Source organism: Rhea pennata, chromosome 4 (genome assembly GCF_028389875.1).
Source record: "Rhea pennata isolate bPtePen1 chromosome 4, bPtePen1.pri, whole genome shotgun sequence".
NCBI classification, from domain to species: Eukaryota; Metazoa; Chordata; class Aves; order Rheiformes; family Rheidae; genus Rhea; species Rhea pennata.
This window is the reverse complement of record NC_084666.1, coordinates 38,097,013-38,241,191: the sequence shown is the minus strand read 5'-3', so window position 1 is coordinate 38,241,191 and position 144,179 is coordinate 38,097,013. Positions and strand designations below refer to the sequence as shown.

General features: G+C 36.6%; 1 protein-coding gene across 1 annotated transcript; it reads right to left on the bottom strand.

The window, feature by feature from the left end:
* Nucleotides 1-55,929: 55,929 nt before the first annotated feature.
* On the bottom strand, nucleotides 55,930-133,764 carry VEGFC (vascular endothelial growth factor C). The gene is made up of 7 exons (XM_062574670.1): nucleotides 133,174-133,764; nucleotides 79,075-79,288; nucleotides 77,497-77,687; nucleotides 65,253-65,404; nucleotides 61,083-61,192; nucleotides 60,504-60,834; nucleotides 55,930-56,409 (listed from the first exon to the last, which is right to left on the bottom strand). The coding sequence occupies exons 1-7, from the start codon at nucleotides 133,315-133,317 to the stop codon at nucleotides 56,295-56,297; spliced, it is 1,257 nt and encodes a 418-aa protein (XP_062430654.1). The 5' UTR covers nucleotides 133,318-133,764; the 3' UTR covers nucleotides 55,930-56,294.
* Between the last annotated feature and the right edge of the window lie 10,415 nt (nucleotides 133,765-144,179).

Genomic DNA, 144,179 nt, shown 5'->3' with positions numbered 1-144,179 from the left:
GCTTGCAGCTTTCCCTCAGGTTTGACTTTTCCTCAAAGATACTCCAGAAGTCTAAGCAGATGCTTCAAAGCCCACCAATGTTTCATTGTCCTTTGTGGTCTTCAGATGCCTCTAAGCACCGAGGAAATCTGGTCTTTTTATTTATTTATAATTTTTTTCTGTTAGTGCCAGCTATAGAATTCCATTTGGGAACTAGGATTTGTATCAATTTTGCTATAGCTTGAAACTCTGCAATTCAGTCTTTTGCCTTGCTAGGGTAGTTTGCAGTCCTGTTTTTCTGCTGCCCTTCAAGACAGTAATGTTGGCTACCTACGGAATTGGCTTCCCAACAGTAGGGCTACAGTTTGCCACCCCAAAATTGAGGACAGTAATTGTTCGTGGTTTTGATATTTTTCACCTCTGTCTTTATCTCACGTAGGGAATCCCATGAATGCAAGCATTGCTCCTCAGGTGACATCCCTCCAGCAACGATGTCCCCGTGGTGCAACAGAGGCAGGGAGCAGCCCCAGGAGCATGCAGCACAGCAGCAAGATGTTGTGGTTTTCTTCTTGCCCTGCTGCAGCCAGAGGAGGGGGTGCGGGGCTGCATGGTAAAGTGGGGCAGACTGCATCCAGCAAGGCAGAGATGGCAAAAGGCTTCTCATCGGCTGGCTCAGTGGGCCGACTCTGCCAGGCGCTGAAGGCAGCTCTGGTGCCTGGTGACCAGCACGGGGAGCCTGCAAAAAGCAGTGTGGGGAGTCTCAGTGTGAAAGCACTAGCTTGTCTCAAACGGAAGTGGCGTGTAATACTTCTTTCTCTACTAGGCTGTTGGATAGGTGATTTTTCCCTGTTTCTTAGCCCATCATATACTCACATATTACCTTTCAGCCCCTGACAGGCCAAAAGAGACAGTATAGATGATTTCCAATTGGAAGCCAAAAAGTGAATTGGTCATAGGAATGCAAAGACAGATGGCATAAAAAATAAACAAAAAATCATGACTTCTCCTCTGAAACATGTCAACAAAATGTAGGTACACTGTTTTAAAAAGGGATATAATAAAATCATAAAACTTTATAGCCATGAGAATTATAGGAATGCAGAGCATTGGAAGCTGCTGCTCCTCCAGAAACTACACGAACAGAGGCATATGGCAAGTTTTTTAGGGAAGGGTAGTACCTTAGTAGTACATTTTATACGTCCAGCTGATAAGAACCACCATTTCTTTTCTCTGAACTTTTGGGCACAAAAGCCTTTATTGAGAATCTAAGAAGAACTGGCAAATTTCAATCTAAAAGCAGGCTGAAAGCAATCGCTCTGAGGCGAGAGTTAGGGTAGGCAGGCAGATAAGATGAGAGAATATGGTATTTGGTCTATGTGAGTCTTCCAGAGGGGAGAGGGAATAGGTCCTTGCCCCCTGAACCAAGTGCAGGCAGTTTAATGACTGGATAAGCAAGGGAATAAAGAGAGGTGATATATAGGGGCACTTGTCCTGGATACTGTATATTTTACCTGGACAGTCCCTAGTGAATCATAGTGAAGGTGTTTGAAATTAAGATATACTAGTCTTTCTCCTTTGAGTTAGAACTGAACTTGATGTTATGAATTGCAGCAATTGCATTACACAACTGAACTTTGGACTTCTGTATACACTATAATTTTGTAATTTTTTTTAAGTGAATGCCTATTTGGCTAAGTGTCATTTTGCAGCTATCTTATGTACTTCAGGTTTTCTTTTAAGTTATTCTTTTACCCTTCTAAAAATTTGAATTTGTACCCTGAAAAGAACAGAGAGGAATTGGAAGTTGTCGTTGATGCCATTTGCAAGTTAACCAATATAATGTCACCAGCTGCCTTCCCCAGGTGAAATGTTCTAGTGCTGATGTTTGTAGCACAGTCTATGGTGGGGGCTTTTGTTTGCAATATCTAAATATAGTGCAAGTTATTCAGTAGGGATCTATTCTGGATGAGCCTTTAAATGATCATGATTTATAAATACAATACTGTATTTTCAAAATATTAAATGTTTAAATTTTCATAGTCAAAAAGCTGTGTGAATTTCAAAAAGGCCAGTGTAGTGTTAAATGACAATGTTTAATTCAATGTGGCAATTAATTTCCAGCATTGATCTGCCTCTTTAGTAATTGTACACAGAGATGAAACACTTTAAACAATTTAAGAAAGGAACTTGCTTGAAATATTTGATGAATGTGAATGTGGTCCAATTTGGCAACCATAACTAAATAAAGAAACAGTCTTGTAACTGTGTTTCCCCCTCTTCTCCACTAACTGTGACTAAGAGGGAGTGTTTTCTTCTTCACAATAAGAGGAAATCTCATTTGTTACAGTGCAACTTTTAATGTTATCTCTGTAAGCACTGTTTAAAGACAAATTACAATACCAAACACTGATTTAATGGAAAAACCATTTATTGAACATGGGAAAAATGTATAGTTTTGTCCTATGGCAATCACTTTCTTCATGCTCAGTTTTTTGAGGTAGACTGTTCTGTATTAAAAATCCTTGAAGAAATTGTGTTTTTTTTCTTCAATCTAACGTCCTGAAAGTATTTTCAACAGATGTTCCATGTTTCGTCTCCTAAGTGATGCTTTAAAACCATCTGTGGTGTTGTAGAGACTGAGGGTAGTGAAAGAAAAATAAAGCCTTAATTTTAAATTTTGGAAGAGCATCTTGGAACTAGTCCTGATATCTATATCAGTGATCCTGAAACAATTTGCCACTGAGTTTAACAAGCCTAGAATTAAACTTCAGTGTCTGTCTAGTGCATGCGTCTGAAAACCGCAGTTAGTTAACTTGATAGTTTAATGAAATTTAAGAGTTGCAACTTTTTGAGAATCTCGTCAGTTAATATATTTTCTTAAATCAGTATTTCTGTATCAAACATGATATTGAATGATATGGCAAGCAGGATTAAATGCAGATGCCCACTCTTGTAGGTGATGTCATGATGATGCTTTTTTATCTGAATTTCTGATCCCATATAAACCTATTGAAATACTTAGTATACTATAATATGTAGTCTATATACTACAATATGTACTACTATATAGTATATCTTTTCAGTTAAATTAAGGACTCTAGTAAATAATATAGATGCTTAATTGATATACCTGTTATTAAAGAAAGAAAATGAATAGTCATTAACTAAACTGATTTGAATTGTGCAAGATAGTAAGTTAGATATAAGAAACTTGATTCCTAACTTGGTTGTGGCTTTTTGTGTCTTCTGCCACTGGCAAGTCTTTTCGCTTGGGTATGCCTCTGCTTATTTTGGAACATAAAGGGAATTATTCTTTCATCAACATATGATTTTATAACAATTACTATACTAACGCTACCAAAATATATTTGAATAGAAATATTAGGAATATAATACAAATACTGTTTTCAATTTTTTTTGCCTTGTTGAATTGGTTTATGATCTATTCTATTAAATGTAGTGATAATGAGGATTTCTCACTTAACCAAAGTAAAATCATAAGAATATCTATTGTGCTGAAATAGAAACATTACAGTTCTTTCTATTTATAAGTAAAGCATATAACAGCTATATGATTTTGATTCAGAAGTTATTTTAGTGCCTTACTCTGTATATTTTACCTTCGTTTATTTATATTTTTCAGCATAAATCTGGCTTTGAATTTTCTTGATTTGATTTGATATTTTCTGATATGATACGATTGTGAAATTACTTAAAATCTAATATTTTTTCTCTTACAATTGCTGTTGCACACCGTTAAACTTAACATAATTCCCAGAGAAAATAAATCGAGGTTGAAATATTGAAATAATAGTTTTTCATTTTTTGTATTGATTTTAATACTGCTTAAATTTTCAGAAAACACTTAATGGAAGAAAATAAATGGTTTTGATTGAATTATGCCATTTCAGTCAATGAAACTCTGTTTGATGGGATCCATGCCAGCAAATGAATGTAGGTGTTTAGAATAAGCTAAACATCTCTAAGAGAGATTTTTTTTTTTTTTTTTTTTTTGATTACAATGGAAAGGAAAAAAACGATACATCTAAATGTTGCCAGAGATAGAGCTCCTCTCAGGAAATTGAATTGCTCTTTTGGTTTTCTTGTGTTAAGAGGTAGTGTCAATGGACACATGATACATAAAACCAGAGAAACAGTCTGAGAAATGGAAGTCTAGAGGTGGACCCAAATAATCTTTACAGGAGAAAAATTGGTTCATTACTTGGGTGACCAGTATGATTTGTTCTTCTGCTTCTTGCAATTGAGTCAGAACTGTGTTTTAAAATAATTTATTTTGTAAAAGAAATCAAAGAAAGTCATAAAAAATAGAGCTTCAGAGCATATCAATAGTTTGTCTAGTCTATTCTCTTATTCTAAAACAGTATCATTTATATATTTATCTTTCTTAACGATCAGAGCCAGCTAGGAAGAGATCTGCAGCATCCCCAGACTATTTGTACCAGTGTTTTGGTATTCTTACCCCTATAAATAATTTTGGGGGGGTGAAATTTGACTTTTTTTTGACTCTATTTTTTTTCCCACCATGCTCAGACTAAGCTCTTCTTTGTACCCTTTTTGTAAAAAACTGTTGCAAAGTTATTTGATCACTCAGTGATTGTCCAGATTTTCTAAGAAATCTCAAAGGCTCTTGCTTTTATGTATTTGAAGAATGTTATTGTTCCTAGACTAAGCAAGGCTTCTTCTTGTGGTTTGTTTCAACTAATTTCTTTCTTTTTCTTTTCTTTTCTTTTCTTTTTTTTTTTCCAGCCTTCGTTCATAATGTGTTCTAGATACCTGGTCATTTGTGTTCTAGATACCTGGTCATTCTTGCTGCTGGTTTGTAGAGCATGCTGAAATAATGCTTCTCTGCAAAACCTTTAAAGTTTTCTTGTTGGTGTTGGTTAGATGTTCAGCAGAAGGGAAATATTTGAAAAATGCTAATTCATATAGAGATTCCACAGGCAAATGAATGTTCTCAGACACTTAGCAGAAACGGAATAGTGGTTTGCTGGCGTTACATTACATTACAAGTGGTCAAAATTCTGCTGTTTGGATAACTTCAAAATGACCAAGAGCAAAAGTGTCAAAGTATTCTTTTCACTGAATTCTGGTTTTGCATCAACAGGTAGGTAAGTGAAAAGGTATTTCTTGTATGCTTGTTGCAAGACTTCCTAAAGCTTCATTCTGTACTTGTTTTATTAGCAAAATTTTAGCAACCCACATCACTCAGATATTTGCTTTTGTAGATCGTCCCAATATGACCTAAGTGTCATAGTTATCTTCAGCACTTTCACCTTAAAAAGAGACTTGACTAGATCTACAAGACCATATCTAAATTAACTTGTTTTGTACTGTTGTTTTGAAACAGGTGTTTATCAGTATTACAGATTTTACAGATTGGCTGAGTCTGTTACCGTCCTGCAAAGTGGAACTTGTTTTGTAACTAGTTTTATGTTTAACCTTCAAAACCAGTCTGAACTAAAACCTTCTTCCTATTTTGTATAATAAAATGCCTAAAATATTCTAAACTAGAGGTTTTCAGAAACTGTTTTCTATAATAATTGTATTTTCATTAATTAATGAATACTATAGATTAGGAAGCAAATTCACAGGGAACTTGGGAAGGGAAGAATTCAAATGGCTTTGTGAAAGGCAAAAAATATTGTCTAGATTTAATGAGTGAGAATGATGGCATATTTTGTGCAGTACTTGTAACTTGTTTTATCAAATCATATGGTACGTAAATGGAAGTCTTTTATTGAATGCTATGCCAAAGTAAACTAAGTTAAAGCAGATGTCTATTCTCCATCAGATTTATTTCATCTAAAACTGAGATAATAAGTTGTTGAATTGAAGCCAGAAAGACAAGCAGGATAATCGTATCACCAGACCTTTAAAAATTACATTCCTTTATTGCACAAAACTGATGAATTTATTTTAATCTATTTTAATGTTTTATTCATGTTTGGATTAGGCTGTACTGACAGTATTAAATACTTTGACAGTGTGCTAATTAAATGACAACCTGGATACCAATATAGACCAAAATGCAGGCACACATGCAGGCTTGTTCCTACTTGAACAATGTAAAGTAGTTTTTTCCTTAAATGTTCGATACAGTATTTGGTTTTGATAGGTGCACCTGACAATTATACTTAGGCATCCTGGCAGGTTATAAAGTGGTAGCCTCTCTTGGTCAGACTGCAAATGAAAACCTTATTTGTGTAATAGTCAAAAATATTTTATACAGTGTTGTAATGCTTATTGGATATTTCACGAAAATAAACAGCGATGTTGCAGGTACCAAATGGAAAATGTGAGTAGACTGATTCGTACACCATCCCCTGAAAGTCACTATTGCCCTGTTCTAAAGCTAGTCAAGAGAGCTCTTCCTCCAGACATAGAAAGATCAAACTTTTTTTCACAGTGCTATTGTTTTACCATGATGAGTTGCATGGATCGCAAAGACAATTTGGTTCTTCAAATGAGAAAACAGCCTGAAATGTTTAAAATACAGTTTCCATTAGGTGCTAAATGTAAGGGTTTCATTTGACATTTTAACTGTTGACAGTGGATCTAGATTTAGGAATTTATCATCAGTAAGTTAAGCAATCCTCCAAATATAAAATTGAAGCCAGTATGTTATTGGAGTGAAAGTATTTCTGTTCACAAGAGCTGTCTCTGTTCATGAAAGTCATTTGTAGGCCAGCTAGAGCTTCTTAGCGGAATTCAAGGATAACATAACATGAAATCATTGCAGTAGTTACAGCTTGTTATCTGCTTTGTCCAAGAAGCACTGCCATCATTTTTGTCTGAAACGTTTGTTAAGATGTGCTGTTGTTCATGTCAGTAGTTTGAAGGAAAGAAAGACTGTGTGAAAGATAACCTTAACCAGGACTCCTGACGCTTATCAGGTTATACCTGTCTACTTGCTGGCGAAACGTATCTATGTTTTATCCTTGCAGTAGATGCTGGAAATGCCTTCATTTCTTTTATATCCGAATAGTAGTTGGGGAACTGTGATACTGTAAAGCCTAAATTTGAAGGTGGGGGGAGCTGAACCTGATAGATCTTCTTTCCACACTGATAGCCTATGGAACAAATCACCGAATAATCGTAGGGAGAATATTAAACCTCTAACACAAGATTAGATTGTTTCAATTATTTTATGTGCTTCTGATCTGAGCCTTTTCAAATGACTGCTTTCTATAAGGGCCACAAATATGTTTTATCAAAATGATGGGTTTTATGAGGTTTCTGAAGAACTTGTTTTTCTGCTTTATAGGCATAGGTGATGTCTAATTCACATTAGGGAGCAATTTATCACTCTCTTACAGTGCAGTGACTATTCACTCATCAATACAAGTGTGTGTGATATTTCAGCAGACTCATGTCCCAGCCCCACGTTATTACTAATTACCAAGAAAACAATTTTGAGGAACTTCTAAATGTAACATCGTGTTGCAACAAACCTGGCTCCTCAGCCTGATTCTTAAAACCACTATGTATTTTCTGGCTCTTGATTCAGTCGGTAATGAAGCCAGAAACACAATGAATATAATACAAGGAAACTTCTTTATCAACACCCATCCCCAAAGTTTCATCTGAAAGAAATTGTTTTCCTTCTCTAGGTAGACTCTTCACAACCCAGTCAGTGTGGGAATCGCTGATCTTAAATCAGGCCAATTAATAACTTTTCGACTGACATAAACATGTTAAGTATTGCCAATTTCACATCAACCAAAATGTATTTTATTTTAAAACTGCATTTTTGTATTATGGACTCCTTGTCTTTCTCACACACACCCAGACACATGCTTTTCATTGTATTTATTGATTAAGATGTTGCTGTGGATGTTGCAGCACAGTATCACACATGCAACTTATATAAAGCATTGGTCTCTATCTTTAAAACACTATTTAAATATCCAACAATACTCTGGTTACTGTAGCACTTTAAATCCTTGACACATTTTTTTTTAATGCCAGAATTTACAGAGAATTGTTTCACGTATTATTTCTAACAAAGCAAACTAAAAGTGATCATTTAAAATGTTTAAAAACACTAGCTTTAGTTTGAAAGGAAATGTGAAAAGAAGACTAATTAACATTAAGGAGTGTAAATCACACAACACTTTATTTGTTTAGGTAGGCAGGCAGAGTTACGTGATAGGGTGGAGGCAGGATATCCTAGTCATCATAAATTTTTCCCTATAATTATGAACCTTAATCAGCATTTAGTACGCACTTTCTTTTCCCTTGTGCAAACACCCAGCTTAGTTGATAGCCCTCTTGATACAGTCAAGAGTCATTCAGTGATTAGTGCGAACACTGTGACCTTTCTGTGTGTTGCAAAGGCCTAAGTAAGTAGAAGTGGAGTATCAGAACTCATGTGCATAGACAATGTTTTTTTAAAACTTACTCATATTCTAATGAAATGGGAACTCCGAAATGTACGTTATGGTCCTACTGCTTTTGTGACCTTAACTAGTGACAGGACTTTCCCACTTATTTCCTGACTTTCCACATCATTTGTGGGATATAGGGTCTCCTTGGGCTGTGTCTTGAAGTCCTCCTAGGTCTCTGTGGTCATAGAAGAGACAGTTGGTTAAAATGAGAAGAGCTTCTTCTCATTTGCAAGGTGCATAAAACAGCAAAACAAATATAGCCGTGACTGTGATTAAGATGTCACCACTCTCCAGACTAGTGCTGAGCCTTACTCTGTGGAGCTCTGTGCTGTTTCCAGGGTGCCAGGTGGCTGAAAGTGGTGAAACAAAAACTTTGTCGGTTTGCGTCTTCTAAGGTGACATTGTGAAGCTATTTTTTAACTCAGATGCAGGTTTGCCATATGTACCTGATAAATATGAGTCATCGCTAAAAGCAGTCAAACTATTGTTATTTGGTGCCTTTTTACTATCACCTTTTTTTTGGCCTTGATGCTCAGATCCTTACCAGTGCTCGAGTAATGCCTGTGACATTGATGGAAGATACGTAACTACTGTTATTAACCTGGGCCTGAGAGGTTTTTTTCTGGAAACTCTTTGTCCCAGTGCATTTCCAGTGATGTTCCTTCATGTTCTACTTTGCTGACCCAGTCTTTTTTACTTCACTGAATGCTTTTCTCCTCTTCTTTTCTTCATTGATTCTGGTTACTTTTTTCCTTGCTGCTCCTTTCTCTGTCTCATCTCCTGAGTTGTTGCTGAGGTCATGCGTGAAGTGGAAACAACTGAAGAGCTTCCTAAAAGTGCATCGACTTTTAGTAACGCTCATTCCAATGGCAGCAAGGTAATGGTTGGTGGGGCTGGAAGGGAGAACAGCCAGTCTTCATCAGCATTTTCTATAGACATTTTCTATGTTTCCAAATAGATAACTCTATAGAGTTATCTTGTGGGTTTATCTCTTTAATACAGAAACCTCATTTTATCTGGAAAGAACACAAATCTTTACGTTGCAGTTGACAGAGCCAATTAAAGTAAGCCGATCCTATAGAAATGTATGCTTTCTCGTTTGGTCTCTTTCTTCAGTTAAGAAGCAGCAAAAATACTGGGTTGGGTCATCAATGTAACCATAAAACATATTTAGATGTCAGATGTCGTCTTGGCTACGTTTTCATGTATCAATCATTTAAAAATATATTTCTAACTTCTAAACATTTTTTCACTCAAAACTTTTGTATGGAATGTCAGATTTTTTCATTTTTACATACAATACTTACTACTGTAAAATACAATATTTGCTACTGAAAGCATTTTACTTTCACAGAAGCTTTACACATTTGTTTAAAATCAAAACAAAAAAGCATACTTTTTTTGACAAAACATAAATATTTTCTGATTGAATGACCTTATTTTACAACCAGCTATCAGGTGATGTCTATCAAGGCTGAGTTTATTATGTAAAAATATGAGAGCAATAAGTTGACTTAGAGGTTCAGTATAAATCAGTTTTATTTTTTAAATCATTATTTAATTGAAAACAGCTGTCTCTTATTTTGCCTAATCAGTCAGAGATTAATAGATGAAAACTAAAAATTGTATATAATCAGTTGGGAATGCATAGAAAAATCATATACTTGCTCTCTTAGGGTGCAGGCCTACTTTCCAGAGAAAGTCACCAAAAATGAATGAATTTGTTGTACATGTCAGCTTACCAAAAAAAAAAAAAAAAAAAAAAAAAAGGGAAAAAAGAAAAAAAAGAAAGAAAGAAAAAAGAAAAGTGGAGAGAGAGAGAGAGAGAAAGAGAGAGAGCAAGCAGTAGAGGTACCCAAGTGTAACCTTGTTCTCTGGAAATAATAGTTATTAATAACAGTGCCAGCTAGAAATAACATTTAATAGGTTACAGCTTCTAAATAGCATGTTATTAATTGCTTTTCTTGGATGACAAAGAACAGCGGTCAAATGTACGTAAAATGAAAATAAAAGCACATCAATAAAACTGTTCTAACATGGCAGACCACAAGGAAGGAAATACAAATATTTTTTTAAAATCAGTTTGAGTTATAGGTAACAGACATGCTAATATGGATTTTGGTGTGTTCAGCAGTGTCGACTTAGGCTTCACTTACAGCTTCATTTCTGTTGAACAAATGTGTGAGTTCTGATTGGTGCATTTGATTGTGGTTTAAAGTCTTGTTAAATTAATTTTAGTAAGAGCTCTAAAAATGTAGGAGTTGTCATTTAAGGTGTTATTGCTCATGCTTCCTCTTTACCTTGCTTGTGCACTCTCTTTCTGAAATTATACATTTTGCAATAAAAGCTCACTCACAAATTTCTACATTTTGAGTTACTGTTTCCATTTACATAGGTTCCATGTTATCAAAAATTACTATTTACTACAGTAAGATAACTTAAAATCCAGTAGAGATTCGTGTGATGTTCTTTGATTAGGGTCTTTCATTCTAACACCTGCTAAAGATGTAGGTAGCTAATAAAGTTTGGTTTCCTTAGTTTATTCACTTTTACAAATGCGAAAAGCAAGAAAGATATTATAAAAATATCATACACATGTATGTATATTTTTTGTCTGGTCTCTAGATAGATTCCACATTGCTCTGGTGTATATGATTTGTTAGACGTAAACATTTCTAGTCTTGTCTCAGCTATTTTGGTTAACATCCTGTAGATTTTTCTCATCACTGAATAAAACAAGGCTATTTTAATCCTTTTATTGCTGCTGCTGTATGTTCTTTTTTCCATTGAACACTGGATTGACTGATGTGGCTTATGACCACTTCTTGAAGTACACGGCAGTCTAATTCCAACAGCAGCGTTAAATTGCCTTTGATCAGCATGTGTGCAGGTAACTAAGTGCCCCTCGCTGCTTTTTCAGGTTTTGCTAAGCAATTTAGTGAAGGATAAATAGTCTTCCTAGGGACCTTTTCACTTCTTTTTCCCCACTGTAAGCTATTAGAACAGCTCCTCAAAGTCAGTCCTCATCACTGAAGGTGGACAAGCTACCTTTTGTGGCATCTGGAAGAGTGAAATAGTAAGGCCTTTAGGCTGTGTTTCTGAATGAGACACTCCCCCAAAATACTAAGCTGGGTAGTTAGCTTTACTAGGCATAATTATTAGGAAAACTGAGTTTTAGCAACCGTGTTGGCGGAGGTCTGTCTTCATTTCCTTTGTATTCATCTAGACCTCTACCCTCAGGAACTGCGTGGTGGATTGTACTTGTGAGAGTAGAGTGAAACAGGATGTAGTATTCTCTTGTCCTCAAGGCTTAAAGGGAGTTCATCTGCAAATTGTTTGGTCTAAAATTTTAAGTCCTGTTGGAAGATGTTTGAAGGGAGGGAAAAACCCTGTGTAATGCTTGTCTTCCTTCCATTACTTCCTGAGTGCCTTCATTAACAAGCCTGCAAAATCCTGTGTTTTATCAGATTTCGTGTATCTGCATTGAGGATGACCCCATCACGTTTGCCCATTGTCTGCTTGGTCATACATTAACTCACAGCTGTCAAACAAGTAATAGGTGGAGGTCCAGTGGGCTGATACTTCCTGTTCTCTTCCAGATGTACTGATAAAAGTGTCTTTGCTTGGATGTCCCTTAAGATTTGAGGGCCTGTCAAAGTAAGGCTGAAGGGTTGGGTTTTTTTCCCCTCCTCGTATCTTAAACACACACACACACACACGCACGCACGCACTCTTTGCTATCAGCAGTGCTAAAACAGAACTCAAAAGAAACAGAAATACTAACTTGTTTTGATACACATTTTAATTTAACTTCTTGTCCTTCTTCGAATCTTGATTAAAAAGTACGGATGTTCTCTATTGTCTATAAAATATCTAATCAGAGGCAGTACAAGCAATTTTGAGTGGCAAAGGGAAGGTAATGCCTTAGAACGTTTTGTTAATTGAAAATTTCTCCATGCACATCCGCATAGCTAAGTAAGAAAAGTAAATTGAGTATTACATATCATAAACTACTAGTTTGTTTCTTTTATATTAATAGAAATCTGAAATTTAGCATGGTGCTTCAGAAAGTTATGGCAACACAGTTAATTACCTAAGATTCAGAAATGATCGGATAGATGACAAGCTGCCATTAACTACACAGGCAATGGAATGAATTTGTTATATATTGACTTTATTCAGATTCTCAAGTATATTAAAAGTTTCAGCTTTAGAAAATGTTATATCAGTTTTGAAATTAAAAATGGGTATAGTTAATACAATATCTATCTTGCTTGTAGCAAATAATTTTAAAACAATCTTGGCTCTGGAATGTTTTACTGGAACTTGGCAGCTCTCTCTGGCTATTGTGAAGCTTGAACTGAGCAGCTCAATCCCCATGAGGGTGTTAACTAACTTTATCCATAAATAAATTATGAAATTATAGATCATTATAAATGCACACAGTTGGCTTTATATATATCTGTAAAATGTGTACAGTGTTTGAAAGCCTATTGTCAAATCCCTGTTCTGGGAATTAGAGGGTGGGGTGTTTAGTGTTTCAAAAATAAATAAATAAGAAAGGGAAAGGGTGTGTATTGTTCCTTGATCAATTCCAAGTCCAGATTGGTAAGCGGAGAATTTTTTACACTTACTGACATGAACTTCTGTAATGGATTGACTAGCTGAATACCGTTATGGGGAAATGCTAGATACTTAATGCTTGAGGGGAATTTTCCCTGAAGATCTTGATCTTCTGAGATGCAATGTGCCCTCAACTTAAATAGATTTGTATCAGTGGTAAGAACAACTGGCACATTCTGTCTGTTATAAAATTCTGCGTGTAACAAAGTGGAAAGAGGCGAACTTCTGTTAGCTGTTTAACAGCACACCTGTGACTGGAATGCCAAATATTTACATTTTGGAACAGGGCACAAATCAAGAAACTAAAGGATTACTTGATGGAAAGTGATGCTTTCTATTTTTGGTATTATTACACATTTGGTATTATTACATTTTGGTGACATTACACATTAAAGTCATTCTACCCAACGCTATCCTGGAATGCCAATTTAGTTGGAATTTTCATGTGAAATGGGAAAAATCAGATTGGCTTGTCAGTCTGTTACTCAAATCCATAATACCAATCCTTGCTGTAATTTAAATTCTAGTCCTTACTGAAAACCAAATATTAAAATTTCTGGCTAAAATTTTAGATTTTTTATTTCTGAACCCAAAAAATTGACTTTTTTATGATTTCAATTGAAATCACAGTATGTAGTTTAGAACATTATTTACAGAAAATTCCTAATTCAAATACAATTCCAAATACAATAATTAAGTACATAGCCATGAGGAGAAGATGATTACAAAGTAGTAGTAAGAGCAGACTGGGATTATTAAACTGATTAAGCTCTGACAAAATGTTTCTTTAGTGACATGGAACATAAATCATTTCTGCCTATATTTAAAAGGGAAAATATTTTAATAATATTTTAATTACTAAGTCTAAGTTTATTTAACTTTAATAGGAAATTTTGTAGCCCAATAAGTCTATAAGATTTAGTCTGGTTTAGAATAGATCTGGTAATAGGATCTTAGTAAATCTGTTTAATCATAAGATTCTGAAATTGCCTTTCTGGTGGTCAACAGCAGGGTGGATCTTATCACCTTTTTGTTCTATAAGGACAAAACCTATCCAGAGAGAATTTTTTTCACCACATTGCTTCCTTCTGAATCTCAGCAAGTATTTAGAAGATGTATGTTGGTTTATGAAAAATTTCTGAGATAAGGAGCCTGCTGTGTTATTCACGTTTTTCTTCATTGTAGCTGAAATGTCAGAGGTATATCTGAGTGCAAGTCTGAGCTTGCAGAATAGCAGCATTGAGAAAAGGAAGTCAAGTTTGAAAAATACGTGGTCATTGCTTTGATTTTTGTGGGAGCAGACGTAATGAAAAGCAAGACTTTTAAAGGAGTTCCTCAGCAGTATGAATCAGACCCGTTTCTGCTTCCTTTCTAAACTCCAGCTTGTCTCGGTCTGCTTGACAGATAAGATAAGTACGCGGGTATCATCTGAAATGAAGCCTGTGGCAGTTTATCAGGGCAGAAGGAAACAGCTAAAAACTTCCTTGATTGTTGACTGTTCTAGATCCTCTGTGTAAAAATGGACATTACCAATTATTAATTGGCTCCATGCCCTTTGTAGCTGGTGGCAGACGTTGGAAAAAAATAGCTGGGCCTGCTCTAGACCTACTTCCCATTGAGTTTATATATGCTTTCTTGAGGGAAAATTGGAGACCAAATCATCTCCAACACATCCAGTGATTTACTGACGGCTGTCAGCTTTTACTCAATAACTAGATTTTAAAATAGTAGTAATGGAAAAACAAATGATAGAACTTTAGGCTAGAATTAAATGAAGTAAAATCTGCCATGAGATTTTATTTTTAGTGCTCAATTTGGTGTTTCCTTATGATACTGAACAGAGTAACAAGATTTTCTTTCTAATGCATGTTTTAGTAGCATATGGTACTCGCTAAAGTAGGGTAGTTTTTAACATTTTGTAGAGGGTGATTTGAGCAATATATGGTGAATGTTTTAAAGATGGGAAGAAACATAATAAACTGGAGATGTTTAATTTCATTTATTTTCAGAATAAAACGTTAGTCATCTTCATTTTGAAATGGCCATTTCCACTTAGGAAACCAACCTAAATTGAAGAAAAGAAGAAAAAGAAGGAAAGTTCTAAAATAAATAAATAAATAAATAAATAAATAAAAATTAAAAAAAAAAAACAAAGTGAAACATTATATCTTGGACTAAGCTATATATATCAGGTAGTTTAAAATAAACATTTCTTCCCTGCCACATACACACATATTGTTTTGAGGGCTGAAGGTCTTGTTCACCTGATTTTAACCCTGTCAGCTAAGAATGGCTGTTGCTGTGATTTTGGGGAATTTGGTATAATGAATGATTATAAAGTAGTTCTATTTGCTTTTCCCTGGGAGACCACAGAAGATGGCTTATAGGCAGTTACTTTTCTAATTCCAAAAACCACAGCCTCAGAAATGTTCAGAACAACAGACATAAAATATTTTTTACTCTTTCTTTTCAATTACTGCAACAGATGTTGCACCAAACAGGGCGGGTATGGGTTACCCTTACCATGGGTTGCCATTAGTATTTCTAAAGTTTGTTTTGTTTTATTTCCTCTTCAGTTAGAGCTCTTGCCTTCCTTTACATTTGGCTGATTGCAACCCTGGACTAAGGCCATCTGGCTTCATTGCAATCTAGATAAGGTTGGCAAGGAAGACTCTTCTGAGCAAATGTAAAAATCTGTAGCTGCTCCCTTGGTAGTTGACAGCGTCTGCCTGGAAGTTGTCAAACTGGTTTACAGTAGTTAAACTTCTTCAGTGTCGTTATTTTGGGGGCTAGTTTCATATAGCTTTTTATTTTCCCATATAGCTTTTTGTTTTTTGACAATTTTTAACTCCTGCTAAGTAAGTAGCTGAAAGGGAGCTTTTAAGCTTTGGGTCAGTTCTCTGACAGCTCTTTGTGGATGATAAGCCACTAGAAGAAGACTAAATTGAGACTTTAGTTTATATAGAAGTTGAAACTGGAGCTGAGGCACAGATCTTTTAGGTATCAGCATAAAGATAGTGATAAGGTTTGTGCTTGTGCATCTTTAGGAGCAAAGGAGTGGGGACAAAGGCTTCTGGGATGAAATAGGAGTTTGGAGTAGGGGAGAAAAAGATGTTTTCTGCAGAAGCTGTGAAAAAAGTCAAGTAGAATGTGTGAAATAAAACTGTTAGTGTTATTTATGAAAGCCTCCCTCTTGAGTAAAGACGGGTATAAGTGTCCTGGACCTTGACATTCAGTATTTTTCTCCAGTGACTTAAAGGGAAAAATGTAAGTTTTTGTTTTCCATCTACATACCTGGCATCAAACTGTGCTTACCAAAAATGGGGTGTACTTAGGTTTCCTGAAAGGGATTAACACATGCCTACATAGAAGAATGGGAGGTGATGGGGTTTGGTTGTAGCACTCTAAAATAATTGCGGCTTCCAGATGCTAAAAATCAGGAAAGGAGTCCTCTGCTGTGCTCTGCTCTGCTCACGGGAGTAGGATCACGATATTCTGTATGAGCAGTAACCACTGTTGACAGAAAAATTCGCAGGCTCATCACGTGGCTAAGCAAAGCAACCAGGCGAGACCTATCTTGATGCGGCAGAGATAAAGGCAAAGACTGGCAAAGCCTTCACCTGGTCTGTGCTCCGAGTAATCCCGTTCCGAGAGTGTAAAAGCTTGCCCGATAGCGTTCCGTTCTCTTTTTGCATACGTAAAACTTACCTATTTCTCTTTACATTGAAATGACGGGATATTTGTTTATCTAAGTTTTTGTGAATGGTTTTACAAACCAAGAAGAAACTGATTGATTTTACCGGAAGATTAATGGGCCATCAAAGGGAACTCGGGCAGTGTAAAACTTTTTTTTAATCAAAGCATAATATTTAGGCAAAATAGGAAATATAAGAACGTGTCATTCAGTAAGAAGTAGCCTTGAAGGAGCTAGCTCAAAGGCTGCTTAGATTTCTGAGGCTAGTGTTCCATAAGAATCAATCCGCATTTTGATTCATGTTTGCATTCATGTTTTTAATTGACTGATTTTAATTCTTTGTTGCTTATTCTTGATTGATTTTAGTTTTTGTAAACTTGATTTAACATTATTCATGTAGCACTTGACAGCAATAGTACTTTCAAGTTTTTGTTTGATTTTTTTTTTCTTCTTTTCTATGAAACTATTAAATCCACATAAGCCCTTAAGACACTTTTCACAATGACATTCACATGCCTAGAAGGTCAAATATACTTCCCAGTGATATACTTCCCAGGCTTTATTTCCAAATTTATATTTAGGTTCTTCACACAATAGCAATCAAGATGTGCACGTAAAAGAGGGAAGTACAACGTGTTTGAAAGGTATCTAGCAAGCTTTAGAGATGATCCACCTTCTAGCAATGTAGCCAAACAGTTTAAAAAAAAATTAGGGAAAAAATAGATTTTATGGTAAGGACAGGGAAACAATAACACCTCAACTTGCCAGCATATGCTTATGCTGGGTGGGCTTTTGGCACAAATAATCCTGAGCACTCTTGCTAAGTGCATTTTTCCTGTAAATTCTCTGCAGCATGTTGTATTTTAGTTGGTACTGTACCTAGCCTGTCTCTAAGGCAACTAGGCTTGCTTTTATTAAACTTCTAAGAGAGAAGATCTTAAGACATACCTGTGCATACGCTAGAACACGACACATCTGTAAGGAATTTAAATACTATCCACAGGCTTTTCATTCCTATCCTACTGTCTGATTCTCCCTGCTTGTACATAGGGTTTGTTCTTGTAGATCTAACTTAGATAAATATACTGGTCACATGGGTGAAGACTTGAGGATTGAATGATTCAGCAGAAAGGTATGTGAGGGAGGGAGGATGAAATGGAGGAAGTATTTTAAATACTTTGTTCTAAGGACATCATAGCTCCAGGAGTTTGATGGAGGTTGCTAACCAGTTTGAATCAAGGCAGAGAAGGGGTTATCTAGCATTCTGGCTACCGTGTTATGTGCTGGCAAAATCTAGAACTGCAAAATTAGGAACGAGCAAGAGTCTGCTGCTAAAATGGTATAGAAGTATAGAATAAACAAGTTGCGTATTGCCATTTTTAGGCCTTGATGAGGAATAGTCAGTTTATTAAGAACAAATGTATGATGGAACTTGATTTAGAAATCATTGTTGCATTACTTTGTTAATTTTGCTTTATTTTGCATATGAAAAAAATAAGTGAGTATTGTGAATAACAGGCATTTACGTCAGCCCTCTAGCATTTTCTGTTGTAAGAGAAGATTTGGAGGTAGGGCTTCATGTTCTTACCTGTGGTAGTGTTTGGGACTTTTATTTTATTCATGTCATGCTTCAAAAAGTGTGACTATTTTCTTAAGCTGTTTTTTCAATTGAATTAGGTGATGCTAAATTTATACACTAGGTCAGTCTGTCTTGTAACTTTCCTATAGAAAGGAGCACGATAAGGAGAAATATAGTATTAAACTTCTCTATAAGGCTGGTATACTGAATTTCCTATTAAGATTGAGAAACTCATATTAATACTTACAGCAATGATTGCAAAAATGATCTTCAATAATGACTGGACAAATAAAATACGTTTGCATGCTTGTGATGGAAGTTGCTGTAATGAGATAACTGCATTTCAGTGCAGTGCATCCTATCTGTTTTCCATTCTAGAAGCTTATTGTCCCTGGCTAGCATGTCTGTGAGGAACTGAAAAACAGTTTAAGCAGCAAAATTTGGGTTTTATTCAAATACTTTTAATACAAGAGCAGTCAGTCTTTTTTGTTACTTTTATTTGCTGGCCTTGGGTGTTTAGTTGAGATGCAGACTAGACATATCTTCTGATGGAAGTAGGATCACAGAAAGTTTGTTTATGACATTTCATAGTTAATTTATCTTTAATAAATACAACTGAAGAAAAAATTTAGGTTTTAACTGTTCTTAAAATATGCCACTGTAATACACTACAACTGAATATTGCCAAGTTTGTGAGCTGCCAAGTGGTCTTTGTACTCATGGCTCCATGGAAAAAAATTGAATTCATGCCATATGATGACATATAAATAGGAAGGCCTGTTTCCTTGGAGGATATAATTTTCTTTTAACTTGAGAGAATATTTTATCATCACAATATCACAGATAGCTCTAAATGTTATCTTGCACTTCGTGTCTGTTTCTTTGTTTTTGTCTTCTGTCTTTTTTGATGAATATGTTCTCTAGGGCTTATTGTCTGTATGCATCTCATTTATGCATGATAAAAATTGCTGCTAGATTTTGTTTTGATTGTACCACTGTTACACCTTTACTTCAGTTTCCTTTGATTGATTCATTGCTTTTCTTTATTTGGTTCCTTGTCTCAGGCCAGATAGTTCTGTAACCAGTATTAAAAAAAGTGGTAGCATATGATTAGGATAGGGTCTTGTTCCACCCTTTTTTATATCATGGTGTAGTCTACAGATATTTTAACTCAAATAAAGATTAAGAAAAAGAGAGAATAGTCTGAAGTGAGAAGCTTAAGAAGGCCGGATGCTCAGAAGTTGATACGCAGTAACTTAGAAATCATCAGATGATATCTTTCCTTGGATATGTGAAGGAGGAGTTATTGAGGAGGAGGAAGAATGGACTGATTAAAAGAAAATACAATAATACCCACTTGTAAATCTTTATTAATTTAATTAGAATTTGGATAGTATTGTAGAAGAAAAAAGATTTATATGTTTAAATATTTTACATAATTCATATTCCCTGAACTATTTTTCTAAACATTGCCAAAGTTGAAGTGACATTGCTCTTACAAATCCCCCGTACTTGTTTGCTTAAAAACTTGGAGAATGGAATCTAATTCATTCTTAAAATGTATCTTTGTTACCCTTGATCTTACGTTTTGGGAGAGTTTGCCCTCATGTTTGAATATGTTAGTTTAAAGTTTGTTTGGAGATTCAATTCTTACACACTTTTGAAAGCAATCAATCTCTTAACTTTTAAATGACTTTTTTTAAACCAAATTTGGCAACTTTTATCTCTTACTGATAACCAGTTACTATTGTTTATTTCATCCAGTGATCATTTAAATGAGTGATAAAGTAGCATACCAATAATATAAGTGAGGCATAGTGTGTACAATTGCCAGAGATTCATACTAAAAAAAAAAAAAAGGAAATATAAATTTACTGTCAGTTGCCACTAATTCAAACTAATCTTTCTAAGTCACTGTAACAATGTGTAAGGTAAAAGTCAAGAAATAAGCAACAGATGTATTTTGTTCCTGTGGATTTTGTGTAGTCATGTACGTTTTCATACATTAAGACAAAACCCAGAAAAATTGCTATTTCAGCTCTAAGAATGCAATAAGGAGGAAAGACATTTGGGCTGGGATTTATCTCATCAAACATTGACACCTGTAATACAGATATTTTCATCACAAATAGTCATCTGGATTCACTTATGGCAGAAGAAAGAAACAGACCTTTCTGTGGCGCAATTAATCTCATTTTAAAGATGGTAAGATAAATGGCACCCCATAAGTGCTATGTATTGACTATGAAGGAAATAGAGGTAAGTAGCTCAGGTACGGATAGTCTGTCATGTAAATGTCTACAAAGTTATGTGAGATCACTGTTCAGCTACGTACAGTGTGTAATTGAAGCCAGATGTGAGTGCATGCTACTCTGCATAAATAACGGGTGTACGGGGTTGAATTTGCTGCTAAGAGTAAAAATTTAATTAGATTATGCTTTTAGATTTTCCCATATATTTTGACCTATTAGGCTTCTTGTGCAATAAAATAATTTAAGAAAAGGGTAATTCATCATGAACTTCTTAGAATAACTACTTAAAATCTGAATTACAAAGATTATTATTGTAATTCTCATTCTGTATTCCCAATACGTTACTTTCCTGTGGTTTTGGCTTCTTTTAGCTTGCTAGGATAAACTTTGGAAATGTATACAAAGTTTTATATTAAAGCATCTAATAGCTTGGTGGAATACTGTTGCTCGATGTATTTATGATCAGTGATGAAAATGAGCAAATGATGTAGTTAAAGTTGATTATAGGTAAAGTTGATTGCGGTGCATGCAATTACAGTCAGATTACCTAATATTACTTCTTATGCGACATTCACAGTGATTTGCAATTTTGTCCTTACATATCTGGGCTGTCTTTGGGCTTAATTTATTTAATATTTAACAAATGGCACTGATTTATTCTTGAGAAAGGTGAGGAACTTCAGCTTTGTAACTTTGTGATGAGCTCCATCAGATGAGGGAGCCCGCATCTCCGACTGCTTTGTAAGCAATCCCTGGAGCACTGTGCATTAGAGTCATTGAAAAGAAGTGCATGAATGACATGGTGAACAGCAACACGAGCACAGAGCTTTCCATAGGAAAGGTTTTCCTTGTTAGGCTACTCAACCGGGCTGCTCTTCTGCATTAAATATTTTAATCCTTTTGCAGATTTAATCCTATTTACTAGGAAGGGGAAGAAGACTCACCCTATTACAGCCTTCTCTTAGCTTATCCATTAGGAGAACGTTATTTCCTGGATGGGCACTCCTGTCAGAGAGTCATTGCACAAAGATGGGTAGTTGCTGCTGTTTATGCTGTATTTTCTCTTCTCCATTAAACCATGATTCCTAAGCTCCTAAATCAGGAAACCCCAAATCTTGTAACCTTCTAGAACCTGATCAACTTTGTCTTCAGCACTGAGTTTGAATAGTGTACACTAGAGTAAAAGCTCCACATAAATACTTTAAGAAGATTTTTTTTTTTTTGAGCAGCATTTATGAAATCCACTGTATGAAGTAGGAGTGCATTGGGAAAAAGTCATATGAAATCATATTATGCCTACTGCCCTTTTGAACAGGCAGGATAGTGCATATACAAATACATGATGGGAATACTTGATAAGATTGGAATTTTTCCATCCCTCTGATCATCCTTTGTTAGGAAAAGCAAGGAAAAAACCCCACCAATACATTTATTTCAAATGCAAACATAGCAGGGTAGTACAACTGAGCCGTGGCCTCACAAATATATGAAAATTCAACAGCTTGCTTACTCACTGTTTCTCTTCTACTTTTTTAGTTCTAGTACAATTTTTCTTCCTTATTAGTATGCCTGAAAAAATGATCTACCTTCCCTATTCAGCCATATTACTGTCCTTTCTCATAAATGCATTACAATTGGAGAAAAAGATATGAAAGATAATCTATCATACAACCTGTACCCAGGGAGACCAAGGATTATCCTATTCTGCAGGAAAAAAATAGAAGAAATATTCAATTCCCTAGTCTGTAAGGCTGCTTAGGACAAAATTGAAAGAAGAGGCATCCATTCCATCTGCAGAAGCCTGGGAACCTTGAAAGTCCATGTCCAGGTCCTAACTAGGGTAGCCAGAAGTACTGCTGGGTGACCTTAGTTCCTGCAGACAAGCTCCTCCTTCCAAGTCTGAAGAAAATGTTATTTTTCTTAAAGAGGAGGTCAGAGGAGTGAAAGGTCTTCTAGGTCCTTTCATGCAGTGGAATTCAGTCCTGTCTTGGCCACCGAGCGGGGATTAGTGGAGGTTAGCGGCTACTCTGGTGACATTCTAATGAAGTCAAAAATTCATGAATTTTTAATGAAACTCAGTCTGCAATTTTATAATGCAATTTAAAAGTATTGTCAAAACACAAAGGTAGTGACTTTGTTTCCACTCCAAGAAGCAAACACCAATAAAAAATAGTCTTGTCAGGAGCAGTACCAAAACACACTAGATGGTGCTGTAACCCTAATAGCAATTGATGAATTGAAGATTTGCTTTTGTTGTGGTTTCATACGGTCAAGATGCAACTTGTTGCAGTTAGTTTTTTTATAGATTTACTAATGCTTTTGGAATTTGAAACTTTTCCTGCATGTTTGTAGATATTTTCAGTGATCTATTATTTGGCTTAATTTTTATTTTATATTTTGCTTTTATTTTTCATGTTTTAATTTTTGGTCTAACGAAATGAAGCCCAATAGATTTTTATTCTCATTGCATTTAGGACACATGTTTTGGACACAAGTTTGCCTTCTGTTGTATATTTTTTCAGGAAAGCTTTTGGTGTCAGGTCAGAAAACTTCAGCCCATGAACATTATAATCATTGCCTGAGTCTGTACCACACTTTACTGACATCAGTGATAGTGAATCACACTACACATATCCTGGATTAGCATATCAGAAGTATGGGAGAATTATATCTGTTTTTAGTTTCGTGTAGCTAACAGTGCAGGCCTCAGGTTTATCAGGCTCTGCCTAGACTTATTTTGACTTTCCTGGACCTTTGTTTTAGCTTGTTTGGCCATTATGGCAATTACCTAATGAAAAGATGGGTGTAGATTAGTGATTTTTTTTTTCATCTTTTGCTTAACTTTGTACAATTTGGTAGTGTGGTGCCTATTCTTATACACATGTATTTTAATAATAGGTAGTAATAACATAACTTTATTTTGTGTAGAATGGACTATGACTCTAGAATAAAATGTAGGTTAGAGAAGCATGGCCAGGGAATGATAGTGGAAACATTAACAGTGTAGGCACAAAATTTTACCAGAGGCCCTGGGGCTATTAACAACTCTGTGGTCAGCTACTGGTCATGACAGAAATGCAACCTTGGGAGCTGGGCAAACCCAGTGTTACCAGTAACAAGGAGAATCCCTACCCCAAGATACCAGGGGAACAAGTATCCAGTATATGCAAAACATGCGATATATAACAAATTTGGATGTAAGGTGGAACCGTAAACTAGTGGAAAAAAAGCAACATGTAGAGTATGCTAGAAAGCACATTGAAGTAGTAAGAAGAAACCTGTAACATCATATTCCTCCTGGTGAAGAGAAGAAAGGAACCATCAACTTTTGTAGTAAGCCTTTGCCCTCATCCAGTGGAGCAGTGAGTTAACACCAAAAAAGGAGCAGATACTAGGAAATGTGTATATGTATTTGCACAATGTTAATGCACATTTTACAGGCTTCTTCTATAGTAACATTCTTTTGATTTTCTTTCTTTTTTTCCAGTAATAATCAGATCTGGGCTAATAATTCTTTAGTTAGTGTTATGATTTCAGTTACAAAAAAGCAAGTTGTTAATCATTAGGCTACAGTTTGTATTTCTTTAGCCCCTGTAAACTGCACAAGTTGTAGGACAGCAAGCGGATGCAAACTAACAAACACACAGACAAATTACATAGGCTGTAATTTGGATGAAACATCTCCAGCACTTTGGCAGCCGTTGCCTTTTGGGCAAAAAGGGGGAGGGGGAGACCCTTTCTGAGGATCGTTGGATGAGTAAGGGAAAGAAGATGAAGGTAACTTTTGGAAATGGCAGAATGACAGGAAAAGGCTGCTTCTATACCGTGTATGTTTTCAGATGATGTAATGTTAAATAATTCTTCCATAGCCTTTTGTAATCCAAGTGTGTGCATTTAAGCAAACATTAGTTGGGTACCATCGGCATATCTAACATATCTATTCATTTGTAGCAAGGAGAGGACAAAGAGACTACAGCCTTCGAAGACTAAAAGGTCATTGCAGGGCTGAATGAGATTATCTTGGAAATATTGCCCATACTTCTTGCTTAAACAATAGCGTGTATTCACCGTGGTCCTGTTAACATATCCCTAACAGCTGGAAATGCTCTCTAGTCATCAAGTGAAATGGCAGCGGTGGGGGGAGATGTGAGAGCAGTTCAGCTCAACATTCAGATCAACGTTTTGAGGCAGTTTGAAGCCGTACACTAAAAGAAAATCAAAAGAACTACATGTTGTGATTAGTTCTACACAAGTCATATATTATTTTACCATATCAGACTTTGTTTAGCTTATTTGTATACAGTTCTCTTGTCAAATGTCCTGTATTAAACTGTAGTTACGTACTGACAGCATTGAAAAAGAAGAGTTTCATCAGATGTTTCCACTCACGCCAGAAGGACTTCTGGCGGACTTTGCTTTTGGGTAGGCAAATATTGCAGAAATGAATTAAACCTAACTAAATATTACAGAATTAATAGAACATTTGTTAAAGTACTAGCACTCTGTCAGCACTGATTATATTTGTAAAAACTGCCAAAATTTGTGTCAGGAAATCTTTGCTCCTGTCTTTTATTTTTTAGTTCTCTTTCTGAAAACTTCTTTTATGCAATGTTATACCTATTGTCCTTATTTATTAGAGTCCATTTTGATTTGCCTTTCAGGTGGTAAATTCACCTTATCATTTCTTAACTTATTTTTGGAAAAAAGGTAACTTAGAATTCTGTTTATATCTTAAGTCAAAATTAGATATTTTTAACCCAAAATAGTTGTTGGCACCCAAAAATTAACCAAAAAGGAGAGTTGAATTGTACTCTGTTCAGTTGTTTCCGTTCTAGTCCAAAAGTAATTACATTCCGTGTTTTTTTCTGTTACTTCATACTTGATATAAAAATAATTAATTTTGAGTCAAGCTCTCTCTCTTTCTCTGCTAACCATTGAACCAGCTGGCCTATAACAGCTAAATTTGAAAGATTATTAGAAACCTTAAGTTCCTATTGGTTTGTGAAAATGAATCTTCTCTGGCTTAAGGGGGACACTGTAGTAGTCCCTTCCTCAGCAAAATACAGTCATAGGGGGTTATTTTATAGAATATCCAGGTAATTCCTATTGGGTTTTGAGTGTTTCCTCTGTGGGAAAAGTTTCAGCTTACTACTCACACGTGTCTACCTAAGCATCTAACTAGGAAGCTCCTAAGCATAAGAATCCAAGTGTCCTTAGCTCCCCTGTTTTTGTGAGCGTTCCAACCATTGCATTCTATCCTGCAACAAATAAATAAATAAAATATTTTTAAAAATCGATTGAAAAGTAAGCATTTTTCCTGATATCCTTTCCCACACCTAAAAAGCAACCTCTGCTTGAAACTTTAATATCTTTTCATGTGAGCATCTCTGAAATGAAATGGCTCGTTTTATTGCACCACAAAAGCCATTCTGTTTGCTTATGCTACTGTGGTGCTTTGTGAAAGTTGCAGCCACGTATCTCACACTTTCGTTTTATCTGTAGCACACCTTCCTGTCTGCAGGCTCCCCTTCTAGACTAGGTATTCTGTGGCTTACTCTGATCATGATGAAGGTGCTTCGTTATGGTGACTCAGGCAAAGAGGCAGCTGCAGTGCACCTGACCTGTAGTCCGGCTGGTGAACCCACATCTCCTTGGTGCTCAAGCCAAGTGCCAACTATGAGTTTTTGATTTGCTTTGCTTTTTAAGTGGAATTATAACTATAATTTAAGAACAATTTCAAAATTTTCTGCTATTTCAATAGCAGGGTATCTTTTCTTCTCACTCTGGCTTCCGAATGAAATCCTCTAGTGCTCTGAGTAGTATCCAGTAACTATAAAGGTTCTGGTTTTTCATCACATCTTCGAGTTAATTTCACCTTGGTAGATGAAGAAAATTAGATATCTTTTAAAATAATTTAAATGAGCAGGATTGTTACATCATGTAATATAGCATGGCAGAGTGAGCGAATGCCATTTCCCCACAGGAAATTAAAACAGTGAACACCTATTTCGAGGTGAGAAAGATGCTATCAGTTTACATAGACAAAAGATCATCATATCTTATAATTTTATGATTACACCATAAATTAAAGATGGAAAAGGATGTTGTACCTAGTACATTTTAATGGTATGCTGTCAGCAGTTGAATGAAATAACATGTCAAAAATACTTCGTAAGCAATTTGGAAAAGTTTGTACTGCATCCTTCCTTGTTCCATAATTGTTGTCTACAAAAAGTGATTTTTGCTAAAAACTTTTTAGCTTTGATTTCAAATCTTTTGTCTATTTTTTCCCTCAGCTGATACAAGGTGGAAATTCTTCCTATTTTCTGTAGAACTGAAGTACACCCATGCTAATTTTGCTGAATGTCTTGGTAGCTTTGATATCCAAAGACAGGATAAGAGTTAGGTCACTCAATGGTTTCTATTTCTTCTCTAATAAAATAGGCTGAATACAGAGAATTGTCATAAGCAGCTCTAACTTCAGTTCAAAGCCTAAATCTGTAGAGTCCCTCAGACTTCGTCCCCTCCAGTGCTTCCCCCTTTGATATATCTCATGATACTGGTATTCTACTGGAAAAAATTAGCTGTTAGTCAATGCAATGAGGCTTGCGAATACGTAACTTGTATAGGAATTTTACCAGTTATGGAATTCTTCCTGCAAAAGATGATGATGTTCAGCACTTGCCAGCCTTCAGTAACAACTGCTAAATGTTTCTTGCGTAGTTCCTTGGCATACATGAACAAAAACCTGCCAAGGACGCAAATGAGCAAAACCAGGGAAACTAGATATAACCTGTTTCTCCTTCCCTCTTCCCAAACTAGGAGTAATACAATAAGAAGAAAGGCTGCTTTTTTGAATCTTAGACATTAAATATTTTGGAAGTGCTCAGGTAAGTAGAAGTGTATATTAGTTATTAGATATTTTTCTAATGCTGGCTTTTAAACCAGATATAAAATCCAGGTCCTTAGCAGCTATAGTTCATGACTTAATCAGTTGTTAGCTTGGTTAGTAATAATCCAAATATCCAAATATTCTATTTATCTGAGAATAATCACTAATAACTTAATCTCTTGTTTTTCTCACAGTGCTTTGTGACTTTACATCTTGTGAATTTGTTTCATATGATTACATGCTAAGATAAAAAATAGTTATAGATTGAACTCTGAGAATAAATCTGAAGTAATTCTATAGAAATCAGTTGAATTTACTCTGGTGAAACTGTCTTCAGAATCCATGCCATAACTATGTTTCATAACACTTCTGCCTGTCAAGCACAGATATCAAGGTGTTCTAAATGCACTAGTCAGTCTTATCCTCTAGGTCTTAGGTATTTGAGAGTTTTAGCTTCCTCCTTTAAGTCCATGGCTTAGAGAAGGTGCTGAGAAGCTTGCATGAGTAATACGTGTGTGAAGTTTTAGCTTTCCTAGTTAAATAATTTGAATTTCTTTAGTAGTTTTTAGTTGTGGAAAATACAACCCACCTTGAATTCTTTAGAAAAGAGGAGAACAGAGGGGGAATATTTAAACATGGTATTGAGCTAGGACGTGTACAATATAAAAAATAATCACCATTACTGTAAAATAGTAATGGTTAGTCAGAGCATATGATATGTATTGATCTCATATCTGTAAAAACTAAGTATCAGCTTTCAATAGTATAGATGCCCTACCATGCCACTTTTGGTTTACATTAATGTAACTGAGAACAAACTTTAACTGATTAATTTCTACAAAAAACATAACTAAATGTTCTCATTCTTTTAATATTTTTAACTTTAATATTCCCTTTCCTCCTAAAAGAGCCTCAGAGTTTTGCTACCTCTGCCAGCAATTTCTAAGAACAAATTAGAACTGAATTATAGCTGGCTTAATAAATTTTATTTTTGTGGCACTTTGTTTTATGCAGTAATTTAGTTTCTTTTTAAGGTATACTCTGAGAGACAGGATTAAAAGACTAATTTCTTAAACTGAATGTTGTTCCTGCAGGAGCAATAGTGATATACTCATTTCTTTGTGAATAAAAATAAAAAGTCTCCTCAAAAGTAGGAGAACAATTGATTTAGATAAAATATCTAACATTACTTTGAGTAAATAAAGGTTTTAAATCTTTCAAGCTTTAAAGGTCAGGAAACTCACTCACATGATCAATTTAATTCCTTCTCAATGTATGTTAATGGAGGCATGTGTAAAGCAGAAGGAAGCAAATGAGTGAAGCCTATATATGCGTATTTATATCCATTCCTCTTAGATGAAATTGTAAACTAGCTGAACTAAAGTTTTTCTGCTTCTCCACAAAGACTAGAAATGGTCCTTGCATAACCTGCATGTCGTATTTCATAAGGAGATCTACCGAGCTGCTGATTCATTTTGTCCCAGTAAGCTCTCAAAGAGGGTCAGCAAATCAAAACCACAGGCTGATTTTTTTGAGGAGTTGTCTGGATTGTGCAGTCGAACTGCAATGATAGTAGTTGTAACTATCTGCTACTTTAAATTTTAAACTCTGTTAAATATCAACTGAACTTTCCACAGAGGGGCGCAGTCTTCCACTTGTGCGTGACTTGGCTGTTTACAGCAAAGTGACTTGACGTTTCTGGCTGTTTACAAAGTCGCTCCAAAGGTTTACTTAGTGGTTTGCTTTCGGCAAAGTTGTGTGAGCTATTTCCAACTGATTTTTTTTACACTTTCACAAAATGGGAACAGTTTGAGTTTATTTAGGCCTAAGTTTCACTAACGGGGACTGACTTTTGAGCCAAGTTCTCAAGAAGTTCAGCAGAAAGTGCATGTCCTTTAGAGAAGCTGTTCTAGAGGAATTCGCTTCTTGTCAGATTTTAAGGTTTTAGTTTTGTTGGCATCTACCTCCATTTTGCATAAGGCTTTGATGAGGATCTTTTAGATTTTTTTTTCTTATTTGATTTCTTGCTTTTAACAGCACTTAGGATTGTTGGTAGGTCCTTGGTGAACAGGAAGATAATAGCAGCACCACCTTCGTTTGCACACATATTACTTTTTCCAGCACACTTTCCTTTGCTGCTTTTACCCTATGTACAAAACATCTACTTGCTTTGAAACAGGATAGGCAAAAGATTATCACAGGTCTTTACTGACCAGGGTAGTTTGTTCTTCTTTTCTTCTTCTTAAGTTGTTTCTACGTCTGATGATACATATCTAACAGTACATTTTGTTTCTGAAGGATAGTTCTTCATTTGACCAAACCTTTTTTTTCTTTTGAATTTGTTTATCAATTTACAGCTTTGTTACTCATTACTATAGCTGAAGTCTCCTGTTACCATGTCTTGCACATTATTGCAGGGAAATTGTTATTGTCTATGATAAATTTATGCTAGTACAATTCTTCCCAGTCTCAGGCTTGTGCAATCATAAGCAAAAGGATTGTAGCTTCTACTGCAGGATCAAGTAGAAGGACTATGTAGGAAAAAAGCTTCTTTTCCAAAACAAATATTTTGAATGATTGCACATTTAGTATAGGAAAATCATCACTCTTATGTAGTCAATACTGTAACTGCTCTTTCCTTATTTTCACTAATTTGAAAGTTATTCTTTATAGTAATTAAGGAAACAGTAAAAGGAAAGTCAAAGCATGCTTACTTTATCTGGAGGCTGTCCCATCTCTTATTTCATTTCTTGTCCATTAAAGTAGGCCATACTAAGTAGAGAAAATAGGCTGAAGTCCATAAGAAGACTTCTATTAAAAAAAAATAGTGGTTACATAAGGTCAAAACTGTAAGATAAATGTATACAACTTTTTTTTTTTGATTTGAGTGGAGACTCATGTTCAGATGATTCTGATCCTTTGATATTCTATTTTAAAATTGACTGTTGCTTCCGTGTTCATGAAGTGATTTTGAAGCTTCTCTGTTCATGGGTGGCTAATTTGAAATACCATTAAGTATGTCTGAAGTTGGGCTCCACAAATCCATAGTCCCAGTTGAAAATCTTGGTCTTTACTATCCTTATACTTGGGATGTGAGAAATAAAAGCAGATTGTGTTTACAAGGCACAATATCATTATTGCTGTTTACTCATTCTGTCAGTGTTTCTGGTGTTTCCAAATGTATTGCTGTGGTGATCCTTCAGATTTCTATAACTTCATCCTCTTACAGGGCACTTAACAGAAATTAAATCCTAAAATGCAACGAAGAAATTATTTTGTGATAAGTGGTAAATGTATACAATTTTAGTACTTGTTTTCAGAATCAGTCTAGGTTGTTCTAGATTTACTACTTGTAATTACTTAGAATCATAAGTATACTTCCATCAAAAATACGCAGGGAGAAGCAAATAAAAAAGCCTTGGAAGCTGTATTTCTTATCATTATGAGTTTCATTACTACCACCTTCTCATCGTATGAGGAAGTTAGGAGAATTATATACTGTAAAAATAAGAGCTGTGAAAACCATCAGTAGTAAAGCAAAATTGTATTTAAAGTCAACATAATTTCATTTATGTAGAGAAGAAACCTTGTTTTTTGGTCAGCTAGAGCTCTCCACAACTTGATATAGTCTGGCTATGGACTACATTTGTCTGGATTGGCTATGCAGTCTGCAGCTTAGGGACTGTGTTTACAGTTTAGTCTTATTTATATCTCACTTTCTCTGTTAATCTCTGTGAATCAGCTGAGTTCTGCAAAGTGGTGGATGGCTCAATACATGTTTGCAGCAATTCTTGACCCTCTCTTTCTCTTGGGAAATTTTGAATTATTTGTTTTTCATTCTTCTAGAACATAAGTGGGAAATTTCAAAAAGACCGATGAGTCTTTCTTTGACTCCTAAAAACCTTGATTTGAATCAATAAGCAAATTATACCAATATATTGAATCAATAAGCAAAATATGTTCATTCTTCTAAGCACACAGAAGATAGCAAAGAGATAACATCCAGCATGAACTTGTTGAAAATATATGATACTTAAACTATTTAATTTCATTCTGAAAAATAACAGGTGGGCTTTCTGGATAGACAGAATCAGTAGGTACTGTACATCTTGGACTCACGTGCAACCTGGGAAAAGCATATTTTGCTGCTACTTCGCTACTTTTATGTTGGATGCAAATGATTATCAATGGTTCATTGTTGCAATGACAGATGTAGCGAATGGTATTCTTCAGTCATCTATCTCATATTTGGTACTCTTCAGTATAAACTATTGACTTGAGCAATGGAAATAGAATATTGTGTATTTGCAGATAATGCTAAGAAGCCATAGATGCATATGTGATCACTAAATAGAATGGCTTTGACACACTAGAGAAAATATTCTAGAATTGCATGATCTAGTCTACGGAGGAAAAGTCATACACCTAAATGAGACTAATCATAAGGCTGACAAAAGAAAGAGAGGTGATGATGCAAAGCTTCATAGTGGCATGCTGGGATTTATAAAGAGGAGGGTCATATATAGGACATGTCTCTAGTCCTTTTACTCTAAATGCAGTTAGAAAAAGGTAATTATTCCTTTAGACAACATGATTCCATGAGGGAAAATGGAAGGATTTGTAGTTCTTTATACTAAAAAAGAGAAGACTGAGTTGAATTGTGTTAAAATAAATATGGTGAAAAAAATAGTAGAAAAGAAGGATTTTGGCGGGGGGTTGTATTCAAAGTTGATAATACAGAAATCAGTAAGCTTAATATTGCAATAAGGAAAACTAAGGCCAGAGTTTAACAGAAGCTTCTTAAAGGTGAGGGCAGATGAATGGGTTGCTTAGGGGGCTATGCAATCTCTGTCATTGCTTGTTTAAGCCTTTTTTTTTTCTCTACCTTTGCTTGTGAAGATTTTTTTTAGTGTGAGGGAATGCACCTTACCATATGGGGATGTGCTAGAAACTATTGAGGGCACTTAGAATCTTTTTGTGACTCTTTAAAACTTCTTCACATTGAGAAGTATTGTAAAATATTGTCCGTCTAAAGCACTGATGAAGTAAAAGGCATATGAAAGAGAAACATTTTCCCTTTCCCAGAATTCTTCAAGAATATTTTGTCCTTTAGAATAATATTCTTGCATCATTGCTACTAGAAAGAACATGCCTTACCTATGTGTGTGCCAGCATCAGGGGGCTTAGTCAATGAAAGTGCCTAAATTTTCAAATCAATTGTGTTTTTTTTTTTTCCATGAAAATGTTTTTCCTGTCTGTGTTTTCAGTCTATGCAGCATACAGATAATCTTACAGATCATCTTACATGTGATTTTTCGCAAGTGCTGTTTGCTAGTTTTTATAGAATGAGATGGAATTGTGGAGGTATGCTGCTCCTTGAACATAAAACCCCCAAACTCTAAGATATAAAAAAGGAATAAGGTAATTCATGGAAATGAAGAAGGGAATTGCCAGATACCCTTAGGTGTTGTGAATATCATGATGCCAGCAGTTCATGGTGTCTTTTAAGAAAAATGGATTAGGAAAAAAATATGTATTCAAGTGCGAAATGGTGTCATGAAGAATGGCAGACTTCAAACTAATCATAACATGAGTGCCTGTCAGTAGTAACAAAACTTATTTTACAGTAGGCTTCACAACACATCCATGACATGATTACATTGCAGATACACCATGTAATTATACCAAATTCTAAGCATTTAAAACTGATATTAGATAGCATGCAAGAGAGAGGAAAGAATAAGAGTGAGAAACCATGCACCACTGTTTCACTTCTTTGTTATTTGTTTAATATCATTTCTGTATTTAGTCCACAAAAGCTATTGACAGTTCCAGGTTTTTTGAAGATGGAGCTAAATAAATTCCTGAAGGTTCTCAATAAGTCTTGCAAAAGGTATAACGGTAGCTAGTTTGTAAGTGTGATCTAAGTATAGATAAATGGGAAATAAATAAAATTTGCTATATAATGAAGAGAAAGTCAAACACTTCAAGGGAGGAGAAGGTGTGGGAGGAAGACATAACTACATTCCTGGCTATTAAGAGGCTGAAGGAAGGAGAATCAGTAGTGAAAACTGTGTTTTCATAATATTATTAAGCTTTATAGAGTGTATTTCATGTAGATATTGGTCATACGTAGGATCATCATTTCTGCAAACCCAGCCTGTTGTGAATATTGGTGTTTTAAATAACTTCATGGCAGGAAAATGGGAGGAAAAGTAAGATTTCTGATAGCCTGTGACATATTTTTAGGTTTCAGCCTGTAAAGCTTGACTTGAGATATTTATTGAACCCAATCCTTTACCTTGAGAGAAATGAATCTCAAATATATGATAGTTTTGATTATGATAGTAATTTGGATGACTAATTCCATTAACCACAGTTTCCGCTTGCTTTATCTGAAAGGGTGGTGGTCCCTCATGAGGGATGAACTTCTTGTCAGCTCCTCCTTTGAAATACCTACTTCCCAGTCTTCCTGGGTATCTCTGTTTTGCTCTTTCTCTCCTGGTGAAAGCATCCTCTTTTCCCTGCTCTTCTCCTTTTATTCACTTTTAAAACAAAACACTGCTGGGCCTTTTAATGTTTTTTAGGGGAAGGGGGTTTATCTGTCACATAATACATACTAGGTACCTGGAAGTCCATAAAGATGCACATTTTGGAGAAGCAGTAGTATAAAACAGAGTTCTTATTTAAATTCCTTTTAAAATAATATTATGAATAAAAGAAATTAATTTTTATAACAGTTATATTTAAGATTTGATTATATGGTTATCTTTAGAATACATTTGATTAAACAAATGCTTATTAAACAAATGCTTATTAGTTTCTCCTCTAGCTTAGCAGCTGTCAGAATACATAATTTTAAAGGTCAGCACTTAGGTAGATGTCTTCTAAATATTAAGGGGAAAAAGAGAGACAAAGATCACTGCTCGTTTAGTTTGCTTGCTTTGAATGGGTAGAAAAACCCAAACAAACCATAAAATCTTAACAATCACTATGCTTTCGTCGTGTTTTAAAAGGTTTGTGCAGAGCCTTCTCCCTTAGGAAGCCAAGCAGGATTTGTCCCTTTATGATGATTGTCTTAGAGCAGTTAAAATGCAGGAAAACGAGTTTAGCAGCTGTCAAAATTAGTGCAACTCCAGGGACTAATAAAAAGATAAATTGTAATGTTGTCACATGAAATAACATCCTTGGGATGTGGGACAACACCTAATGTGCGTTTTGTCTGACATAACAGATACGTGTGTGGCAGCCCTTGAGTGCAATAATTAACCTGAAGACATTCTGCTTAGGTTTCAAAATGTATGCACTGCCCAAAGGAGAATAAATGTTTGATTGTAAGCCTGGGGAATCAAAATATCATCTGAAACTGTGCAGAGCTCTATTTCAATATTGACGTATACTTAAAAAGTCTCTTAAGAAATGTATGTGTGTTTATTTTTTCATCAGTATGAGCATTGGTGCATATTCAGTAATGCTCATATTTATAAACTATTTATTGGTTCTATGGTTGACCAAAGATGGTAAATATATATATGTGTGTGTGAGTGTATGTATTTATATATATATATATATATATATATATATACACACATGCACAAGATAAAACACAATAAATACATGTTCTTCAAGAATGTTTCCAGATATTAAAACAACCAATAAAAAAGTCAGTAGAAAATGAAAATTAAGTATTGAAAAAGAAAAATGATATTTTAACAGAATTCTGTTTTCAAAGAAGTAGTTTAATCACCTTGGCCTTGCTTCAATTTTAAATAATGATGTAAAAAATCTACACAACCCAGATGGCTAATAGTTATAAAAGTGTGGAAATGGATATCACCTCCTTAAAGATGGAAGTGAAAGTCAAAATGTAACATACTCTGGGTGGCTTATGGGTGGGAACTGGATAAGTGCTTTCCAGATTTTTGAAATTTCAGACCTAGGAGCAAGTATTAAGAAAATGAGTTGAGTAAAAGAAAGAAAAAGTAGAAAGAACAGATTGGAGTAAAATTTAAGTTTGCCAAAGATAAGTCTTCCAAAACTATCTTGTCCTTTGGTAAGATAACTTCTAATTCTGGTAATTTGATTAAGTATTTCCTAATCTCCCTAGATGCTGTTGAAACATAAGGCATGTATCTGATGTGCAGACCGCAGTCATTATGATTTGTGGACTGTGTTCAACCATCTGAACTTGTTGTAAGATAGTGACGTGGTTTATGGCTTGCTCTGTGCTGGCAGAGTGAGAATTGTTTTGTGGCCTCCCAAACTTCATTTTCACTTGGTTGCTTTGATTTGAGGAATGAAGATTGATGCCTGGAGGAGTCTCCTTCGTTTCTGTGTTCTTGTGTCCCACAGAGACCCTTCAGTTGGTCTCTCATCAAAAGATGTAAAGACATATATCATCAGCTGACATTGCTGTATGATGCTGTACATATGCTGTAACCCAGCGGCTCCTGAATGTGATTCTTGGTTCGCTAACGGGCTGCAATACAAAATAATAGTAAATGGTTTTCTGCTTGCCTTCGTAGTGTTCTCATCTGTGGGGCTGAAAGCAGACCTCTGGCCCCAAAACATAGAAGTTGCAGCTCTACCTTTTTTAAAGCAAGAAACAGTTGGTGGGGTCTGGAGTGGGATTAAGACTGTGTTATCAAAGCGTTATAAACACTGGTTAGTGAAGTTACTGTACTGGCTACAGTGAGAAACTCTTGTTCTCCAGGGAGCTCTGAGAGAAAATCTGCCTTCCAGCAGAATATACCTCCTATTTCAAGTGTCTTGTGGAAAGAAGCCAACAGCTCTGGACCACTATTATTTTTTTCACAAGCAAATGAAGACAAATTTTATTAGATTTTTTTTCCAAGAGACACTAGCTACTGTTGAATGAGTGTATTCAGAGAAAAGAGGGTAGAAAGGACTGGCCAGCAATAGCTTTCATAATATTCTAAGGTCAAGATATCTTGTGTCTTGTTTCATTCACTGCTAAGAAAAGCATAATCGCTCTGCTGGCTTTTGAATTTTTTTTCCCCTCCAACTTGCTTGGGACAATTCATAGTCTAAACAATGCATATTGCCCTGTAAAAATACACTGCCTTCTCTGAAAGGGCCTTTTTGCTACTCTTGAGTAGATCGAAGTAGGCCAATGGGCAACAAAACAATTCTCTGTTGGTCCATTTGCCTTGCTGCTTTTGATGACTATGATTAGTTAATTAATGCTAGTCAAACAGTTTAGTATAAAAATGAACTTTAAAAGGTGATTAAAAATAATTTATAATCTTATGGAAAGATTTTTCTTTTATGGAAAATGGCTGTGCTGCCAAATGTTTATAAAATTACTTACTCCTCAGTATTTAATAGAAAACAGGCAGATTCTAGAATGACTGGAGTGCATAGTTGTGTAAACTCAGGTGGCAGTTTTAGTCATATATCATCCAAAGTGCATACAGTATTGATGAAAGGTGCTGGTTTGAAAGTCTTACGGATATAATATTGTCAGTGGGAATGTCTCACTGCATCTTGATAAGTAAAAGCAACCCCTAGATGATCATTTAGTCTACTTCCACTTAAGAAGGGATCTCTGCTGACACTGATAATCATGTGCTCATTTTGTCAAGGCGCGTCTTTGCAGATATTTTTAGTAATGCCACACAGGCTACAGCATAATCTTTTCTCTGAAAAGTGTTCAGTTAAAACCTCATGTACATCTAATCACTCTCTGGAATTCAGACCTCTGTAGTGCATATTGTCCTATGGATTGCTTAAAGAAGAAATCAGTGAGAATCAGTGAGAAAAGAAAAATAAAATTAGTGTCCATAGGATGGGGTAACGTTTTCCCTTAATGGGTGATGGTGGGGTGTGAAATCAGGAAGAGACCAAGAAACAGGGAATGAGTACAGCAAATAGGTAGAAGGACAGAGCTTGTATCTCTACTAGTACTTCAGGTAATTCATCATGATATACTTGGGTGGAAGGTGGTTTGTGTAAAACATAGAATTGCTGTGAAGAGTGCAGTAGAGGAGATAGGTTTGGTTTTCATCCAAATAAAAATTTGAATTGACTGAATTGCCAGTATGGAAGCACTATACAAGGGACAGAGAAGGAGATTGCCTTCTATATGTGATCAGCAGCTTGTTCCTTCCTTAACATCACCCAGAATTATATCTACTGCCACGGTAAGGAGATGCACTTTGTCTTCTTCTGGTAACTCTAAACTGTAAGTGCATTTTCTGTGGATAGTTACCAAGCCTCTCCACACTGCTGATCTTTCAACTGCTCTCTGCAGCATTTCAGTATTAGGAAAAGATCTTGCACCTCCACTAGATCTCCTTCCAGTGAGATGTTCTGCTGCTCAAGTCAGCTCAGCTTCCTTCCAAACAAAGTGAGATAGTCACGTCACGAGTCTGCTCTCTGGCAGTGCATGCAGAAGATGGATGGCAGGTATGCTGGCCCAGGTATGATCTCCAAAGATCTCTGCTTGTAGTGTCAGTACCCCTACAAGGAAAAAATGACTCATGACTAGTTTGCTCGCTCCTTGTGGCATGCCCTTCCTTGCCCCCTTTATAGAGGAACGTGTGTTTAGATTAGAGGTAGTTCAAAACAGCTCTGTCTAGACAAACAGAAATAGCACTGATGGAGCAAATGAAGCAGTGGAAGAGCTGTTGGGACCTATATCAGATACTCTTACAGGAAGGTCTGCAATGATAAGTAAATCTGTAAAGCTGGTTTACAACATGCTGAATTTTAGGTTGTGCCTACATGCAGGTGGTGGTTATACGTTAGGTGAAGATAGTTTTATATTTTTTTCTCTTAAGTGAACCTCTTCAAAATTATCCTTGATTTTACTAAACACAACCTCCACTCATACTACATAACCCAAAGCTTGGCATGCTCAAAAGCTGATGCCAGTGCCGAATGCTGCTATTTGCCTATTCAGGGATATATGCCGCGAGCATGATAAACCTTCAGCTCTGAGCGTGTATGTATGTATAACATACATTCTTTGTCATACTTATTCTGCTGGCTTGTCTGTAGAACACAACATACAGATTTTAGTGGTTGTAATTAACTGCTAGAATGTTTTGATCTAGGTATGTAGTAGATTTTTCAACATCAGAGATCTTACAGTCGAGATTGTCGTTTACTTATGAAAAGTTGTAGCTCAGACACAACTTTTGGATTTGAGGAAAAGAGTACAAGGTCATATCTTTTGGTCACTATTATGCTCAAACTTGGAATAGATTTTAGTAGTCGTGAGTAGAAATGAATTAGCTTTTCTTGTGACTATCTGTTGCAATTGACAGTTTCTTAAAAGGTGCTTATGGGTTGTTATTGCTTTATTTTAAGAAAAGTCTTAGTTTAGGTGATATCTTAAGAAAAAGACATTTGAATTTCATTAGATATTTTTATTTCAAATGTAATCTCCATTTCAGAAGGAAAATCTATCTAGAATCTTTGCAAAACAAAGTGATTACTGCTATATGGAACATTTTCTGTGTTTGTGCACTCCTTACAGGCTTAAGGAAATTAAATTTCATTCATGTTTGGCGTATCATGTGCATATCCCATAGAGTTCAAAGTCTTGTTTCACACTTCAGCATTGGGAATCGGGATTTCCCAACACAATGCGGTCACGAAAAATGAATTAGCACTGACGCAGAGCTCATGACCTTCTTGGCGCCAAGGGGCTACATTTAGCCAATTTCCTGCAAGGATATAGCTCAAGGAAGGTTTCTCACTGGTGCCTAATTTAATTTATATTACCATGTTTGCTTTTTCTTTTAACATTTATAGGAGTGACTTAAAAAAAATCCATTTTTAATACTTACTTGGATACCATTCCCTGGCTGAAAATAAGATTTAGTTCCATTGCCTTTGTATATGCCCTGTTGGACGGTTAAGTCCAATGTTTTGTTATTTCAGCAGACTTCAAACGTGTAATAAATAAATTTCCACTGGGTTGGCACTTCCTTTTTGCTTCCTGATGTAGGGATTGATTGTTCTTTGCAAGTCTCTCGGGATTTTATGAGCTTTCTCAGAACGACTGATTTGACCACCAATTCAACCATCACGATTTTCAGAAACCGTTCACACAGAAAATCCAATAGAGGCAATTTTTAGAACAATAGCAACTGCTGCATATTGTATGAGATCAAATGCCTTCTCAGGTGTAACAGGAGATACAAACAATGATGGAATTCACTCAAAATATTGTTAGTCATGGGATCTTTTAAAGGCTATTGCAGGGAAGTTTGTTACTGTGAAAAATTACATAAGAGAATCTTACTAAACTGAGGACTTCTCATGGGAGAATGTCTTCCTTCGTGTGTGTGTGTGTGGTATGTATAAAATATTAATGTGGTTGCTTATAGTACTCAGCAATTTGGAAGATTAGCAAGTAGCATGGAGAGGAAATAATATTAAAACTATGGATTGATCTTGACTTAGGATAAGAACATAGTAAAATTTTAGCCATAAATCTAAATTAGCTAGATAATTGGGTAATTAAATATTTCCAAAAATCAGAAACAGGAAGAAAAGAAAGCATTTAAAGTGGTTAAAACTACAGGCATAAAGAAAGTAAAAGTTCAAGGCGCAATGCAGATGCCTAAGCATAGATGTCCAATGCCATTTTTGTGGCTCTTTGTCCACATCTATCCTACAACTCTAGAAGAACTCAGGCCTCCTACAGGCCTTGTACTTGTACCTGGCAGTCTTGAACTTATGTGCCAAATATTCTTGGTGTCTCAAATGGCAAGAAATGCCTATGTTCAATCACTGAGGTCACCTTTTTATATTCTAGTATGAGATATTCTATATTTCTTATATGGATTTAATTGGTACATTAACTAAATATTGTTTTTATTTAATAAAACAAAATGAATAAAATCAATTCCTGTGGACAGTTCAATAGAATTAAGTTGCTAAACATCTGAGATTCGATATATCCTTTTTTCTTGAGTACTTTGAAAATAATACTGCTCTTACTTGGCAGATTTTTTTCACTCTCAAAGGCTGGAAACTAGATGTTTTTGTAGCTAAAAAATGCAGAATATGATCCTGATCTGGTTGCATGTGTATTCACACCTCTGCCCTAGGCAGGTGCAGAATCAGTGTTTGAGTCCTCCAGATGTATCACAGCTGGGTTTGCAAGCCCCACCATACACCAGCCTCCCACTGGTGAGTGTGGTGAGCAGTAAAAACAGGACTTGCGGTAGGATATATCTCTCAGTAGCTGTGGTTAATCTAAAAGTGAATATTTGAACTATGTTTCTTGTGCTTCGTCTGCAAACAGATTTATGTTTTACACTAGAAAATTCTTCAGGGCATGTAACTCTGTAGCTGAATAAATTTGAAGTATCATCTTAGTAGTTCTTTGAAAATTCAAATGAATTGGGGATCAAGTGATTTTAAAACACCTTATTGTGAGAAAAGATGTGGTTTAATTAAAGGATGAACAGTTATTGGGGGGAAAAAAAGAGGAACTGAATGGAGACAAATAAAATATAGCAATATTGTTTTAAATATTACTTATGTGTCTCCTTAAAAGGATTACACATTCAATATAGGATTCTGATGATATCTGTAGGGTCGACTGAAGAAAGGAAGATTTTTATAGTAAAATAATAAGAGGGAATGCATTGAGTTGGGATAAGATTTATGCATAAAATGGTACCTTTCAGCCTGATGGTGAGCTTTTAGATGGAGATGTCCACTGGACAAACACTTTCCTAACACTGGAGTGACTGTTTAGTTAGCCTAAGTAAGATACTCAGTTGTCTGGTGAACAGTTAATGTTGAATTGTCGCCCTAGAAGCAGATCTTGCATTTTGTGAAACCGAAGTGATTAGAAGCTCAAAGCCTGTTCCCTTTGGCTTTTGGAGCAAAGGAGGTCTGTCAGGGGAGGCACGTGGTTTTGAGCCCTTGCCTCTCCGTTGATGTTTGCTTACAGACCACTAGCTATGACCGCTCAGCTCATTCGGTCCAGTCCTCGCTGCTCAAAGTGGGGGCAGCTTCAGGGTCGGGTCAGGTTGCTCAGGGCCTTGTCCAGCTGAGTTTGGAAAACCTCCAGGAATGTAAAAGCGTCCGACTGTGTCTTATCTACAGTCACGCCTTAGCTAGTGAAAGAGAGCGGTCGCTCCCCCCGCTCTCCTTCCCTTCTCCAGGAAGGACAAACCCAGCTCCTTCCCTCCAGCCATCTTGGCTGCTCCACTGGATTCTCTCCAGTTCAAGGTCTTTCTTGTCCTGGGGAGCCCACAGCTGGGCACAGCGCTCAAACGTGCCCTCACGTGTGCTGAGCAGAGTGGAATAACTGCTCCCCTTCACTGGCTGCCTGTTTGAATTCATACAGCCCTGCATGTTGTTAGCCTTCACTGCTACAGCGACGCTTTGCTGGCTCACGTTCATCTTTTTGTCCACTTAGACTCCCTGATCCTTTTCTTACAAAGCTGCTTTCTAGACTGTTGGCACTCAGTCTGCAGCACTGTGGGGGGGTTTATTCTGTCCAAGGTGCGGGGTTTTGCGTTTGGACTTCATGAGGCTTCAATCAAACCATTTCTTCAGCTTGTTGAGATCCCTGTGAATAACAGCTCTAACCTAACTGTCCTGACTTCTCTTCCAATCTGGTGTCATTCCTGAACTTGCTGGAGGGGTGTTCCAAGATGTTGGCGAGGATATTAAATAATACTGGCCCCTGAAGAAGGCTATTCGTAGCTATCGTCCAGGTAGACATTGATTTATTAACCACTGCTCTTTGAACTTGTCAGCTGAGCCAATTTTTTACCCAGTTTGGCTACAAGGATGCTATGGGAGGGTGTGTTAAAAGGCTTGTTAAAAATCAAGATAAACAACATCCACTGCTCTCCCCTTTTCCACAGGGCCAGTCATTTCAACATAGAAGAAAGCTGAATTAGCCAGGTACATTTGGTAAAGCCATTCAGGTCAACCTAAAAAAAGAATAGAACTGTGTGTGATTCATAATAAGTTTTCCCATAAAGGGAAAAAAACAAACAAAAAAAAAGTTTATACTTGAGTCTGATACAGAGTTGGACATGTAGCATATCTTTACAGTTTTCAGAACCAAGGTCTCCCTTCCTATAGCTTTTCTAGAACGACTGAGGACAGAGGTAAATGTCATTACTATTCATAAATATTAAAACAAATCTGATCTTACCCGATAATACCGAAGACTGCCTGTGAAGTTAGTGAATTGTGTACTCTAGCGGAACAATGAAAAGGAACAAATTTGGTAACACCACATAACTACATTTTTGGATGTCTGATTTGGATGTCTGATCTGGATTTCCTATTGATTTTTGAAATGCTTTAATGAATTAGAAGTTTCTAGAGCCAAATTGGCATATATCTAGGTCGGAAAATATTGCCCTGTTAGATCTTACTGGCAGATTTTTTAAGAAGTTAATGCTTGCCAATACTATGAAGCAGAAACTGAGATTCCATAGTTATTTCCTATCCAAATAGAGAGTGAAACTATTTTAAATATTACAACATAATAACTGTTGGCAAATATGTTTCATAATGGTCAATGATGCATAATTGGCATTTGTAGAGTTACTATTAAAAATGCTTCTGGAAAACATTTTAAGTGACCCAGGATGAAGCATATGTTAAAAATGCATGTAATCTATATTTGACAAAAAGCTTCTGTGTGCTAAATGCACACAATATTTCACACATATTGGTTTTAAATCTTAATAATAAAAGAATTATTATTATTATTACCTGGTATATTCTATATGAAGAAGAAGCTATGTGGTCATTCAGTAGGCATTTAACATAGACTAACACAATAAATCTGTAATCTCTATTAATTCCTAATTTACATTTGAATTAAATATTGTTGGAAAGGTCAATGCGTGACTCTTGAACAGTAGTAGTAGAGGTGGTCCTGCCAGTTACACGGCAGGTGACCGGCAGCAGCGGGATGTGGTAGTTGGGGCTGCCCCGGGCTGATCGCCCAGGAGCTGTGGTGCAGGTTGGGACCCGCTGCACGGGGCACCCACGGGGCTGGTGTCCCCCCGGTTTTGGCACCACTTCCAGCTCTCTGGCTCCTCTTGGCTCTCTGAGGAGCGTGGTGACTTGTGGCCACAGGAATGTTTTGGTAGGTGTTTCATGGATTAGTGTGTTGAGTTTGAAAGACCTTAGGTGAAAACGTAGACTGCCTTTGCTCAAACGCTCAGAAAGGCTGTTGGCACAGTCGTTCACTTGAGAAGAGGTGGGTACTGCACTACTGTGCAAATGTGATACAAATGAACTGAATTTAGCATCGTGTAATTTTCCTACATTCTCACTGCAGAAAAAAACCCTCAAGGGCTTTGATCCAAAGCAACTGTGTTTCCTGTTTTCATCCATGAGGCGTACGGTTTTACCAGGCTGTGTGGAAAGACACAGCTGAAATTATATATACTGTATACAAAATACTATACAAGTTTGTACTTGGGAAGTAAATGAGCTCAGAAATATTTTTATAGCCTGCCATTTGCGGAAAAGAACTGAAACTACTTATTGGTTTATTAGTATATATCTGCCCTTTGTAATTAAGAGATTTCACCTATTTTAATGAGAATTTTATGCCCTGTGGCAAAATTTTCAGACCCTGATTGTAACCGACACGTAACTAGCACTCTGGACCCAAAATGAAATTAAAAAGGAAAATTACATTCAGCAGTGCGCTTTATTACCCACTTGCACAAATTTAGAAAGTCACTATTAAATGAACAAAACTGATGGAGGTTGCTGTCTTTGCTCGGTAATTAATTTAAAGTGGAAAGAGCTGTATGTAGGCATTTTCATATCCACAGCCTTTCAAAGGGAAGGCAAGCCTAATATGCAGAGGTGCTAGATATCCGTTCAGATGAACTGTTAAATATCTGAAGTTCTGAATCCTCCTCACTGAGCTCAATTTTCAGATTGTGCTATTTTATTACAAGAGAAACTATGTGGTGTTATATGCAGGCCTTCTTTCACGATGGCTTCCCACCACGGAAGAAGTAAAGAAGAGGTTGTACGCCAGCACACGGGCTGCGGTGTGGCCAAGAGGTAAACAGCGTCTGGTCCCAGCTTATAGTAGTAAGTAAATAAATGCTCCTCATCTAAATTTGTTCACCACGTGTATTGGCAGGTACGCTGTGGAAAAAAGGGGTCACACTCCAAAAGGTTTGAGAACTGTCACAGTAGCAAAGCAAGACTGATAGTCTCAAAGGCCTAGTGCAGAGGTCGTTTCTTTGCTCAGAGTACAAATCTTATTATCTTTATTGACAAATTGTGATATTTGGAAAGAGATACTTTCTAATCTTGGTAATTTTGTGTTTTTTCTACCCATACTTTTATTATCTAAATAAAATAGGAAGTAGTTCAAAACAATAGTTTTTCCCCGGCTTTGTCTTCCTTCAAAGCCCAAATCATTGAAATTTTTTTGACACTCTGTGCATATATTATATATAGATAGGCATATCTATCTATAGGTATGCATATATCTATATATTCTTTATATATACATATATATAAGATAATAAATATATGTGTATATATACAGGGTGTGTGTGTGTATGTATCTATACACCCCCCCGCATACATATTTATATACATGTGTGTATATATATATATATACACCCCATATATATATATATATATATATGTATGTATGTATGTATATGTATATATGATACAAGTTTCCTTGGTTATCTAACTATATCTGTAGGAATCCTACTATATCTGTAGGAATCTATCAGGTATTATTCAAGATACTTAGTACAAAACTAGTTACAAACTATGCTTTAATGGAATATTCATTTTCCTTTATTGTGTTTAAACAGTAAATAAGAAAATACGGCAATTACTTTTTGGACGCTATCAAAATGATACCATTTTTAAGCAACAGCATCTGTTTGTTTGACTTGGACACTAAATCTTCCTGAGACACTTAAGGCAGGTCAGAGTCTTAGATCTGTTTCTGTGTGCAGACTGACTGAATTCACTGACTTCAACAGAAGCAAAAGAGCGGGGGGGAGGTATTTCTGACCTACCAATTATGGCCCTCTTGTAGGAGGGAGGAAAAGGTGGTTTGGGTTTTTTCTTTTTCTTTTTTTTTTTTTTTTTTAGTACTGTTTCTAGGACTGCAACGTGTTATTTTTCTATCTGTCTTTTCTGCTGTCTTTGAATTCAGTGACACCTGCCCTTCTTCAAGGACCGGATTTTGCAAAGTGCTTTTTGTGGGACGTGGGCAGCCTCTTGCAGCCACCTGGGGTTGCCAGGCATTGAAATTATGAATTGAAAATACATTACCCACCTGTTTTCATAATAAATTATGAACCTTGTGGCTAAGTCGTGTGTGCACGTACATGGGTATTTTTCCGATTCTAATTGGAAGGATATCGGAGAGCAATCAGCTGGAAGCAGATCGCTGCTCTACTCCTGTGAAGGTACTGCTGTCCTGGACAAAGAGTAGTTGTGGGAAGAGTAGAACTAGATTTAAAAATAATAATAAAAAAAGAAGACTACCGAGAGACTGTAACGTTTTAGGGGATCAGACCATATGGCAGCTATCTGGGGAAAGTATCAGTAGTGCTGGGTATCGCAGCCTGAGGACCTGGTTGTGCAATCCTTAAGGCGTTCTTAATTCCCATCAGAGGTTGCAGTGAAATAGAGGATGTATTTAGAGGCTTGCTTGCATCTTGTCATAGGAATTAGTCTACTATTTATGGACTATTTAGAAGACAGATCAGCATAATGCTAGTATGAAAAGGCTTATACAAAAGTAAAAAGCCACTTCTTTCTTTCTATTGTTTTTGCTTTTCAATGAATCTGCCATTATTTTTTTTATTTATATTCACTTTTGGAAAATTTATGAATAGCTCTGGAACCATGATTTTATTGAGCAATATAAAAAAAAATCTCACAGTGTTCTCTGTTTTATTTGCAGTTAAGCAGCTCTAGAGAATATGGTTAACATTGTCCTTTTCTATGATTTATTTTGACATGAGAAAGGAATTAGAGCTCTAACAGAAATTTGGCAGATTCTGGAAGTAAAGCACGCGTGATCAGAATTCTAAAGAAAAACTTAGTTGTATGAAGTATTTTCCTTTAAGTAAATAAAGGGCATATCTGATGTTCTCCTTCTACTTGATGTGTATCAGTAAATGGAAGATCCAGCTGAATAACTTTCTCTGCTTATGAAAAGGGTTTCTACTCAGCACATGACAGTTTGGGTTGAAGACTTTTTTTCTGCTGTGTAAAGACAAAACAAGAAGTATGAAATGCAAGTAATAAACAAGCAAAATGTAACATTCTAGCAAGGGAAAAACAAGGCTTTCAAAGCTCTAGAGATACAATGGGTCAAGTCTCAGACAATTCCAGAATACTATCTTTTACTTTCAGAGACAATTACAATTCATTCTTTTCAGCTAAGAGGCAAATTTGGCCATGTGAGCCCTAAATATCAATGTTTAGGTGGGTTCTGAAGATAGGAGAGCAGAATGTTTATGTACCGGCTGCACCGATTGCTCTTTAATGCAATATTATATCAGATTGAACAGTTTACTCATTTAACAGATAGTTTTGTCAGAAACAAAATAGCTGCATGTGTAGCTCTCTCATATCTTACATATACTTGGAATAAACATTTTTGAAGCCCATTAAGTGAATTGCTAATTATTCTGACTCCAAATTCCCATCCCCATCCTGACACTCTTGTATTTCCTTTAGTATTCAGAGCGAACTGTGATAAGTAACAAGGCAAAAATTGCTTGTTTCTCCAGATCTAAGAAAGATGTTGAAAAGCCAAGTTAGACATTCATCAGCTCAAAACCTCAGACTGGAACGACTGGTGTCGGTGATACGGTACTGCTGATATGAAATATGCCCCTATTTCATTCCTTAGCATCAAGCACCACAATAAAACGTGCTCTTAGGTTGCCTGAGCATGTATATATCCTTATGCAATGTAATTCAGCAAAGCTTTCTTTACCTTGAGGTCCCTTTTTGTAAGAAGCTACTTGGGACCACAGGGAAGACGTCTTCAGTTGGCAGTTAGCTGTTCCCTCGATAGTGTTGCTGTCCCAGATACACGCTCTTTCAGCTTCACCCTCCTCAAGGGCCTTGGCTGGCCAAAATGTCCACCAAAAGGCAGCTGTACCACCGAGTTTTGCACTGTCCTGCAGCAGTTGTACTGCATGGCGTGCAAATATCACAGCAAGAACCACAGGGAAGTTATTACAATGAGCCAAGGACTAATCTGTATTGATGCCAAACTGGAACTTGCTCTGACTTTTGCCTTGAGGTTATGCTGTGAATTGGTGATAATATTGCAATAAATGCTAGGCAGACTCTTCACATGTGTAAATAACAGAGTGTTTTTTGCCTTTTAGATGTCTGATTTTCCTGGATGATCTGACGGAAAAGTCAGAATTCTATTAATGACATCATAAGAGGAATTAATATTAATTCTCCTCTTTAATAGTTTTTTTAAACCATCTGAATTTAAGTAAATAGGCTGTTTTGTTCAAATATTTTTCTTTATTAAATCCTTTCAGTGTTTATACCTGACTAAATACGAGGAGGATAGCTTCTTAAATGGAAATTTATTGGTTTCAATGAAGTATATAAAGTGTTAAATAATTATATCAGTATTTAGCACCTTAGATCAAGATATGCTCTAAGAGAATCAAGTGCACACCAGGCAAGATGAACATGGCAGATGGAAATTTAACATGAACAAGTTCTAACTGTGTCAGTTTACCCTATAAATTAATAAAACTGCAGCAAAAATACAGAGAGACAGTTATTTGTACATTGTAGAGCAACAGAGACTCCTGATAGTAGAGCTTTTCAGTCAAAGAAACAAAAATACATCTTATCCTAGATAAGTAAAGCATGGTAAATTATTCATGTGGACTAGATGAGGAGGATTTATTCTCCTACTTCTCCAGAACAACAAAGTAGTAGCAAGTGATAACATCCAAGACAGTCTAGTTCCATCTTTAACTTCTGCTGTCATGTTACAAGAAAGTGATAATAAATGAAATAGGTAAAAAGTTCTCAATTTCTGATCCAAATCTTATTTAATTATTTCATACAACTCAAATAATAGAAGGGACTAAGAGAACATTTTCAGTGTACGTTGTGCAGAAAGATGTTAGTACTTTTTGAATATCTACTAGATTTTATTTTACAGGGTAGATAGAGAAGCCCTTAGATAATATAATGATAATATAATAATACATAATAATAAGTTTAGGCATCTAGTTATGCTTCACTGACAACAGAAGCAGTTGTAGGTAAGTTGTAGGCATTTGCAGAAGTGTGTTTTCATAGAAGCTTGCTTCTATGAATTGGTGGCAAATAAATGAGTGTTTTTTGGGGTCCAAGTTTAGGATTTAGGTACTGCTGTTGGCAGTGATGAGGGCAGTTATGGGTCTAATCCTTTGGTTTTTTCCTCTGTGTCCTTTGTTTCTCCTCATTACAGCTTCTCAGATGATAACTAATGAAATTTTAAGCAGTGGCTCATTGGTATACTTAAGGCCTAAGTATTTGTTGGTATGGCATTTGGCTGCTGTCCTAACAGAATCCTTAGTTAAGATACCAAAATTTGGCCTAGAGTATCTGTTCTAAAGCCTTTTGAATCTAATATAAAACAATTTTGCTCTCAGTGGGAGTTGTTTCAAATGTATTTAATCTTTATTATCACTGCATCAATGATGCGTTGCTTAATTTTCTCTGTATTACTTCTTAGTCTTTTACATGAAGTGTGCTTTGAGCTTAATGGTGGTGTTCACCCTCTTGAAAAGCTAATGAGAACCGCAGTTAGCTAGCCGTATGTTTGATTTTGTGTAAAAGCAACAGCAAAATTTAAAGGTGACATCTTCTCAAGCTACAGTGTTGTGACAGCTGTAACGAACTGTTTGGTACTGTTCAGCGTTTTCAGGGAGAACGATACTATACCAATGGCTGCTTATACCTCTTCCCTCCTCGAGTATGCAAAGCTATTAGAACAACCTGTACGGCGCAAGTGTTTGATGACGTTTAGCAGGCCTCACCGCGCTCAAGAGTGATCACAGTCTTGCAGTGATCCCATTAACATGTATAATTAAATCAGAAGGAAGAATCAGTGATGTCAGCAGATGTCATAGTTTTGACTTCCTTTAGCTAAACTCTTCTTGAGAAAAGCCCAAGAAACACACACACACACATTTTTTTCTTTCCTGACTATTGATTTATTTTTTCTGAGGCTTAGAAAAGCCCCCTACATAAAATAGATCATCTTAGGACCAAGCTAAAAGCAGCTCTGAGAAGGTGCCCTTCGTTACAAGTCTCAGCAGAAGGAAGCACCTGGGAAGCAGGGTTGGCTGCAGCCTCACCCCCAACTCTAAATCCCTCAGGGAGGGTCTGTGGTTTGAGAACCCGGGTGGCCAGTCTGTCGAGGATCCTGGCTCATGGTACTGTGGGTTGTGAAAGGGGAAATTCTATTAACCTGCTCGTTATTTATGTTTTTTATTTTCATATCATTGTTAGAGTTACTAAAATAAAAATAGCATTTTTCAAAATAAACTATAGTTAAAGAAAGATATATTTCCTGTATGTTTTAAAGAACAATGACCTGTAACTAATAAAAGCAAAGTAAAGAAAAAAGGTAACTGGTAGACCTTCAATAGCTAAAGACTTGTGAATTCGTAAAGTCTGAATGTTTATAAATTCAATGAAAAGTAAATCAAATGCAGTAATTTACTAAATAAAGGATCTTCTAATGCTTTGATTCTCCTAAAGCATTATCTATTATTAATCTCACAGAACAGTGTAATGCTATTTTATATACATATACTTACATCAGTATTAAAACATCGTTTTAATCATTGTGCTGTTTTATCATTGTGCTGTTCTTGCAAATGAATATGTAGAACTGCCATCAGACAGTCTCATCGTCCCCCAGCATAAGATGACACTAATATATATTTAAAAATTTTTTTTTGAAATTACCTTTGCTAAATGCTTAATATTTACAATGCATATATTTATAAATGTTTTTCATAGATTGGGAATGAATGTATCTATATCTTCCTTCAGTGAAAATAACTGACTTGGTTTTATCTTAGAAAAATATTTCGGTGCTACTTTGAGCTTATCTAAATTGTGCTCTTGAGGTTATTTCCAGACGAGTTTCCAGCAAATCTGCTCATATATTTAGATTTTCTTGATTTTTCTGACTGCAGTACAAATCACAAGGTGTTTTAGTGCTTCAGTAACGGATAGTTTGCTGCACTTCAGAATTAATATCTCTTAACTGGATGATTAAAAGCTCACTGAAGCGACCAAAATTAATACAGCTATATCTACCTTGACTCTGTGATGTTACCCATGGACCAAGCTGAACTTAGTGTTTCATGACTCGAGAAGCTCTCTGAATCTAAATTGCTAGCTGTGGACAAGGATGTGGCTTGGTGAAAAGCACATCCATCTTAGGAAGACAGCCTGAACTTGCAAATACTATCTATCCTTAAAAGTGGCGTTATCGGGATCCTTCTGGGGAGGATCCTGTAACCATCTCTCATCTGTCTTCACAGTGATGTAGTGTGAATAAGAAGTGAACTTACTTACTTAATTACAAGGCTGAATGTAGTTTCAAAATACTGTGCTGGACATAGTTGAGGACCATGTCAAACTGGCATGAAAATATGCAGCATACTTCAGGGATAAAAGCGTGTGCGTTTTACAGAGAGAGCGATACCATAAATTGCCTTTTATGTTTCAAGAGTAATTTGCTAGAGTGATTTGTGCATGTGCTGCTTTTATTTGCAAGTTTGCACTGGGAGGCTCTTATTTCTTCGTACTCATTATTTGCTTGGGCAGATGGGATTTGCACACTTGGAATGTGAAGTTTTGAGTTGCCCCTTTTCAGACTTCTTTTTAACACTTGCTCTTTCATGTGGGTACAGTTAGGAATATCACTAGATTATTCCCAATGCTGGGAATTTAAACAATAGAGAGGAAAGAGTAGATTTTAATGGCAATATAGAGGAAACAATGAAAATTTATAGTGAGGGATTGGCTATGAAAGGGAAATGGAAAGGTTTGAGTTAACAGTGATGTGTGTGAGAAAGGCTGAAGGGGAAGTACAGCTATTCTTATGGGGAGACAGAGATAGGGTCCAGAAATCTAAGAAGTAATTTAGGTTGAGAAATGGGGCAAAGGGGAAGAGTTCAGTGACCACATATGGCTGATATAAATGTGCAGAACTGATAAAGAGTTTGCTGAAATTCAGTTGAAAGGTCAGTGTCTGTCAGGAACAGATACAGGAACCCTTAACCAGGACAAAAATCTGAATCTACAAGCTGTGATTTTCATAGTAATGTTTTGCTGAGGAGAAAAGGGAATAAATGGTAATATACGATTTTCACAAATTTCCATAGTAGTTTGCCAAACAAATGGCAATGCTTACACAAAAGAGCCAAGTATCATGTTTTATGATTTATTTTTTTCTGGAATGTCCTGTGTTTAGTTATCCAATACATCCCCAAGCTAAATTAAGTTCTCCAGCTCCACAGTTGCAGACTGTACATAAAATATTATACACTGATATAATGATAAATTATTGGAATTTTATGAACAATGCTATTGTAAAATTGGTGACCTCATGATGCTTGCTACTGTTTAGATTCCATTACAACATATGGACATGAAAGTTTTGACAAAGTGAATCCAGATTTGTTATTATGTAAAGACAAGTTAAAGCTTTCTATTAACGTATATTAGAATGTAAAACTAAAAAGATGGGTTTTTTTTTCCTCCCTGAAATGTTTTGATCTTTCCAGAGCCCTTTAAGAACTCTAGTGTAATCTGGAGTCATTAAGCTGTATTAAACTGGCCTAATTTTATCCAGCCTTTGCTCATGTTTATTACATTAAAAAAAATAAATAAATACCTTGATCTTAGCATTTCAGCCGGCAATCAGAAAGTTATCTTGTATTCGTTCCCAGCAGTTTATCTGAAATGGGGAAGGAAAAGAGAAGAACAAAAGCAAGGTATTAAAAACTTATCCACTGTTATCTTCACTTTTCTCAATAAAGGAAAAATCCTGAAATACTACAAGTTATGGCTAAGTTACAAAAGCTCTTAAAGTTCTGAGTTGATTACCTTTATGCTCCTCTACATGAGGACAACCTTTTGTACCTTGAGGTACTGCAGCGTGTATGTGAATGTATATGTATGCCTCAGACTAATCTGCTGATGAGCACACTGGGTGCATCAATTACTTGGCTCCTCGCCTTTAGCACAAACGGGGTAGCAAATATACTTCTGCAAAACCAGAGGAAGAGAGAGACATTAAATTTCAAGGGCAGCTGAAATAATTGTCATTGAGATCTGAAGACTGAAAGTGAGAGCATCAGAAGTAATCTAAGCCTTTCAAAATGATACAGTACATCATATGCAAGACTTTATGCTGGTCTTTCAAATAGATCTGAGAGAACTGATTTAGTACCAGCTCTTTCAACATGAATTAAATAAGCATATCAGCAGACTAACACACCTCATACTGTAAATAGTCTGTCCTTCAGTTAATATAGGTACAGAAGGGTTGTTTCACATAATTTTATGGTTTCCATATAACATTATATTGAAAGAGCATGGGATATGTTGTAAATTCCTGATGAAATGCAAGCGTGTGTCTGTTTACTATTAAATGCGATTCACTGGAATTCCTGTCTTTCTCTTTTCCCTGTATTTTTTCTAGACGGTATGGAGTATTTTACACAGATCATAATATAAACTTTTTATTTAGAGTGAATGTAGAAAAACTTTTATACAGACTTATGACCACTATTTTGAGATACTCTTTTAGGCTGTATATTTTTATCCTTATTTATTTTAAATAAGAGTACTAAACTGATAACTGAAATTAGATGAAAATTGCAAGGAGATTATAATTAAATAGCACCTCAAAACTGAAAATGGTGTAAATCTATTAGCTACTTAAATGGTGCAAGATAGTACTTCTACTCTAAATTTTCCCTTTCTTCCTTAGAAAAGCATAAAGATGATTTTGTGACAGCACTGAGAGAAACAGAATCACATTTTAGATCACAGAATGGATAATTGGTAGCCTATACTAGTGATAATTGTGGTATATTTTGTTATTGTGGGTGTAAAAAAAATATGTACTTTGGGGTAAAGCAGAACTGGAAAACCTGATTACCAAAAGATGTAATCAACTGCTTGCATATATTAGTCTACTCCTCTGCATATCTGTGAGGATGGCTGCTAATCACTTGCCCAGACAGAAGCCTGATTTGTGGTATCTTTTCAAAGTCAGGTCTTTGCTTTCTGTACGTGTTAGTTTTACTTAGTGATTTGTATCGTTTAGGCTCAACAGTCCACTCATAGCCTATCTTGTAAAGTTAATCATTTGAAAAAAAATGCGTTGAAGAAAGTTATTCTTACTGAATGCTGATGTTTGCAATAAAGTTGGAGTTTTCTACTCCATGCTCTCATTCTTTTTTTTAACTCTCTGTCATCCCAGCCCCTACCTTATCCTCTAGGACTACAAACTCTAAAATGACGGGGTTTAGGATCTCGGAGTATAGTAACGTGCTCAGGAGAAATTTGACTGTTGTCTTAGCCAGAATGGTTTCATTAGCTCTATCTTAATGAAATCTTTTCAAGTAGTTCAGATGTAAAGTGAAAGCATTGCTCAGTTTAGTACTTTTTCATTTGTACAAAATATAAAGTGGACTTTTTATAATCCACATGCAATTTCTTGTTAGAATGCAATTTTGCTCTGCTTTCACTTCCTACATTTTAATCACAGGTACATATTATATGTATTAAATTTGGCTTACTTGGCCTGTATTCCTGGTTTCAGGAATTTGTTTTGTCTTCTCTCCACCCTTCCTCTTGAATATTTACCTTGTATAGAAATCAGTGAGTTTATTTTGGGCGCTTCATACACCCTTTGTTTTGTTGAGACCTGATTAAAGTTTGCTGTTTACTTGAGATTTTATGCTTCTTGCAAGCACTACACATTCAAACGTGGATGTCTGGATCTTCAGGTAATACTGAACACAGTTTTGACCATTAAATGCGTGATACTAGATTGGTGTTGACAGTGTAGACCCTGATGATTTGCATGACTAATAATACAACTGATGGGAAATTGTGTGTTGTTGTATTAACATAAAGTTGTATTCAGCTGCTCGGTTGTCATCCACAGTTCCATCCCCGCATCTGACTGCTGAGGCAACATAATGATAAAGACATTCCTCAGTATTTGTGCACTTAAACTTTAGCCTGTTTGCATAATAAGCAGCTGGCTGCTTAGGAAGAACTGTGGGGACCCTAAGCAAACAGTGGAATTTGAACTCTCATCTTGCCTACTTATTACACCAGTCTCAACCCACAATGGTAACTGAAAGTAGCTTTTACCCACTTTTAGGAATTCTGGTATCTAAATTTGCAAGAATCTAGAAAAGCAACCCCTACTGCTACCTTTCCAGGGAATAGTAATAGTTACCATTTTATTAACGATGCTTCTAGAAACAGGTACTCAGAACCAGCACTTTAGAATAATGATCTCCAAAAATATTTGCTTACTGCTATTCCAAATATCTTGCTCTGCAGTTTTGCTTGTTCCATTTCTGCACCCAGTAAAGTCTGCATAATTTCAAAACTTCTAAATTCTGAAGTATTTTAATTCAGACTAGATTGTTTATGCATATTCCTCATTCCCTACAAGTTAAAAAATCTTACCTCTTTTTAGAGCTGTAGATGTTTGATTTAACCTTCCCCCGATAAAGAGAAGTCTTGACAACTTTTTGTGCAGAGATTAGGTCAATCCGTATTGGACTGGTGGCAGTCCTTTCGTAGTCCCAGTGCAATGTAAATTATTTTCCTTCAAAAGTATTTTAGCGTGCACACACACACACACACACACACACACACACACACACACACACTGTTGACCAAGATCATGTGATAGACTAGATGAAAGAGTAAAGCTGCACTGAAGCATCCTGAATTATTTAGTTCTAAATTTTACAACACTGATAGCTGACATTTCCATTTTCACGTTAACAACCTTCAGTCTATCATTTTATATTACTCTTAAGGAATACTAACAGGTAATAAAATAAATGGTACGCGTATTGGAATGTCAGTAGCTGCTGCTGGCCTTTAAACATAGTCCTTATTTTGGGGCAATGTACATGATCTCCAGTGTTTTCATTAGTTATTACTTATATTTGCTTTGCTAGTTTCATTCTAAAGACAAATTCAGTGGATCATGAAAGGTATAACTATATTTCAAGCTACACATAAAACAGGTATGAAAAAGTGACTGTGGTCTCAATTATACCTCTGTTTGTAAAAGTGCTTTCTCTCAGTCCCTCTTTCTCTCCTTTTTGAAGTCTAGTAATATAGTTGAATTGTAGTTCCTTTCTATGGACAGTTGATCAGACATTCTCACCGTTATATAATACAATTTTCATTTTATTTTAAACATACTTTGCATGATATAAAAATATTGATCACAGTGAGCTTTAACAATTGTTACTGCTATAAACAGGAATGCTGCACAATGTTTTTAGTGGAAATAAATTATATAGTCATTATCTCTTAAAAAAAAAAATCACAAGAAGGAGAACCTAGGCTGTTTGGTCATTGGCAGAAAATAAGTCCTTACTGAGTTCTTTACAAAACATGGACCCCAGTTATTTTCTACATTTGCTTTCCACATCTTGAGAAAAGCATAATGTATCTGTCTCTGAAAGCCCCACAGGGTCTCTGGTGAACATTTAATTCCAAATATTAGCAAAGTTTCTGTTCTTTTGTTCTAATGGAAAAATGTACACCAAAATAGCAAGTAGTGCTCTCTTCACTAATTCATAAGTGGTCTTTTCCAGTATGTGGGTACACAGCGGCACACTTCTTCACTGAAATAAAATCCAGCATCACAGCGTTTCGTTCGAACTGTACACGGTGGTCTGTAACAACTAAGGAAATGAAAAAAATGGGCATTAATAGAATGTGATCATTTATATTAACCTGGAATATAAACCTATGGCATTTAGGATGCCATTGCTTTAAGGAACATGTAATTTTATTCATGTGAATACGTATCTTTCAACTTCTGTTTATATTCTTACAACACTTTTATTTGGATTATTCTTTACTAACGAGACTCAAGAATGTTACTAAGTAGAAATACAGGGTTTTCATAGATATATTAATATTTTTAAAGTACTGCCTGGTGGTATTAATCTTGAGTAACATATCAAGGTTTTTTATTTTGGAAACACAGTAATATTTTTCTGTACTGCAGTCAGCTTACTATGAGCTACTGGCTCACAGTACCCAGCCCATAGTGCCCAGCTACCTGGGCATGACAGGACAATCCAGAATGAGCAGGTAATCAAATCTACCATCTTCTTTGCCAGGACTGTTTGTTGTCTTATTAGCTAATACAACAGCCGTTTATATACATTTGTTGCACAATGATCCTGATCTTGAAAATGAGAACGTACTTAAACTCCTAGAGATCCTCACTGAGTTCAATGGAGACAGATGCATCTATACTTCATATTACATCTACCTCCATTCTGCAGTAGGATCAGAGTCTGCATGTTTCTGATAAATCTTAACAGAGAAAGGACAGAAATAGGATCTACTTAAATAAACTAAACTAAATTGAAATAGATAATTAAACCACTAATCACATCTACTTAAAATTCAGGAGAATTTTTCTTCACAGATTATATGACTTGAAAAATAGAAGCTACACAAATATATTATCTGTGGTTTCCCTAAACACCTCTTCCCTTTTCCTTTTTTTTTATTTTTTTTCCTATTAAAACAACAACTTGACCTAAAATAACCTTACAACAACAATGCTAAATACTTTCTGGTGTGTAATGGCGACAAAGTACAAGTCTGAGCTTTTTTCAGACATTGGCACTGAGTCAAAGGAGAAAAGTATATGTTTCAAATTTCAACACAGTTATACTTAAAACTTGTATTTAAATAATATATTTGTGAAACACTGATATTATGATCTATTATGATAACTCATACTTACTTCAGTTTAAAGACATTACAGAATAGTATACTGAGGCATTTTCAGTATCCTTTTCCCTAGGCAATTTCTTTGTTTCAAGCATGTGGTTACTCTTATTATTGTTGCAGATATGTTAATATGTTGCATGCTTATTTTGGATACCAAGTTGCCACTCTGTAATAATTTATTTATGATATGAGATCTGAATTACAGTCATGTTCATTCAAGCCAATTAGTTTAACCAATGAACATGGAAATGAAGAAAGCAATCAGGATTGAGGAAGACAAAAACCATGGCACTTATTAATTAGTCATATCTTTTCCAGTATACTCACTGTCTTTAATCATAGGTTATTTTACTGGTGTGACTTATTTGAGAGTACTATGTGCTAGTGTACTAGTACTTTGTGCTAGGTGTAGTAACTCTTAATATAGATACTTGGGATCAGAGTAACAACTCAAGGAAATCTCTCAAAGCCCCTACTGATCTTTTGTCCAAAAAAGTTCTGAAAACAGTAGTGAAAGCCAACAAAAATCACACTGACACTTGACAGAGACAGTGAATGCAAGCGGACTGTACTATCTTCCATCTATTTGTCAGAGGAACTCTGTGAGCAAATGGGAAATCAGTAGAGGCTTGTACTCAGCAAAAAGTACTCTATAGAGATGTAATGGATCCAACACTGAACTCACTTTTGCCTATCTCTGCCATGAAAGATAGAGTATTTGAGGTACTGGATGACAGTATAATGAAAGAAAAGAAAAAAAGAAAAATGAAAGTTAAAGCCAAGCTCTCCTCCCCTTCTATGACACTTGGACATTATGAAAAACAGTTGTGCAATCATGAAATACGAGGAGTCTACTTTCTTTAGGATCTGTGCCTCTTAGTGAATTCTGAACTTCAGTGTAACCTTGCAGCAGTTGATGAGTATAAAGCATCTATCCCACATGAGTTTCTTGGTGTCTAACAGCAGCCAAGTTCAGACTACTGCAGTATTCCCCTCAGTCAAGGCACTGCAGCAGAACAAGAAACATCTTTTCTCTTCTAAAAGGCTTTGCAGCTAAGTACCTGTCAAAACTGGCCAAAATCAGTTTTTGAGGTGGTAGCACAGGGTGGTAGCACAGGGTAGTACTACAGTCACTGTAACTAAATGTGGCTTCCTTAGAAGACTCTGCTGAACAGAGACCAGGTCTCTCCAAAGAATGAGGCTGAATGTTGTTTATGGAGTTCTTCCATGTAGCATATGTCTGTTTTGTTGAGATAGGTTGGGTGGCTGGGCTGCTCTAACTTTCTCTATGGTTAGTAACTGTGATTTTGCTACTGAACACCTGGGTTTGAGATTCTGGAGGTTCTAAGACCTCCACAGATGAAGCTAAAGTAGAAATGTTGCCTTTAGTGCTGCTTGCCCTCATCATGATTGTCAGTATCAACAGCCAGGATATATATATATATATATATTTTAAGAAGAGGTGGGTGTAGGTGTGTGTAGACTGTACTTTGTAAACAATTTTTCATTTTCATCCTCTAGACTAGAGGCTAACATTAGAACCAGGCACTTTGTGTACAATGCAGAAAAATTTAGGTGCTTCATAACCAGAATCTAGAACAACTAGCCCTCTGCACAGGGAGCTACCCAGGATGCAGATACAAGATCCTGCTCCGCTCTAGCTCTTAGGCATCTTATACAAAGTTAGGCAGAGGCACTTCCAGTTACTTGCTCTCATAACAGTAGAGATCTTTCTTTCAAAAGACAAATGGGAGGTTGCAGGGGCTTTTCTCTTCCTTTTACAGAAGACTTGGGACAGAGCCAAAATGTGAGAAACCTGTGATGAGTCCTTTCTTAAGGAGGAGGGATTGCATATTTTATTATCTTTGTAATTGCTACTGTCTAGCGTAGAGCAACAGAGTTGCACTATATATGATTCTTCCTCTCTTTCTCAGTACAAAGAAGTGCTTAGAAAAGAGGAATACCAAAAAGTATCCTATGTCATACTGAACCTGGAAGCAAGAAAGAGATTCAAGCTCTTTATAGCGTTCAACCACAACACAGAGAAAGCTTGGTTCAATTCCTTCCATAAAATACTAAGTCATTAATTAAATAACAGTGGTATCAGATATTTATTATAGCATTTCTTAGCTTTTTAAATATCTAACTTTTCCAGTTGTGAATGTTATTTTAAATAGTGGCTTGTATGTGTAGCACTGTTGAAAATGCACATTAGTACACCGCTATGATTTTTTTTGTTTTATAGTAAGCTGAGGTGGCCCCTGGTGATAAGGTAGTATTTATGTATATATATATATAAAACCTACCTCAGTAAAGTTATATGAAGAAGAAATAAAATTGTTTGTTTTTTAGAACCTAAAGTTATTCCAGTTTTTGTATATAGACTGCTACTGCTATGAGTGTAGAAGTCATGGAAAGAAAAACTTCTGTGATATATAAAGAAATTGCAGTGTTTTTTGTCTGACAAAATCCCATTTTAAAGGATAAATGTGAACATTATACTTTAGGGTTATATATGTCTACTTTTCCACAGAAGTCTCCCAGAACCGCAAGACTTGTTATGCACTCATAAATCTTTAGTAGCATCTGAAGGAAACAAAGGATATGGAAAACTTAAGGAAGTAAAATGAATGATGGGATCTCTAGAACTAACTCCTGAAATCTAGTTAGGAGCATTTTAATTTTCTGAACTGCAATATTCAGTTCTTGTAGAAAATACAGTGGGATTTTTAAATAGCATAAAAAACAGGGGCTTGAATTTATAGCACATCCTTACCATGAGATTGAATTAATTAGGAAAAAAATACATTAAGTACTAATAAGAGAGATTACAAGAAACTAAATATACTTTAAAATATTTATTCTGCCTACTTGTTTCCTTTTAGAGATGATACAAGTTATAGAAGATAACTAAAGAGAAGTTCATGGTTTACTTATGGCTATGACGTGACTCAGCAACACAGCTAATAAACACAAGCTAAAATTTTATACTGAAAACAATGAAAAGGTTAAAGACTTAGGTTACCTGCATGTCTGGTGATGGAACCTTTTTCCTTTTAAGAAGCATTTATTTGGAGATTCTATACATTCACAGGTGCATTTTGCAGGATTTAGTGGCTGATGTTTAGGACAGGTTTTTTTACATACACACTGGCACTTATCTTCATCAAATTCTTTGTTGGGCCCACAGGAAGTAGGGAGAAGTTTGTTTTTGCACATGCACTGACAAGATGCTCTATCTAATTCTTTGTGAGGTCCACAGCTTGAGGGCCGCACACCTCCTTTGCAGACACATTGACAGGTTTCTTCATCCAGCTCTTTGTTTGGTCCACAAATATGGAATCCTTCGGAAGTGTCTAGAAATCAGGCAAAGTTGTTACGTAATTATCAAAATTTTAACTTTATCTCTGTCCACAATCAAAGTAAAGAAATAATATCAGTCATACCTGGGAAAGTGTTTTAAGAACAAACATAATTCAAAAGAGAGGAAACATTCAGTAGTAGCATTAAAAAAAGAAAAACATTTTACTATTTAATTTTCAGAGTTTTTATTCCTCCTATGGGTAAATAAAAACACAGAACTACATTAAGTAAAACTACCTACCAGTATCTCCAAGGTGAGAAGAGAAACCAAAATCATGTTGTGCCAAGCATCGGCAAATTTGGTTATTCCAGATATGATTTTTTGGACAGGTCTTGTTTGCCACATGGCACCTATGGAATAAAACATACTGTTAATATATTACCATAAGAACTCAAGAGGAAGTCAGCTGTAGCCACTGATCACATGTACTCCCTTCCATTACAAAAATCTTCTGCAAAACTTGAGTTCATTCATAATTTCATTTTCTGCTCCTGTCAAATCTATTATCAGCTGAGGTTCTCCCCACTTCAGAAGTCTTCAACCATTTGTTGAAGTCACATTTTCACAGTTCCAGTTTTAGCTAAGTAGAATTTAAGTTTTAGCTTGTAGAAACTATTACTGGTGATTTCCTAATGTAGGTTAGTAACAGATTTAACTCTTAAATGTAAACCTTAAATACAAAATAGACCAGCGTAAATATTACTTGTGTACCAAATAGGTGCTAACAGGCATAAATTTCTACATTGCTTTTTGTAGTAAAAAAATGCTTTCATACAAAGAACCATCAAAAGACAGCGGATCTCTTTTTAAATGATGACTGTACTCAACTAGTAGGTCCACCACAAAAAGAATATTCATGTATACTATTTGCTCTTTCTCACTTGCAATTTCTTTATCACCAAAGGTGACCTTACAGGTTTTAATGTGTCATGCCTAATTTCCTGCATCCAGTCATTTATGTACTGTTTCCGTAGTTACTCCTAATATTCTCATCTGTTAAAACAGTACATACATTGTACTCTTTTTTTTTTTTTTTTCTTTTCATTTCCCTGAGGAGCAACATTACTCATCATTCAGAAACGCAGGTGCTAGGACATTCTTCCTTGATTATCAGGTCTACCACTCCCCTTCACCACATTAAACAGTTTTTTGTCTGTAATGACTGCTGTAGTTTAACGTTACCCTGCAATGCCTCATGTTTTATCAAGCTGTCAATTCTCATTTCTTTCTGCTAATGATCTCACTTGTGCTCCCTCATTTGGCTACTTTTCCTCTGGGCACGTGTGTTCTTTTTCTTATCTCTTGTTTTTGCTAGGGAAATCGTGCAGAGAATTTACAGAGATATTAATGTATTCTGTTTAAAAAACAACGCAAACCCAGAGTAGCCTGGCTATAGCCAGGCAAGTTTTAAACTAAATACAAAAGGCAGCCAGAGGTGACACCATACAGAAAACATCAAGCATATATGAACCATAATATGTTCATAACAAGATCAAGTTAGCAAAGAACTCAAAGAGAACTCTATGTATTTCAATGTCACGAATCTATAAAATAAGCAAAAGGAACTTCTTGCTTGCATATTCTACCCTGGTGGCTAGCACTGAAGATTACAGAAGGGAAGATTCATATGGCTCAAATTTTTAAGTAATTTATCACCACATTTTAGGAAAGTTTGAGAGGGCCAAAAGGATCAGAGGCATAACACTGCAAAAAATTTCACTATCTCTTTCCAAGTCATTGTCAACTTGGGGAAAAAAATTATGCTAACTTGTTATGTGGCTCTCAATATGCAAGAGAGGGAAATACTGTGTACACCATACATTCAAACCACAACTAAAATATGCCCATCTGTAACAACATGGGGAAAAGATCATCATGGAAACTTTGACCTATGTGATGTATAATGAAGGCCTAAGCAAAAAATTTGCCAAGCTTCTAAAGCAAAAATTGACAATTTTCTAATTCAATCGCATCTCTTGACAAAATGCTACATAAACAGAGGAGTACAAGTCAAGATTAATCCAGGAGGTATTCTGAAACACTGGTTAACACGAACCAACATGCCTGAGCCCCAAAAATATGTGAAGGTAGCTACTACTTTTTAGAAGGAAAAAAGAAGAACAAAATGGGAGGGGAGAGGACAAAGAGCTAGACCTTAATTCTCATGATCAAGCCATGCATAATTTTTTTTTCTAAAGCTTACTCGGTTATAAAAAATGATCCACTCTTTCTATACTATCTAGCATGTTATTTTTCTCTTCTTTCTTATGTATGCCTGTGCCAAGGTGTAATCCAGTCTTGAATTCCTATCAGATCCCAAGTGTTACTATTAAAAAAAAAAAAAAAAAAAAAAAAAAAAAAAGACAGTGGCTATACTCTTAGCCTTTTCTTTCCAATGAATAACATGCAGGAAAGACATTACTATACCTCCATTAAAGTGAGCATGTAGATTAATACATGTACACATGCAGATCTGCCACTGTGACAAAAAGATAGATTTCCACGATTTTGGCTGTATGACATTTTCACTAGCATACAATCCCATACATAAAGGATGAGAGTAAGGTCAGTGAATACTCTGGGCTAGACTGGAACTATGCAGATCTTCTGTGATTATGCCACTGATACTTAAATACCTGAATCGAACCCAGACCTTTCTATGGAAATTAGGAATCCTGAGTGGATTCTATCCTATCAGCATTTTTAGACTAAATATCTTTAAGCTTAAAATCCTTTTAAAATAAGGCTTTTAAAAAGAAAACAGGGGAAAAAACCCTCCTGAGTGCTTCTAGATTCTAAATATTAAAGACGGTGCTAGTACTAGAAAAAGCCTTTATATGTTCCGATCTAATATTTCTCAGCGTTTTGAGGCGTGAGTCCTTACTCACAAAGCATCTACTTGATGTACATACTGGTCAAAGCCCCCCTGTATCTGTGCTTACTTCCCTGTCTAAAGGTAACTGAGCTGTTATTTGCAATTTAAAGAGAGTTAACAGTTTTCTGGCTGAAGTAAACACTTGCAGTAGTAATTACAACTGCTTTCACTGTGCAAGAACGGAGAAGTTGCCAACAGTCAGCGTGATTTGACTTCGTTATTTACCTGAGAGTTTTCATTTTTATAATCTGTTAATTGGGCAATTAATTACTAATAGATTTATTTCCAGTCCACTGTTTATGACCCACAGTTTGATAAAGAAATTCAATGTCAGTTGAAATATAATATAATTTGTGTTTAGCTACAGCACATGTCAGAAAACACCCAGACTTGAACTGCATGAAAATATAGGAAGAACTAACTTCTGCAGACATTTTCCTATTCATTTGCCTAATTAAAAATGCATATAATTAACTCCAGTTCAGTTTCTAGCCCTTGGTTCTTCTACAAAACAACTGTTTGCAACTGTCTGTTGTATATTTTTGTTCTACTAAATATCTACACATCATGAAATCACCACTCCATCTAAAATGAAGGGCATGAGTTCTTTAAGCTTTTTAATAGCAATTACTTCAGTGGTAGACTTCTTGTGTGTTTAATTTTTAAGATTTTGAAAGAAAAAAGAATTGAATGTTATGTTCCCATTCCAAATCTATATGCTAATTCTCTGGTTTGCACACTAAATTTTTATTTCCCCTTCTCACTTACTCACTTCTGGAATGTGGAAATGTCCAGAAAGCTCTTTAGTTAAAGATTCCTTAAGAACTTTTTTTTTCCCTCTTTAACAGCTGCTCACAAGAAAACATAGTTTGAGAGAGAAATGTTGAGCACTCCTTACTTCCAACAATAAGTATTTTTGGATAGCTTTTCTTGATTTATTTATTGTTTTGTGAAGAAGTTGATTTTATCCTTTTTGAAGGTCTGAAGCATTTATTGACTTGATCATCATAGTATCACATTTTGCAGGCAGAATATATAAGTTGCTAAATTTGAAGATCCATATACCAATGGCAAATTCATATTAAAGTCAGTGGTAATTTCGGTGGACAGGAATGAGTAAGATGAATAACGACCTTCAGAATCTGGCTGTCATTCATACCTCCAGTTACATGGTATTTCACTGCTTACGCACATCTTTGAATAATTTTATATTGCTATATAAAATTATTTTACATGTTTTCTCTAAGCCTCAACTACATTGTAGCTCTTTCCATGAAAAAAAATCTCGTAACATTCCTTTTGATTTTTAAATGACCTAGCTCCAGTTTATACAACTGCATAAAAGGCACTGTCTGAATTATTTTAGTAATATTCTTTCCACGTAAAACATTAATTTCTTTATAAAACTTTGCATTCTGCTTTTACTAGTGTATATAAGTTGACCTAGCCTAATTGTGAAAGCTTTGAACATTATTTTAAATCTAATTTCTTAAGCTTGCTCACGACACGAGAGGAAAGACCAGGTCTGCACTTACTGCGTTTGCGTTGCTGGCAAGGAACGTCTTATGATAGAATGAACTTGTCTGTAGACATCCAGCTTGGACATGCATCGGCAGGACGTGTGATTGGCAAAACTGACCGTTACAGGTTTAGGGCCATGAGAGAGCGGCACTGTAATCTCAAAGAGCTACAAAAGAGAAGGGAAAAAAGAGAACTGTTTATAGATCAGAAACAGTAAAACTAAAAACAGTATAATGACAAACAAAAAAAGCTAGAAGGAAGTTAATTCGGGGGTTTTGTTCCCTACCACCGTTCAGCAGCGTCTACGGTTACGCTACTAAGTACTCGTTATGTACAAAACGAACACAGTAACTATGTTATGCCCACTGACATGCTGCCCGGTTGCCTGCCTGTTTGCTCACTATGCATTTAAATTAAAAGTGTTAAAAAAAGGAAAATGTACAAAGAACTCATTCTTCAAGAGAGCGTGACTTTCAAACTGGCGATCTTTCTTAAAGACAAAACTTTATCTGGAAGGTTCTACGGCCATCCAAAAAGGCAGAAATCTAACTCAGGACATTTACTTTGTCAAATTAAGAATATTTCCTTCTAAGATTCAAATCTTGGTCGTTTCCTTAAAAGTGAGAACAAATACGTCAAATTCTAAAACAACAACAACAAAAAAAACCCCAAAAAACACTTCATTTTTTTGTCATGTGTTAAATAACATAATAGTGCCCAACTGCCATTTAGGTGTACACCCTCTTTCCAAATATATTTGAGAACCTTTCTGCATCTTCTGGGAATTTAAGTATTTTAAAAAATATTATCTATGTTTTTTTATTCCAGTTTCAGTTGATGGGATTGCATATCATGACACATTAAGTTTTTGGTAAAATTTATTTGCAATATTACACTTTATAATCAATACCTTCATGCTATGGCACAGAAGCAGCATGCAAATGTAATGAAAACCCCGACAATTTTAAATAATTCAAAATACAAAGCATATCTACTTGCATGTCTTGAAAACAGGATCCTGCACTGATATATGCAAGTGAACATATATATTCATCAAATACACACAAAGTGAAAGGACAATTGTGCAGCCTGTGACGAAGCTTTTACCACTGTCATGCCTGAACTACCTGTTCAGTAGGCATTTTTGGCAGTATTTAGTGACTGGACCTTTAAAAATATTTAACGTGGGAAGTGTCATCATACGAGAACTGAATCATGAAAGATATTAAATTGCCGTCTTACTCTGTTACAGAACACTGCAATGCTATTATTTTTGCTATACCTTTTTTTTTTGTTAACAAACAGTATTTTTACTCTGCCTGTGTAGAAAATGTTAGAAAATACAACTGCTCTTCTATCAGTTTTAAACATTGTTTTTTCAGTAGAATTTCTGAAAATGCAAACTGATACACATTTACCTCTGTAGAAGGAGAACAAAAACTGAAAAAAAATTCCTGTATCTTCCAAGTACAGAGGAAAAACTGTCTATCCAGGGAGCTACCATGGAAAGAATTTCTCTTGCTAGTTAGAAGGACTTCTAGCCAAAGCATATTAACATTTGGATTCCTGCTTCAGTTGCAAAATAAATAACCTTCTTAAAATTTTGGTCCTCAGAGGCATTAATAAGATAATAGGACAAGATTTAAAGATTAAATCTTTTAAGTTTAAAGATTTGTGCTAATAAAATGATTTCTAAGCAAAAGTCTGCTTTTTTCAAACATAATTATCACCAGACAAATCTCCAGGGTTTTCACTAAGTTCAAAACAAACCTCTGGAAAGAGTCTATCAACTTTTTATTATTTGTTTAATCCTCTTTGGCTTGCCAAACAGTATTGGCTCCTCTGTCCTTATCTATTATAAAAGTTCTTTCTAATTAATCACCAAAGCTGTCCTTACCAATATGTCTTATCCAAGAAAAGCAACGATCATTACCCAGAGCTATCATTTTTTCTATTAATATTTTATATGACCATTGCTTTACGTACCTATGCATTTCACTAGAATATTCACCTATTGTAACACTGTAGCGTTACAATGCACTAAATGCACAAACTAGCCAGCAAATTGCTGGGGACGAGGTGGCGGGCGTTGTTGTATTTTAAGGGGTAGAAAGGATCATGTTTTTGTAAAATAGCTTTAATTTGTGCATATAGTACAGATTTCAAAAAATACATGTAAAGTTCTTTGCGCTTCTGCTTTTTAAATACTGATCTTTAAAGACTGGTGCCACAATGCACCTACACATGCAAGAACTCTACCTCTTCTTAAAAACTGTGCTTTCAGAAGAACAGCATCGCAGTTGAGGCCTCTTTGAAAAATGTGTCCATATAATAATTTATAGATGTGAAAGATTTTAATATACTAAATATCTTGCAAGAACACTGATTCTTAATAGATGTATATGAATGTGAGGAGCAGAAAAAACAGCATGGATTTAATTATAATATCATATGTCCAAAAAGAATCTTATTCTTTCTGTGTTCTCAAGGACAGCATGATCTTCCTTCTCTGAAGCAGAAATAAAAACTACTGAGTTTCATCAGTTCTCCCTATAGTAACTGAAGGTAAGCATGACTCTTTGCATCAACCAATCTGTAGCAGATTAGCAAAAGAGGGCCTGTTTTGTACTTCCTCTATTCCTGGGCTAGGATCAGTTTGCCAGGCTGCAAATTATAACAAACACTGGAGTGCCAGAGAGGGCAGTACAGGAGTTTTCAAACAATTTTAAGCTGCCAGGACCAAAGAGGTCCCTGTCAGTCCGGTAAGTCCTCTGGAGGAGTTGCACAAAAACACTACGAGAAATTTCAGTAACAGTCTTTGAGCAAGACCTATCAACTCTGAGCTGAAACATGAAACAAGGTTCATCTCCATCTCCATTTATCTTTAATTTAAACTATGAAAGGTGTCTGTTTAGAGGCAAAAATTGCTAACAATTATTCTCAAAGCGTCAGTAATACAATGCAGAAAAAGCCTGCTTAAACCGTGTAAAGCTCGACTAACTTCCTTGACTTTGGAGAATTACTTTCAATTCATTCAGCTGAATTCCGTTAACAGTAACGTATTTTATGTCACCTGCAAATAGTTACTGTTCACACATAGGATCAACAGAACAAAACCAAGCGTTTATGTTAGAAATTAGACTATATCAAATTTGATACTACATTTCTTGTCTTCACTTTTGGTAAGTGGTGGAGATTACACATGAACTAGCATTTTGAAAAAGAATATAAGCTAGATCTATTTTCTTTGCAGCAAATGGTAAGATACTGGGGTTTGAATATTGGCAATATTCTTACAATTTCTGTTTGCACATGCTATTAGTATCTTACATTCTGATGTAAACTCAAAAAGCAGATATTTATATTTCTTTTCTGAGGAAAAAAATATATATCAAGCAGAGTGTTCACAAGAAATAAATTTCTGAAAAGTATTTGTCACTGAAAATGTGTGTTTAATACTCAGTATAATTCTGTTTATATAATGGCTGATATTTTAAAACAAGATCCGTTCTAAAACAAGTCTACATTCTGCTCTTGGCTGTGATAACACCATCTATTCAAATCTATTTAAGCTGTTGAAGTGAAAGTGAATAAACTGTATATTTGTAATTTGGTTTTGCATCATCACATCTTACAAGGCATTTCATTTAGATAAGATCTGACCTTCAGTAATGCTTCTTTCTTCTTCTTTTTTTTTTTTTAATAGCATCTTTAGTTTATCCTTTATCATTTGTTAATCTCTACCATGAATCCAACATCTGTGGTCACTATGGGGCATGCTTGGCCACATATAACAGCCATATGTCAATATCTAGAAAAATGCAGCACAGCATCTGTGTGTGAGACCAGCTCTTGGCTGCCTTCTTCTCTGGCCCCGTTGGTGGCTGCTGCTGCCCATGTGGGTACCTCTTGGGCTGCTTGGAGAAGAGAGATGTTAGATGGACAGATGGGCTGATGCAGTAAAGGAATTGCTTCTTAAAGGGCCAAATCTTCCCTCTCTTTTCTGCTTCAAATCGTAGTAAGGATTGAACTGATACATACTACAGGCAGTAGAGAAAAAATATTTCCTTCAGACCTATCCTTCAGGGGCTGACACCTAAAGAACAGATATTCAGGACAGAAGACCCTAAAGAATGAACTTCAATCCCCAGAAGAACAGAAGTTCAGACAGCACGGATTTGGGCAGTTTTTTCAGGGAGAGTCTTTTTTGTTCACTATTTTGAAAAAATTGTTAAATATGAAATTAAAATATATTAAAGAGTAAACTAAAGTGCATTAATAAGTGTTGCTAAAATTGGATAAAAAATACTCAAAAATTAAAAAAAAAAAAAAAGAAAGAAAGAAAGAAAAAAGAAAGATCAGACTTAACTTGCTCATGCTGTCCTGTGCATATGTGCTACCATCTATTCTGAGCACTGCATGAGGTTAGGAACTCAATAGAAAAACAACCAAGAAGGCTGTAACTGATAGCAAACTAGAGTATTATATACTAAGGAAAAATTAAAAATGCACAAAATTACAGCTAAGCCTCTGTTCCAGCTTCTTCCACATGAACTAATATGGTACCAGAAATCAGTAATAGTCTGTTAATCTGAATATCTAACACATACTAATGAAAGTTGTATGTATCTGAAGAACAGCTGAAAAATACATGCTGTTAACGCACTTCACAAGAAATTAACACCACCAATCTTGTCAGTCTGAGATGGTTTTGTCACTGATATCTAGTCTGCAGGTCTTCCAGTCTTTCTCATCCTCTCTAATATTTTTCTTCAAGGCCTTGCATCCCGAGATCTTTACCTAGCGCCACTATTCTCCATGCCAGCCTCATTCCAGCCCAGCCACAGGGGCAGCAAATGTGCAAAGCTTGATTCCCATCTCTCTTCTTGGGACCTTTTAGAAATATTTTGGCATTACAGTAGGCACGCTTTTAGTCTGCGCTCCTTTTGAGTCAACCAGGGTCCCTCCTTCTCAGCACGGGGGGATAAAGGGGAGATCCCAGCGATACACAAACTCTCCCTACGAGATGGGATTTAGATGCCTAGATCTGAAACCGTAACAACATTGTTGTTCACTTTATAACTTCATGTTATAAAGTGCTCTAGTTGCAAATAATTCTAAATATTTGTCCTCTAAGGCCTTTGGCCATTTCTAAGGCTTAAAAGGTATGGCAGATTATCTTGAGCACAAAACAGCACACATTCCTAATGCAAAAAAGCAAGTTTCATATGCTTCACCTAAAACATGGGAATGAAAATTTTTTCAGAGAAAAACAAATCCCAGTTACATTTTTGTTTTTACAGGTAAAGCCATACATTTCTCTCTCACTCCAGTCTAACAAAAAGAAGTACCACAACTTTGGCTGAAGTTTTAAAGCAAAAAAACAAAACAAAACGAACAAACAAACAAAAAAAAAAAAAAAAAAACCCAACATATCAAGCTGAGACAGACCTCTGGCATAGAAAATTTAAATCCCTAATGTTTAAAGATAACATAGTTAGGCTGTGAAGAAAACAGGGTTTAAAATGGAATATAGCGAGTAATCTGAATATTAGGCTGCATACACGAGGCTTGCTTACCACTAAGCAAGACTGTGGGTTTATAAAACAAAGTTGTTTCCCATTTCTTGCGTCACGAAGAAATACAAGGGCCCTGTACAGTAAATGGCATTAAGACTTTCAAATAAAAAATGAAGTCAGTTTAAAGCAAGAATTTTGTGCTAAAACCATCACAGTCATTGGTACTATACGAGAAAAAGTTACAACTTTATACCTCTTGCCTTTGTGCAGGTAAGAAAGACTAATATTCCCTTTCCAGTGCAACTTTTTTCACATCCAGAGTATAAACAAGCATGCTTTAATTATCAATATAACTTGTTACTCTATAAAACAGATCTAATATATGCACTATTTATGCACTTTTACATCTTAAAATAGATTTATTCTTCAGGTTCCTTTTTTCTTTTTTTAAATCATAGGCGCTTCAGACACTAACAGCTATTTTTATATTTACTTTTCAAAGTATTCAGATAATGTTAAATAACAGCAGCAAAACGCAGTACTTTGAAGTATTCTTTTATCAGAGAGCATACCATGAATGTCAACTAAGAACCTGGCTTCACTTCCTGACACGTTATGATAATGCACTCTTTGTTGAACTTAATTGTCTAAATATTTCTAGGCAGATTTCTATACAATAGTCTTTCCTCAGTAACATATACATCCGTTTTTGTACTCCAGACTCCTTTAATTTTTTCTAGATGGAAGTAAATAAACAAGTTGTTCACCATTAAGAACACGGTTTTCTCAACTTAGATTTCTGCCATAAATTACTATGATAAAATGCAAACATGAGCAAACATGCATATTGCTTTGAAATAGTTATTTTTTCAATTTTTTGAAGTAGAGAACCTAATACAGACTGATAATCCTTGACTTTAAAAAATGGGAGATAAAGTCTTTCGGTGTAGACCAGCGACAGTTATACCATTTCCACAAGGAGAGCTGCACCAGCCATTGGGGACTCATTTCATTACCACTGTAAGAAATTTTCAGAGATGTCACTGGATATTTTTAAATATATGAATAGCAAGGAAAAGTATTTATAGACTTTATTTATACTAATCCCCGTTGTTTTTCTGATGTTTATAGCTGTCATTTTGCACTACTAAAAACACAGACTCTAGAGACCACCTCACTAAACCAGATTTGTCCACTTTATCTCAGAACATCCCTGAAAGAACAGGGAGAGAAAGAAAATAATTCTTATGAACACATATATACATCACAAATCTATCTACAGATAATATTTTGTACATAATATTTTCCCCATCTTAAATCTGTCTTTTAGTGTAGCCAGCCATGAAACAGTGATCTCCAAAAATGAAGGAAGGTCCTTTTTCTTTATACACTTGGACTTTTATACTTTATTGTTTTAAGATATTTTATACTTCATTGTTTTAAGATATATCTTTTTACACAGGTCTGGGTGGGTAATCACCTACCCTTTATTCCCCAGGGATTTTCAGCAGGTTCAAGCAGGTACATAGTTCAGTATCTAATATCTTTCAGTGTTCAAAATATCTTAGCTCCACTGCACCAGCCAAAAACAAAAGGCAGTGTATCTTACAGACCTGAACATCAGTTTCTTTTTCATGTATTTCTAACTCCAAGTGCCTACAGGTAAAGTTGTAATTTCCTTAAACTTTAAAAGGCACAGAAATAAAAATATACTTCACTTTTCTATAGGTTATGATTAAGATACAGATTCAAAATATATATGCATTTGGCAAATGGTCCTGCACCAAAAACTCCAGCAATTTATCAAGTGATTAAATACAAGATAACAAAAGTTTCCTCACATATTTGAGAATTCTTACCCTCCACAGTTACAAAGTTCTGTCCACAATAAATCATAAACCTAAAAAATTATTTTTTTTAAATCACTGTATCTTTAAAGCTATCAGCAGTGTTAACTCGCAGACAGAATACTGAATTCCAGGCTAAGTGTTCTCTACAATCTAGGGCAACCCATGCATTTCCTCCTTACCTCATCTGCAAAATGGAGATAACATTGGTAATTGAGATCTGCTAGTGAAAACATTCCATATAAGTGCTACATACTGTTGTTGTTATAATTACTCCCAGAATGAATCTAGAATTGACTATATATAACCAATAACTCCCTATTACCAGGGGTCAGAAGGTATGTAATTAAAGAATTTTCTGGATTAATAAGAAAGGTAAAAGTATGTCTAGATTGCTTGTAGAATTATGTATGTGGATTTGTTACAAGTGGATTTGTTTTCCGCTTGTTCATTCATTAGATGTAACATTTCTTTAAATCCTCGATGTGAGAGGAGGCTCTGTGCTGTACCTGAGCGAGAGGCACAGCAAGAGGAGGCAGGGCAAAGGTGGCTCTGGCTTGTGCCATCCAGGCAGACTTGGCCTTTGGCAGTCTGCAATGGGCAAAAACCGATGCCAAGGGCAACAACCCCTCTGCTTCCTAACCTTGTTCTTTCTTCAGTAATCCTTGAAAGAGCTTCCAGGCCAGAGCTGCGTGGTACTGCAGATCGCCATGCAGCAGGCTCTTTTCAGTTCCCGCACTGGCAGAATTCTTCCTTTAGCCATTTACAGAGCTGGAGTGGAGAACAGAAAGAAGGGTGGGACCAGAGTCTGGTCCACAACCTCGGGCTCAACATGATTTTAACTTTGTAAAATCTAGCAGTAGATAGGTATCTCCCAAAGCCTGACTAAAAAAGCCATCAGAATGTCTATCCAATAAAAATTCCAATATTCCCCCTCACTGATCTTTTTAAGGCATGTATTTTGATTCATGGTACTGATAATTTTCTTTAGACTAACACGAGTTAATGACGTATTGTATTTCTACAGTATTATCTCAGATAAACTGCTGATTAACATACAAAGTATTTCTTAGCTTCAGTGGCTAAATTAATTTAGTCAGCACTATCATTATGTTTGCTGATACACTGGATATTGGCACATATGAAATTACATTTCCGATCAGTGAATTCTGAAATATAAATGAATCAACACTCTAATTTTCCTTTTAGGATGACGGAAGCTTACCATTTGAGATATTTTCAAAATATAAGGCTTATATATGATTTTCTTCCCCCGATTTGCATTAACTACACATATGTTTTCCTGATGAATTGTGGGGGTTTTTTGGCAATTTTCCCTTAAATTGATTGACTCTCAGTTTCCATGACTTGTGATCTTTGTTTCCATGACTTGTGATCTTTGCACTTCCTAAAGTGTCATTAAGGCAGGCCAAATATAACCAGTATAACAGCAGAATACGTCTAGAGAGACTTTCAAGCTAAGCATATAAGGCTGTTTGATTTCAAAACTCCAAACATCTCTTTACTGGAAAGAAAGAAAACAAGTTATTTGAAAAATGGCGTATTATTATTATTTATATTACTATTGCCTAGATTAACTGCAGATCATATCAAAAAACATAAGGATTTCATGGCTTATGTATGAAATGACAACAGATATCTCATTGAGATAATACATTTCATATCTGTTTAACATGCTAGGGTTCCTTATTCTACTTTTTATATTTGAACCGCTTTATTTTTTTTCCAGAAATTTTAACAGAAAACTGTTGGCATTTATATTGATTTATCTCCTACTAATAATAGCACTTACTATATCATTGCATTCATCAGTCTAACACAGAAAAATGCATGGGAAAAGACATAAATGGTAAAGTTCAAAATGACTGAAAATTCTTGTGATATATGTATCTCCAAATTGCATAAAGGAACATCATGTATATCTCAGATATGGCAAACAATTTCAAGCTGTTAGCTTGTTTCCTGTGAGAAAAACTCCTCTACATCTAATTTCAAACTGTTTGGAAGGATGCATTCCCCTGAGAGATTATTACTCTAATCATGGAGCAAGACGATTTAGGACCTTCGCATCAAATGATCTGAAAGGAACCAAAAAGAGGTCCATTCTGCCAGCCAAAAGAACAAATGGAAAGAGATGGCTCTTTGGCTTCTCCCTGCTTCCCTTCACCCTTATTATAAGCAAGTACTCATGGGTGGGGTGTACACAGAGTACAGCTGATGGTCGGGCAGTTGTTGCATCAGGTAGTTCCAGTCTCCGTAACTGTTGCCACACATTCATGTGCCAGGGAAACAGAGAATTGATATTTGATTAATAGCGATTACAAAAAGAAATCTCACACCTCCCCCATAGGTTTTTATTCGTCAAGCCATCACTTACAAATCTGGACTATTACAGCACCATGGAGAAAGGAGAAGGAAAAAACCTACAGTGTTTTATGAATTAGCCTAGGGGTTCCCAATTTTCATAGACCCTGTGCCACATCTGAGTGACTAAACTGTCTCATTTCCCAACCATGATTGTATAAACACCCCTTAGCAAATACAGAACAGTTCTTGTGGAAAACCAGTATGAAAATCAAAAGTAGAATACTTTTCTATTTTTCTTTTAATAAAATTAAGCAGCTAGAAAGGAGAACAGCCAGCACTGGAGGACTGTCGACCTTTTTCTGGACCACCAGTGTTCCACAAACCAATCTGGGAACATCTGATCTAGTCCAATCAAAGCCAATCAATGATTTGTTCCTCATAAAAATAATTTCTGTGCTTAGCTCCTTTCCAGTGAGATTTTAATTAAATGTGATGAAAGTTGAGATCAACTTTCTTTAGCTTTTTATGCCTGGAAACAATGCCAGGGTTTGCCCTCATAGCAAGACATAGCTCTGAAATTCATTTCCCATGAGGCACTTTTTCTATGGAATGAACACATGAAGTCTCTGCAAGTTATCTTATGGAGTTTATGCAACAAAAATAAAGCTAAAACCATGATGACTTACGGAAAAACAAAAGATGCCTGGTTACTAGTCATTTGTTATCATTTTGTTCAGGAAATAAAGGGGTAATAGTAGCTAAAGTAAATATGTAGGGGTTACAAATTCCACAGAAGGGTCTTGAATCCAATATTTTCTTCTCTCTGATGACCATTTGATATAGCTTATAGATTGATAAGCTGCGTTCACACAATTTGAAGAAGATTTGAGATGACAAATGTAAAAATATCACTAGACTAAGCTCTCCTCTTTTATAAAGGTATTTTTAAAATTGTGTTCTGCCAAGCACCAAATAAAACTGGAGAGCAGAAGCAGGACAGAAAACTCGGAGATAAAATGCTTGCTTTGCTGAATACATAAAGAAACAGAAGAAGGCTGTTGCCTCTTCTTTCTTTCTGATGAGCCCTTTAATATTTTTTTTTAATATTTTTCTCTTCAGTTTCTCAATCTTTAACTAACTACCCCTAGTACTTTGGTGAAGACATGATTATGTCATGATTATAGGAGTGCATAGGGATTATTTATCTCTAACTGGCGTTGTGCTCACAGAACTGGAAATCTGTGCTACATGTAACCACTGTTTCTGTAACTAGATCATTCTTTATTCGGGTTAGCTAAATTTTATAAATGCTTCTGTTTTTTTTTTTTTTAAAGAAAAAGGGTCCCCAGCTGATGGTAGTTATGCTTTTGGGGAGGGGGAAGGAAAGAAATCAGTGTTAGTAGTTTTCCTTGTTCAAGCTACTTAAGTTACATTATCCCTGTGTTCTATAGCTGTCCAGTACCAGCTCACACTCAGGACTGAAAATTCTTGGTAGAAGATACCATTTCAAATGGATGGGTTTGGTGAGAAATGGGGGCAGAGGTAAAATGTACTAAAACAGTTGTTTTTTTCTTTCCTGATCACACTTCCCATTTCCTAATCCCCTCTCAAGAAGATTCAGAGCACTAAGAAGTTTCCAAAGCGAATGACATTCCCATGTACTACCATATTACAGTGGGCTATGGAATTGCATGCCTTCTTTATGGAGACATGTGTTATCTTACCAGCAAGAATCTATTTGAAAAAGGAAGCAAAGATTTATACTAAGAATTAGTACAGTTCAGAGCATCAGAAAGAAATGGTAAAAATGAAAAAGCCTACCAGTATTTAGATAAAATAAAAGTAGCTTAGCAAACAGTTTGAAAGATAAAACTATTTTTACATGATGTTTGAGAAAGGAGATGTTCTAAGATGATATAATAATTACCACAGCTACATAAAATAGAATAAAGTATTTACATTTTTCCTTAAAAGATGGCTGACAGGCTCAATGCGTAATCTCTGCATACTCCCTTACCCCATCACTATGCCTGAACCAGGAGAATAAAAAAAACCCAAATACATGCACCTGGGGAAATTACATACTAAAAAACTACATTGTACTAACATCTCTTAAAATTTTAAAGTTGAGTTCCTAAAAGTGAGGAGAAGCTACATCTATGGCTACGCATAGATGCATGTTATCTATGCAATATGCATCCTGTTCACACGTTATAATACAGTCTTCATTAACAAAATTACAGACTATTTTTCCAGAGAATGCTTGCCTCATACAGCAGGCAGATGGTAGAAGCAAAAAGAGGATAGAATTAAATTTCATGAATAATCTCAAAACTGAGAATTGGACATCATAATCTATTTTTTTAAAAAAACAACATCATAATATTGGTGGAGGAGAGTGTTATATATTTTTTTCTGGGCATTAGCCTCTTCAGCTGTTTTTTCTTCATATTCTGGATTTGATTTTTTTACTTCCCCATAGTAGCAGTAATTAGATTTAAAATATTCATGATCATATACACATTAGTAAGACCACTTTGACTGTAATGAGAATGAGAACTTACTGTCTTGCTGATATAATTTGTGCTGATATTCATACACTGGAGTCCTTCACTATTGCAGCAACCTCCACATCTGTAGATGGATACACATGGGGGTTTAAAGAAGGTGTTTGTAGTTGCTCCAAACTCTTTGCCCACATCCACGCAAACTTCACGTGGCATGCACTGAGTTTTTCTCCATTCAGTATCAATACCTGCCAAGTTATATGGAGGTTCGTGTGTTATAAAGCAGCTGTTTTAAAATAATACTCCTGCAGTCAATTAGTAGGATTTTTCTTTTTAAGTTTAGAACCAGAATATACATTTATTCAATGAAATACACATCTTTTTAGGTTAACTTCTAGCTAATTTCTCTTCACAGGCATATACTGTGTTGTCATGGAGCAGAGGCAAAGTCACAGTGAAGCTAACATGAAACTAAACAAGGCAGGGCAGATCTTACGGCATCCATAGCTGAAGATGTACACTTCCTTTCTTTTTTTGCTTGGGGTGAATCTCACCTTGAGCAAAGTCTAGAGAACTACTTCACATCTCTGCAAATAAATGTTAACTTGTCTTACTCAGTATTCATATGGATCATACTATACATTACAAACATTAAATTTGACGCCTACACGATTAATCTGAAATTAATTTGAATGCCTATTCACTTTAACTACAAAATGTGTAATTTAAAACAAAGGGTTTTGGTATTACTTAGCAATTATGTCACTCTATTATTTCATCTTAAAGGTGATCCTTATGTCCACCTTACTCACGCAAATTCCAGCAAATATTTTTCATAGTGTTATACAGCCTTTTGACAAATGCAGTCTTACACTAAACAGCCAGAAGACTTGTGGCTGTACAGGCTCTTTATTCTGTCTTGGAGCCAGTTTTTGATAGGCAACTCAGTGAGAATAGAAATTTCACCTAACGTGTACCTTAAAGACTGTGTTAAGCTACACGATTTCAAGAATGATGTTGAAAAATATGCCTTTTGCATATTCTGTGGACCTCTGCCTGCAAACACTTGCTCAACCATAAACTGTAATTTTGTCCGTGCCACCTGAAACAATAAGGGACATGGGCAAATTTGTTTGATTTTTTTTTCTCTCATATAACAGCACAACTGCCCTCTTGTAACAGGAAAAAATTTAAGTGCATTAATTGGTCTCCCAAAGCAGCAGTACATATTAGAAGAAAGCATTACCAGCCTTAATTTAATTGTAGGAAAAGAACAAAACTGGTTCACTTTCTGCATCCAATTATTAGTGCCCTCTTGCCTTCTGCAAAATCTTTACAGCCTCTAAAAAGCAGAAGGATTCTTTGTACCTGAAGACAAACGCTTAACTTCCAGTAGCTACTGTAACGAGAAAGTAGTATATCCCTTTCTTAGAATGAAAGTACCAAAAATAGCTATGTGGAACAACTTATTTCATTATGGAAGTTTCATAGTGAAGAATTTTACATTATAGCCATTATACCAAATCAAACTTTTGAGGGTGGTATAGTGACAATATTTAGCTATTAAAATGTTTTTGACACAACTGACAATCTTTAGATTTGAATTTACTGTGTGTTAGAACATACTTCACTTACTTTTCAGGATCTCTGCATTATAGTGTGCTGCAGCAAATTTCAGTGAATCATCTGATCTTGTGTCAAACCTGGAGTGTTCCCTGTTGTGTTGCCAACCTCCTTTCCTCAGTTGACATTTGAACATTTTCCAGTATTCTGGGTAAAGCACTGTCATGAGTTCATCCACGCTGGACACGGACCGCAACTGCTCTTCCAGGTCTTTGCTTGCATGAGCCTGTTAAGAGTTACATGCAAGATTAATTACTTCTTCTCTTACACAAGATTTCTGGAAACTAGCTTGAAAAACAAGTCGTATACTGTAAAATAAAGTTATGCTCAAAGTGGTTGTCATTACAAAGTCTGCTGTTTTTCAGTTGGTGATGACATATTTCTATACTGACAAATGCTGAAGTGCTTTGATTCTTTATCAAGCACGTAGTGCAGAACATTACGTGTGTGAGAAAGGACCTGTAGAAGTAAGTCTATACAAGTACGGTTTGCAGGTTAAGAAAATTAATTGCATTTTATTCTTGACAAAAAGCTTTTGTAATAAATTTTTGAATGTTTCAACCACCAAATATTTAAATATTATTTAGCATCATATACACTTAAACTGACACCAAATTTTTGCCCATTTTCCCAAAGTCAAGGAAAATAAAAACACACAGAAGTTCAATATGATGAAAGCAGAATTAGAAAAAGAAAAATCTGTGCTATTTTGTACCTTTTTAGGGAAAATATTACTGAGCAATTTCTCAATATAAAACACTAAGCCTTAAATTAGCAGGAGTTCAGGGACTTTGATACTTTTAAAAATCTGAACTACACACTCCAACACCGGTAAGAGTTTCAATTGAAAGTCCTCAGGTCGCTAAGTTTTTTCAAGAGTTACAAGTTTTTTCAAGAGTAGTCTCAAATCTTGCAACTAGACTTTCCTGTTTGCTGGCTTTTGCACAAAATTCTTCGTATTTCCATTTTTCTAACAGGTTATGACTCAGATTTACATTCTGCTTTCTCATTTACTCCACATTCCTGGAAGATTGCTCTACACTCGTAGTTGAAACAGCGTATACTCCAAAGGACTCCTGTGAATCCCTGCTCATCCTCTCATTCATAAATTGCTGACTTCTCAAAAGCCTATGAAAAGGGAAGTAAGTAGTAAAAAAAAATTATAGAGCACCTTTAGTCACCTTCTCAGGCTCCATTGCCCTTAGATGGCAGTATGAGACACCCTATATAAAAGTATACGTGGTAAAAAGCATCTCAGCAACTGGCTGTAGATTCTGGACACGTCACTACAAAACTGTCACTACGGTCAAGGAAACAGAAGGCTGCGACAGAGCAAAAAACATGCCTAAAACAGGAAACACACAGCTATAGAAAATTAAATTCAAGATTCTTAATCGAACTTAATCAGTGACGAAGCAGCCAGTTAGCTTCCTTCGAGAGCGCGTTACCTGACTAAAACAACTCGTCCTGAGCTCGCGCACCTGTACCAAAAGCGCTCCGTACCTCAGAGGCAACCGAAACAGGACGGGAAGGGGCGCAGTGTGGCACCCGCTATCCCATCAGGTGCCAAATCCAGGAGAAGCGAATACTGTGAGTCTGCCTCAGCTGCTGCCGAGCCCGGTCGAAGGCGCGATGCCCGTCCGCTATATAAAAGGCAGAGAGCTGGAAACTGTTTAGTAAGAGTGAACTTGTAATAGCTGCACCCTGGCGTAAACCACGGGGGGCCTGGAAAGAGAAAGGGAGCTGGCACATGCCACCCTTTGAGGAACTCCTCAGAGACTGCGTAGCCACAAGCAAAATGCAATGCGAAGTGCCCCATTAACGGCACGTGACAGCCAAGCGGGCGCACACCTTTCGGACGGCGCAACAGGAAAACGATCTCTGCAGCAGGTGCACAAGCTTGATTTTTAAAAATGAAACATCATTATTCCAGCAGAATTATCTTCTGCTTAGTTTATTCCAGCAGAATTATTTCTGCTTTGAAAAATCTCAATCACTAGAGGGCTTTTGTTCTTTCACCTCTTCAAACTTAGCAAAAAAAAAAAAAAAAAAAAAAAAAAAAAAAAAGGTTAGCTTTTGGTATATGTTTCCAGTATTACCTTGACACACATATCAGTGATCTCTTCCTGATAGAGTCACAGGAAGCCTGCCAAAGGCATGCATTTTTGAACTGCTGCAAACTACTCTCGTCTGTGTGAAACTGTTTAAAGGAACATAGCAGCATTTGTTTTTTTGTATGACAATCAAAAATTATTGTTGACATGCACACTGAACTCAATCTTAAATTCTGGTTGATTAGAAGTGTCTCCTGCATATAGCAAAAACATCAGATTGTTAAAGATTATTTAAAGTGAGGTTCTTAGGTTTTTAAGAAGTGAATAAAACTATTTTTCTAAGTATAATAGTTTTGCCTGGCAACAGAAATTTTCTGCTTTGTCCAAATTTTGATTAATTTCACAAAAATACGCTGACACACATATCCCTACTTTCTGTTCCAAGCTCTTTGCTCCTTCTTCAATTGGGTATAGGCTTTTAGTGTAGAACACACACAGAAAGTATTTTAAACCTCAAAATGCAACAGAAATCAAGACTTTAATTTTCAGAAATTATGATAAGGCACAAAGAATATAACACGAAAAAACATACTACAAATCAGAAGAGCTCTTATTTTCAGCAATCTTAGGTGAGATCAAATTAGTGAAGTTTGGGAAGCAATACAATTCAGATATGCAGTTACTCACACTGTGCTGGTTATTCCCAAATGTAATCTTAAATTTAAAATAAAATCAATTAATATTAAACCTAACAATCAGTCTATTGCCAGAAAGTAACATAACATTAACAACTGTTTTGATAAGAGCAATGCTAAAACTTTTAGGCCCAGAATATACTTCCTAGTAGATGTAAACAGTCCACTGATTTTCAGCTGAATCAGTTGCAGGGCACTTCACATGAAATCCTGGACCAATTACTTGACATTTTACTGGAAAGACATTCTAGGATCTATGCTCTACCTTCAGGAGAAAGCAGAAAATCAGTGCTTGCAGAGGAAGACGTTTTCTCTGTCCTACGTATTCTATTTTCTTTGCTTTTTATAAGTCAGTTAATGGCTTTTTAGGGTTTCTGTTTTGTTGTGCCCTTAAGAAAAAAAAAAAACAAAAAAAAATCATTACACAGGCCTTCAATTGGCCAGTCTACCCTTCTGGTCATTTTTACATACTATCAATGTTGTGCTGCATGATCACTTAAAACTGCCAGGAGTTACATTCTGGAGGAAAAGCTTGACTAAACCTTTGACTAGCCAACCTCTGCAAAAAGATTTTGAGTAAAATAACAATTTAAAAATACAAGAATGAATTGAGAATGCAGTAAAGCCAAAGTTGCTTCATTTCACCTCTTCCACATTATTTCATGATGAGCAGGGGAAAGTGAGAAGTATAAATAAAGTGGTAGAGCTAATAAACAAGTTCTCTTTCACTATAAATCACTTAATTTAGGAACATCCTATTCTATCACAATATGTTTTCCATCATGTGAGATTCCTTTACATACCATGGTATGTCCATTTTTTCATAAAATTATTATTTAGAATCAGAGGGGCAGGATATCAACCAGGTTCCTTAACTATTAGCAATATCAAATCTATACTAATTTTTCCATGCATTCTGTTATTTGTCTTTCACATGTCCTCAGTGTCCACCTCTATTAATAGCAAAGGTCAGAACACTTAATATTTGGCAGATTACATGACACTCAATTGATTGCAATGTGCTATAATGGCACTTCATGCATCTGCTCCAATTATAGTTGTCAGCTCATTTCATTTTCAAGGATTTTGTTGACAATTCTTAATAGGAAAATTCTGTCTATAAAACCTTCCATTTTAATACGCTTGTGTACTGCATTTATTGTCCAACTGAAATGCATTAAAAAATCAAGTAGTTAAATCAGAATGTTGAAAACAACTGCAAGCAAATGGAAATTCGAAAAAGAAAAGAATGTTTATACATTTCACTTGCATAGTGTTTTACTGCAATTTTCACGTATGTCAGCACTAGTGTTTTGGAAGTTGGTATCAGTAAAAAAGAAATACTCTAATTAAAGAAAGTATCTTAGCCATACCTAAGAATTAAAATCAACTTTTTTGAATATCACCTACAGTTGCTGCAGTCATACTACAGTAGACCTGATTTTGATTTTCTATGCACCAGCTTGGCACTAGTAAAATTGAATGGGCTATCCAAAATTGCAAACTTTGAAGTTGCCATTGCATACAGTCAGAAAACAGTGCCTTACAGAAATGAAATGATAACACTGAGCATCAGTTTGTATTTCATCTAACATGAAATAAGTAATACGACTGCTACAGTTATCTGAACTAAAACAAAGCATCATGAAAACAACAGATATTAGAATCGGTCGGTGTTCCAAAGAGCGTACAAAACACATCAAACATTATAAATAAGAAGGAAGGTGTAAAATAAATAAATGTAGTATGAAATATGTTATGTTGTAAGTAACTTTTATGTTTTCTGGCACTTTAAAAGCCAAAAATAATACCAGACAAAGAAAGCAAATAGAAGAAAAAGAATGTACAAGGTGAACAGAGAATGAAAAACCAATGAGTTTCATGAGAGATATGAAAGAGTTTGTTAAAAAGGCAGATAGACATTGGCTGTAAGGAGAAACTTAAGACTATGAAAGTTTCACTTCTAAATTATAAGTCACAATTTTTCTTTGGTTTAGAACGTTCTTGGAGGGGGAGGAAAGAGGCATGTAAACTGCAGGAAAACCATCCCAGGCTTATATTATTTAATATTGCTATCTATTTATGAATGTTTAAGTTGAGGTAGTTAGTGAGTAATTTCCACTTTATGGGATATCCAATTTTTATATGAGTCAGCACTTCTCAGGAAGTATTTTATTCAGGTGTCTTTGGAATACTCTGAAACAACCTCAGATTTTAGATTTGCAAAGGAACTTATATTTGCGCCTTAAGTCCACCATTTAGCTGCTGCTGGGATGCTGAAACACACTTCTTGGCTGGTGCTTATTCCCCAAGTGCCTGCATTCCTGACTGGTTCCCAGCCCTCCCTAACAAAATGCCAGCGGTTTCATACTTTCAATGGACATGAGTTATTAAAATACCCTTTTTGATCCGAGTCCAGTTTCTCTGGGAAAGGGAGAGAAAAATCATTCCTCTCTCTGTAGAGCAACTCCCTGCTGTGCTTGCTGGTTTTTCTGGAAGCACATCTTAGGTGGCTGGTTCTCCCAGGTCTCTATGAGCCTGGGTGAAGAAGACATTGCTGTAGATGACACAGTATCTAATACAGTTAGAAACTGCATGTGCATGCGTGTGTAGAAATGGGAACAAGAAGGATGTTAACTGAGAAACGCCATCCTGACTGTGACAGAAAGCAAAAGAGGCTGGTAGCATCTTAGCCAGACCCTGAATACTTACGATCTTCTCTTGAAACAATTTCATGATTGGATTATAGCAACAGAAAAGGTTTTATTCTCATGCACTTCAGCCTGATCTGTGTAATACACACAGTTTCCCATCTATAGTCTTCAATTAGTGGTCAAGTGAATCCCTGCAGAGCATCGCTAAGAATACAGCAAGTTGTAATGAAAAAATAAATTACGAAAATCAAGTCCATTATCAATAGACTCAATTCACTATTCAGGAGCTTGCACTAGATGAGCCCACAGATCAAAGGTCAAAGGCTGCTGCTCCTGCGCAGCAGTCATGGAAATCTGTGAGATAACCATTCCTTGCTAAGTGAAGCTGGGTCTGGGTTCTTTAATTGATCGATCGAAAGATTAGTACCAAAGCTTCTAACTAGCGTTATAATTAGACTGGGAAACAACACTGCTGAAAGGTTTATATCTGACAAAATCCTGGAGACACTAGGCAGTGTGTTCTGCATTGGATGACCTTTCTGTATTATTTTCTTGGTCATCCTTGGGGTGCAGTGATTACAGCTTTTATGCTTGGGTCACTGCTACTAGGTGCATGCCCAGAGGAAAACACTGTGATGACTGCTGTGTTACGTAGGTGGCTAACATATAATGACATACGAAAAAAGGAGATAATTGGCAGAATGAGAATGCCTGTGCCCTCTCCAACATGTTCATTGCAACCTGCGAGTTTCTAGTGCCAACTGTATGTCCCAGGCTATGAGGCATCTGGGTTGACACCACATTGTAGTTCTATAGTTCTACAAAATTCAACACATTATAAAAGTAGTATTTTGAAGTCCAAATAATCAACTTTTAACTAGCGTTACGGAGGAAACTGAATCACACAAATGTGAAGAAAACGTCAATAATTAAAAACTGAACTATGATTTAAAAGTCTGGTTATAAGATCTTATTCTCTTAAAAACTGAGAGTTGCTTGGAACAGACATATCTCATCAAAATCAATACACAAGAATAAACTACCAAGCCCTTATATTAAGATTGTTTATTTTCAGTTTCTACTAAACTTTCCTTGATATTATCGTTACTTTTACTAGCAACTGCCATTAGCTCTGTCAGTAAAAGCAAACAAATATGAAGACAGTTTTTTGAAGAAAACCATTACCATGGTACAACTGCAATTGTCTGTCATCACTTTAGCAGATGTAATACAAGCAGTGAAGAATTATAATAGCTTCTCAATATCAAGTGGAGATGTATTGAATTGAAAGACAAGAGATAATTCCTTTATTTCAGTTTCAATGCCAGCCCATTCTGGGGTACTGGTGCTCTGTAAAAACATCTTAGACCTGAATTATTAGGGTGACAGATTAGGTTTCTGGCCACATATCAAATGACAGGCTTTAAAAAGGCACTAGGTATAGTTTTTACACAATGTTTTCTATTCTAGAAGTCAATACTTCATATAAAAAGGTTTCTGTAACAGCTGCAATAAGAAATAATTTATTCTTAAGAATGGTTCTGAGCTATGCTGAACATATATGGGTATATCACAAGAAACATTCTCACTATTCTGAGAGCAGTCTAAAATTCAACTCTTGTTTATTCACAAGTTTTTAACAATGTGGCTATTTGTGAAGCAGAAGTATTACATGGACACATCACCTCTTATCAGTGTTGTATAATTTCTCTCATTGCCAAGTAATTTTCCTTTTCACCAAGTGTTTAAATCACTATTTAAAGCTCTGAGCAAATATAATTAATCCATGGTCTAAATATTTAGCAATAGGTCACAGAATTTTCTTGAATTAATTATACTTTTAAAACAGTTCTTAAAAATAAATAATTTCACAGTCCATGAAACAAGATCAATTGCATTTCAAAGAAAAAGTTGAACTTTATTCCTAAACAAATGTCTCAATCTAATAGGACATGATTTCTGTATTGTTAAACAAGCCTTGCACAGTTTACAGATCTGTACAGAATTATTAATTAGAAGACCACCTACCTTGTCACATTGCCTATTCCAACAAATATTCCAGCTATAAACATAATACACTGCTTAAAACTCAACAAAAGCTAAATAACAAGTCAGTTATCAAACAGCAATTCCAGTTGCGGAATAACTTTTTAGAATTAATCTAGGTGCTTTTCCTATAAATGAAAAAGCTAACAAAGTCTCTTAGAAACCTGTACACCATATTAAATTTTCAGGAGTTTCTAAGTATATTTCATTAAAAATTATATTATCGGATTCTTCTATTTAGTATCATGTATCTTCAGTTCATTTTACACATCGAAAGGAAAAAAGGAAAGAAAAAAGGAAAGAAAAAAGGAAAGAAAAAAGGAAAGAAAAAAGGAAAAAAGGAAAAAAGGAAAAAAGGAAAGAAAAAAGGAAAAAAGGAAAAAAGGAAAGAAAAAAGGAAAAAAGGAAAAAAGGAAAGAAAAAAGGAAAAAAGGAAAAAAGGAAAGAAAAAAGGAAAAAAGGAAAAAAGGAAAGAAAAAAGGAAAAAAGGAAAAAAGGAAAGAAAAAAGAAAAAAAGGAAAAAAGGAAAGAAAAAAGAAAAAAAGGAAAAAAGGAAAGAAAAAAGGAAAAAAGGAAAAAAGGAAAGAAAAAAGGAAAAAAGGAAAAAAGGAAAAAAGGAAAGAAAAAAGAGAAAAAAGGAGTCTATTTGGTATCTTAAAGTAACAGACTAACAAGCGGCTAAGTTATTGTTAATTAAGCTATTACATTTCATTAATAAAATGCCAGAAGAAGTTTTTATTTTTATTGTCAAAGTTGAGGTTTGCCCAAACATTTTACATAAAACTTCTCTGATAAATAGGCTCAAAAAAAGGGACCATCTGAATTTAATTAGTGTGAGGTAGGCACAGAATGCAAAGGACTTGCTATCCAGCGCCCATTTCTGTCCATTCTGATAATCTGGTTTGAAAATTATTCCATGTTAAATTCTGTGTGGAGCTTTCTTGGATCTCTTTTGTCTTTTTATCATTGACATCTGTTACAGAGAAGTCATACAGAAACAAAAACACTTGTTTAGACGTTGAGCCTGTAATGTTTTTGCTTTGTGCTTTGATGCTGCAGGAAAAAAGCAGCCAGACAACAGAGAAAAGCACTATCCAATCTTAATCCCTAAATTCCAAATGGATTAGAACAGTACAAAAAGAAGAAGATTTATTTTCAAGCCGTTAAGCACAGCACTACATTGAAAGCAGTTTAAAAACAAAAGACAATAACAAAACCGTTCTCTTGCACACAAAAGCATATTGTTCCATTAAAAGCAAACTATTTAAACACAAACAAATACAGCATTTTAACATTCAAGCAGTATGGCACAGTCTGGTGTAGAAGAATAGCATTTTATTCTTCCTCTGGGGGAACAGCCTGCACCGGTCGCGCTCTTGCAGAGGCTGCCATCGGCCGCGCAGGTATTCCTCCCCACGGACGGAGGGAGGAGAGGCTTCCCCGCGCGGGCCAACCGCCTTGAGAACTACAGGGTAAAAGATCTGCAGCTCTGTGGAGCTGCCATAACCCTTCTGTACTTGGGGGAGCAGGGGGAAAAAAAAGAAAAAGAAAAAAAAAATCAAGAGTCTTTGACTGATCATGGAAAAATAAGTAATGCCTATGTATCGCTGAAGGCAAAAGCTCATTGTACCACGTGAAAACCTGACAGGCATTAAGAGATTTGTCAGCAAGACATGAGAGATGGGAAAAAGTAAAAGAATCTGAGAATGGCAAATCCAACAACCAGATTGGGATTTGGTCACAGTTCCCTTCTATGCAACCAAATCAGGACAAATATACGTTGCCCATTATTTCAGGCTTTAATTATTCTGAATAGTGTATTGTACTGTAATGTTACTTAAAACAGGTCAGAGAACATTAGCAGTATTAAACTGGATCCTAAATTATACTGACAGGAGACATTGGGTAATCCAATGCTGAACACAGTGTTACCAGAAGACTTTTCAAAGGAGGCTTGACCGTAGGATGAAGTTTTTGCAAGAACACAGATTTCTAACGGATACCCTGGGCTATCTGGTTCCACTGGATTGCAGGTACCTAACATCTGATAAAATTTACCATACTGCATCTTAAAAACTATGATAGTGCCATTATTTGAAACTACCCTTTAACATATTGCTGAATTCAGGGTTGCCTGTATTCTTAAACAAGCAAGCAACAACCAAAAAACAAAATAAATAAATAAAAAAAAAGGATGAAAGTGAAATGCAACTCAAAGTAAAGAGCTATATCCCCTTCTGAAAAGGATAGATCCTATTACTTATTCCTCTCAAAATTTTCCAGGAATTTTTCAGATTGTGCGACTTTTTGTCCAGGTTTTACCAGAAGAAAGCCAAAGCAGTAGAATTTATGCAGAACAAAAATTTCAACTTCTTTAGCGCACTACCAGCAACTCTTCAGCAAGGGACCTTTTTGCATATGAAACCACTTCTGAAAGCCACATTGCAGAGATTATTTACAGTTATTTGCATATAAAACCAATGTGTCCCATTAGAATAACTGAGAGTGTGAATGACACTTCTGGTATGCTGAATTAAAATTTTTTTAAAAGAAAATGTTTATTATTGATTTTATTTTAACTGGGATGACAAAAGAGAAAAAAAGAATGCAAATAAATGAACCTTAAGAACATTTTGTTTCATATTCAAGTAGCTTCAGAACAATTATAACAGAAGGCATTAACATTGCTTTCTGAAAGTTTATGGTAGATGCTGTTATTTATTAATTTACCTGGAGGTTATTTCTGATATCCTACACAACAGTATCCTGTCTTCCATTTCTGCAAAGTCAGATAAATGTCAACCTACATTATTATTACAGACAAAAACTAAACTGTATCAGTTAAATTCCTGCTTTGCCAGAGAAGGCAATGAACAAAGAATGTAGAATTTTGCTGTTCCACAAGACTCAGATTTTTAAAGGTTAATTTGTATCTCTGCAATTATTTGCATTCGCCATTTAGACCAATCAGAAATTTAACTAATGAATCTGCAGGCATAACTGCATTTTTTGAGATTTAATTAAAATTGACTGTGCCTTTAAACAAATGTGCCGCGATGCTATGGGTACAGCTAATCACAGGCACAAAGGCCCAGTCAAGGTCAGGCTGCAAGTTTGTCTCTAATTGCCCAGTTATACATTCCTTGTTCACCCAAATCTTTTACTGACTTCAATGGGATTTTTGTTTAGTGAGGATTACTGGATTTTTCCTCATAGCATATTTAAGTATTGCATCTATACATGCATGTATAGCATGTTTCAGTCCCTTAGGTCACAATATCTGTAGTTTTATTAATCCTTAATATTGTAGTGAGTTTTTAAAGTCTTTCATCCTCAATCCACCTTGTTATATTTGACTTTCTTTTCCTGCTCCCTGGTCAACATTACTGGACCTTTAAAACCTGTTACCTATCGGTTAATGTTTACCCCATTGCTGCTAAATTTTTCATTCCAAAAAGGCTAACTTGCTTTTAAAACTTATTGATATAACTACTGTATTAGTCAGTATGCTAAAACATAGAGACAATGTTTTTCCTACGCCAAAATCTTTTTCTTAAATTTTTGTTCAGCTCCTTGACTAAGAATTGCCACACTGCGATAATCTGCCCAACATCCATAATAGCTTTTGTCAACTTCTTTAAACATTTTTGCCTAACACAGCATGTTTATTTTCCTCAATTCCTTTTTTTTCTTACTTTTTTTTTTTTTTTTTTTTTTTTTTTTTTTTTTGGTAAAAAAAGATGTTTCATCCGGTCTTCTGCAAGTCTTCCTTAGTTTACCCCACAACATATGTTCATCAAACTTCTTTTTCCCATCATTAGGCAACACTGTAAGCTAGACAAAGTGCACGCTATCTTTTTTTTTTTTTTTTTAATCAGACCAGCTGTACTATTCAATGGCAAGGGGGTTTCTGAGTTGTCAGTTCAGGCCTGTTGGTCTCTTCCCCATCCAAACTGAACGCATGAGGAAACCCAGACGCAGCTGACAAGCCAGTTCAGGCTAGCGCCTGCCTCGCCCAGCGCAAGCGAGGTGCCCCGAGGTCGGCCCCGCCGCCGCCGCAGCTCCTCTCGCACCCTCCGAGCCCTCCTGGCACCTTGCTGGAGCGCTGCAACACAGCCCCTCACTATTCACCCCCCCTCCCCCCCCCCCCCCCCCCCCCAAAAAAAAAAGGACAAAAATCCCACCCACCTCTCCGAACTGCAGAAACCCCAAAGCAACAAGGAAATTTCTAGGAAACGGTGGGCTTCTGCACACTATTCCCTCCTCAGCAGGGGCTTAGTGAAAATGTAAGGCCTCAGAGTCCCCGGCCAGCTATACCCTTGATTTTCTGCTGGATGAAACAGAAAAGTGTTAAGAGGTGAAACTATTACAGATCACAGGCTCAGGCTTTGCTACTTCAAGCCTTTCAAGCAAAATACCAAAAATAATCCAATCAAAGCTGGCCTTGTAGAAAGCCAAACATTACCTGATCTTACCACTGGAAAATGTTACTTCTCTCATAGGCTCCAACTCCTTCATCCTATCTCAACTCCCTACTGTCTGTAATGAAGTAATTTTCTTAATATCTTTTCTACTGTTATAGCAGAATACTTTCTATAAAGAAAAACATAATCTGTGTTAGAGAAATATGCTGGCTTCACAGGGGATTTTCAAGAGAAACTTGGCTATTTAATTTACTAGTCTTTCAACAAGAAAGTTGCACTGGTAAGCAATGAACATTTTGCTTGTTATATTAAACATTGAGAAAAAGTTAAATTTAAAATCTAACTCCTGAATGATTTTTAAAAATGTCGTCTGATGACTTTTCATATGGACTTTGTTTCTTTACAAGTCACTTGTCTTCAGCCTGTGCTGGTCCTTGGGCAACATCAGATGTTTTCGTCAGCCTCAGTTTTTGACTATTCATTTCTGATTTGTGAGCAACACATTATCTGGGTGCAACAAACTGAAAAGCTGAAAGTTAACAGATTGATTTTTCTTATGAGGCCAATATTCTAACTTTTTTTTTTTTATTTATTAACAAAGTCTCTCGTTATGAAATTTTGAGTTATAGCATTTTTGAAGAGTAGAAAAAATATTACACTCATTTGTCTATATTTTTATGGTTACACACATACCTATAGGTATTTTCCATTCTCTGTTGTATATGAAATTCAGTAGAATTTTATTGGCATTTGAGTAAGACTTTTTGAGCAGTGCATGACAGAACAAAGTTTCTGATTAGAATCAGAAACATTAACAAGTAAAATGGTACACTGGGTAAAGTATATCCATTTAATTAAAAGCAGAAGAATATCTATAATCAGTGCTCAAGATTTTTTAGCTTATTCGAGGTCTCTGTGAGGGTGGTAAGAATATTATTTACTTGCACGCACTTTCAAGGTTACATTACGTTCCAAAACAGCGTGAAACCATCACTGCCAATCAATGCAGGTACCTGTATTTTCATACTAGAAAAATGCATCCTAGTCAGGAGATTTTTTATCAGTTATTTACTTTAAATACAAAAGAGACCTTAACGCTTACTGATAAATAAGGGACTCAAACTCAATGCCAAGTCTGGGACACTGCTGCAAGGCTCGTCACAGCTACCCCTAAGCGTGGACTAAGCAGCAGCATCGTTAGTTAACTTTGGATTGCCGGGCTGCTAGCACCAGCCTGACCGCCGTCCTCTCGTCCCTTTGGTGCATTCAGTGGCAGTGGATTGCACACCTGATTGCCAGATGATGCACAGATCAGCAGAGGCTTTTTGGCTTTACATGAGAACTTGCAATTCTACTTCATCTGCAGCGTCACAGTATTACATCACAGCATTACATCTTATTTGATAATAGGGGAGACCAGATAAAAACTGGCAGATTGATTCAGTTCAAAGGGTAGACTGGTCTAATTTAAATTATATTATCTTGCTATTCTGTCTGTAAGCAACATAGAGCACACACATGGAGGGTATGAACCAGAACTGGACAACGCAGTTTAAGCAAAGTAACTAGCAGTAACAATAAATACATAATTTTAAAATTAACTTAAAATTTTATCTTTTCTGTGAATTCTAATTCCTGTTTGGCTTATTCTGACCTTCTTTCAGTCAGGTTTGCACTACTCCATGCTAGTTTGCAGTCTGCAGACAGAGCACAACAAAAAATGCTTTCCTTCTGAAATGTCCAGATTCATCTTTCCATTCTCTGCCTTTCTGAGATACGTAACAAATACTTGTCCTAAGGATCCCTGTTCTCTGCTCCATATACAGTGACCTTCCTGAGCTTAACTGCAACATCCCTTCGGATCATTTCTAACATCAGATACCTAAAACTCTTGTAAACAGTCTTTAAGACCAAATGACACACGTATTAAAATATTTCTCTCATTACTGTCTGTCTGTACAACAACATTATTTATGCTTATCAATTCTGCTCACAGATAGCCTCCAATGCTGTCAAACTCAGCACCTTTCTCAGTGATAAACTTACTGGAAGTAGCTTTGGAGAGCACATGGATATTTCTTATATGAACAGCAACACATTATATTGTCTGTATGCAAGTTTGGTGTCCAACCAATCATTGCAAGGAATATGTGGGAGATGGAGCAATACTGTAAATCTCCAGCTCCTACAGCTTTGCCTAATGGCAATACAAAATGCCACATCCACTAAACCATGGTTTTGAGACAGGCATGTCAGGTAAACATCAAACAGAATTACACCTATTTATTAATACATTTGTCAAACTTGAAGCAATTAAATTTCTGAAGGAACTAACTGACAAGATCAACATTCCTGGTCGAGGGGTTTATACCTGCTAATAACAGTGAGATGGAAGTTACTCTTGTTACCAAATCCTGAATCAGCAGCTATAGCATATTACATAGCTGTTGATCTGCCATTATATTTAGAATGATTCCTTCAGGATTTATACTTAATCTGGTTTTCAGAAAGCATGAGCTTTCCCAAATACAAGCCACTGATGTCGTAAAGCAAACATTCAGGCACAACAAATGGCACATTACCCTAAATCAGGAGGTTTCTTACATGTTTTTTAAAGGAATATTAAAATAGGCAATACAGTCAAACACACCAATAATGTAAATAACCCAAATAAAGTACAACTCCTATGTACTACTATATGTGCTCTTTCATAATTTAAGATTCATTTCAAATGTATTAATGAGTCACAAACTAGGCAAAATTTTTTTATGTGAAAAGCTTGGTACAATGTGTGAGGAAAGAGTTAAATGGCTGTAAAATATAATCTCCATTAAAAATGTCCCCTAAATGTAGATAAATAGGTTAACATTGCCCACAGCCTAAAATCTGTGCAGCTATTGCTTATTTTTATTCATGTACCTGATTGCATTATAAAAGTGTAGATTTCACAAATGTAAGAAAAAGATTCTCCAAAAAATACTTAATGTGGCATAAACACATAGATCTAGAAACCAGAAACATCTACAAAGTTCTGTATCTACATTTACAAATGTTTGTAGCTTCTACTAAACATTCTATAAACATTTACAAATGTTTGTAGCTTCTGCTAAAGGTCCAGATTCTGGAGTTACGCAGTTACAAGAAAATCGTGGCTTTAAAAATATATCTGTGCATCTCCTGATAGTGAACAGCAGTTTTAAAATCAAGGCTTTAGAAGAACAGAACCACAACACAAAACAGAAAATGAACCAAATATTTGTATGTTCTATTTTATACCTGATTCCCAATTTCTAATTATTTGAAGATGGCAATAATGCTTTGAGCATTCAAAAGCTTGGATAAAATTTTAGGAAACAAATGCACATGAATCGCTGCAAGGGGCTCTTCCTTTCCAGACGAGGGACTTCACATTTATCTGTGTTGAACTGCATTAAGTTCCTGTTGGTTCATTCCTCCAGCCTTCCTAGGTCCCCCTGAATGCCAGCCATGCCCTCAAATTTATTGGCTACGCTGTCCCCACACATCTCCTATTTTGGGGAACCCTGCAAACCTTATGAGGGCACACTCTGCCTGCTCCAGAACGCACCCTCCCCTCCTTCTGTCACTGATAACGATATAAAACAGGGCAGGTTTCAGGAGAGGCTCCTTAGAGACTGTACTTGTAACTTGCCTCCAGACAGAGTACGAACCACTATCCACTACCTTCGGGAGCTCAGTCATTCTAGTTTTTTTACTGTCCCATCCAGATCATGACTTCTTAATTTGAATACAGGAACAGTGCTGAAGTCAAGGCAGATATCACTGCTCTGCCCCCACCCACGGATCTAGTGATTTCATCAGAGAATGCAATCAGTTTAGCCAAGCACGATTTACCCTTCACATATCCATGCCAGTTATTTATTCCCAATCCCTTTCTTCTTCGTATGTCCAGAAATGGCTTCCAAGAGGACTTGCTCCATGTTTTTTCTGAGGACTGAAGTGAGGCTAACCAGCCTTCAGTTCCCCAGACTGTCCTTTCTGCCCTTCCCGAATAGGTACAATATTTGCCGTTCTCGTATCATCATAACCTTATGCTAATTTCATGATCTTTCAAGAAATGATAAGCAGCAGCCTTTTTACAATGCAGCCCAGCAGGTCCCAGGCTCTTGTATGGGTCAAGATTTCTGAAGAGTTTCCAGTTCCTCTCTTCCTTAAACCTAGTATGCTAACCTGGAAGCCTGTGTCAGTGAAGGCGCTGACAGAGAAGGCATCAAGTACCTCAGCCTTATCTACGTCCACTGCCATTAAATCACCCTACCCATCCAATAAAAAGTCTGTTTTTTTTCTTTTCTTTCTTTTTTCTTTTTACTGCTAGTGCGTTAGCAGTTCTGCTTGCCCTAGACATCCTTGCCACTTTCAATTCTAGCTGATCTTTGGCTTTCCTAACACCAACACCTCGTGCCTGAGCAATATTTCTCTATATCTTTTTTGTAGCCTGTCCTTACTTCTTCCTCTTACATGCAGCATTTTTTCCACTACAGCTCTATGAAGAGTTGTCTGTTCAGACAAGTTCGTCTCCCGATACATCTACTCATTTCCCTATGCATTGTGAGGAACCATACTCAGGCTTTGACCACGTTGTCCTTAAAGGGTCGCCAGCTCCCTTGAGCTCCTTTACTCTGCAGAGTTGCCTCTTAAGGGATCACATCTACCAGTTCCCCAAATAAACCAAAGTCTGCTCTACTGAAGTCCAGGGCCTGTACTCTGTTACTTTCTTTCCTCGCTCCCCTGAGGATCTTGAGCTCCACCATTTCATGGTTGCTGCAAGCCAAGGCTGTCATAAATCTTTTTGTTCTTTACTTCAGAGCAGCAGATCCAGGACAGTGTCGCCCAGGTTGATCCGTATTACACATGCACAAATTCCCTTGACAGTCTTCAGAAACTTCCTGGATTGTTCATATTCCCCTGTGTTGCCCTTCCAGCAGGTTTCATGGAAACTAAAGTCTCCTGAAAGAACAAGGGCCTGCAAGGTGCTTAAATATGACTTTGTCCACTTTGTCATCCTGATAATATGGTCCATAAAATCATCTCACCATAATGTCCCCCCATACTAGCCTCTCCTCTGACCCTTATCCACAAGAAGTTAACCAGCCTCTGTTTGAACTATTTCTTCATGGAAAGAAGAAACAACCCCCTCTTATATCCATCTATCACAATTATTCCAATGATGGATCCACATGCAGAGCTCTAGCTCCTCCTGTTTGATTCCCAGGTTGTATGCATTTGTGTACAGACACTTATTCCTCAACAGTCTATAAACTAGCAGATTAATATTCTCCTTTGTAGTTTTCCTCAGATTTGACTGTCTGCTGACAGCATTTTTCTGTCTGTCATCCAAATGTTCATTTCTTTTCTCCCAACAAGTTTCTTCATTCCCTCTAAAATCTGTTTCCATCCCTCTCTATTCCAGTAAGAAATAACAATGAGAAAGTGTGTACAGGCAATCTGACAAAGTGGTTGTTTGCCTGTCAGCTATCACTTTCAAATTAGCATTGTTACTTCTGGGAAAGCTATATTGTGGTAAGTTAAAATGAGAGGGGAAGGCAGGGAAAACTGCATAATTAATGGCAGAAATAGTTTAAGAAGGTTTAATCACTTATTCTTTATTTTGCAGCAAACTGAACTGGAAACTGTTCAACATATGAGTAGTTGACAATATCATTACTATTAAAATGCTTTAAAACCTACCAGTAATTAATTCAGTTTTGTTAAATGATGCAGCAAGTTCCTGTACTGAGATCCAGCCTGAACAAAAGCTGAAAGAGCTGTAGGCATCTATGCACTAGAATTTGCAGTCGGGATTATATATATAAGCAATGGAATACATACAGTCTAGTGAATGAGATCCTAAACAAAGCTCAAGTCTCTTCTAGCATAGGAATTTTAAAGCCTGGAACTGTAAACGAAGGATACTTTAGCTTGAGTGGAGAACCACATAAATGCATCTATCCTGTACTGGTACTCAAACTACTTTTAAAAATTAGCCAAGGTATTGCTACAGAACACAACACTGAAGTTGCCCAACTTGATTGTTTTGCATGGGATGCACACTGGTCCAGGACTAGACTAGAAGTGACTAGGGTTATGCCCTTGAAGCTGAACTGCTTGTTGAAAAGCAAGTCTAAAACCATGTTTCAATGAAGCTGAAGCTGTGTTGCACTACCACAGAAAAGCAAAAACAGAGGCTGGTTTGACTTCAGAGGCTTAAAAATGGCTTGCAGCACTTACCTAAGCCCTAAAATACTGTAGCATAAACAGAACACAAAATAATAGAGCTGAAAACACGTCCCATGCTGAAAATCAGCAGGGCCTCAATTTTGCTGGGGCTATTGCCCAAATAGACTTGAAGACACTAAACAGGGAGGAATACCAGCCCTACATCTTGAGCTACCATTCCGTTTCCTTGATCAAACCTGCAGAAGAGCTTTGAGGAACACAGGCAAAGTTTCTCATCGTGGGCTACTATTTATAATAAATATACCCCTTTTCTCTTCAGAAATCAACTGATTGATAGAAACTTAATATTCATGCAGTGAGTGGAGATCATTAAAAAAGAAGCAAGATCTCACTGAGCCCTACAGTTATGGCACAGAAAATCTCTAAGAGCAGAAGAAACTAACAGATATATACACAGTATTGAAAGGATTGCTAAAGTTTACTGATGAGTTGAAAACATATCAAACATCTCCCATTGATGAGTTATTTCTATAATATGGTAAAAATTGCAGCTCATAAACAAAATACTCTCAATCCAAATATTCATTTGTGAAACCACTTTCATCCATATTTAACATGGAGCACATTTCTTCTAATTAAACTAAGGGACAAGGTTAAAGCAAAACAACATACGTTCCTGTAAAATGGAATATAGATTAGCTATTTTTAAAAAAACTAATTTTGAACCAAAAAAAAAAATCTTTTGAAAAGCACAATAAAAATCTTTTGATGACTATTCCTATATTTAAAGACTCTTACGACAGTTTGACTGTTGAGGATAATTTCCTACATATTGATTGGTGAGAGAAGGTTTCTTAGAAACTAGAGCAAAGTAGAGAAAATGGCCTGGAAAAAGAAGGTGTAATCTCGTGCCTAAAAGACAAAATGATGCTAAATTCTCTATCACTGAATGAGGTCCTTTTCCAAAACTCACATAAAAGCAGGGTTGTGTAACATTATAATAAGTCTAGCTTAAATTAGAATTCTTTCTATTAATAAGTTCTGCTCAACTTTAAATGGCAGAAAGTAAAGGTAACCCCTTTGCTAGAAGTGTCTCAGACCAAAACCCCAGTAAAAATATACTTTATGGAAAAATTCCATCCTGACAGCTGTTTCCATCATAGCTACATTGGTTTTATCAGAGTTGTGACTATTTACAGCAGTTGGTGATCTGGGCTTCCAGTTTAAATTCTGTCTTGACTTTGAGTAATTCTGTTGAGGTCACAAGAACAGGGTTACCCAGGACATAAATTTGCCCCAAGGGCTTTTGCCTAAGCTATATTTATATTACATTAATGTATAAACAGAAAATGATTAACAAGTTCCAGTAAAGTAATTCATGTAATTGGTTTGTAAATTGTGCTGATGTCTCTCAGGGGTTACTGTGGGTCACATCAGAGAAGCATATTTCTGAAAAGGACAAGTTCTGAAATAATTCCATTTTGAAGCTGTAGCATCTTTGTCATGTAACTTCTAATAACTGTCTAAAAATAAGAGGGATTAAATTGATAGAATAAGACGTAGCTGAGATGACAAAACATCATATTAAAAGGCAACAGGCAGTTTTATATGTTTTCAAAGATAAAAAAATGGTTTAACTAATTTTTCTTTCAAGTTCAAAACATGAGAGAGTCACAAATAAAACACAAGGGTATGACTTCATATATTCTAAAATAGAAAAAAAAATCAGATGCAAGCAAAAACTAAGTACTATATATTTTGTGCTATCTGCAATCTATCCCAGTTTGGAGTTGAAAAAGACTTGCATTATATAAAGTATATACAAGTTCACAAAACTGGAGCCTAAAAATTAAGTGGACCTGATTAAACTGTTTTAAGGGAACTGATATCATTTATTACATGCATGAACAGTGCAGCCCCATCTCCTTTTACAAGCAGCACTGTGTTTTCATTTAAGAAAATAAAAAATCCACGTAACATGAAGGTCAAGAAGCAGCATAACACATACAATGTCTATGAGAATACCAGCAACCAGAATTTTCTTTATTAACTAAACTTGTGTTAGAGCTTTAAATAGCTACTCGAAATAAAATAAATTATCAAAGGTCACCATGCACCAGTTGTTCATTTGGATTACTATAAAGGCAGATACCAGCTGTTGATAACTCTCACTTATTGAATTTATTAACCAGCTGCAGGAATGTGCTTGTGCATGACATGACTATGCATACTGAACAAGTGCTTTAATTCAGCTTCACTTTCTTCCATTTTACATAACTGACAACAAATTACACTATGCAAATATGTAACAAATGTTTTAGATCCTGTTTCCTCAAGTGATATTTAACAACATATCTATTAATTACTAAAAAGTGTACTTACTAAGAAGAAGTAAGGAAATGAGATCTCCTTAAGGCATGATAATAGTAAGGAAATGGGATCTCTTTAAGGCCTAAAGAGGACAGATATAAATCATGATTTTAAAACAGCTATTTGCAGCACGCAGATCACTGGATTTATACGTTATTACATTAAAATTCTGGGCTTTTTCATGCTAAATGTGCAAAGCCCTAACAGTTGCTGACAAAGCATGAACTTTAAAAAAGGAGATCAAAAGGAATAAAAGTATTTCAATGCAGTTAACAACACAGGGGATGACGGTTCCATATCTGCTAGAATAACAAGCGATGTGGGTAGCCACAAACAAATCAACTGTAACAGAGAAAGATGGAAATACATATTTCTGAAATAAGGACAGAAATGAAAAATTGCTTTGACATAGCTCATGAAGCATAGCAATCCCTTGTGATATTAAGGTATTTATGACGTTGCTTTAAAGTTGCATTATAATTTTACCTCATAATGTTTCCAATTTGTTATAGTAACTGTAACTAAAAAGTCCTTTGAATTCAAAAAATAATTCAACCAAGTCACATAGTTCACACTGAAATAAATGGAAATATTATTGTTTTTGATTAGTGTGGGAGGAACAGCTGGCGCTTATTATGTCTGTGTGCTACATCAATCACCAGCAACACAAACTCTGATAAATCTACCTTATGTCCGTATAAATACAAAGCTGTTTTTGCTAGACCAGATTGTTAGCTTATGTAAAGTGGTACAGCCCTAAATCCAGCCCTCTATCTTCTAAGCAGTTCAAACGATTTACCAGGCGGAAATTTCACTACTTCAGCTTTTACGGACTCCTCCCACAAGCGACCGCATTCTGAACAAAACATTCTTACAGGATAAGTAGCACCATTACAAGAGAGTATTAATAAGTACTACTATATTTATTTAAAGCTGCAATTATAAATATGTCAATTTGTGCATCATTATATCTACTACAATATATCTTGTTTAAAAGCAGATAATCTCTTCCAACTAGATAAAGAATAAAGGTGGTGGTTAAGGCCATTAACCATAGGGAGATGAGGAGGACATGGCTTATAATGATCTGAGCACCCAAGGGACAGGACATATTAGAACTGTGAAACTTAAACCATGCTTTAACTTTCTACCTGTTGAGGAAAGAATGAAGCAGAACATTGTCCAGCAACTGCATTTATGAAAATTTTTTGAGAAAGAAGATGGAGAAAGCAACTAGAAAGTAAACACTTCTAGATTTGACTGCAACTACATTGAAAGACTTAGCCTAGAGTATGAAGAAGGAATGCAGTTTTCAATTGAATAGTTCCTTAATTTTCAAAAGATAAAAGTTGATCTACTGAAGGGAGAGGAAGAGTTCACTGACAGATTAAGCTAAAAGATTTTTTGAAAAGGTCTTTTTCATTTTTGACTTTTTTAAAAAAGATGAATCTCAATTAGGCAACTGACATGCTTAACTCAGTGATACAGAACAACCAAAATAGGAAAAGTGCTAAATATTCTTCAGCATGTTAATCTGGTTACTTTAAAATCAAATGGTCTTACCTAATTTTCACCAAGATACTTTCAAATTTGACAGAAGCAACAAAAGAGCTATTAGTTGCTATCTTTGAGAAATTCTGGAGGATTGATGGTTTCAGGAGATGGGAAAAGAAAATGAGAGTTCCTATCCTAGGCTCAATTTAAATAGCAAAAATACTGGAGTAAACAATCAACCAGATATTTGCAAGTTCTTGCAGAAGTGGAGAAGAAGAAAAATCCCCTTTTCCCCAAAAGATGAAAAGTATCTAATATGGATCTGTAAAATGCAAAAGTCATGTCAAATGAGTATAATTTCCTTTTACAACAGGGAGTTTACACTGATAAGGAAGAAGCAATGGGATCGAATGAGCTAAGATAAAACTTCTGGATGGTAATAAGAGGCATTTAAAATTTTTCTTGTGGTGAAGAGCTACATCTTCTCCCTGCAGGCCAGAACCCCAACCTCAGGGCTTCCAATATCCTTCTCCAAACTTTGTACTGTCCCTGCACATAAATGCAGAGACCAGTCAGACCCAGAGAGCCTGTGCTGCTAGACTTATGCTACTCTTTGAATCCCACTATTTCAACAGCATAATGAAAGCGTGCAGCCAAAAACTGCAATAATTGCACCTCAAACACAAGTACAACACAGCTTATTTTTACTTCATGATCCTACCACCGGACAACTGTTTGGCATGATGCGTGGTCCTCTGCCCAAAGGGACCTACGAAAATAAATACTAATAAGCAAACACAGCCCCTTTCTCCAATGCTGCACTGGTTAAAGACTGCAAGAAATAGAAACAGTTGTCATGGAGCTGCACTTCCTCTTACAATTATTCTTGAGAAAAAGTGTCACTTGTTCTGCCAACTCAGATGCCTGACCATAGTTTTCTTGGAAAGCTTGTGACCTCAAGTGAGAGTTACAAGCCACATCTTGTCCACTCTGTCATTTATTTTGACTTTAGTAAGGCTTTTGATATTGTTTCCCTTGATATTCTAAGCAGCAGGAAATATGGTATGGAGGAACTTACTGTAAAGGCAGAAGCAAAACTGTTGGAAAACTGCACCCCACATTGTCACTGTCTAACTGAAAAAATGTACTGGGAAGGTTCTATGGAGTGGAAGGGGAAGAAAGTCTTGGTACTGTGCTACTTAACATTAAGTAGCATTCCCCCATCAAGCATTTGGGTGGCAGAAGAAGGAGATGCTTACAAAGTATCTAGCCAATCACTTTGGGATAGGCTGTAAGAGCTTGAGAGAACAGGATTAAAATTCAAAAGGAACTTGGCAGATAAGAGGAATATTCTGAGAAAAATAAAGATGAGCTTTCATTTGGACACATCAACTCTTCAGGATCAGTAAGTTCTGTCCTTAAGCAGGAATACTCATCTGGACAAATACAAGTTGAAGCAGTTGTGACTTGGCAGCAGCCCTCTGCAGAAGATCTAAGAGTCACAAGCCGTACAAGAGTTAAGATCGATAGGGAAAAAAGTGAAGGAACCAGGGTTGTTTAGTCTATAGAACAGAAGTGTGAAGGGAGCAAATGGCTAAACACAAAGGCAGAGGAAATAACCCATTCTCCAAGTCCACATTAACCAGGACAAACAGTAACGGCCTTAAATTTTCAGCAAAGAACATTCACACTGGACATCAGAAAAAACTTAAGAGTGGTGTTGAATAGTCTCCTTTTCTAGAGATTTAAGAGGGAAAATATATATAAGCAAACTTCTCTATTTGTCTCATAATATCCTCCTGTTCATATGCTTTTTAATGTAGCCAGTGCCTTGCTTTTCTGCCAGTCCAATGGTAAAACAGCACCAACGTAGATGAAGTCAGAGACAATCCACATAAATTTCTCTAACAGAAAAACAGACAAGACTATCATGCCAGAAATCGTTACAACTAAATTTTAAAGTAAATGTAACAAAACAAGTATGTATTAATTGAAAATTTCTTCTACTCTGAGGCTTCAGGAACATTCAGTGGATCCAAACACTGCTTCAAAACTGGCACAGACAACTCTGTATGGATAGCTACAAAGCACCTGCTCCCACAGTGGCACCTGACTCTATAAGCAAGTGTTTTCATGTGTAATTAAATACCTTTATTAAAAGTTTCACTAATAAGAAAAAAAGTACTGATGCTTTTAAAGGGCATGAGAAATGATCCAATAGACTGATTTTTCATTAAATCTGTGTTGGATATAATCAGTCAACAAAATCTCTTTTTGGAAATATATGAAGTACTTGAACTGAATCCATACTGAATCCTAACATCAACTAATTATTTTCTAATAAATGAAGAGAAAAGGCTCCAAAGATTGAACCTCATTTTCTGCATTTGAGAAATTCCACTGTGAAACAAGTATTCCCTTTAAGCATTTGATAAATACCACCTCTCTACCTCCAAAAGCAAACAAGTATTAAAACTATAGCCATATTTTATTATTGCTAATAGACCACAAAAATGTTTGGGGGAACAAGGTTGTGATGAAGTGGACAAAAGATTCCCACAGAACTGCTAAGTGGACATAAGAGTAATACCACTTTTTTATTTCCTCTCTTTTTCTGTTCTTCTTTAAAGCTTTTTGAGGCAGGGTTCTGCTCTTGCTACTTAAGATAAAGAGCAAGAAAAGATCAATCACACTGGAAGTTCTATATAATACATAACAATGTTAACACAACTTGCACACACCTGCAATAATGCAGTAATTATTGCAAAATGAACACTAATCAACAACAAAAGCCACACACTTTTTTTAAATTACAGATTCACTAACCTAGACAGTTTTGAACTATGCCAGACACAATGTGATGAGAAGCAAAATACACAAGTAGAAAACTTCAAAAGTAAAAAGTTTTAAGGTTTGCCAGAAGAGTGTCCAATAGCTGAGCAACAGGTATTTTTCTTTCTATTCATTGCACTCAAAAACATAACTTAGTAAGTTTTGACTAAGAAGAAAGGAAAGCTTTGTTACCAAGAAAACAAATTTGAATCAACTAAAATATGTGATCTATACCACCTGTGTGCTGACATTTGCTTGGCATACACACAAATTTTTGAAGTCCTTCTCAGTATTGTTATTTTGATTTTGGTATAGTTGGAAAATCATTACATACTATGATATTACTGAAATTGTAGAGGCAGTCAGCTCTATAAGAATTAAGTTTTCAAAAATAAAAGTTTTTTTTAAAGAAATGTAGACCTAGCAAAGTATTTTAGGAATGTAAAATGCAGTTGGATCAGCCAACTATCTACAAAAGTCTATATCCAAAAAAGAACAGTGATGAAAACCATAAAAACAAATACAGTGACAAAAATCAGATAAAACAGATTTATTGAAAGCAGCTTCACAAAATCCTAAAACTAAAAGAAAGACTATATCAGATATACTGCACTAAATTTGTATAGCTCTGTTGCATCCCAAGGTAATAAATTCTCAGGACGCCATCTAGATTCTTCTGTTTCGACTCCTGAAATTTTTAGAAATCTGTTACTGAAAACCTTCAGGCTTCAAATAAACAGTAGATACAGTTTCAGATGTATTTAAAATTCTACTATTTTTAAAATCACATGACTATAAGGAGGCTAGCTCATTTTGGGGGGGTAAAGCATTTGGAATAGGTCAGAATGACTGGGAAAAAAGATGGAAGATCATTAGGCACATGAGAGAAAAAAAAAGTGCCAAAAAGTCATTGAAAAAGTAACACCAATCTAAGAATTCAGAGAGATTTAATATCTTCTCATCAGTATGTTTCATACAGATGAAACATAGTGTAAACATAATTTCAGTGATTCTACCTTAAGCATTCTCGCTGTATCACTGAATGCTTCTGCATTCAATGGCTGAAAATATCCCCTACAAATCTCTTTTCTCTATTTGAAGGTGCAATAGAAAAAAACACAAGGATCACAAACCAAAATATCTCTTTTTGACAGGTGGAGGAAAACAAATGCATGTGATAAGAGTTTTGTGAACAAATAAAGAGGAGCAAAGGAAAACGGTTTCATAGCAAAATAGTCTTTTGGACTATATCTCCAGCTGAAGAAGGAACCTCCATTATAGCAGCCATTTGGAAGCATAAAAATCTTGATTATTCTCCAAAACTGTCTAAATGTCAGTGGTGAAGAATAAATCTGATATTGGCTATCCAATTGGCTGGCTATTAGATGGTCATATCCAAAATGCAAACTCATTTAATAAACACACTGAAATCCCCAGACAGCAATGGTATCCCTGTGATCAGAATATTGCAAATCCTTCATTTTGCAAAGATTTCTGTGTTTCCTTAGACTAAGGAAGCAAAAATAAAATAAAATAAAATAAAATAAATAAAATTAAAAAAGAACTCCTGTTTTTGGCATTACTTGTTGGAAGGTATTATATGAGGTATTATATGCTGCCTTTAAAAACTAAGGGCTTAAAAAAACCCCACTCAAACAGCTCATTCACTTGTCAAATATCTCCACATAATTGCCCAACAATATTACTGTGTTTCAATATTTAATTGTCTTTTAAATGTCATAGTAAAAGAATTTGCTGGCAGTAATTTTTAATTTTTATATGATCTTGAAGTACACATGTAACTCCCATTAAAATAATCAAATGCACACTCTAGGGCTAGTCCAAAGCCTACTAAAGCCATTGCTAATCTTCCACTAACTCCAGAAACTTTGAATCAGACATTGAATCCCATAACTTCCAAAAGAGGGTTCACAATCTTTATCTATGGGGTCATCAGCTCAACAGAAATTTAACTACACAAGTGTAGCTAGTAAACTCAAATGGGGGGGGAGGATACTTATCTTGAAAGTACAATTGTTAGCAGAAAAAGATTGAAACCCTAGTTTACAGTCTATGTATCAAGGCTACTTACACAGAGATAAGACATATACGTAGATATTCTGCATGAGCACATGAATTTTTTAAAAACAACTAGAATTCCCAGAGTATAAAGATCAGTTGCTATTCACAGCTGGAAGAGTCAAATATGGACATGTAAAAGCAGGTCTTCAAACCAGCATCGAAACATCTGAATGAAAATAGCCTGACATTCACTGCATCTATGTTGCATGACAGCTCTATTTCAAGCAAAAGAAGTGAAGGTAATCTGTGAAGACACATACAAGTTAACTGCAAGTTAGCTACCTAGTCCATTAATACTGAAGTAGCTATTGCAAGACAGAACTCAGCATGGATAGAATCTTCCAAGAAGCTCAAGTCAGGCTTTCCTCCGAGATCTTCACTGCCCCAGATACATATCTGGATGTCTCTGGACAATTTTAAGACAATAACTGCTTTCCAATCCCTCTCTGATTTCCACCATGATTCTTACCGAGTCTTTTACCCAGCTTTAGGAGCTGATTCCTCCTAAAACACAGATAATTTTGTAGATGAGAGGAAGCATAAAAAGGGATGCATTTCAGTGTGTCTAATTCTTCATATACACAAATAAGCTAAAATAGAAGGTGATTTAATTTTGAAAGTCTCTTCCCCCAGTTATTAGAGAACCACAAGACATGCTGCTAGAAGTTCAGATGTCTCGACTTCTTTTTTTTCCCCTCCTTCTCAATTTCCTTCAATTCATATTAGCACATACTAATACTCCGTGTTAATCAGCCTGATATTCGACATTTATTAATGTGATAGCTTCCATTTTTCCAGAAACATCCTGCACAATCAAACTATCATTTTAAAAAACACATGTATTATTTCAAATTTACTCCTTCTATAGTAAAGGTAGACAAAAATATACAGGGTGCATTTTAAAAGAATAAAGGAATATTTCAAAAGTAGAAATCAATAGTTTTGGGGTCCTAGTACACTTAGCCACACTTAACTTTTAACTTCAATGTTCAATTAAGGCTTGAGAATATCTACTAAATGTAGACAATAGCCTTTCTATTTTTGTCTTTGAGGTACATAGCTCAAGATAAAATCATTTATATTTTTATAATTGCTGTTGTTATTAGAATTTCACTCTCCCAATTTCCTACAATGCCAGGATGCAAGAATGTCAGAATATTGTTGAAAATTACAGAAGCAAAATAACAACAACAACAACAAAGTTTCTGTGGGTTTTCATTTTCTATAGCAATCAACAGGGCTCTGTACATACACAGATAGAAAAAGAACACATACTGAACAAAACAGAATCAGTGTTGTTTCCCCCCCCACACACTTCTTTTTCTCCTTCTCTAAAGAAAAATTAAATTACAGCAACCCTGCCCACCATGCCCGTGCCCTCTTCAGGACTAGTTTCTTAGGCACTTTAAGCCCCTGGCTGGTAGAAGGTAATGCTGGTGCCCACTGCTTTCCAAACAGGAAAATAGCTTGACCTTGCTCTGCCTTCTGTACGCGACACTTCAACTGCATTCATGGGAAGCGATGGGGCCTCAGTGCCTGAAAGGCGCATTTTCCTGGGCAGATTTTTCTTTCCTTTTTTTTTTTTTTTTTTTTTTTTTTTTTTTTTTTTTTTTTTTTAATGAAGTGCTAGCTACAGGTTTTCTGAGTAGAGCCTCTTGGTACAGGAATGAAAGCCGGCCAACAAATGCTCACAGCTGAACTTCCACGCTGCAGCTATTGTAGCTGGAAATTTCAAAGCAGCTCTAACTTACACAGCAGGTTGGTTCACAGCAGTCATGTTACAGTAGCTTAAGGCTGACATCACCCTGCACCCTGCTACAATTTTTGTTTCTTAGAAGACTACAAAGCTATCCAGATAGCTTTATTCCAGACCTATATAGGTGAACGTCTGATGTAGACTGAAGATGTACCTAACCTTATATTTTATTACATGCCACATAAAATAGCACTTGCTCTGGCAAAATTTATCCAAGTGACAAAACAAGTTGAAGTTATGCACTGTCTAACAGTGCTCTACACTGCCAGCTACACTATTTTGCCATATTACCACTACATACATTGTTACTGTTCTGAAAAAGTAGTGTGCTCCGGTATCTATTGCACACATAAAGTTATTTGGGGTTCCAAAAGGAAGGTCCCAAGGCTAATCTCCCTGAAAAAATTGATTACATGGACACACACTGAAGACATTTAATGTGGCCTGACAACCTTGAATTTTGTGCAAGGTGAAACAGCCACTTCCATCTGAAAACACCCAGGGGCAAGGGTATATGGGGGTGGTGCTTGGGGACCACTTCTCATGTAATGATTTAGTCATCCAAATACTTGCCAAAGAAATGGGAATCCTGTATTCCAGGACAATTTCTGTTGGAGGTTCAAAACCATCCAGTAACTCTTACCAAGTGTCTAATTCAAGACATCATCTTGATTCACACTAGGCTGCTATCCCAGAGTTTCACTCCACTGCATGACTTCATGCCTAGAGGTTAGATATGAATGTACTAAGGGTTCCTATGCCATCTAACAAAATATAGTCCTCAAAGGCTTACTGCTCTTTTTTTTCCTTTTGTTGTTATTGAAAGATCAGGCTCCTGATCTTTTACTCAAAAGTGTAACAACAGAGTAAATGCTTGGAACTTGCACTAGGGATGTGGGCTATGTATTTTGCATCTTTCTACAGGTGGAGCTCCACGTAAGTCAGCAGAATATGACAAATAAATGGACGGGTCAAGTTCTGTTTTCATATTAGAGCAAACCCAGAGTATCTACTGACTTGACACAATTATTTGAGATGTACAACTAAGAAAGAGAACATGAGCCAAAATAACCAACTTTTGATTTTATACATTACAGTTTTTAGTCTACATATTTTAAACTCCTTAACAAAACAGAACAATATTCTCATGTTTGATATGCAAAGGGTATGCTAGGTTATTTAGCGTGCTTTGTTTCAGAGAAATTGATGTGTTTATATTTAATTATAAAGTAATTTATCTTTGTCACTTAAACTTATTGACTGAAGGACTCTCTTTTTCCATCAGTAATACTGCCAAATCTCACTTTCATCTCAAAAGACAAAAAAAATCTTTAAAAAAATGACCTCAGAAAGGCCATTTGGCCTGAGATACCCAAATTACTGTCTCACTAGAACAATTTCTTTGGCACATAGCTACAACTTACTCCCTCCTGCCCTCTTTCTCAGATAATTGTTGATATGAATAGGGGTAAGCTGGGGTTGCATGAATTATGCTCACAGCTGGCTCCCTGTCACAATGTTTATGGAAAAAGCACTGTTCTTCTCTAAGTTATTGGAAACAGGCATGTCATACCAGCAAACTAGAGAAGTTATCATCATACGATGGATGAGTGTCCACACAAAGAAAGGAGGATGCGTGTGGATCAGGTCACATAAGAGGCAGCTGACAATCTTCAATCACATGATGAGATATATATCCATTACATGGAGAAAGACATCTGTATGCTACTCATATGATGAAGTCATGTTTCGTTATGTTATTTGATTAAAATAGACATTTACTACTTCCTGATTTGACATGGAATAAGCACATTTTGGTTGTGTATGATAATGTCACAAACAACTCTCTCATGTTCTCGCTCATCAAGTGCAAATCAGATCACTCCATCTCAAAATGCAAAAATTAGACAAGGCACAGAAAAGGACATGAACAACAACCTGTATGTTTCCATATGATAAGACAGCTGTAAAGTGAGGTAGCTGTAAAATTACAAACAAGGATTATATACTGTTTCTCACAAAACAAGATCTGGTTGAAGCCTAAGGAAACAATGAAACAGTGAGTTTGAAATGGAGAAAATATCCTGAGCCCTCATCTCCCTATACACGTAAAACTGAACTCCTTTGTGCCACCCATATTGTGGAGCTCAAAACCACTGCCAGGCAACATTGCAGAGGCCAATGCAACAAACAGCCACAACGAAGGAATTAGACAAACTTTGGGGGATCAGTGCATCACTGGATAATAAACGCAACGGGCTAGAGTTACTCTGGTTTGATGGAAACCAAAGGATAAAACAAGAAGAAAGCATCTTTCTGCTGTCTGAAGCTCTAACTCAGTTTACAGCTTAAGTATTCACAACATAATCAGATGAAATACTAAGCAGGATGGACTTCATACTTAGGGCATTGTACCTGCGGTCAGGCTGAAGAGGGCTGTGGCATGCCATGCTAGGTGCCTGTACAAAGAAGATACGCTGCTTGAAGGCTCAGGTACCCACAGAAGTAGATCAACTGCTCAAGTTTCTGGCGAGCAAGGGCTTTGGTATTTCATATATGCATCTCAGCATTAAATCTAATGTCCTGTAAACATAAAAGCTCTTATAATAAGAGCATCCAGGCTCCATTTTCAAAACAGATGCTAAAGTCACCGTTTTCCTTGCCAATTTATTCCAAAGATTCACTCTCAGCTCAGCAGGGGGCTGGCAGGGGAGAGGGGAGATTAAAAAAAAAAAAAAAAAAAAAAAAAAAAAAAAAAAAAAAAAGCTAATGTCTCTCACCTCAGTGCCTTTCTCCTCATTACATATTTTACATCTGTTTTCTAAAAGTGAAAGTGTCTGTATGTTTGCCAAGTCATCTTTTGATCTGCATTTCTTTAAGATTCTCACTAGAAGTTATTTGCCTCTCTCTTTTTTTTTTTTTTTTTTTTCCTTTTCTCCTCTATCCCAATTTTTCAGCGCAAGTTCATTTGTGGTCATTAAAATTGGCGACAATAGTTCAGTAGCTGAACTTCTCCTCAGAAGGCGACAGGAGGGTACAGCTCTCCTTGCAACTCACTTTTTCCCTTTCTATACGCGTGAGGTTCTTAGGAACTTTTTTTGAGCAACAACACTGTAATGAAGGGGTACTCGGAAATATATTTACTATGACCCCCTAAATCTTTCCCTAGAATTACTTCCCATAATATAGTTTTCTATCTAGGTAGCAGGTACACTCAAATTTAAATACTGTAAGGCAAAAAAACACACAACCTAAATCAGTTTTGTTTCAAGTCTCAAATTTAAAGTCTCTCCTTATTTTGCTTTGCCTGTCTCATGAGTTTTCACATTTGGGACTGCCAGTATTTTATTACAGCAGGGCAAAACCAAAACCATTAGACGTCCTGCTTAAAAAACACTCTTATCCATTCAGCTTGGTCTTACATTAAAAAAAATCCTATGGGAATTGTTTGCATGCAATGTAGCAGAAGTAATAGAGTAACTAACATATGAAGTATTTCTGCCACAGTAATATATGTATATGTTTGTTTATTACTCTCTCTATCTTTATTAGCTGTCATTTTATAGGCCACATAAAACACTTTTGCAGTTTATTACCAAGGTCACTCAAACTAGTATGGTACAACATTTCAACTATACTTTACGATAAAATTTCCAGCTTTACAAGAAGATATTTTCTCTAATGGTTCATTTCTGCCAGTGCTTATTGATAATGGTAGATACGAGGCTTGACAAGGTCAGGATTATCATGCAGAAAAGTTAGGGCACTCCATTGGATTTAAAACAAGTGTTTTAATTCATTCACTTCCGCTTTCCTCCCTGACAAAATTGGCTTTTCCCATAAAGCCATGAATGGGGGCTACAGGGACTTACATTCAGTGTTCCTTATTTGTCATAATTTCTATCAACCAAACCTATTTCACACACATGCTTTTTACTTTATTCTCCTAAAACTTTTAACTCCACAATAAAATGGCTCATGAGACACATTACCCAGATATATAGTTATTACATATTTCCTCAGGCTCAGAGATTGTTGCTTTCCTATCTAAATACTTAGAAAAGATTTCAGGAAGGCTAAGTAGCAGTATCATTAAACATAAAACTAGTTACCTACTTTGCAAAACTTTTATGATGCCAAGAAAACTTCAGCCCTCCAAAAGAAAAAAAGAAAAAAAATCACACATAAGAACAAGGTCAACACATTGCGCAGTTTTATTTTCTTTGGAGAAGAACTATAGGTCCATACAGAGTGCTGTAATTAACTCCCTGAACAAAATCAAAACGCAACTGTGCCCTGTTTTGCAAGAAATTTTACTACAAGAAAAACCACCATTTGTTGTGTTACGACAGAAAATTACATTTCTCCTACGAATCAATTATTTATTTCATAATACAGCCTACTAAAATGTCTTTTTTCTATTTAAAGCACACAGATGCATTTTGCTGTATTTCAGAATTTGCAGCAGATATGAGAAAAGAATAAAGTAACTATGAAATACTTTGACTCAGCTGAAATATGTGAGAGAGAGGAGACTGATCTTACCTTCCTGGTCTCCACCCAGTCAAAAACATTTATTAAAGACAGATGAAGATAGGAGCAGGTGAGTGGGGGTGAGCGAAGAAGAAATCATGTTTTGCATTTAAGTTAGCACAGAGTGTAGGCAATTGATTCATTGCCATTGCCACAAGGACTTACGAGTGTATCTAAAGGTACATATGTGAGCAATCATATTCAATTATGAAAAGAACTACGGAAAGTAAAAATATAATCCTAAGTGCACTCCAGTCTATGCAGACCAAGGAATAAAGAACTGGAAAATTGTTGGAGGATATCAGATTAATAAAAAGTAAGTTGAGCACTGCTGTCTCATGCGTATCTTTATCAATTTTTATGCTAGGGAAGAAAATGTGACATAAAATAGAATAAAATAATTAAGACAGTGCAGTCAAAGTTAAGTAAATACAGTCAAAGTTAAGTCAACTCAGCCTACTACCCAACCACATCAGATAAAGTGGACACGGTGATTTGACTGTATAGCGAGTCAGGAGACTAAGTATTAGAAAAGCTTCTCTTCCTTATGTGAAGCCATATTTTTGTCCTGAAGATGTATTTGCAGCAATTAAAACCACTCTTCTTATAATGCACATTTTTTGTGCTCTCCTATATCACATTTCAATGGTATATTTTTATATGAGTATAATGACTTTAAAGCTTGACATTGCCTATAAAATATAAATAAAAATAGGAAGTAAATGTTATGCTCTTAGCATAACACCTAGCCTATAAAATATAAACACATTGCCTATAAAATATAAGTAAAAATAGGAAGTAAGTGTTATGCTCTTAGCATAACACCTAGCTAGGGCACACTTATCAAGATTGTAGCATACATGACAATCAACTCCTGAACAACTTACCAGTCTGCTACTGGAGTTTCTCCTCCACCCTTAGGAGAGCTGACTAGAAAGTTTTGGAGACTGTGTAAAAATTGGCAGTTAACATCAGATTGTATTGTGTTTTCCAAACAGCTCAAATAATTATACTGAATTTTATGAAACTATTTCCATTTTTCCCCCTATAATTCTATAGTTTCTAAATTATTAATGATTTATTAGAAACCAAACCATACGATTACAAAAGATTATTTTATGGAAAGAAGGCTTAAAATTTTGAGTAATTTGAGTGGTTTACTTCATCTACAGTAAAATTTTTAGATACAAAGATCAGCTGACAATTTTAAGCATACATTTAGTTTCTTGACTATAGTAATATATTTTTAAGAGGATCTACATATACATACACATACGCTCTGTGTGTGCATGTGTACACACATACACATGTGAAGGTGGAAATAACATCACTATATTCTACCATTAGACCTAAATTAAACTACAGTATCCGGATACAGAACAATACATCAACATAAAAGTATATGACCTCAGGAAATTATGGACTAAAATTATCTCTCCTTTAATTCCAGTGTATTAGCTATGAATAGGAATCAAGACAACAGTTGGTGTATTTGATCTGATACACAGCCTATTTAAAAAAAAAAAAATGTGTTTTAAAATCTATTTTAGGCTCTCTCAGCATAGAAAAACGTACAGTGTTCCTGTTAAGACAATTTCTGGCCGCAGAATGCAGAGATTGCTGGAGCTGTGGGAATAGCCGCACGGCAATTTCTCTGTCTCTTTTGCTGCTGCTTCTCTCTATCCCTTTCATCCTCTCCTTCAGCCACTTGCTATTCATAACTCATCACCAACTGACAGGATTTGAACAAAAATTCAGTACAGAATCTAACCTTTCAATCTTGTTTTGAGAACAGAAGCACTTCATATACTTAAGAAAATCCTTCAGAAATTTCTTGTTTAGCAAAGTCAATATGGGAAAATAGTGAATGTAACTGAAAAGAGATGTTCTAATTACATAAGATATATACACCTACATACATATGCACACACACTCACTCACATGCAGTTATTCCATTTAACCCCCATGCACATCAGTACGCTCACTTAAAAATTTTAACTTCCAAAACTTAAAAACTTTTTAAAAAAATCTGGAAACTGTGGCTGATGAGGTAGTCTCATTTCTTCCCCGGAGGTGTTCTTCTCCTTCTTCTAATTATAGAAGGAGACCAGATAATTAGCTAAATCAACTACTTAACCTTTAAGCAGATCAAGTGAGATGCACCCAACCAGTCATTGCGGTCATTCCAAAGGACTGCTGCCTCCTGCAAGGTGTTTTCTACTCTAAAGCTGTTTTTTGCATGTTGTGTTGTAAAACAGAAAACAGGCCATCATAGTAGAGTTAACAGCCCCACTGTTAATCTGAAGTTACAGATAAGCACTGTATGCTAGCATAGCACAGAGGGGAAAAAAAAAAAATCCTCCACTCCCCCCACCCTGTCTACTCCCAGCTATTGATTCCTGTCCTCATGGTACTTTTTCCCCTTTGAAGAAACAAGTAGTCCTCCATGAAAACATCTTCTTCCCACTAAAGTGTTTGTTCAGATCGCTTTTCTGATTCAATTCCCCATGCAGATCCCCAATTCCTAATCTGGACACTCTGGAAGAGACTGTTCAGGGGACAAATAAGCAACCTGGGTGACAGGAATGCTGCTTTGGCTAGCAGTACCAAACTACACTGGTTTGAGCAGTTAACTTCAGCTGGAACTGGCACATTTTTCCCACTTATAAGACCTTATTTCTAGTTGTTTATTCAAAGATTTTGACAGACTTTAACCTGCAGCTCAATTTTCCACTGTCCTAAAGCCCGGTTTTTGTCCACTTTAAAATTGTGCAGCCTCCCCTTTCAAGATTTGTAGTATCTTAACCTGACAGGGAAGTATAATCTGAAATGATAAAGAATAAAAGCAGAGGTTGCCTCAAGTGCATACTTCATCATCTTCATCAAAATTTGCCCAATGAATAAATTTTCAAACATTATAGTACATGAATATCCTGCAGAGACTTTGGCAGATCTCTCCTCTGAAACTCCCAAAGGTTTAAGCAATAATCAACATGCTTCCACTGAAGCTGCTGAACAAGGCTGTGCAGTATAGGTCAGATCTACAGCAGGCTCTGAAATGACAGCAGCAAGATTTTTCTCTCTTACATTCTGAGTGACTCCAGAGTGGACAGCTAAAAAGCAGAAAGCTGAGCGCACAGGAACAGAAAACAGAACTAGGCCTAAGCAGTCTGCCCTGAATGGAAGATGAGGAAAAAAAAGGGGGGGGAAGGAAACTGGAAGAGGGGACAGAGCTAGAGTTTGCAACTGCAACTTGGAGGTGAGAGAAAAGCGTGGGAGAAGCAGTGAAAGGATGCTGTGATTTGAAGCTAGAAGGGGAGGATGGGAAGAGAGAGAAGGAGAGGAAGACTGAATGGGGACCTAGGTAGGGACTGAATTTGCAGAGACAAAGAGCCAAAGGAAAGCAAGAAGAGTTGTGACAGCTTGGTGCAGCTTAGTTGCCAGTTATTTGCAAGAGAAGGGGCAATTAAAAGCTAGAACGATGGGTAAGGGTCGGGAAAGGAAAGGGAGAGATCATATCAAATCATGGTTTGAAGAACAGGAGAAATAAGTAGTTAAAAAAAAACAGCATGGAACTGGAAGGGGAAGTACATTTAAAACACAGGAGCTGCTCAAGAACATAGGCACGAAGGATAAGCCTAAATCTCTGGCTTGCTGTCCCCACCCACCCCTTTCAAGTATTAAAGTATTACAGTTTACGCAGCTGTGCCTTGAATGGGAGGAACTGATCTTGATGAAAAATTGCCTAACAAAAGGGCATAAGAGATGGGTTTCTACCTCTTAAGTTGGATCCATTTCCTCATCAATTCACAGTCCTCGAAGCAGTTTCAGCACCACTAACATGTGCTGCACCAAGGGAAGTGGAAGCACTTAGGCTGCTGTTGCTTATCATTTCCTACATGTCCTGGCAGGGACAGAGGAGCAGGTTAAATAAAGAAAATGAAACTGGCTGGGATGTGGGGTGATAGACCAGCGCACATCAGGGAAAAAGCAGAACTCCTGATGTTGCCCAGAACCAGTCACACAGGCCCATGCCCACTGGAAACTCTATCACATGGCATACCTGTGGGCATTTCTGTTGATCGTTTTCAATGTCCCAGAAAATTATACTATCCCAAAGAGTGTTAAAAGTGCATTACAAAAGAGGTAATTCTAATTCTGCCATTTTGTAACTTCTGAATGCTTGGTTTTTATTTTCACCTAATACCTACATTTACAGTTATAGTGTTATTCAATACTACTATACAGGTAGATGTGCTTATTCAGCAATTCAGCAGATGTAGCGTTTCACTACATGCACTTTACTAGCAATAACTGAATTTGAAATAAATGTGTATACAGTCTCAGTTGTGACCAACCTCACTCTTGTTCCATTCTATCTTAAATGAAAAACAACAAAATGATTAAGGGGAATGTATTAGCATATAAGAAAATAAACACTTTGTGGGGGGGTTGTTGAGTTTCATAATTACACAAATTGTGTTTCCATCGCACAATACAAACTGTAGAAACATACAACCACATCAGTTATATAACATGTGTTTAAAGGGCACAGGCAATCATTTTTTTGTTGGAAAAAAAAAGAAATTAGATCTGAATTAAGCCTTGCAAAGGGACTGCTATATTTTTAATTTCAGTCTTCTTGCCGTCAGGACAACCCAATGGGATACTTCAGTTCTTTCCTGCCATCTCCTCCTCATAAGTACTGTATATTCCTTGGGCTGAGATTCCTCACGAAGAGCTGTCCTGGGGAGCCAGTCCCCATTCAGGCCCTGGTAACAGTGACCAGGAATTAACACTGCTCTGCACAGATAAATTCACCCAGGAATCTCTGTGCAGTTGTTAAATGACCAGGACTGTACTACATTAGGGTGGGTTTTTTTGTTGTTGTTCTCTTTTTTGTAGTTGTGTAAGCATAATAAAACTACAGTAAGCTAGACATACTACACACAAGTTTTACATTAGGAAAACTTTGTCTTTCTTAGCCAGGCATGAGAGGAATATAATCCCTCTCTCCCTCTTTAAAATTCCACTTAGTAAAACTTTAGTCTTCTCTCACGTTTTATTGCACAAGAAATATCCTGGCTCTGGGGAGGCATATTATTCATGTGGAAATACTGCAAAATATTAATTACAAATCTTCATAATGCAGCAAGAGAAAGGTTTCCAGCCACTGATCCATGTCATTGAGACAGAAGGTATAAAGTAGAAGATAAGTAATATTTGTTTATATGTAATTCTGCTATTTTAATATGTATCACAATAATTTTATAATTACTGTACTTTTATATAGATGATTTTGGACAACTGCCTCCATTCTGTATTAAAACAATGACAACTGTCTAAAAGAGAAGCAAGCAGACAGTAATTTTGCTGTTCATAGGTTTTGTGAATTTTGTTACAGTAATTAACTTGTTTTACAATAAAAGTCATTTACCAGATCACTTGTTTACTACACAAAACAAACCCCTTATTAGTAACTAATCGCATAGAAAGTTGAGTTGGAAACTAATAATTGATCCTGGGCCACTTACTGCAGGAAGCATTAGTTAAATCAGCAGTGTGATCCAGTATTACCAGCCCTTTGCTTTAATACCACGAAATTTTATATAAGAACGTACAAAACGTAGAGACAAGATCAAATCATGTCATCATAGAATAAGTACTGCTCTATAAGGTTTTTTCTCTCATTCTTTACTTCCATCTATTGTAATATTTTGCACATATAACAAAATGAACAGGCAATTTTCTTGTCAGAAATAAAAAAAGTTTACAAAGAAAAACTGATTTTCTTAATAAAACAGATATATAAACACCCTCATTACTTGCAAAAGTGAAATGAAAAAGACCTACCATTATTGGAATAAACTATTCACAAGGGGAACTGGGGTGCATGAAGATATTTGTGAGGACTAGGCTGGAGTTTAAATTACCACTTCCCACAAGAGAATCGCTGCAACTGAGTATGATTATTCTTAACTCAATTTCAGTGCACAGTAAAGCAGCATCAATATTAGAAGTGATGGATCTAATATGCTTTACTTCACATTTACAAGCAATCCTTAGTACCCTGTAGCTGCACAGTCACTTTGATCCAGCACAAATACCAAAAGGAGTAACCTTGCCTGCCGCCCTCATGCCAGTTGTTCTAACACCAGCAGAGGAAGGGCTAAGAACTAAGTGGGCTGGGGCAGGCTTTTGGCTGACCCCTTTGATCAAACTTATGCTGCATTAAATGACTACATAAGTTCAGCCTTATTTACCCTATCCCAGATGCAAAGCAGTAACTCATCATTCAAGAGCACTATACTTCTTTTTAGCCCTATCACTAGACTTATAAAGGTAGGTTCAGTTGTACCTTTGTATTATTATTATTACAGCAGCATAAACATACAAGAAAATCAACTAACTGCAGAAAACTTATGTAAAACTAATGTAATTTCAATAAAAACCAGTAACTTTATCCACCTTTCACAGGTATAGCTCTGCCAGAGTCTGGAATGAAATAAAGCTATCACCTCCAAAGAGGATGGTGGAACCTTCTCACACCAAGGAGAAGCAGCCTGGGTTTTTATTTCCTAGAATACTTTGAAGCCAGTAATGTGATCTGGCTGAAGCATTTCCATTTCAGAATGTCTGGATACTAGTCACAAAATAATTCTGATTCTGTAAAAGGATTTTGGATAGTAGGTAAGCAGTATAAGAGTATTTCTGCATGAAATTCAGTCATTTTAATGATTACCAAAATAATTTGTAACTCAATTTTTCTTTCAGTATTACTACCCAGCTATCAGTGGAAGTTCCAAGAGCAGCCTAATTGAACACCTTAGTAAAGCTTTATGTCTTTACTTTAAATCCCTCAAGACTGCACTGTAACTCATAAAATGAAAGGGGAAAAACTCCATTCAACTGAAATCAATTAGCTAATGAATACATCCTACTTTGCCTCAGAATAAGCTTTGAATTTCATAGTTCTTGTCAGGTAGCTCAAGTGTTAAAAACTACACAGTAATTTTAAAAATGTAAGTCTTTACAACAGCATGTGCAAGAGACACTCTGTAAGCTAGAAACTGTATGATAAGGACTATAACTGAGACTGAGGAATTCACTGTACACATTATTTAGGGATGGGAAAAGATTAAAGTCAAAGTTACCATTCTATATCCAGTTTTCATAGTTCTAATAAAGAATACATTAAGCAATAATAGAATTCAATAGGTTGGAACCATCAGGGAACAAACAAGTATTTAGAACCTGATGATTATCCAAAGAAAGCTACCCTTCAATTTTATTCAACATACCGTTTTTTAGATAATATCTAAAAGATACTATGCGCCTCAAAAGGGCCCTTAACAAGATGCATGAATTCCTTGGACAGAGGTGCACATGGTACTTCTCCAGAGACAGAGAGGAAAGATGTCCCAGAACCCTGAAAAGAAGAAAGAAGGCAAAGAAAAAAGTCTGCAGGGTTTAAGAATTTTCTTTGTGAGAAGACAGAATACAAAACACTGGGAAGTCTGCGAAAGTTCATATTGTACAACTCCTAACAGAAAAGTTTCCTTTCATGGTAAGAGGAGAATAATAGCTATGTTTGGGACCCAACTCCATCATCTTCCTCTTCCAAATATTCCTGAAAATCTTCCCATACTTTTCTATGGAGTAGGGCATCAAGAGCACAGTAAGATCCCTATACTCAGAGGATCGCAGGTGCGTTCATCACATACTATGTGGAATATGGAATTTCCTACAAACAAACTCAGCAATAAAGATTTCAGCCACCTTGAGCATTTCAGCAGAGGTCTAGATTCTGATCCTGGCCCATAGGAAAGCACTGCCCATGGGCAGAAGACAACTAAAAAGACAAGGTGCAAGTAATAAATGACAAAAGGAGAAGCATAAAAATAGCCTCTTAATGCTATTGACATCTTGCCCAAATGTCATCCAGAAAGCAGGGGGGACTCCAAACAAACCTGTCACTGAACCCGGTCCATACAGCTGGCCAAAATACTATATGCATTTGCATATGCTGGAAAAATAGGATGTAAAAAAATCAAATAACATGAACACGTTCTTTCTTTAGGTTGGTTTTTGAAAGTTTCAAGACATACAGTCCAGATCACAAAATAAGTACTTAGTTTTATTTTCTAGCTGCTGAAAATGACTTTCATGTGTATGCTATATGTAAGACTCAAAGGAGGAGAGCAACAGAGAATATTGACTGTAAAAAATGTCTTTACAGATTCCGCAGGTCATATTTAAACCAGAGAAGCTCTGCTGTACCCATGCTGTCTTGATGTGAAGTAGCTCAGAATCTACTAACTGTTCATGGTATGCTCAAAAACAGACTAAATAAGCCCAGGGACAAGAGGTCCAGGAACAGATACTGAAGAGAAAAGCCAGGGACGTATCCTCTGATATCCTTAATCTGAGAGTGGATATCAGGAGAGTATGAGAAGAAAAAACTTCAGAAAGTGACTAAACTTGTATGTTCTCCCTAAATAACGTATCCTACTGACACTATCAGAAGCAAAACACTGGCCTGACCTAGTAAGGCTTTGCTTATATTCTCATGCTTAAGAATATGTTTGATGTGCATCTAAAACTTCTCAAATTCAGGTAGGCTCCTAATAAGTATGTTTAGTCATATGCAACATAGTTAAATAACCAAGCTCTCACAAATCTTACCCTATGTTATCCTATTTTTAATAGGTATAAACAATCTTTACAAGTTTATCAGTGTATTTCACAGATTACTTTGAAAACACAGTATCTCATCTCTTTAAAATCATTAAAGACATTAAATATGCATGGTTTATAACTCCGAAGATAGCTAGTACCATTAAATCTCTCATCTGTGCACATGTGGCAGGCAGAAAAACACATTCAAAGCATAATGAACATAAAGGTTAAATAATCATACATCATCTTGAAACAGGCCTCTCTGAGAACAGCTTTTATGTGAATTTTGAGGAAGTAGTAATAATTTGAAGTGCCCTCCCCCATTCAATTCTTCAAACTTTAAAAGAGACATTTTAATCATACTCATGTCTGGCACATTACAAATACTCTTCAAGCAAGCAACACTTTCAAAGTAAATGGAATTATTAGGAAAGAGAGAACAAAACATCATTGTTTCCCTACACATATCGATGCTGTCACACATCTGGAATACTGTGGGCAGTCCTTGCTTCGCAGTCTCAAAGAGAAGAACTAAGAAAGGCATGAAGTATACTGATCAAAGGTGAAGAACAGCTTCATTACAAAAAACAGGCTACATAAACTAAGGATCTTTAGCCTGGAAAAGTTGAGAAGGGAACTCAATAAAACTGCAAGTTGCAAGGAAAGGATTGGTCTCTGTCTTTTCCAGTACAAGACTGAAGGGGGTTTCATACAAAACTAGCAGGTGTCCGGCTCAAGGCAAACAGAAGGAATGGGTATGCGGGTGTGTGTGTTTTGTTCTGTGAGCAGAACATCCACTAAAGCCAAACTGCTTGATACAGATGGGTGTTAATGTCTGAAAAGCTTCTCTGGGTTCAAAAAGCATCTGGATAGTTCACAGAAGAAAAGTCACCAGAAGGCTATTAAATAAAATAAAGCAACTCCCAACCCTCCCTCCCCAATTCCTCACTTAAGGCATAGAAGTCCATGAGCTGCTCTGCTGCCAACAGTCTGCAAGCATGTAGTGACACTTTCTGTTTCTTGTACTCAGGAGGAGGTTGTCAAGGAGGTCCTGTAATTTGGCAGAGCCTCGGATGGTAAGGGCATAAATAAAAAGGAAGGAGAATAAGTGCAGCCAAAAACTAAGAGGTACTAGAAGAGCCAGAAGAGTGGCTGCAGCCAGGTGCATGTTGCCATGGTCATCCACTCAGTACAGAAACCATTAGCCAGTGGAGCCCGCGAACACCCCCATGCCTGCTCTCCCATGGATTTTTCCAATTAAAGTCCTCACTGGCTGTGAAGCTAGCATCAGGTACCTACTGAAATTTCTGTGTTTCAGGGCTTCTCCGGAACCTAGACTATGGGACACAAGGGTAAAGAAATGAAGCAATCTGAGCATGAATCTACAGAGTGGTTTCCACAGGGTGGTTTGGAGCCAAATCAGCGGGATGTTGTGCAGCCTGCACAAGTGACACATGGGGGTGGGCTGGGGAAGTTCACACGTCAGAGGTCAGAGAAGGAACTGACTGAGGTCAGCACTCGGTGTGCGCTGTTCTCCTGCAGGATATGCCCACGGCCAAAGGGCAGCCTTCATCTGGGGCACACCGGGCAGGGGGAACATGGCAGATAGTAGCTCTTCACAAGGTCTTTGACAAAAGTCACCCTCTGGCACATCTGGGGCACAAGTGGGAGTAGAGGCTCTGCAGCAGGAGCTGCACAGGAAGATCCTCCTCTGCAGGATATTGTTGGAAATGGTATATAGGGCACACTAAGCACTTGGTCTGACAGGTACAGCCGTTTTTCTACTCTTACGTTACTTCAATATTCAAAACAAACATCACAAGCCTTCTAATCGTGGAGTAAAGCATCTGTTTAAAGGATCAAGGGGAAAACACAGATCTTCCATCTGTCATGAGAGATCAGGATTTGAAAAATTAGCATAGTGAAAGATTTTGGAGAAATAATTAATCTTTTCACTATTCAAAGAGGTTAGTGGCTACAAAGAGCCTTTTTATGCTGTTAATCCAGATTAATAATGGCTGTTCAGTTTTGGGCTTGCCTATCTCTTTAGTTCTGCCTGTTGCATGGAGGGAAAACCAAAACCAAAACTCAATAGCTTAATTCTTCCTTCCTTTGAAGAATGGTCTTGCCTTCTAAAATCCTTCACTGTTCCTTCCTCTATCTTCTCACCTACTTTTCGCTGCAAGATTAGAGTTCAATGTACTCCTACTGCTTTATCAGTCTGTCCACAGGTACTCGGGAGAAGAAAGGACTCAGAACTCCTCTAGAGCTCTTTATTCTTTTCATTTGTTTTTAGTGATTTGATCACTTGCAGGCCCAGTCACCCAAAGAAGGAACTAAATGGAGTTCTCATTAATCTTAACATAGATCCTAATCATTTTGACAGCTGATGATCAGGGAGAAACAGGTAGCTATTACTGGGCAAGAAATACAAAGTATTTTTTCACTCATTGTTTTCCATGCCTTTTAGTTGTATAGGCTACATTACTCAAGTAGTCCGGTCTTGAGAAACACAGCTTTATAGCCCTATTTGCCCTTTTAAGGCAGCTTACTCTCATTTTGAGTTCAGACTGCTTACCAAATCAACCTGCCTCAGGGTAGGCACTGTGAGTCCCCTCCTAAAAGGGGCTCCAGACCATATTGTGTGCCCAGCGTTGTGAATGTGGCACTCCCAAGAAGCAAGAGGAATCACACTGAGTCTGCCAGGAGCTGACCAGCTGCTGGGCTTTGCAGAGCAGCAAAGAGAGCCCACACCTTTCTGAACTGTACATTCAAAAGGGCGCACGCTCGTGTCCTGGGTACACCTGGGAACACCACGCAGAGGTCACTTAAACTCAGCACTACTAATACTTCAGCAAGCAAGTGAGGAGACCTTCAGGGAATTTGGTTTTGAGCTTCTATTGGCTTTTGCTACCTGACACTTCAGATAAAACCTCCATGAAAGGCCATGAAACTTCAGAAAGGAGACAAGACGATATCCAAAATAGTCATTTCAGTGGAAGATTTAAAGGCTGTTAATGTTCTCCAACAAGCTGTACCCTGCACAACAGAATTCTCCGTATTTTTAAAAGCAGCTGACATTTGCTTCTTCTCTAGCCAGCCAAAAACACGCCCAAGTGGAAAGACAAAATAAGAGTCCATAGTTATCTTCCTTCCTGGAAAAACACTTCACTTTTAGTGAAGTTACCAAGACTCAACAGTAAAAGCCTGATGATTATATACAAGATTATCATGTTTCCTCCATATCACAGAATATTTAATTATTAAAGATATAAAAAAGGAATTCCTTACTGCAATGAAAAATTGAAATCTTAACAGAAGTGCCTTGACATACATGAATAAAATGAAACATGAAGTGAGCTGACATGCTCATACCACAGCAGCACACTGCCTCTGTTATGCAAGCTCTGCTGAGGACTGGGTGGGGTAGGGAGGAAGTTGTAGGCTCTGCTTTAATTTGGAAACATCTGTCCATAGGCAAAAGACAAATGTCAATGAGATGCTAGCTCACAAGCATTTCCTAGTTTCCTCAGGCAGTTAATTACACTTTGAATCTAACCATAGGTAGTAATTCTATAAAAACCCGATATATTTAGTCTCCATCAAGAGTCTTGGTACTATTACATTTACAAGCAGTCTGGGTTTCTATAAAGTGTATCAGCTGCCAGATACAAACAAATGTAACTGAAATGATTGATGTTACATATTTTTCCTCTTCTGAATTATACCAAAAAGTAAATTCTACCCCTCCAGCTCCCCACAAGAAATAGGAGCGTTGTTCTCTAAATAATAGTGAGAATGCAAACAGAGATTTTATCACCAGTATTGCATCAAATGAACTACCCTGTAGCACAAAATACAAATGCTTCCCTTGACTTAGAGTGAAATCTACTTTGCTGCTATCATCCTTGTCTCCAGCTGACAACAGTCACAAAGCTGTCACATAGTCTGCAATAGTTAACGATCATTAATCAGCACTAATGACAGATCAAGACTGTGTTGAATTTACAGACCTCCAAAGACAAAATTTTCAAAGAAATACTGAGAACTTTTTTTTTTTTAAAAAAAAAAAAGACATGCAAGTGGTAGAAAGCTCTACAAAAGAAACACAGAAAGAAAGAAAAGAGGTTGTTCAAGCATGTTTTTTGCTTAAAGTTTCCTTCAGTTCTGAAGCTTTTCTTACATTTTGAACTACTTAGAAATCTTTCATTCAGGTTAAGTTTCTTTAATTTGTATACAGCACAAATTGAGACCACCTACACAGACAATTCCTGGAGCTCAACTTTCTTAGAGCATTCATAAGTGCAATTAAGTGTGAATCCAAGTCCAAAGATCCCACTCTTGATTTATATGAGCTCCTGGAACAGAACAGGTTCACAACACTGTCCATTGAGCTTGCTCAGGTCTCAGAGGGCCCCATGAAGGGGAACTCAGGCACACTGCACTCAGACTGCTTCATCAGCCGGAGTCCCATAAGATCAAGATCTCAATTAGCAGAGCAGGACACAAATCTCAGAACATTTGCAAACAGCTCATCTCCAACAACAACTAATTTTTCTTCACATGACTGTTTATATGGATCCTATACTTAGAGCATAACGAGCATTACATACCTATCAGGAATGGGACGAATGGATCCTACTCAAATCAGAATTAAAATACAACCCTCCAAAATTAACATTTGACCTGGAAGTAATAAATACTTCAACCTGTACAATTGCTGCTATTTTTTTCTAATGATAAGGTTTCTTGAGCAGACTTCAGAGGTTACTTACCAGATGCATCCCTCTTAGCCAAACTGAAAAAAAGAAAAATGCAAAACAAAAACACCCTACTTCATTGTCTATGCAAACGTGAACAAATAGACAGAAGCTAATGTGTGAAGTTTCATTTGGCTGGTTTTCCTCTCAACTTTTTAAATATTTTTACTGTTGAGGCAAGTATATTCTGGACAACTGGAGCAATGCACTTAGCCTGCTGAATTCTGCACTGGAAGAGAGCTGAAGGACTGCAAGACTCGTTTTGCTTCTCCTGAATGATTTCCAACAGACTCCCTACTTTTTCTGACATTCTTTATAACAAGTCTTAAAAGTTTTCCCTCTGGCAGGTTGTGGAGGGTGAGGGGGCTACAACCTCCTTTGGAAAAATGAGGACAGAGCCAAACACTAGTGTTGTTCTACAAAGCACTCCTCTCAGCTGTATTCCTCTGCCCCTTGTGATCTGAGAACAATCCTGAAATAAGAAGAGTCAAAGAGTGAAACCATTTGATATTATAAAGGATTTTGCTTTTGGACACACAGATGATATCAGAGTCCCATAACACCTCTTGTTTCACAATGCAGCCATAAGCAAATCGAAGTTACACAGAGGATGCCACATCTGTGATACCAGAGACAAATACCAATGCTCCCTGCCCCCAAGAGCCTTCTGGAGCCTTCCAAGAACTTCTTAAGCTCTTCATCAACATCTTTTCCTTACCAGGATAAAACATTCTGCTCTATGAGGAACATGCTGTAAAACACCTCAGACAGATTTTAAGCTGCATTCTTGAGGTCAGTACCTCAGGTTATTTGGAAATTGCCAGGACTGGATGGTACACAGAGCAGGCCAAGCCATATATAAACAGTATGGAACAGTACAGGGTTCAGGGTGACTGCAATATCATGTAACTAATCTAATTAACTTACATAATTAATCATTTTACATTGAAGTTAACCATGGTCAGAATCCCCAAAATTTCATATAGGAAAAAAAGCTGCACTGTCTCAGCGAGAAAGTCCAGAAACCCAAACACAGAAGTCACAAGCTACTCATGGAAGAGCATTCTGTAGTCAGAATCTACAAGCTATGCTCCCACTCCCCAATCTTTCCAAAAGTGTTTCCTCTTAAATAACTCCATTCCTCTTGAGTACTGTGCTAAATAGGAGCATCTTCACAAACTACTCATTTATTCCACTGGAAGTTGCAGTCTTCAAATATTTGTAAAGAATTATAGCCATCTTAGACAAATCAGAGGAAAATTTAAAAGAAAAAAGTGAATAAAGAGTTAGAGAAATTAGTTTACAATGATTACAGCGAAAGAGTAAATGATTTACAGTTTAACTATTTCCTAACCAAAATCTGAAACACAAAGTAGAAAAATACACCAAAACATAAGTATTAAAAGAAATTCACTGGAGAAAGGTTTTGGTGACAGGCAAACACAAAATAACTTTTTAATACTAGGAAAATAAGTTGTCAAATTCATATAAAGTAACAATTCTACAAACAGCACTCCTCCCCTCCTTCCAAGCTATCATACTGTAATTCAAAATTCTGTTGCAATTCATGCAGCCAACAGTCCTTTTGAAGCAGAAGCCTATGTGCATGGAGGAGAATTTGGTACTGCATATCACTGAGATCAAAAGCAGAGTAGAATTAATAAAAAAAAGTATTAAATATTTATAATAGATAACGAACACGGTTGTACTTTCCCTACTCACTAAACAAAATCCAAGACTTTACCAAACACTAAAAATATTAAGAAGCAAGTTAAGACTTTGAAAGTGCTTACATCTTTCAAATAACAACCTTGCTTGGAATTTCTTATAATTCATTCTACAAACAGCTGTAACACATTTTTTACATTAAACTAGGATATTAAACTTGATAGAATACCAGTCTGGCTTCATATGGATTTCCTTTGTTCCAAGCATTTGGTTGTAATGAATCACTGACCACATTCAAAAAAGCAGCAGCTGAACACGAGGTTCTAGACAGACTTCCTATTCTGGATGCCGTGTATCAATGGAAGGTTATTATTACCACCACTACAACAGCTAAAAGAGCAAGTCCTGTTCCCCCCCACCCCACCCCACACACACACACTCAAATGACTGGACACATCCTTGAAGAACATGTGTGAGTCCAAAACATTTTTTAAAAAGTATTTTTGAAGGGATGTTTATGTCAGCTTCTAAATACTGCAGTTCGTTAAAATAATCCCCAAAGCTTTTTCAGAACCTTCAGAAATGCAGCTATTTGTCAGCAGCAATCCTTGAAATCCCCACAGACACACAAGGGTGCTTACACAAGACACCCAGGAATGCACATACTTACACCAAGAGCTGGAAAGAGCCATGGGCTCTTAGAGCCTAGTATTGTACACTGCTCACACAAAAGGCTAGGCAAAGGTTAACAATTTTGCTTGCAGAAATATTACTTAATTTAGTCTTCATAATGGGTTTTATTATATTACTTACAGTTATCTAGTTATATTTGATACAATTCATTCATCTAGAAAGAGATAGCATGTGTAAATAATAGGAGAAAAATAACATTCACCCTACCTGCTCAGTTTAGCACTGCTTGATTACTGAGAATGAGGTTTATGCTGCAGTATCACTGTTTTCTGGAGTGGAAAACCTAGCCTCATCTTTTACCAGTGCATGTACCATCAAGACACCGAGTACACCACACTTCATTGGAGGTGGTCATTAAACTGGTGGGTTTGAGACTATACAATGAAAGGAAAAAAACACCGAGAAATTGACACTCCAACTTTCCTCCTACTCCCACACTAGCAGCATTTAAAATCCATTAGCCATCAACTGGCAGCATTTTATGGTTACAGCAGTTATTTATTTATTTATTTATTTATTTTAAGTATCTCAGCTAAGATAGCATCTAAGCTAAATGGAGCTCAAGAGCATGTATTTTCATTGTGAAAAGGAAATCATGGCACAAAGACTGTTCTGTACTTTATTGCTCTCTGCATAGAGACCTCACTACAATTTTTAGGGAAGCACTTTACAGCATGTAAATACGTTCCCATTCTAATACAAAACTAAGAATTCTTGTATATTTATAGTTTTAAGCCTCTTAAGCCGTTGTAGAACGATTGACCAATACAGCTTTTGTATGGTCATGTAACCCTAAAGATTTTACTATACAACAAAATTAACTTCGGCAAACCTCTTAGTTGTTCTACTAGCTTCTTTCCTGTTATTGTTACCATAATACTATTACCATTATTGTTACCATAATAACCTGTTCCTGCTATTGTTACCATATTAGCAATATTTCAGCCTCGGTACATGCTGCTGTCACACTTTCATTTGAATAACTCAAAAACTTTAGTTCGTGCCCTGAGAGCCTGCACAGTCCCTCCGGTTCATTTGGAAACTTTGAAATAAACAAATAATATGGAATAACTTGGATTTTTTTGATCTCTTGTGTAGACAATGTATATATTCATTGAATGTTCCCAATTCAGAAACTATGTGGAGAACAAGCCAAAGAGTAAATACATCATGAGAGTTTTTAAAATAGTCACGGATAGCATAGGAATTAAAGTTTCAAGTCAGCGATACTATGTATCTGCTCACCTTTCCTGATTAGAAGAGTTTCTCTTTAACCTTGTTACATCTACCTGGGAAGAAAAAGAATGCCCTAGGTGTTTTTGAAAAGAAAAATCTAAAGAATATATCCTGGTATCTATGACAAATGCAGGTCAGTACCTTAAATCAGCAATTTCTTTTCACTGAATGATAGTTACTATAGGTTTTTGAAAGGCTATAAGAGAAAATGATGTTAGATGGATATCTCAAGAGAGCAAACAGATGCATTCTGAAACATAAATTAATGACGAAAAAAAGTAAAGAAGTTTTCAAATCTCTCACACAGACACAAAAGACATTGACATACTTGGGGCAAACTCACCTCCTTGACAGATATCACTGCAAATTCCCCAGTGCTAGAGACAAGACCTTGCCATATAGCCTCATCAGACCAAAGTCATTATGTTCAACACGCTCCTGGAAGATGAGAGCATCAAGCCACTCCTCCAGCAGTTCTACACTGTATTTCTCAATCTTTTTAGCATCATTGATTTGCAACCCAGACACTAGTCTGCTCTTCTAGACTCTGAACTGTGCACTCAAAAAAAAAAAAAAAAAAAAGTATTAAAAAAAAGGTATTTAATTAAAGAAGAAGAAGAAAAAAAAATAGACTTTTCTTCCTGAGCCCTAACAAATGGTTTTCAGGTTGAAGTATGCAACTCATCTCTATTACTGCAGAGTTGCACACGAAACATCACCTTCTAACTCCCCCCCCTTTTCCCTCCCTTTTATAATACTCCCAAGAGCAGGTCTGATGTAAGCCTGTTGGCTTACAGAAAACTGCTGTTTTCTCCTGCTGCGGCTACTCAGCAGCTCCCCCATCGGGTGGCAGGGGAGGGAGCACAGAGACCGCACTGCGGCCCACTGACATGGGGGACTCCAGGGAAAGCCAGCTGGAGAACTTGATTTAAGGCAGAACTGCAGAAACAGGTTGCCTTCCTTGCAAGGCCACCCAAGGAAAGAGGGAAGAGACAACCAACAACCAATTATAATTCCCTGGTTTTCTGCCACAGTGCAAGTTGCAACAGTCTGGCGGCTGCTCCATCTTCCACCAGCTGGCCGGGACTTGCAGGCAGCACAGGGCGCTCCAGGCTCTTCTCTGTGCCAGGGTGGCAGGGAGAGAAGCCTAAGTGCTGGCTGCATGGGACTCCTTTGCAACACAGAAAATCCTCAGGAGTTGATTTACAGGCAGGTTTCATTCCCATTCCACTGGTCAGACAGTTCATCCCCAAACTATTAATTTGGACCCTGTAATCTTATTAAATAATGAACTTTACCCTTAGGCTGAAAAGAACTGGGCACTCCTGCACAAGCTTATCCTGCTTGCAGTACCCACTTGCTGCAGCACATGCCCTTGCAAGAGCTATATACGAAGAACTACTACTACTATTTATTTATATCTGTAACACTTTCAAGTTGCTGCTAATCTTTAGAACAAGATTAATATACAGCACCTGCATAAAAACGTAGTAGTCACTGTTTTCTACCTAGCTTTTCGTCCTAAGTTGGAGAACCTCCCAATTCATCCATCCTTTTAGAAATAAGTTTCTAAAGCTGAAGTTCTTAAAGCAGGAATAAAGAGGAATAAAAATATTGTATAAAACATTTCCCCACAAAGTTGCAAGATTCACACTTGCACATCAGTTTAATGCACAGCAGTGTGGCATACAGGGTGGAAGACTGAAATAGGGAAATCGTAACATCTACAAATGCAACAGAGCATGCATTTTTCATTTGATTTAAGAAAGTTCAAGCAAATGACTTTTTACTGACAGTATAATCACATTCTCCTTGAACTAATTACTTACAGTTTACTTATTTAATCCTTTCTAATTACTCCAGGCATTCATCTCAAAATTCCCTCATCCCAGGGACAAACATGCACAATACTTGCTCACTCAAACAGTTCCAGAAAAAATCAGGGTAACCCACAACTAAGACTTCTAATGTGCCTGAGTCCGCTCAGATGCCGAATCTCACACTACTGCTCACCAGTAGGCAGGCACAACAACTTTTTTTTTTTGTGTGTGTGTGTTAGCATAATTGCTTAACACATGCTACCCACTCTCTTCCCAGTCTCTTAACCTTTTTTCCTTCAGTTTGCTCACGGTTCCCCTCTTTCCAGGGAACATTTCTACACAATGCACTACAGAGGCAGCTCCTAAAGACTTCGAAGTTTCTTTAAGAAACAGGGTAACTCTCTACAGCATTTGTATGGAAACCTACAGCATCACTTAGGAGAGTATCTTTACTATCAGCTGTTCTACCTCAGCAGTTTAAGTGTACAAAGTACACACCCGTGCTCCAGTTTTGATTCTTTCTACCTTTTCAGCACAAGCTGTGCTGAGGGTTTACAGTCCAAACACCAATTTCACTCAGGAAATAACTTGCTTACTATCCTAGGCTGGAAAGCAAAGGATGAAAAAAAAAAAAAAACTCAACTCTAACTTTTGCTTTTTTATACATAGTTTGAATGATAAGATAAAATGAGTGACCAGCTGGATTGATTTTGTGTTGCTATTTTTAAATAGTTAGATTTCAAAATACTTGATAAGCATTCAAGCAAAATAATCTCTTATTGCATTAAGGATGTTAAAAAATAAGCATTCAGGCTCCATTTGAAATGTCTGAAGAGAGAGCACAATCTCTTCAGTAACTTTTTCTGTTCAGAGTGTTATTTGAAAAGCATGAATTCTGTGGACTATACATGGTCTGCAACAGCTTGAATATTCAAAATAAGTACAGCTAATGCACACTATCAGAACCCGAGTCTGACTTCCCATTTAATTAAAGTCTCCCAAATTTTTATTCAGTTAAGTAGACAGTATTGGTATATTAAACTTATTTCATCAATCAGATTAAAAAAAATCACTGTAAACCTAACAAAAGAAAGTGCAGAATATCAGAAGAACTTTTAATTCATACATTTTGTACTCGCCTCCCCCCCCCCCCCCCCACTTCAGTGAATAATGAATGAGCTGGGTCACGATTGCTTTTGACAAGATGCAAATCTTAACATCTAAATGAGGTAAGACTTGTTATAAAACTCGGACATCAAAGGTCTTTCTAATAATGTCACATGCTTACGTAAGTATATACCATGCATCCTTTTATGCATCAGCATACTGGGAACTGCAAAACCACAAAGGTCGCTGAAAGGTACATGAATTCTAAGTTACAAATTCCCAATAGAAATAAAAATTAACATACAATTGGAATTTGAGAATTTACACAGAACCTTAACCGTGTGTCTGGACAGAGTTTTCAAACTCAAGTGTCAAGTTACACCTTCTATAAACTCTATCACGCAGCAGTAGGTCACTGCGAGTTTCAGTAACTCCAAGAGACTTTTCAACAAATGGAAAGTCTCAGATTTTGTTGTCATCGCCCCCCACACGCTTCCCTCGCTACTTCATTCCCAGACACAGCTGCTTCGCGAAGAGCTGCTCAGCGCTTCCTCCGGCAGCTCCCGGCTCCGCGCAGCCGAGCCCGCGGCGGGCACCCGCACCAAGCCGCCGGCGCCCCGCGGCTCTGCCCTCGCCGAAGCGGCCTCCAGCGCCGCCCGCTCGCCCGCGGGGAGCGCCCCGGCTCCGCCACGGACACGTAGCGCCACGCACCGCGGCGGCGGCACAGCCCTCGGGCCGCCTCTGCCCATCAGGTGTTTTGCGTTTCCTTGTAAGCACAGCTGTTCCCTCTGCAAACGCCCTTCCAGCTACTTTTTCTTCTTTTCTTTTTTCTCTCTCCTTTTTTTTTTTTCCTCTTAAATAAGCCTCCCTCTCCGCTCCCGAATGTTTGGAAGAACCCCCATTTCAAAAGGCTTCCCCCCAAATATTTCCCTCCGCGGGACTTCCAAGCAGACCCCAAGGCACATGCATCTGCCGCGGGGGCACGGACGTACCTTTGCCTCCCCCGCGTCGGGCTCCTCCTCGTAGTACCCCTGGCCGGACTCGTAGGCGGCGGCGGCGGCCGGCTGCCGGGGTCCCAGGAGCACGGCGCCGGCAGCCAGGCAGCAACCCAGGGAGAGCACCTCCAGCAAGTGCATCGTGCAAAGATGGCAGCGCGGGCGCGCAGCGGGGCACTTGGAGGAATGCGGGCGAAATTATGAGGCTCCTTCTTTTCCTCCCCCCGTGTGGTGCTGTCGCTCCCCCCTCCCTCCCGCCGCAATATCCAAGGCAGTAAAATCCGTGGGATGGAGAAGATGCAGTAGCAGCAGCTTCTAGACGCCTGCAGGGGAGTTCCCAACTTTCCCAGCCGCTTTGCAAATTCTCACCAAAGTTATCCGGAGTTTGCCAGGTAAAAAACCCACCAGGAAACCGGACATCCGAGGCTGCGCTCACTCAGGAGCAGGGGAGGTGGAAAGCGCAGAGAGGAGGAGGAGGAGGGAAGGGAAGGGAAGGAGGGAGAGAGGCAGAGCGGGAGCGAGCGGGCGCTCCCGCCGGGGAGCTGCCGTCTCCCCGCGCAGCCCCGGCCGCGCCGCGGCGGAGGCCGAGGGGTGCGCAGAGGGCTCCGCGCCGCGCCGCGCCGCGCCCGCCGCCGCGGAGGGCTCGCCGGACGCCTGTCAGCGGCGGCGCGGCCGGGGGGAGCGCGCGGCCGCGCATGGCGAAAGCGCCCTCTGCCTGCGCCTCTGCGCGGGGCCGCCGGGCGGCCAGAGGGGGCGGGCGGGCGGCCTTCCTCCGCCTCCGCCTCCTCCTCCTCCTGCCGCCGCTGCGGCCGCCGGCGGAGCGCGCCGCGCCGCGGCTCTCCCGGGACGGGGCGGCGAGCAGGCCCCGACGGGCGCGGGCGGGCCGCGGGGCCGCCAAAGCCAACCGAGCTCCAGGTCCCGGCCCCGAGGGGAAAGCAAAGTTCATCGCCGCCTCATGCAGCGGTTCAGCCCCTGGATGCGGCTGGTTAAACCGCACGCCGAGCAAGTCTGCAATCTTGCAAGAATATTGCTGTTTAGTCCTCCTCGGTTACTTGTTGAGCAATGCTGGCTGCTCCATCTGCAAGAGCGTAGCAGGCACGCAGCTTTTTTAATCGGAGAAAAAAAGATTGTGGTATATTAGAAATACTCCCCAAACAGTACCTTATTTATTTGTACTCAACCTGTAAATGAGAGTTTGGAGCCATCTTTGAACAGAGGTTTGATGCTCTAAATACAACAGCATAAATTAAGTTTTTCAGTGATACTATGATTAAAGCTTAAGTTTTTTTTTTGTTGTTGTTGATATTGGCTTTTTCCTTTTTAAGTACAAGTGGAAAATTGTGTATTGCAGAAATAAAGTACAGCCTGATCAAATCCCAGCTGTGTGAAAGAAGGCATTATATTCCCTCTACTATTATTTTTGCTTGATGTGAACAGCATTCTTGAAATGTGTAAAATTTTAAAAACTTTTCAAATTACTCTGCATCACATTTATACTTTTTGTAGCAGAATTGTATGAGAACAGATTCTCAACTTTACCTGGATTCTGGATCTCTACTCATAATATTCTTATTTCTTGAATAATCCCATTATGGAATTACTTGGGGAATGACATTCAAAGGGGTATACACGAAGTTGTCTCCCCATCAGATCTTTAGGTACCTTCTATTCTTTCTCTTCTTTACCAGTCTCAAAATGGTAGTTTGGTTTGTTGCTATACAAGTAATTCAGATGCTATGAAATAATCATTTCATTTGTAGTCTGAAAAAAATCTAAATTTTTAAGAGTGGCATTTTAAAACAATTTTCATGGTTATTACATTATTGAAGCACGAACATTTTTTCAATCTCTTCACAGCACAGCAAAGCAACAAAGTGAAGGCAGTGGTAGAACTTGATCAGAACAGCTATAAAGATCTAAAACATAAGTAACTTACAAAAATTATTCTCCTTCAGTAGAGCCTTACAACACTGCAGATCAAAGCACGGGATTGAAGCCAGAGAGCACACTCCAGGATGCAAAACTCGTCTAAACCAGGGAACCAGGGATATAGCATTACTGGTTTGAGTTCAAACATGGCAAAATTCTCAGAAGCATCCCAGACTACTGCGGAAACTGAGGTCTTTGCAGCATGTTAATAAAACTCACCTGACAATATCCATTTCAACACCCAAGTGTCATGCAAAGAGTGTCTCTCAGTAACCAGATCGCAGAACAAGATGAAACATACTGTTCATGCCAGCTTCATCATTTTCCCAGTCCTCTTTGCATTATTATTCTGTCCTTTTCTTTCTGTAATTCACAGAACTTCCATCATGGGGTCAAACATTTTTTGCAAGAAAGTACTTCCACTCAGTACTCTGCATGACAAGTTTAAAGTGTCATCACTGAAAGCTTGTAATCAGAGTCATAGCACCTTAAGTCACCGTCTGCATAAGCTTTTTAGATTTCAGCCTCGTCACTTGCTTTCTGTATGATACTGCATAGTATCTTCTAAGCACAAACGAGTGAACATGCCATGGGCTAAGGGATAACTTTTTAAGGTTTTCCGGATTTCAGACTGCATTTTTTTCAGCCCCATAACAGATTGCTAAGTTAAAGGTTTTACTGATTTAAAATCTTTACTGCTTTCTTCACCACTGAGTGATTAGTATTCCTTTTCTCATCTTAAAATTAAGCAGAAAATATTATAATATTGAGATTATTAAATAAACTTACATGAAAATGCCCAGATAAGGCCTACAGAACAATTAATTACAAATTTTAAGTGAAATTAATACACTGGCAATGAACTGATCTTCTAAATACAAACAAAAAAAGAGATATACTTCATAGTGCAAAAGTGCAATTCTAGGTTTGGCCATGTTATGCTTTAAAGGCAATGACAGCTACTGTTGACAAAGAAAGGAAATTGTTTTAAACTGTAAGATTCCTTCAAACAAATTCTCTCAATGTTGTTTTAAAATTATATTAAAAAAATCCAGACTCCCCTTAACTAAGTTGGTGTAATATACATCTGTCAAGCACATTCTAGACATACCTGATATGTTCCCATCTAATACATCCTGCTTCTGAAATGTGGATGTGTTTCAATAACTGTTTTCTATCTGTAATCATTAGCAGCAGGAAAACTCAGGGAGGAGCTGCTGTAAGAAATATGAGTGGAAACAGGGGAATTAAAAATTGTCAATAGCAGCAAAAAAATCAGTAGCATGCTATTGCAATTTGGTCTGTTTGCTTAGTGTAGAGTTTGCTTATTTTAGATCTTTCAAGGCTGAAAACCTAAGTTGTTGAATGTTTTCTTCTGTTATTTCAGTTCTCCTGATCTTTAAACTTTAGCTAGTCATAGTTAATTAGACATATAGAGGCATGTTCAAGAGTTAAGAGAGACAAATACTTCTGGTTTAAGGAGAGTTTCAGTGGAATTTATATTTAATGTAACACTCAAAGATGGACAACTTTGTTCCTAAGTGCTGTAACTCAAACAAATACGGAAGCCCCATTCTGGAGTCATTCCAAAAGATGAAGGTACTCTTGTAAAGCTCAGTTCTTAGTCCCCCTAAACACACAACCCTCCCATTTTCCTCCTGTGCTTACAAGTGTGAAAAAAAATGTTTGGATACCAGTCAGTGCAGTAAGATACTACAAAAGAGCTTGATATATACATAGAATAACAACAACAACATTTCAGATTCAATATTAAACCACTAAAACAACAGAGTTGCTACTGAATCTGCTGCCCATTGAATCTTTTCGTCTCAAGTTTTACTACACATTTCTTATTATATTGCTTCATGCCTCTTACTGACTTTGAAAAAATAGTCCTATGGAAGGCTAGTGAAAAATGATGACAGTGGATTTCAGGTTGCAGTCTGCTGCTTTCCTCAAACTCTACTGTTTGTATAAAACATACATATGATTTATGGTAAACATTTAGGAGTACAGCAGTTTTACTAATTGTATGCATAATGGCCTTCTTCATCCCTCACAAACAGAATTAAAAGCAAAATTTTTTTTATATGGGCCCACATTAGTATTTTCTTGTATGATCCTAGAAAAGGATGTAAGCATGGTGGCTTGAAAGTCACCTGACGCAATTCTCCTGACTTTGATTAGGCATCTTCTCTGTAAAACACAACCCACTGGAAACTGTTCTATGCCAAACCCCCAGCTAGGGACTCTGAAATCTAGCTTTATCCATTCATTCTCCCTAAATGTATTGCCAAGATGAATAACTTTTATTCAATGAGAAAGATGTCACTGCTGCAAAATCATTTTCTGCAACGCTTAGCCTAATAACTTGGACTTTTTTATTATCTGGGAATTTTGCTTTCTTTTGGTGTAAACATTTGTGCCTCTTGGAAACTAATTAATAAGACAAGAATCTTTATTCTTCAGCCCTTTGATAGTGGTTGATATTCAGGGCTTACGGGATTATTGGGCTTTCTTTGTTCTCAGGGATCCTCTTTCTAAACTGTTAAAATTACGACTGTTGGCATGTGACATTAGAATTCCCCAATGATACAGACTGGAAAACTGCATTAGCATAAAATCCCTGCAATCCTTCTTGTATTAAAGGGGGGTTAGTAGAATCAAAAAATGGGCAGCACCAAGCAGCATCTCGGAAAAAAAATTCTGAATTCACCAAAGCAAACTGTATCTTTAAAGTTGCTCTAAATCTCAATATAGAAAGCACTGGCACACATTTTATTCAGCTGTCTTACGTAAGGATCTTCACTATAGTTTTTTCCTCTTGCAATGTAATGTCTCACACAAGAATTGGTATGCAGAGAACATTGATTTAACTTCCTATAAACTAATTAATCTCTCCATGGAGCAATGTTGTTCTTAGTTACAACCTCTGACTATAAACAATCATAACTTTACACTGCCTCTTAAGTGAAAGCTGTGCACAATCTAAACTGTGTATAATTGAAGCCACATCACTATATAAATAAATTTAGATTCATCAAAACATTAGGATTTAACAGCACACGACCACTATGCATACAAACTCTTATCATAATACATACCCTCTAGCAGTATTCTTCGAAGTGGCAAATTTATGGGATAAAGAATGTGTTCGGAATCTTTATTCCCTGATCACAATTATAAATTATTTTGGAATGTAACAGAACAAAGCGGTCTTAAAACAATGTAAAACACATTTCCCTAAAATTGCTAAAGCAACGACTTCCTGTAAAGAGATGCAGTTTCTACTACCTCTGTTCTAGCAGAGAGGTCTCTCTTCTCCACCAGTACGCACAGTGCTGCATTCCCCCTTTCTCCTCAGCACTTCCTGGGTTCTGTCTATACTTTTGCAGTCTGGAAACGAGGAATACGGCATACTCTTTAAATCTAAATTACTTTAGATTTAAATTACTAAAGTATTAAAATTTTGGATAAAAGGGTTTTCAAATAGTATTGAGATAGGTTATTATTTCCAAACCCTGAACACTGGGCAATCTATTATTACCGATTATAAGCCTCATTTTTCCTTACTATTTAACATAGATTTTCTTTACCAAAGTCAATTCTCCTCCTACATTTTTTAGAACAGCCTTGTACATACTTGAATACTTATCTTACTCTTACTCTGTCATCTCATTTTATATGGAATACTATCAGTTTTCCCAACCTGTCTTCATACATTTCATTTTCTATAGTTCTGCTTATTCTTTTATCTGTCCCTGGTATACTCTTTAACTGATCCAGATGTTCTTTGAAACACGATGCTCAGCACTAAAAAAGGATACTTCAAAATCGACCTATGTTCATCAGAACAAAATGATTATTTGTATTTTAAATATTTTTTAAATAGAGACATTTTTTTGCATATATGATCCTATATAGTATTTGTCTATCAGACAGATTCATGTTTATCTTGTGATCGGCAACTCCTGGATGTTTTTCCTCAAAAGTTCTACTTAGTTAAGTGTGCCCTTTCCTGTAGTAGTACATCTGACTCTTCTAGCTTAAGTGGAGCAATTCACATTTCACTACAAAACTGTCCGTTGATTCCTATTTTTTCAGCCATTACTTAACTTTATCAAAATTATTTCACATTTTAAGCCTACCTGTCTACTCTACACACTTAGTTTGATGTTGTCTGTAGATATAAAGTCAGTTATTCAGACTGCCTGTTTTGGTTCAGCCCATTTTACTGATTCAGAAACCCAAAATGCCGAACTCTGGGGATATTCAGATCTGACACTCTTGCTTAGGTCCACCTTCATTTTTCAGATGAGGAGATTAATTGAAAATAGTGGGAGATTGGTTTAAAAATGACAAAAGAAAGGTTTGTGGGTTTGTTGCTGTTTTAGTTTGATACACCACATAGGGAACTTCTGCAATTTGTTGCCGTCAAAGGTAGTGGAGGCACACAGGACCAGGAAGTTTAAAAAGGGACCAGATAAATTAATGGAAAACAGGACCATAAATAGATACTAAAAAGAAATAGGTAAGAAGAGAGGAATACTGTCCAGCATCCCTAATTGAATAAGTATAGAAGCTGGAAAAGTGTGAGGTGAATGCAGCCAGCCTTGTGTGTTCCCCCTAAATAGCATGTCCATTTGCCACTGCTGGAGACAGAACACTGGTCTAGAGAGTCTGGACGGACAGGTTTTACATGTACACTTGTACTTATTTTTACCCATCATTATTGCACCAGAAATCAATCTAAAAGATAGCGCTAGAAGCAAACACAAAGGAAAGCTACAAAAAATTCTTTATACTCTACAATGAAATGAACATAGCACTGTTGTCACAATTTAAACTAGAATTAATCATTCTGTCTTAAAAAGAAAAAAAAAACACTAAACCAAAGACTTATATCTGTCTTCTGTACATATATCACAGAAAAAAGATAGTATGAAGTGGACTTTTTTTAAAACAAATAATAAGAGAAAGCAGAATAAAATGTATATATACCAATCTTCCATCAGGAAATTACCATTACTAATATTGAAAAGGTTCTTTTTAAATTGGCACCAGACATAACTTGGTCACTATGAATGTTTTGTTCTCTACTAAATAATTTTTTAATAAAAAACATAGAACTTTTTGAAGGAAATATATTATATTTTATGCTGATTCAATAGAGTGCTATTGTTGCTATCAGACCTAAGGATATATCCTGGGGCACAAAACCAGAAGGATGAGGAACCATCATCTGTAAGAATTCAAAATTCAATCCCTTTAATTTTCCAAAAGTCCCCCCCCCCCCACACACACACACGAAGTGATAACAAAGAATTAAAGAACAAAGATGCATTGATAGGCAGATTGCATCAGAAGCCACAAGTAAATCCTTCCATCACTGGCTGGCCAGGAAATTTAATTTTTCCTAAGCACATAAGATATAGGTTGGGTGAACAGATCCTAGTTCCCTGTGATACAGTGAAATCCATGCTAACTAATGAATATTTTTAATAAGAAGTATTCTTAGATGAGTGTTTGACTGTTTCCTGCTTTTAGCCCAACCTGTTAATCTCTCTCCTCTAGCCAGTTTCTTGTTGACTTTTAGCAACACTTCGGCTAGGCTAGGCAGCTGATGCATGCAACTTGGAACCAGATCATCTCACCCAAAGCAGCTTTGAGCACAGCACATCCATGGCCATTCTGGCTGCTTATCTCTTTGTAACTTGAATTTAAGCAGCTACTGCCAATCTAAAAAGCAGGTAGCATGCTGTGCCTAATCTATTTTAGAAATTCCTATCCTGCCACAAACCTACAGCTATACTCCACAGGGACACTTCAACTAATCTGTCCCAGCATAAAACTCTTGAGTGCAAAGGGTAGAGCAACAGACCATTTTCAGCAGCAGATTCCAGCTGTGGAACTCAGCTTAATCTCTATTGATGATGAATATAAGTCTGAGTGAATTCAAAACTAAAAAACAACCCCAGCTTCTTAGTCAGCCTCCCTGCAGTGATGGCATCTTCCCAGGGCAACTAGCAGATCAGGATAGAGGAAGAAGGAGGAAAAAAGAACAAAGACAAACATAAAAAATGCTAAAACCTGCTGACATTTTGTTTTTAAAAAATAGGTTCAAATATATTGATTGTTATACTAAAATAATTTTCAGAGATGTACAAGAGTCATATTTGCTTACTTTTTCTGTTTTAAAATTTTAGGTGGTCATAAAAGCCAGCGTTGTCATCACCTTTGTTTTAGTGCCAGGTTTTGTTTTTCCTCCCTAATGCCCCAGCAAGTTGGGCGTAATTGTAGTATAGTCAATTTGTGTAATTATAGGGCCACACATGGCTATGCCACCTAAACAGGCTAGAGAAAAGTCTGGGCCATACATCCCTTCTAATTTTCTATTCCCTTGAGATGGTGACAGTCAGGAGCAGTTCCTGTACTGCAAAAGTGCGGTGCAGTCAAGGAAAACGCCGGTGATGGGTTCTGCATGGTGATGGCCTAGCTGCTGCGGCGGGTGAAGCTCGAGCACCCCGAACTGTGGGGCGCCACTGGTCCTCAAGGCAAAGGCAGCTACAGCAGAGCTGGTATGAACTACACCATAGCTTTAACAGAGATTTTAAACTTCTAGGGCATTTTTACATGCAGAGGTCTGTGCTGCACATTTTGTGCTCTCAGGTTACCTTGACTAAATCTGTACCTCTTACAATGAATGTAAACGTTTATTTTTGCATCTTTGGAGTTTGAGTATTCTAGCTGGTAAAATTATATAAAAGTTAAAATAGTCCAGAGGCATGCTTGCTTCCAGGCAATTCTGAAGTGAGTGTTGATCTCCTGAGAGGCTAATTTTTATAGTGCACAGTTTGCACTGAAATCTTTGAAGCAGCCAAAGGGAATTAGGAGCAATTATTAAATACCTACTATAAGAGTAATTAAATACTCTATATCTTAATAGACTCCTTTCAAATCTCATCTGATTTTTGAGTGATTTTTTTGACAGATTATTCTTATCGAAAAATATATTGATAATTTATCCCCAAAGGACAAGATTCTTCCTCACTAAAATTCAAAAGAGAGATACTGATAGAGTGATATTAATAGCACAGCTCTTCATATTCATAGCAGGCCTTGAAAATTATTTTGAGTTTTAAAAATATGCAGAAAATATATTCACTTTTCTTCCAAACAGAACTTCAAAGTCTGGAGGTTACAGAATAGTAGTTTCATGGATTTTTTTGGATGTTCATCATGTGACAATGTTTAGTAAAACTGTGTAGCCTTATGAAATAATAATGCTGAGTACCAATATAATAAAACAACTTCTGGGGTTCAATCTACTCTTAGTCAAGGTCAAAAAAAGCTGAGACTAAATTCACTGAGTTTTCAAAAGCTTACCCTGAATATACATCATCACATTTCATAATTAAGACAGCTCGTTTCAACAGTCAGCTTCATGTTTGCACAGCAGTGGGAGTAATTGTAAGACTACTCCTTTTTTCAGGTTGGCTTGAACACTTGACCTTATAAGCAAACTCCCTTTTATTTTCTCTCCTAAGATGCAAAGCTAAACCATTTAATTTTAAAACACAGAGCTGTCAACTTGACATTTCAAAGTACATTTAACTGCTTTCTTTCAGTAAAAAATCTATTTCTGTATAGATAATTATTTCTACTAATTTTCATCATGCAAATATTTATAAATGCCAAGTTTCTGCTTGCTTGAACTCTTCTTCAGTTCATCAGTTGCACTGTATTTGTTCCAGCCTCCACAATCCAAAGAAACTGCCAAATCCAGGGAAATGCCAGGATGCCTTGAGGGCACAATTGCCTCGATATTCCTCTTACCTCATGCCAGCATTCAGTGACTCACAAGAGGCCAGAGAATGCAAAATCCAAAAGGAGAACTACAATTGTTCTCAACTCTAGTTGTGTGGGCAGATTTTTCAACTAACTGCACCCAGAAAAAACAAAAATACATAGAACAGGATCTCACTTAACTTTTGCCATCTCAGATGTAAAGTTCTGAAGTCAACTATTTACTTTCTCATTACAGTCAGTGAAGAGAGATAGGTCCCTTTGAAAAGACAACTCATTCTCCTTTTCCAAGGCACTTATTTTGGGGTAGCCATTAAAAAGCATTTTCTCTCTGTTGAGGACTATATGCCTAACTTTGAGACTTCTAAAGTTAGGGAGACTAAGTCGCACATTGAGAATCTATATCCTAAAATTTGTCCCTGTGGAGCCCCAATGCTATAAGGAGGTATCCAAGAAATATAGTAAGAAAAAGGGGGGAAGTTAAATAAGTGAATAATTAAATCCATGAAATTAGCATCTACCTTGACAATATGACTTTCAAAATGGAGCAAATAATAATGGCATACTTTGACAAACAGTAGGAGTGCATGGATTGAAAATAAACTCTTTTAAAAAAATTGATGACTGAATTACTTCCTGTTTAGATTTTAGATATATTTCTTGTTCATTATTTTTAGCTAACTCTTTTTTGAACAAAAATTAAAAGGCATGATAAATCTAGTCATTTTTAGACACGGCCAAATACAAATTCAGTAGATTTTGCTGGAAAATTATGAGACCAGTGAATGGAAAAAAGAAGGAAGGAAAAACAAAGTCAGAGTGCAGTTGGTTGAAGTCAGTCTACTAAAGATATGAATGACAGAAGATATTATGGAAATTCACTAACCATCTCCTAATTTGATATTATCTTTACTTTTTACCTTTTTAAAGTTTTGCAATTTCTTTTTTAGCATTTGTAATAGTTACAAATAGAGCTGCAAAAAGCTTGTGATAACAGAGCTATTTTTGCCAATTCTGAGATACTGTTAATCATTCTTCATATTCAGACATTATAGAGGCTGAGAATAAAGAATTATGTACAGTAATAAAATTAAAACTCATTAGTTTTCAGTATAGAGAAGTTTTCCTGAGAGATCTATGATAGGACACAAAAGAGAAAGTGTACACAAAGTATAAACAATTATAATGATGATTCATTGCTTTGTAAGAGATTGGAAAACTATTACGTAATAAATGTAAGATCCTGTTTGTATTATACATCTTAACAC

Bases quoted from the DNA above. Each gene is read 5' to 3' on its own strand.
- VEGFC (XM_062574670.1), bottom strand. From the start codon at position 133,317: ATGCACTTGCTGGAGGTGCTCTCCCTGGGTTGCTGCCTGGCTGCCGGC. The intron at 77,688-79,074 runs GTAAGTGAAGTA...ATAACTTGGCAG, and splicing joins TAATGCAGAGATCCTGAAAA to GTATTGATACTGAATGGAGA. The intron at 65,405-77,496 runs GTAAGTTCTCAT...TCTCTTTTGTAG, and splicing joins CAAATTATATCAGCAAGACA to CTCTTTGAGATTACAGTGCC.